This window comes from Oryza sativa, chromosome 10, assembly GCF_034140825.1.
Source record: "Oryza sativa Japonica Group chromosome 10, ASM3414082v1".
Classification (NCBI taxonomy): domain Eukaryota; kingdom Viridiplantae; phylum Streptophyta; class Magnoliopsida; order Poales; family Poaceae; genus Oryza; species Oryza sativa.
This window is the reverse complement of record NC_089044.1, coordinates 17,446,515-17,587,915: the sequence shown is the minus strand read 5'-3', so window position 1 is coordinate 17,587,915 and position 141,401 is coordinate 17,446,515. Positions and strand designations below refer to the sequence as shown.

The 141,401-nt window shown below is 43.6% G+C and overlaps 11 protein-coding genes, 3 long non-coding RNA genes, 1 other non-coding gene and 3 pseudogenes across 24 annotated transcripts; 10 read left to right on the top strand and 8 right to left on the bottom strand.

Moving 5' to 3' along the window:
• Window positions 1-10,439: 10,439 nt before the first annotated feature.
• On the bottom strand, window positions 10,440-15,158 carry LOC107279235 (uncharacterized). Of its 3 annotated transcripts, none has more exons than XR_001540857.3 (3): window positions 14,871-15,158; window positions 12,934-13,054; window positions 10,440-12,275 (listed from the first exon to the last, which is right to left on the bottom strand). It is a non-coding gene; the product is annotated as an uncharacterized lncRNA (long non-coding RNA). The 3 variants fall into 3 exon arrangements; XR_010737118.1 differs by having other exon boundaries at window positions 12,934-14,035; window positions 14,871-15,124; XR_001540856.2 differs by having other exon boundaries at window positions 12,934-13,032; window positions 14,871-15,007.
• Window positions 14,816-17,257, top strand: LOC107279234 (uncharacterized). 2 transcript variants are annotated; one of them, XR_001540855.3, is made up of 5 exons: window positions 14,816-15,125; window positions 15,917-16,054; window positions 16,259-16,329; window positions 16,421-16,450; window positions 16,983-17,257. It is a non-coding gene; the product is annotated as an uncharacterized protein (transcript). The 2 variants fall into 2 exon arrangements; XR_010737117.1 differs by lacking the exon at window positions 15,917-16,054.
• Window positions 17,258-22,632: 5,375 nt separating this feature from the next.
• LOC4348811 (xyloglucan galactosyltransferase KATAMARI1 homolog) lies at window positions 22,633-24,765 on the top strand. The gene has a single exon (XM_015758336.3). It carries the CDS (start codon window positions 22,754-22,756, stop codon window positions 24,614-24,616), a length of 1,863 nt encoding a protein of 620 aa, XP_015613822.1. The 5' UTR covers window positions 22,633-22,753; the 3' UTR covers window positions 24,617-24,765.
• A 1,636-nt stretch (window positions 24,766-26,401) lies between these two features.
• Window positions 26,402-28,683, bottom strand: LOC4348810 (xyloglucan galactosyltransferase KATAMARI1 homolog). The gene has a single exon (XM_015758438.3). The coding sequence runs from the start codon at window positions 28,478-28,480 to the stop codon at window positions 26,705-26,707; it is 1,776 nt and encodes a 591-aa protein (XP_015613924.1). The 5' UTR covers window positions 28,481-28,683; the 3' UTR covers window positions 26,402-26,704.
• Window positions 28,684-34,512: 5,829 nt separating this feature from the next.
• On the top strand, window positions 34,513-35,672 carry LOC136353589 (uncharacterized; annotated as a pseudogene).
• Window positions 35,673-58,066: 22,394 nt separating this feature from the next.
• Window positions 58,067-60,040, top strand: LOC9267195 (xyloglucan galactosyltransferase KATAMARI1 homolog). Its single transcript, XM_015757727.3, has one exon. The coding sequence runs from the start codon at window positions 58,237-58,239 to the stop codon at window positions 59,734-59,736; it is 1,500 nt and encodes a 499-aa protein (XP_015613213.1). The 5' UTR covers window positions 58,067-58,236; the 3' UTR covers window positions 59,737-60,040.
• Window positions 60,041-67,921: 7,881 nt separating this feature from the next.
• LOC4348808 (xyloglucan galactosyltransferase KATAMARI1 homolog) lies at window positions 67,922-69,694 on the top strand. The gene has a single exon (XM_015758419.3). It carries the CDS (start codon window positions 68,031-68,033, stop codon window positions 69,549-69,551), a length of 1,521 nt encoding a protein of 506 aa, XP_015613905.1. The 5' UTR covers window positions 67,922-68,030; the 3' UTR covers window positions 69,552-69,694.
• A 2,634-nt stretch (window positions 69,695-72,328) lies between these two features.
• On the top strand, window positions 72,329-74,491 carry LOC107276516 (siderophore biosynthesis regulatory protein URBS1). Its single transcript, XM_015758412.3, has 3 exons — window positions 72,329-72,499; window positions 72,577-73,515; window positions 73,599-74,491. The coding sequence occupies exons 1-3, from the start codon at window positions 72,434-72,436 to the stop codon at window positions 74,178-74,180; spliced, it is 1,587 nt and encodes a 528-aa protein (XP_015613898.1). The 5' UTR covers window positions 72,329-72,433; the 3' UTR covers window positions 74,181-74,491.
• A 1,319-nt stretch (window positions 74,492-75,810) lies between these two features.
• On the bottom strand, window positions 75,811-81,567 carry LOC4348807 (uncharacterized). Of its 2 annotated transcripts, XM_015759555.3 has the most exons (12): window positions 81,334-81,567; window positions 80,694-80,799; window positions 80,412-80,523; window positions 79,665-79,823; window positions 79,401-79,502; window positions 79,244-79,336; window positions 78,608-78,697; window positions 77,500-77,592; window positions 77,276-77,419; window positions 76,763-76,870; window positions 76,447-76,498; window positions 75,811-76,367 (listed from the first exon to the last, which is right to left on the bottom strand). In XM_015759555.3, the coding sequence occupies exons 3-12, from the start codon at window positions 80,505-80,507 to the stop codon at window positions 76,333-76,335; spliced, it is 972 nt and encodes a 323-aa protein (XP_015615041.1). In that variant the 5' UTR covers window positions 80,508-80,523; window positions 80,694-80,799; window positions 81,334-81,567; the 3' UTR covers window positions 75,811-76,332. The 2 variants fall into 2 exon arrangements, with proteins under 2 accessions (XP_015615041.1, XP_015615040.1); XM_015759554.3 differs by lacking the exon at window positions 80,694-80,799.
• A 3,032-nt stretch (window positions 81,568-84,599) lies between these two features.
• Window positions 84,600-85,736, top strand: LOC9266099 (ankyrin repeat-containing protein At2g01680-like; annotated as a pseudogene).
• An 88-nt stretch (window positions 85,737-85,824) lies between these two features.
• LOC136353805 (protein ACCELERATED CELL DEATH 6-like) lies at window positions 85,825-86,620 on the top strand (the record flags this gene model as incomplete). Its single annotated transcript, XM_066305042.1, has 1 exon — window positions 85,825-86,620. A coding segment is annotated over one exon (591 nt), but the record flags the coding sequence as incomplete, so codon positions are not given.
• Window positions 86,621-88,253: 1,633 nt separating this feature from the next.
• On the bottom strand, window positions 88,254-95,678 carry LOC107279026 (uncharacterized). Its single transcript, XM_015757962.3, has 5 exons — window positions 95,423-95,678; window positions 93,965-94,052; window positions 93,260-93,356; window positions 88,853-88,961; window positions 88,254-88,771 (listed from the first exon to the last, which is right to left on the bottom strand). Exons 1-5 carry the CDS (start codon window positions 95,517-95,519, stop codon window positions 88,764-88,766), a joined length of 399 nt encoding a protein of 132 aa, XP_015613448.1. The 5' UTR covers window positions 95,520-95,678; the 3' UTR covers window positions 88,254-88,763.
• Window positions 95,679-96,521: 843 nt separating this feature from the next.
• Window positions 96,522-100,678, bottom strand: LOC4348806 (uncharacterized). The gene is made up of 2 exons (XM_015758471.3): window positions 99,003-100,678; window positions 96,522-96,852 (listed from the first exon to the last, which is right to left on the bottom strand). Exons 1-2 carry the CDS (start codon window positions 100,414-100,416, stop codon window positions 96,764-96,766), a joined length of 1,503 nt encoding a protein of 500 aa, XP_015613957.1. The 5' UTR covers window positions 100,417-100,678; the 3' UTR covers window positions 96,522-96,763.
• A 563-nt stretch (window positions 100,679-101,241) lies between these two features.
• LOC107279105 (uncharacterized) lies at window positions 101,242-102,163 on the bottom strand (annotated as a pseudogene).
• A 4,838-nt stretch (window positions 102,164-107,001) lies between these two features.
• On the bottom strand, window positions 107,002-116,346 carry LOC136353799 (uncharacterized). Of its 2 annotated transcripts, XR_010737229.1 has the most exons (7): window positions 116,073-116,214; window positions 114,364-114,495; window positions 113,963-114,059; window positions 113,378-113,518; window positions 109,133-109,240; window positions 107,451-107,679; window positions 107,002-107,313 (listed from the first exon to the last, which is right to left on the bottom strand). It is a non-coding gene; the product is annotated as an uncharacterized lncRNA (long non-coding RNA). The 2 variants fall into 2 exon arrangements; XR_010737230.1 differs by lacking the exons at window positions 113,378-113,518; window positions 113,963-114,059 and having other exon boundaries at window positions 107,451-107,686; window positions 116,073-116,346.
• LOC112936582 (uncharacterized) lies at window positions 109,096-115,904 on the top strand. 2 transcript variants are annotated; one of them, XR_010737231.1, is made up of 3 exons: window positions 109,096-109,352; window positions 109,469-109,526; window positions 110,751-111,825. It is a non-coding gene; the product is annotated as an uncharacterized lncRNA (long non-coding RNA). The 2 variants fall into 2 exon arrangements; XR_010737232.1 differs by lacking the exon at window positions 109,096-109,352 and adding an exon at window positions 112,842-115,904 and having other exon boundaries at window positions 109,484-109,707; window positions 110,751-112,753.
• A 3,029-nt stretch (window positions 116,347-119,375) lies between the features above and the next one.
• Window positions 119,376-120,241, top strand: LOC136353556 (uncharacterized). The gene is made up of 2 exons (XM_066304562.1): window positions 119,376-119,804; window positions 119,903-120,241. Exons 1-2 carry the CDS (start codon window positions 119,376-119,378, stop codon window positions 120,239-120,241), a joined length of 768 nt encoding a protein of 255 aa, XP_066160659.1.
• A 212-nt stretch (window positions 120,242-120,453) lies between these two features.
• On the bottom strand, window positions 120,454-135,884 carry LOC4348805 (protein CHROMATIN REMODELING 20). Of its 4 annotated transcripts, none has more exons than XM_015759022.3 (26): window positions 135,761-135,884; window positions 132,672-133,060; window positions 132,177-132,239; window positions 131,995-132,090; window positions 131,801-131,893; window positions 130,814-131,004; window positions 130,498-130,735; window positions 129,519-129,614; window positions 129,015-129,095; window positions 128,480-128,887; window positions 128,088-128,371; window positions 127,872-127,959; window positions 127,588-127,788; window positions 127,180-127,299; window positions 126,710-126,882; window positions 125,363-125,504; window positions 124,935-125,084; window positions 124,762-124,817; window positions 124,380-124,683; window positions 124,135-124,264; window positions 123,869-123,927; window positions 123,357-123,589; window positions 121,735-121,938; window positions 121,575-121,653; window positions 121,249-121,493; window positions 120,454-121,080 (listed from the first exon to the last, which is right to left on the bottom strand). In XM_015759022.3, the coding sequence occupies exons 2-26, from the start codon at window positions 132,987-132,989 to the stop codon at window positions 120,696-120,698; spliced, it is 4,437 nt and encodes a 1,478-aa protein (XP_015614508.1). In that variant the 5' UTR covers window positions 132,990-133,060; window positions 135,761-135,884; the 3' UTR covers window positions 120,454-120,695. The 4 variants fall into 4 exon arrangements, with proteins under 4 accessions (XP_015614508.1, XP_015614507.1, XP_015614509.1 ...); XM_015759021.3 differs by lacking the exon at window positions 135,761-135,884 and adding an exon at window positions 133,781-133,965; XM_015759023.2 differs by lacking the exon at window positions 135,761-135,884 and adding an exon at window positions 133,781-133,965 and having other exon boundaries at window positions 126,716-126,882.
• Window positions 135,885-141,401: the final 5,517 nt, after the last annotated feature.

Sequence of the window (141,401 nt, the reverse complement as noted above, 5' to 3'; positions counted from 1 at the left end):
ATGCCTTGTCATGAAAGCCTTAAGGTCTCTAGTCGTGGCCGTTCTGCACGGGCCGGATGATCCGGGTTAGTAATGTCGTGTGGGTAAAGTGTACCCCCTCTGCAGAGGTTATTAAAACTGTTCGAACAGCCGTGCCCACGGTCATGGGCGGATGTGAGGTGATTCCTAGCATAGTTTTGTTTGACTACTGCCTTGTGAAATTTGCTGTTGTGGAATGGGTTTGATGTTTGGAAAATCTGCGGCTGATGGGATCAGCCAGGCTCGAGTGGCCGTTTGAAAGCTGTTGGCCGGGTGCCAATCTTGATCAATTCAAAAGACTGATACATTGCACATACTCCGACCGGACGAGACGCTCTGTCTCATCCGTGTCGTTTGAGAAGCACTCACTTAGTTGTTTCAGAAAAGAGTTCAAATAAAATCAATTGCAAAAACAACAGTCTTTCCTTGAAGCCTGCATTAAACGCTTATTTCCCATGGCTTGCTGAGTACTCCCGTACTCACCCTTGCTCTATATAAATAATCCCCCCCCAGTTGCTGAAGAAGATGAAGCGGATCCCGCTGACGAGGAGTTCTTCCAGGAGCAAGCCGGCTACGATGAGTTTTAGGGTTTCGGCCTAGTTCCCAAGTCGCGCCTGTGATGTTTGGTCCAAGTCTTGGCTTCCGCTTCCCTTTTGTAATGCAGTTGTGAGCTCGGGATCTGTCCGCAGCCCAACATGACTGTACTCCTACTCTATAATAAAGAGACCTCTGTTGCTGTGATATCCTGTCTTCCTGTGATACCAGCATTGTTTCCTGGGACTGGTATCGATTAACAGGTTAATTTGGAGCGTCACGGGCTAGTTCCGCTCGGGACTAGTTCGGGGCGTGACACGTAGGGAACGACTGAAAGCCCTACACCCAGTGCTGGGGGCGGTGGGTTGTCGGCGATCGTGTGTCCTTCATGGATGTCTGTTTGAGGATGAGGAAGACGAGGATGATGATGATGACGATGGGTCGCTTGGTTCTGGCGTACGGTTACGAGGATGTCGGCCTGGATCTCGAGAATCCTGTCATCGTCTCCCGCTGTTGTCTCGGCGCTGGTCTCCATCATCGTCGTCGTTATGGCGACGTCCTCGACCAGTATCGTCTGGCACCCGTCGTTCACGGTCGTTGTGATCGTGGTGGTTGTGGCGGTTATCATGGTCTCGGTCCTCGTTTGAGCGGTCTCCTCGATTTTCGTTATCATGGCGCCGTGAAGAGACATGACGTCGGGAACGATTCACGTTGTCTCGTGTGCGTCGTGCCTCTCGGCGGCCGTTGATGTGATCTCGGAGATCGCTAGTGCCGCGAGGTGGAGGGGTAGCTCGCTGAGGCGATTCCCTCCATTCTGGGTTTTCACCATTGGCATCGCCAGTTGGTGGCTGCTCTGGGTGCGCTGCGGCAGCGGCCTCTTCGAACGCGTTGCTGAGGTTGGTCATTGATTCCCGTAGTCGTTCTGTCCAACGCGCGAGATCGTCGTTCAGAACGGGATCGTAGGGTTTTCCCTCAGTATAGCGTTGACGGCTCTGATGTGCTGGGCTAGAGTGGTCAATTGATTCTCCGCTTCTGCATTGGTGCGCGCTGATGTGCCGACATCCTCGATAGCCAATACCTCCCGTGGCGCGCCTGTTGTCGATGATCCATAGTCTTCGAGAAGGTGCAAGACTGATGGTTCGTGAGGATCGATATCGATTACCCCAACAAATCGATCTGACGTTGGCGTCGCTCCTCGTTCCTTGTCTTTATCCCTGATGGGGATGTGTGACTGTTGGACCTTAGGGGATGGCACTTTCATGGCGCTGAGAAAGACCTTGCAGCTTGAGAGGTCGTGATTCTTTGTCTTGTGAATAGGATAATAGACATCACGAGTTGGAGAAATACGCTGAATTCCACGCTCTTTGCTGGTGCGAATTTCAGCGCGGACGTTGAGGAAAACCCAGCAAGCTTGCAAAGTGTGTTTCCTGATTTTGTGGATAGGACACCAGGACCTTGTCGCTTCGGAAGTCATCTTCGTCGGCTCACAGTTCATGTCGGAACGACAAGGTCTAGCCGCATCAGAATCCTTCTCGAGGTCAGATGTCGACGATGCTCCGTTCTCCATCTTGGTGGGAGGATTTTTCGACATGGAGTCGCCTTGGTTTGTAGCCACTGCATTCTCGTTTCCGGTCATTGGCGGACCGGTTGAGATCGGCATCGTGGTGTAAACTGGGAAGACGATTTCGCCGACTTGAGTCCACACCATCATCATTGAAGCAGGGAATACTTGGCTGAGGTTGGTGTTGACGCTGTTGTCGACGAGGCTGAATGATATAGTAGTAGAACCTTGAGTACCAAGTGCCCCTACCTGGCGCGCCACTGTCGACGGGTGGTACCCGTAGACCAGATATAGAGGGTATTGGGGTATGTTGGTACAAGGATCTACGTAATACGACATCAAACAAACAAAAGACGAGGATTATACTGGTTCAGGCCCCTTGATTGGTACTAGCCCTAATCCAGTTGATATGGGATTATATGGTGGAAAACACAGGTTACAAAGGGAACAATGGAACTTGACGGATCCGGCGAGATCGTGGTCGAGTTGGTTCGACTAGATCCCGACGATTTGGCTACTTGCAGGCTCCGACTTCGTAGGCTGTGAGGGTTGTGTTGGCTCTGAGATTCGATGCTCCAGGTCCTCCCCGGTGGTCCCTTTTATATCGTAGGTCAGACGATTTCCAAGTAGAACTCGGAGATAACAAACCCTATACGATATATTGATGACCCAGTCTTGTCCGAGTAAAACTCTTCCCCTCCGTAGACTTCGTGAAGGATTTTCTTAGTGTACGCGGGAAGTATATGTATGCGCGTGGGTATGCCATACCGATATGTGACGTACATCAAAGAGTAAAGGGTATACCTAACCCGTAACCCTGACACAGTTCATAATCGAAATCTATAATTTATTTTGTTATTAGTCTACGTTTAATATTTTAAATATTTGTTCGTATACGTTAAAAAGAATTTGGCACCAAACTAAACACGGCCATACTCCTGTCAAACCAGAACTCAAAGTTGAATGAGAAAAATTTCCAAACATCAGCACCAGTCAATAGGTCTCGCTTCAATGCACAAAAGGTAACGTGTCCAGAAGGTTAATCAAAAAGCGATGGAAAAGCTTTGGTGTGTACTATGCGGCCTGTATCTCTCGCTGCCATACATAAAAAGGCGCAATTAATATGCCTTTAAGGGAGAAAAGAAAACAAATATAGAGCCATATAGATGCTCTCAAAACATTTACTTAAAAACATCGTATCGAATCTTTGGCAACATATATAGAACATTAAATATAGATAAAAAGAAAAACTAATTGTACAGTTTGTATGTAAATTGCGAGACAAATCTTTTGAGTCTAATTAATCTATGATTAGCTATAAATGCTACAGTAACTTACATGTGCTAATGACGGCTTAATTAGACTCAAAATATTCATCTCGTGGTTTTCAAGCGAGTTATGAAATTAGTTTTTTCATTCGTGTTCTAAAACTACTTTCAACATCCGATGAAACATATAATATGACAAAAAATAATTATTTCACCTAGTACTAAATAGGCCCATACTACTGTACTCTTTGGTACAGTAATTATGGTGCGAACTGCGGATCGCGAGTCGCCACATCTGAGTCGCGACATCTCGTCAGCGTATCCTCTATGCAGTGATCTACTGTTGCCGGCGGGTGTATCAGGATCTTTCCGCTCTCTACCACGTTTCTACTGCTACACACTTATTATCACCTGTCCCGTATGAAATGATTGATTGTCGTTGCTGCCTCATCCATGTACTATAGTTGTATTCAACAGGAGCAACCTAGACTATGTTTTTAACGTGTCACATTAGATATAAGATATACATTTAAAGTATTAAATATAGTCTAATACAAAATAAATTATAAAATCTGTGTATAAACCACAAGATGAATTTATCAAGCCTAATTAATCCGTCATTAGCAAATGTTTACTTAGCACCACATTGTCAAATCATGGCGCAATTAGGCTTAAAAGATTCGTCTCGTAATTTACACGTAATATGTGTAATTAATTATTTTTTCGTCTATATTTAATACTCCATGCATGTGTCCAAACATTCGATTTGACAGGGTGTAAAATTTTGCCAGGGGATCTAAAGAGGGCTCTAATAGAGGATGTGACCCCTCCTACAACGAATCTGGACAAATGGTTATCAGATTTGTTGTACTAGGAGGGGTCGAGGGGTCACGGGTTGCTTTTTTTAAAGGACAGATGGACTACTCTACTAGAGTATTTTAAAGTACGAGACCTAGTCAGTTAGGGGAAAATCACGAGACGAAACTTTTGAGCCTAATTAGTTCATGATTAGCCATAAGTGCTACAGTAACCCACACGTGCTAATGATGGATTAATTAGACTCAAAAGATTTGTCTCGCGGTTTCCAGACGAGTTATAAAATTAGTTTTTTCATTCGTGTCCGAAACCCCTTCCGATATCCGGTCAAACATCCGATGTGACACACGAAAATTTTCTTTTTGCGAAATAAATAGGCCCTTAGTCAACCACACGTGATGGATGCATGGGAATCATGAGTTCATGACAACTGTCAGCATCTGGTCTACTAGCTTATTCAGATGTCTTAGCTTCCAAATGCAACGAGGGTGAGTTGATGCATATCTCTTCATGGTGGCAATTAAAGGTCGTAAACTTTGATTTATTGATTTGTCTGGTCAAGGGTGGCATTTGACACTGTTGATTTTTCTTGAGTATCACCTAAAACAAATATACAAAACGTTTGAAAACCATCCTTGTGTTCGTCTCTCTTACACTCAGTAACTGCATAAAATTTGTGATGTATCATGGTTATAAATTGAAATTCAACTCTCCACCATGTGCAGCATGCAGTTATCTGCTCAAAATTTGTAATTTGACGATATGTTGTTAGGCATTACCCAAAAAGGGCTTAATAAGCCGACACATTTGTTTTAGTTTTCAGTAAGAACTAAAATCTGCTTTGCAAATGAAATGTACAGTATAGAGGAGTAATGCCAAAAATATTTAACCATTCTACACTTTCTGTAATTATATGATTAATCACGAGGTTCATAATTTCTGTTTCCTTTGCCTGTGCAGGCAGCACCAGAAGAATATTGGAGAAACCTCGATCCATCATGGAAACATACCGGTGCACCAATGCGACGTTACTTCCACCCTGATGGTTACCGCAGCGTAGATTCTCATGATGCTGTATGGGGTGACCATGAGTGCGTACACGATCATTACAAGCTTTGCTGGTAATGGACACACACGCACGCATACTAGAAAATTACCGTGCCAGTTGGCGCACCCGTTATTTCATACCCCATGTATATACTTGTTTCTTCTTTCTACTAATAGGTTGACCAAGTTTACATGTAAATATAGCAATAGTTTTAACACCCAAAATATATTCAGGCCTGTTTAGAACCCACCCTAAAATTTTTTACCCTGTCACATCGAACGTTTGAACACCTACATAAAATATTAAATATAAGCTAAAAAAATAATTAATTGCACAGATTACGACTAATTTATGAGAGGAATATTTTAAGCCTAATTGCTCCATGATTTGACAATATGGTGCTACAGTAAATATTTGCTAATAACGGATTAATTAGGCTTAATAAATTTGTCTTGCTGTTTACTGACGGATTCTGTAATTAGTTTTTTTATTAGTGCCCGAACACCCCATGCGACACCCTGTATAATATCCGATGTGACACGCCAAAACTTTACACCCATGGATCTAAACACCCCCTCAATGGTGGTGATGTAAACTACATTTTTCTATTAACATGGTCAAAATCGAAATACTTTGACTTAGAAAAAAAATACCATATACTAAAACAGATGGATTATCTTGGCTTCTAATTTTTATTAGCTTCTAACATGCTATTAAATAAAGTATCCAGTGGTTTTTATTGCACGACAAACTTCTTGGTGTCCCAAATTGAAAGTCGGCCTTTAAAAACCCTAAAACAACGAGATAACTATTTAACAAATTTTAAGTAAAATTATATATAGAAAAAAAATAATTTTATATGGGTGGTAGCCGCGTAATTGTGCGGGTCACCCAGCTAGTTAGGAATTAAAATAAGGAATATTGGAAGAAGAGTATAGAGTCCATATAGGAATTTAAAATTAATTAAAATTCTGAATAAAAATAATAAAATTAAAAGGTAGAGTTTAGAGTCCATATAGAAAATACAATTTACAAATAACTCAACTTAGAAACTAAAAAAATGAATATTGGAACAATAGTCTGGAGTCCATATAGGAATACAATTTAGAAGTAACTGAAATTCCATATTAAAAAATAAATAATATTGAAAGATGAGTTTAGAGTCCATATAGAAATACAATTAGAAATAATAAAAAATCAAAATTAATAATAATCAATTTATAAATAACGAAAATTCGGCATTGAAAAATAAGAAATATTGGAAGAGAATTATAGAGTTCATATAAGAGTATAATTTAGAAATAACTGAAATTTTGAATTTAAAATAAGAAATATAAGAATAAAATTTATAAATAATATAAATTCATAATTGAAAAATAAAAAATGTTGGAAGAGGAGTCCAGAGTCCATATAGAAATATAATTTAGAAATAACTAAAATTCGGTATTAAAAATAGTTAATAACTATCATATTTATATAAGACAGTATGAATATTACACAATCTAGTTAAGTTAGAATAAAATTTAAATTATGCTGTTATTTTATGATATTTTCATGATAAAATAAATAAATATATATGCTATTATTTGAGAGACAACATAAGGATGTTAGCCGGTAGCCGCGCAATTTGCGCGGGCCACCAAGCTAGTTATAATTATAGCATAAAAGATATTAAAATATGTCTACTTGCTACTAATTGTTTTTATTATTTTTCTTGAAATATTGGATATCAACATGGTTAAGTTACCTGTTTCCTACCCTAATAAAAGTAACATATTTCCAATTCAACATGTCACACATCGTATTTATTAGAACATTACTCCCTCCATCAACTTTTGATAGTCATATTTCTAAATCTGAAAAATTTATTTTTGATAGGCATATTTTAATCCAACAACCTATCATCTTAATGACTTTCTCGAATTTGATGGGTGACTCTCCATTCTTCCACACAAGATTGGCTACATGGTCATCGAGAAATGTAAATATTAATGAATCGCTTGTTTACGAGGAATGACCAGTAGCATGTTTAAATAGATGATAAGTAGAATTACTTATCCTTAGTCTATGTGCCAAGATGAAATATAACTATCAAAAGTAGATGTAGTGAGTAATTTTTACTAACTTTATTAAAATAGCAAAAAAAATGAAGAATTAGAAGAAAAATACTTCTAGCACTTTCTATGTTTGTATGTACTTCACATTCCTTTATTATATTAAATTTTAATAATTATATATATATTAAGATAATATAACGATGTTAATAATCCAGCCAAGTCTATTTTTTTTTTACGGAGGGAGTATGTACTTGTGTTGATTTTCGTAAATCTGTAGCAGACCGTATTTTCTATTTTTAGTGCATCATCAATAACTACAAAGTTATACGGATTTAACACTATGAGTTCTTATGGGAATTTATTTATTTTTAATGCATCATTAAATCTGTTTTTATTTATCGTTGGGAGCTGGGAGCTATCCAAACACCTTTACCGCTACAACAGCATCCTGACACTAACAAGAAGTAAGGGAGGTACGGGTTCGCATTCCCTGTCTTTGGACACAACGGCAAACTTTGCCGTTCCTCAAATCATAAACATCCATTCCATGTTTACGGTCGGATTTTGCTAGACTTCCCAATTAAGAAATTGCTTTTCTCCAACGTAACCTAACGTAATGCCTTCCCAATTAAGAAACCGCTTTTATTCTCCATCGCAATACATCGTTTGATTAAACGCTTGTTGTTTCCTTTTGATATCATACTCATGTTGTTCATTTGTTCCATGTCCACTGGGAAAAAGAATCCCTAATGATCTGTATTGTGGATAATAAATCTTGAAGTTGCATGTGCTAGATTGCTAGTATTTCCTATTCGTCTATTCGTGATGGTCATGCAACAAAATGAAACTACAGTGGGCCACAACCATGACGATGTCTTTCGTTTGAGATGTATGTTGGGCCAGCAAAATCCGACCGTAAATATGGAATGGACGCTTGTGATTTGAGTAACGGCAAAGTTTGCCGTTGTGCCCAAAGGCAGGGGATGCGAACCCGGGAGGTACAGGGGTCCTCTGTTCCCCGTTTGGTTCTATGGTAGCAGTGACCGGTAATAGTCGCGATCTCCAACTCACAGAAACTGGCCTCGGATCGTTCCTGACCCTGAGGAACGTGATAACGAGAGGCTCTGTTAGGCAGTTATGAGCTATGAACACCAATGGTAAGGCATGCTCCTATATGGACTATAGTAAGGCATGCGTACTGTGTGTGTAAGGTGTACTGGTTCGCCGGACCCTGAGGACGGTGGTAGCTATTTTGTTGAATTCGAGGATCTGTAAACTATCGATCTGAACCTTTGCATGCAGTATGGTGGTAGCTATTTTGTTGATTTCGAGAGTCTGTAAATTATTTTGTGGTGTTAACCCCTGGTATGCTTTGAAGATGCTTCCCTCTGGGCTTTCAGATTTCGCACAAATCACAGAAATATAATCGCTAGATGGAAGAACCTATTCTTTTCTCCAACCCCGCTTTAACCCCTGAATGTCTGTAAATTTTAAACTTTTGCAGGGGGCTACAAAGGGGTGTGCTGCAATAATATCAGAATTATCAACCAAAAAAACTCATATCAAACACCACAAACATCAGAATTACCGAATACTAGATATCTTAAAGGTGTCATTCTTAAAGCTAACGATCTCAGATTTATTGATATGTTTCGAATATTCGATCATCTTACCCTAAATAACAAAATTAGTAAAACAAAAACCAGTTACAATAGATTGTGACTAATTACATAACATCTGTCTATGAAAAATGTGGCAGCATCTAGCCGGTGCGGCAGCGTTTAGAGGAGGGGTCGGAGACCGGCTTGGCACAGAGAGGCGCAGCCGATGACAGCGGAGGCCGGCCCGGCGCGAGAGGCGCGGGCGGTGGAGATGGAGGCCGGCTTGGCGCGAGAGGCGCGGCCGATGGAGAGAGGCCAGATTGGCACGAGAGGCGCGACCGGTGGAGGAGTCGGCTTGGCGCGAGAGGCGTGGCCGGCAGTGGAGGAGGCGACCTCGGTGCGAGGTGGAGCTGCTGGTGGGTATGGCGTGGACTTCGGCGCACGTAGGCTGGCTGGCGGGGGCGCCGGTGCAGGGGTCCCACATGTCGGCAGAGGTTGAGTGGTGGTGGAGCATCGGTGCATCAGCCGTGGATTCGCAGGTGGTGAGCGGCGGGTGAAAACCCAGCCCGGCCTTGGCCGGACCGACAATGATATATCATTCCCCCTCCTAAGGGCGTTGTCGTGCTGTCTCACCCCTCAAGGGTGGTTGCCGGGCGAAAGCCCAGTCTTGGCTCCTTTGAGCCCCGACGAACGACGCCTGCGGTTTTCCGTCGCTTCTCTTCTTGAAGACTTCGTTTCGGCATCCCCTAGGTGGGGCGATCTCGTCTGCGTGTTCCTTTGTTGGTCGAGCAGCGGTCGGTCACGCTTAGCGGCGGCCAGTCCGGTGCTAGCCTTCTCCCATGCTTGTATGTTGGCGCTGTCAGTGTGTGGGTGGTGGTATATTTTTTTCCTTTTTTCTAGTTATGACTCTCCAGGGTTATAATCTTGTAATTTTTTCCTACTCTATCAATAGAACTTTGCAACATCTCGTGCAAGTCGTTAAAAAAAAAGTGGCACAAACCACACCGACTCCCTAGTGTACTCACTGGGTAGCTCATCGATAACCGCTAACTCATCACGACACAAATCTCACTGGTAAACACGTGTAACAATGTAACATCCTTCTTGCTTGAATCATCAAACAAGAAGTATGCGTATCCACCGTAACTGCAACTCTTGGCACCAGGAACCTTCGCTGTCTCAATCAGAAAACTGCTGTTTCCACCCAAGAACATGATAGGATCAGGATTTACCGTCTCGGGGACCCAGGAAGCTCTTCCGTCCTTCTGCAGTTCTGCTGGAGCTTATGCAGCGATACAGATAATGGCTGGCGTCTTGTGCCGAAGGATGAATTATAATCTGAGCACATAACACATCTCCACGCCATTCAAGAAGAAACGTACGTCCCACCGCTTTCCCAGGCTCAACTGGCGCCTGGCGGTGGCCCTATCCAATTGCTGGTACTAAAGTACGGCGAGACGACTGCAAAACAGCGGCTGCTGACGTCTCCGCAAACAATAGATCCGTCCTCCATCGCGGAATATTGGGCCTGTTTAGTTGGTGAAATAAAAAATTTTAGGTGTTACATCAGACATTTAACTGGATGTCGGAAGAGGTTTTTAGACATGAATGGAAAAACTAATTTCATAACTCGCCTGAAAACTACGAGACGAACTTTTTGAGCCTAATTAAACTGCCATTAGCACATGTAGGTTACTGTAACACTTATGGCTAATCATGGACTAATTAGGCTCAAAAGATTCGTCTCGCCATTTACATACAAATTGTGCAATTAGTTTTTCTTTTTATCTATATTTAATGCTCTATACATGTGTCCAAAGATTCGATGTGATGTTTTTGTGAAAAGTTTTTGGGAACTAAACAGGGCCAGGTCAGGCCAAATAATCTGAGTATGCAGCCATGTGGGGTTATTGTGCAGCAGCATAGAGACCCGGACGATCCTCCTCAGGTCATTCACAGTGCATCTCTGTGGCATTTGGCCTCAGCACAAAAATACGAATATTCCGTTCCACGTCGTCTATCCGCGCGGCCTCCCTAGGAACGCGTAGCAAACTTTGGCTACGGGTTCCTCGGTCGTAGGTAGGACCCACGGCGCGTCAAGGATGAGAGAGGGAGGAGAGAGAACGGTCATCCTTGTGCTCCACGCCGCCGATCTCGTCGGCCAGAGGAGGAAGGAGGACTGTCGGGCGCAAAGGGGAAGCTCACCAGCCGCCGACGGGGAGAAAGGAGCTCCGCTGTCCCTCGCCGCCCAACCCGCGTCCGTCGTCCCTCACCACCCGACCCGCGTCCACCGTCCTTCGCCGAGCTCATCGGCCCCCACCGCCAGATCCACGCACTCCGTCCCTCGCCGAGCTCGCTCCCGCCGATTCAACGCTGCTGCCACCGAATGGATGGGGATCCGGCCGGAAGAGGAGGAGGGGAGGCGCTCGAGCTGCCGCGCCGCCTCGATCTGCGGCGGCCAGAAGAGGAGGAGGAGGGGAGGCGCTCGAGCCGCCCCACCGACCAGCACCGTCGAGCTCCTGATCTGCCGCTGGCGTCGTCGCCGCATGGGCCGCCCGGTGTCGGCGTTGCTGCTCAGGCCGTCCGTGCCATCGTCACCGTCCGCCGAGCCGCTTCACGCCGCCGCCATCGTTCGCCGCGCCGCGCAAAGGGGAATCTCACCGGCCGCGCAGGAGGAGGAAGGGGAGGCGCGGCGGCCGGAGAATAGGGGAGGCGTGCGGGCGGAGATGGAGAAGCGCGCGGGCGGACTGGGTGGGGATCAGACTGAGGATATGGGAGAGAGAAATGATTTTTTTTTGTGTGGCTCCTATTTGAGGCTACATAGCAATGTGAGACTTGTGATAAATATTATTCTTCTTGTGTCTTCGTCCTATGTGGCAGCCCTAGCTCCGTAAAATAGGTGACGCACTACTAATGCCCTCACTGTAGAACCTGCAAACCAGAACTCTCCCATCCTCACAAACTCTGAAACTGGTATTGCCATGCTGCATCTTGCCATACTCTGACAACCGAGGGAGGGTTTGCTGTGAGTATCCAATCAGCTGTGAGTAATCCACATGAAGCAGTATTGATCGATGTCGCCAGCTACTGGAATCATCAGGAGGACATGGCCACTCGTCGATGCAGCGGTCATACGAGAAAAGCTCCAGCTTGCAGGAAGGGTGATGGTTTTCCTTGTGACTACGCATCGAGCGCTCAGAGTAGACGGCTGAATACCACAGGGAGCAACAAGTAATGGCAGGTGAGGCCATAGGGGACGAGTTGAGCTTCATTCCTTGCACACTGCTCCCATGCGAGCATAATCTGCCGGGTCATAGGTATGGAGACATATCTCGTACACACTGTCTTCCGGGATGGCAGAGCATTTTGTGCCTGTAAATGTAATATCGACATGATGTGTATAAGTATTTTAGAAGGAGAAAATCAAATGACGTGCTTAGCATATTGAGCAGAGACAGATTAAGACAGTTCAATACCATATAAAATGTACTTTCTCTAAGAATTGGTTTTGACTGAGCGCTACCAAATTAGGTGGAGTCCTTTTGCTAAAAGATTGACATCACATTTTTTACTTGATTTTAGAAGATCTACCGGATCATACACAACTGAATTTTATTTTCATTCTTCCTATCCTAATTTCAAGTTCAGATTCTAATATTTTGTGACTGACAACCCAAATAATTGAAGAGAAGAAAAAAAGATAGAAAATGGTAAGCAACCCATCTAGATAGGACTTCTCTTTCTTTTTAAATTATTGTTGGACGTTACATATTTTGCCATCAGAATCGTACGCATCAATTCCTCTAGAAAAGTGAACCGGTTCGGTATTTGTAGAATAATAATTTGAAATCCTACCAAACATTGCTCTAAGAATCAACAGCAATTCTACAAATCGGCATTTCTAGAATGTACTAATCCCATATCAGATTGGAGAATACTAGATTTGAAGAGGATTACAGGAACAAAAATGTAAAGCAAACCAAATTCAGAAGAGGTGGCAAGACCATGGGGATCGATCGAAGCTACTCACGGTGGGCCATGTCGTGGATCACCATGCTTCTCCGCGATCTCGACGTCAGAACTGAAACGCGTGTCGCGGAAACCCCACCTAGCCACCAGACTGCCGCCCCTGGTGTCCAAATGTAAAATATCTACTATACATTTTACATTTAGGTCCACATTTTATTATTAAAATTTGAGTAAATTTCACTTTGGTCAACCTTTATTTACCAAATTTTTACATTGAACTAGAGTTAGACTTATATTTTCACTTAACACCATATATAGTTACCATCATTTGCACTTTAGACCGGGTTTCACAAATTACACATAGTATAATGATTGTAGATCTCATTTCTTTTTGGCAAAATTTGCTACAGGGCATCGAAAAAATGTGTAATTAGCTCATGGACACCGCAAGAACAAGAATTTGCTGTAGAGCATCACAAAAAACGTGTAATTAGCTCCTGGACACTCGGGGCCTTATTTTATTATTTTCTGTGAATTTGGAGAGAGAAATACTAAATAAAGACAAGTTTACCCTTGGATTTGAGGACCGTAGGGGCGGCTTGGTTCGCGTGCGCCCGCGGCGCAGCGACGGGGTTGACGCTAGGTCGCGACGACGGGAGAGGCGGGCGACGCGGGCGCGGCAACAAGCGGCGCAGAGCGGGCACGACAACGGCGGCGGAGCTGGTGCTAGGTCACGACGACGGGAGAGACGAGCGACGCGGGCGCGGCAACGGGCGGCGCAGAGCGGGCGCGGCAACGGGCGGTGGAGTTGGCGCTAGGTCGCGACGACGGGAGAGGCGGGCGACGCGGGCGCGGGAACGGGCGGCGTGGAGCGGGTGCGACAACGGCAGCGGAGTTGGCGCTAGGTCACGGCGGAGCGGGCGCGACAATGTCGGCGGGGTTGGCGACAGCTCGCGATGGCGCCGGCGGGAGAGGGGGAGAGAGACGGCCGGATCGACCGCTCGCGATGGCGTGGGCGTGGCAGCGGGCAGCGCAGAGTGGGCGCGCGACCTCCTTTCTCCCCCTCTCCCCAGTACGCTCGCTGCGTCGGTCGCCGCGCCTGCTCGAGCTCCTCGAACGATGGACAACGGCAATGGTGGTGGCGACTCTCCGGCGGAGGGGTCCTAAAATTGATCGCTAAAATAGAGTTAGGGATGTTTTGGGAGCATGCTGGCGCAAGGGGAAGGGAGGGGCTCAATGGCGGAGGTGGTGGTGGCGGTGCTCTGGCTGGTGTGAGGGCAGGGGCAAAATCGTACTCTCAGCAGTGTTTCTCTCTCTAAATCCACAAGAAATAATAAAATAAGACTCCAAGTGTCCAGGAGCTAATTACACGTTTTTATGATGCCCTACAGCAAATTCTCGTTCTTGCGGTGTCCACAAGCTAATTACACGTTTTTTCAATGCCCTGTAGCAAATTTTGCCTTTCTTTTTTTTTAGAAAACTTAGAATTCAACAATTTGTACTAACACTACAGTTGGGTACTGTAAAACATGTAATATCATTTCTAAAAAAAATAGTTCTTAAACTCAATATTTCTCTAATTTTATCTCTAGTATAAGGTTGTGAATGTTCATATGTAGTAGTAATAAAGTCCCATTAATCTGATAGGTGTATGGCAAAAATTTCCATATCATTGTTTCTTTAAAATGCTAAGCACCTAGACAACAACTCGTGTGATGGTAACTATAAAACCAGGTCCAAAGTGCAAAGAACGGTAATTATACGTGGTGTTAAACGAATACATAAGTCTAGCCCTAGCCCAATGTGAAATTTTGTGTTAAGCGAATATATAAGTCTAGCCCTAGCCCAATGTGAAATTTTGTGTTAAGCGAATACATAAGTCTAGCCCTAGCCCAACGTGAAATTTTGTTCAATAAACATGGTCCAAAGTGAAATTTATTCTTAAAATTTCTTTCAGATCAGATGATTGCAAAATCAGCAATCAGTTCGATTTCTCACCCTTTCACGGCCGCCAGATCCGCCACCGCTCGCCGGAGGGAGGGTCGAGCCCGGCGGCGGCGAGCAGAGCGAGAGGGAGAGGGGGAGGATGGATCGATCGATTCAATATTCCATCTCAGGGGGGCTCTCCAAGGCAAGGGAGAGGAAGAGGCCGAGGCAGGAGGCGGCCGTGAACAACAGGCGGAAGCTGCAGCGGCAGCAGATCAGCTGCCGCCGCGACCGCTCCTTCTCGCAGGAGCGCTTCCGCAGCTACAGGTTCCCACGAGCCCGCGCCCATCGTATCTTGGCAACTTTTTTGTTCAATTTTGTTCCCGTGCTCCTCGAGTGAGGTACTAGTTTGGTTCCATCTCTGGGAAATTGTGGCTCTGAGAGGTCGTGACCCTTGTGGTTACCCGATTTTGTGGTGGGGGTGGGTTGCCATTACTGGGCACGGGAACCTGAGATCTGTTCAGGTTTGGGGCCATATGTCGGAATTGGAGTGGGTTTGGTGAATTCCTCGCTATGCTTGTTTTTGCAGATGTGATGAGAAAACCTGTGTTTTTCATTAAGCAGCTTAGGATGTTGTCTTGTGCAGCTGCGTGCTAACTTCCTTCGTCAAACCTTGCAGCGGCCTGTCTGGCTTCCTATGATATAGTAAGTTTAGGGATTCGGTATTTGCTTTCAGGTTAGCACAAGCATATTATGTCTTGCGGGTGTTTGGAAATGATGAAGTGTGGATTATAACTGTCAATTTGTGAGATTGCTGCAATTGTACATAGAAGATGACACTGCCTGTTGTCTGTGTCATTTGAGGCAAACATTTTTTATAGGTTAAATTTGTGCTTGCCTCCAATTATTGTTGTCTTGGTTAACTGTTACTCTTGACTTTTGTTACTTCGCTGCTCAGATAACCAGCTTAACCCTATCCTCCATTGAAAAATACAGTGTGGGACTCTACTTGGACTAATTAATGCGTATAGTTTCCTATAGCCACCTTATGAAAACTGTCAGGCTTGCATCTTAGGTCCTCTCCCTTTGCTTATAATGTACTTTGCTGTCACTTTCAGGAAGAGTTTGATACCCACGATCCTTAAGGAGGACAGCTTGCTACTAGCTTACTTGAGGAAAATTATGAGATAGTTGCAGCACGTGGCATAGCTTTTTTTCTCTATCGCCATCCGGAGTGTGTGCTGCTTTTAGTACATGTATGTTTGTGTCATTGCAGTGCACTTCTTCCTGTGATCATACAAAGATCCTCCTCATGTATTACCAGAGACAAATAGTACAATATGCTTTCTGAATGGAAGTCCAGATAAAGTTATCCTCAGTTTATTTTACAACAAGAATAATGAATCACTCATTATGGTTCCATTACATGATTATGAAAATTTCAGTGCTTTGCGATGCAGGACAACTCGGATACCATTGTTGTGAATTCCACATTATGTTATCTTCTTAAGATGCTGTCAACCCTTTCAAGGTAGGCGAGCAAAACTAAATGCTTGTTCCCCTCATTTTGAGAGTGAATCCTTGAATTGGCCTGGATTAATGGAATTTGATGATGTCAACAGGAAGGTTCCAACTTATTCTGCTCAAGACAGGTACACAACAACTTCTGTAATGACTATAAAGTACGTTTATTCTGAAACTGTCCTAATGCCATTGCATTCTGCAAACAGTAGTTACAAGGTGTTTGATTTGAAAAACAACATACTACTGTATTCTATATCAGTTAAGAAATAATGATAAGATAAACCCCTCCCCCCATATTTTTTTCTTCTTTCCATTTCCTGCATGTCTCCTATCTAAATAATCTGTTGGATGCACCCCACTTTTATGGGCATGTTCAACAAGCTATTCCATTATCATTTAAATGCACCTTATCTTGGTTACAACTAACAATAAATTCAACAAGCATGCTTTAGATAGACTGAACTTGTAAATATATAATATATTATGTATCTAATGCACATATAAAAACTTTAAAAGAGTAAATTTCATTTTTTGACCATGTATTTTTACCCTTGTTGCAGCTTGGGCTAGGCTTTAGCTGAGTTTTTCACCTTGGACCACTTAATCTTATCATTTGTTTCATCCTGGACAAATCTCGCTCATCTTATCTGACTCTGACAGGCGACAACCCATCACCGACGTACCCATCCGCACAGCATTGGCGGCGTGGTGGCTACTGATGCACTCATTTGATTTGATCATCACATATCAGCTTGGCTGCTCCATACTCCACAGTCCCAGCCCCAAGCTACATCCTACAACCAAATGGGCGGTGGAACATGGCTTCACTGAAACAACAAAAATTGACGCAACTGCCTCAAAATTAGAACAATCCAAACCATGAATTTGTGTTGCTTCTATCCCTAATGCAAGCACCAACAAATTACTAGCTGCTATTTGAATCGATTCCCTTGCCTTGTTGCTGTCGTGCACGGTGAGATGCCACTCGCCATGGCCGTCATTGAAGGCCTCACTGTTGCGACCTGCTGGACCAGTGGTCCCACGCCATGAGCTTGCCCTCGTCGATGGCTGGCGTAGTGCATCCCGGCAACAGGCAGCTGAAAGGGACGTGATCTAGCAAGCCGAAATGGCCCTCATGGGAGCTCACCTGCCGTCGGCTGACTAAGTGACTAGAGAAGTGCGTCGCAGCGCAAATCGGCTGTTGCTGCTGAACTCTAAAAAATTGCAAAAATTGCAGGGGCTAAAATTGCAAGAAAGGACTGAAGGGACCAGGGGCTAAAAACAACAAGCTAAATGAGATTGAGCAGGCGATGATTATTAGACTTTCTGTTGCTTGATGAGCCTGATGCGTGATTGCGGGCCGGAGGCGGAGGGGAGGAGAAGGGAGGAAAGTGGGCTGGCTCGGTTGCAGGCTGAGGAAAGAAACGGGCTTAAAATGGCTCAGAGAGAAAGGAGGGTTTATATTTAGATTTTTATTTAAATAAATACTGAAATGATGTTTGTATTACTAAAATTATCAATTGAACTATGAAAATTTCGAAAATAATTTAGATAGCGTAATTAATCATGGAGAATTTAACAAAATTTAAATCCAGCCTGATTTTATTTGGCAAATTTTATTCCCCACATTTACTTCACTGGTACATTAACTGAACTTTAGTATAAATTCTAGAAATAATTTATTAAACAATTTATAAATCCTAGAAACGAACATTAGGCACTAGGGTGTGACAGTTCATCCCGTTCTCGATTTGGATTAGGACGATACATACGTATGCCCATGTCCCCCACAAGAATCGTGCATCATTCAAATTTTTGTTGTCGCTGCTCATCAAAATAGAGATCAAATTCAATGAAAATGCCTCGATGAAAACACGTTCGAGAGATATATGTGTAATTGCGATTTCATTTGTAGCGGGGATGAAATAGAAGGAAGATGGTGAAATTTGTATTTTAATTAATTACAAAATGTAAATCTCTCAGCTTTTTCTCAATTTTCTCGTATTTTCTTCCCGTTGCAACGCACGAGCACTTTTTCTAGTGTATATACTGTGCATACATACATATAAACTTTGTATACACATTCACAAAGTTTATTCATATATACCATAACCCTATAAATACGTGGTGGAGGACTCCGCGTGGTGTGTGATCATCGGCTGCACATCGCCGGACACGACATTTTACAACCTCTGCCTTCACCAGTTCAGCGTCACAGCCTCAAGCCGCGTGCTAGGCACCAGCAACGACTTCCTGGAGCGCCTCGCGCGTATCATCCCAACCCCAAGTGAGCTGGCACGATCGTGCTATGCAGATGCCAAGGCCACGCTGAGCAGTGATCCCCTTCAGCTGGTCCTCTGTTGTGTCCCCTGGAGCCTCTGCCTCGAATCGGACAAGGAAGATAGTATCATGCGAACGGAAATTGCAAGGCCCACGGTAGTTCAGATGCTCGACCTCTTCAACAAGAACAAGTCCCTGATGCCCGATCTGCCAGGTCCTTGGGCACCTCACTGGCCAGTATCAGCGGCAAGCGACATTTGGGTACTATACCTGGCATGATGCCCGGAAAAGAATGGTCAGTCATACCAAGTGATGCGCCGTTATGACAAGCTCACTGATGAATGGGTGGACGTCGACAGAGTCGACTTGTGCCATGATGGCCCCTGGACTATGGTAGAACCAGGACGTGGCGTTTTTGGTGGTTGTTTTATCACTGGTCAAGTTTCAATTCTTCAGGGTTATGTGGTCATTGGGGACCTAATACTAGTATCAGTAGGAAGGACACAATTTTTCTGTTTCAATTGCTCGACTTGTAGTTGGAACTAGGTGACCATCACTGGCGATAGTTCTCACTATATCCTTTTCTATGGTAGAGCAGTTTATGTGGAGGAGGATGACACGATCTATTTCTCGCGGGGTTGCTCTCTTGTTGCTTACAAGTTCCTGCGAGAAGAGATGCAACTGAAGCCACCAGTCAAGATCGGAGAGAAGCTCTTTCCTTATGGCGATGATGGGAGTAGTTTCGTTGCCCGCCTCAATGACCGCATTTTGTGCGTTGTCTGGGTTAGTATGAGGCTTGCATGCGGATGCACTAACCGTCACATGCTTGTTGCCACTGTTTGTGTGACTGGTGAGAGCCACTGTAGCCAAGATTCCGTCCCCCTGGGTTGTAAAGTGTTGCACTACACTTGCCGCAAGATACAAATGGTGGGAAGGGATGAATGCTCTGGTAGTTTTGACAATTTCTGCTTCTTACATGAAGTAATTTACTACTCTGCTTTGAACACATCTGATCAAACATAGCATTTTTCAATTTGTGATTTTTAGAAAAAAAATATTTCTAATATTACTCAGTATAGCTAGAACTTACTGATCAAGATTTTGAATCTGTTAGTATTATTCTTATGTTATATCTTAATTAGAGAGTACCGGGAGGAGAAGTCTCAGCATCTAGAAGAACATCTAGTGTTGGAAGAAGGGGTGGATACTGTAGAGCCATCTGCATTGCTTCCTTGTTGCAGGTTTGATTTATCTTTTCTTTATCCATTTGTTCTTTGTTGTGAATTGCAATTTGACATTTTACAGCTGCTAAATTTACACAGGAAATTCTTAAAATGACATGAGAAAAATTCAAGCAAAGGGAACTAGAACTCCGGTAGTTACAGGTAAGAGTCATATCTTGGAATGCTAGCGGATTTTATATTTCCTAATTATGGCATATTCTTGTTCTCTGTTGTGGATCCAATTTGATAATTAATTAACAAATATCATAACAGGCCGCTCTATCTATTCTTGGTTAGGACGGTCTTGACCGTTAATATCAGTTGGGTTAAATATCATAACAGGCCGGACCGTCTGTCGACATTAGTTAGGAACTTAGGATGATCCTGACCGTTAATATATGCTGGTTTAAATACATGGTCGGTACATTAGAGGTTGTGAATTTTTCATGCGAAGTGAGTTGTGTCACATGTAGATATTCGGTTATATCAGCACTAGGCTTGGAAAAATGAATGGTTAGCTTCATCTTGTTTCCTGCAATACTTGTAAGTTAGTACAAGTCTAACAGTATGCCTCGACTTATATGTAATCTAATGCACTAATTTAATGATATGAGTAGCAGTTTCATATCTATTTATAAGTAGTGAAGGCCTTTTGTATGATTATGTAGTTGCTATGTAATATGATGAGCAAGTTCATATTTGAGTAAAGTGCATTGGCGGTACTTAAACTTGTAGGGTTGTGTCATATAGGTCCCTAAACTCTCAAAATGCATGTCTTTATCCTAGAACTTGTTAAAGTGTATCATCTAGGTCCCAAATTGACACATCCCCTCTAGGATCCTACGTGGTGCTGTGTAGCAATACCACATGGACGTGACGTGTCTTTTTTCTTTTTTTTTTCTTTTTCGTTTTCTTCTCATTCTTCTTTTTTTTTTCCTTTTTTCTGCACGGGTCACAGAGAAAGGAGAAGAAAGGGAAAAAGAGAAAAAAAAGAAAAAGGAAAAAATAAATGGGTCCCATTCGCCAGTCAATATAATGCCATGTCATGTCTGTGTGGCATGCCACATCAACGCCACATAAGATCCTGAAGGGATTGTGGCGATTTGGGACCTAAATGACACACTATGATTAGGATTTGGATATGCATTTTGAGAGTTTAGGGGTCTAAATGACATACCTCTACAAGTTTAAGGACTGTCCGTACACTTTACTCTTCATATTTTATCATGCTACTGTGATTTCTCTTAATATGTAAAACATGAGATAGCTGCACGTTATACCAAAGATACCTTTGTTTGTATAAAAGGGTAAGTTGATCCTTTACACTAATACCTAGTTGTTTGATATACTGTGAACTATCACATGTTATGTCAACTTATTCTGAAATTCGTTTTCTTTTTGTGAACAGTTACTCTGCCACAATTAGCAAGGTGGACATCAAAATACCGGACAGTACCTTGCCACACCAAATCAGGAGCAAGTGATTGGAGAAATATGAAGCATTTTCTTAGAAGTTAATGTTATATAGTGCCTAGTACTTCTTTAGTTACCTGCATGCTATTCGAAGTACAGCTCCTGTTAGGAAGACCTATGACGACTTGCACATTTGTGTGCCTACTTGGGTTTTGGTTGTTGCCAATGTACCCTACTGGCACATCTCTGTCTGATTCTGCACTTTAATATCTGAATTACTGATAGACCACCTCTTCTAAACTTGCCATCAAAATGAGACCATACAATATCTTCGTTGCATGGTACATTTGGTGATGTCACATTTCTTAATCATGATTTAAAAAATAAATTGGAAAATTCGGTTTAATTAATTTGTGTTAACTTCAACAGTAATTGAAAAATGTCTTAAAAAGGGTAAGCATAAAAGAAATTTTAATTAGTTAAACATATATTACATGTCTGTGGTATATAAAATGGAACACCATTAGTGATTACAAATTAAATGCTACTCCTATTTTTTTTTAAGTTCAGCTCTCACATGAAAGATATATAGCCCATACAGAGGTATAGCTCTCTTGGATGGTTGGACTTTTTTTAGCTCTTTTCAGTTTAGTTTCCTTCTGTTTTGTGGTATAATGTCCGGGAACCTGGGTGATGGGTGTTGATATAGGTTGCCTTTGTAGGGCGAGCTTTTTCAAAGCTTTGAGTTAATTAGGCACTAATCGGCACAATTTTATAGGAACTGATCGCTGGACAGATCAACATGTTTGACTAATTACATAGTGTATTGATCCCAAGGCAGATCAGATCGAAGGCACACACTCATATATATGCCCCTAATTGTGTGTAGCAATACAATTGAACTTTCAAATCGATTTAATTAGTGCTGTACTCTCGGAGAAAAGAAATTATGTAATGCTACTACTAGCAGCTAGTACTAGTACTAGTAGCTTTCGGCAAACAGTGTATGCGTCAAATTTTCGATTAAAAAACCTTGCAATCATAAATCTCCTGAAAAAAAAAAATTAAAAACCTTGGTAAACTTCGTCCCAATTAATCGGATTCTCCTGGTCGATCGATCTCAGTATCTCAATGCTCTGATGCGCACCGCCACGCACTTCATTAATTTCATGTCTCCTCTAATTTCCTCCTGAACCCTAATTAATTAACCAACCCCGATTCCCTTTTTGACGTTGCTTAAGCAAAGCTGACTTTGGATTTCTCATTTCTCAACCCGCATGCACGTGAATCCCTTCTTTGTTTAAGCATTCCTAGGCTAATCACCGACTAATTAATTAATTAATTAATCATCCTTGATTCTGTTAATTCCAGTGTTAGAGATCCACGTCGTGTTGATCATGTCGATGACTAGCTGAGCACTGAGCCAGTGAGCTCTGCCACTCGTAGTAGTCGATCGCCGGCGATCGATCTTGCCTCGCCGGAGAAGGAGAGAAGACGTCACGCCGGCGGCGGCACATGAAGCGGCACAACACGGCGGAGGTGCCGGTGCCGGTGAGCTACGGCGGCAAGGTGGAGAAGACGATGGGTGGGGCTAAGCAGGGGCGCGGCGGCGGCGGCGGCTGCTGCTCCCGCCTCTGGTTCATGGTCGTTCTCTCCGCCACCGTGACGCTGCTGGTGCGCCACTGCTACGACTCCGGCGTGATCGGCCACGGCGCCGCCGCCGGCGGCGTGGTGCGCATCGAGCCGGTGCACCGTGGTTTGTACCACACTCGGAAGGCGAGCCCGGTGGATCGCGGCGGCGGCGGCGGCGGCACGTCGTTCTCTGGCCATTCGCCGTCGCCGCCCGACGCCGGCGGCAGCGCGAAGCCGGAGTCTCCGCACGACAGCGGCGTCAAGGCGCCGTCGGAGCTGACCACCGTCGAGCACACCAAGCAGCCGTCCGAGCCAGCTTCTACCGGCACGGAGTCGGATGATGGAGGCAAGCCATCGTCGGCGTCGTCATCCTCGCTGCCGGCGGCGGCGCACCCGTTCGCGCGCGCGCTCGCGGCGGCGGGCGACAAGGGCGACCGGTGCGGCGGGCGGTACGTGTACGTGCAGGAGCTGCCACCGCGGTTCAACACCGACATGGTAAAGAACTGCGCGACGCTGTTCCCGTGGACGGACATGTGCGCGTTCACGGCGAACGGCGGCTTCGGCCCGCAGATGAGCGGCGGCGACGGCGGCGTGTTCCAGGAGACCGGGTGGTACAACTCCGACCAGTACACGGTGGACATCATCTTCCACGACCGGATCAGGCGGTACGAGTGCCTCACCGACGACCCCTCCCTCGCCGCCGCCGTGTACGTGCCGTTCTTCGCCGGCCTCGAGGTGGCGCGCCACCTCTGGGGGTTCAACGTCACCACCCGGGACGCCATGGCGCTGGAGGTGGTGGACATCATCACGTCGCGGTCCGAGTGGCGCGCCATGGGAGGCCGCGACCACTTCTTCACCGCCGGCCGCACCACGTGGGACTTCCGGAGGCTGAACGACGGCGACGCCGGCTGGGGCAGCAAGCTGTTCAGCCTTCCGGCGATCAAGAACATGACGGCGCTCGTGGTGGAGGCGAGCCCGTGGCACCTCAACGACGCCGCCATCCCGTTCCCGACTGCGTTCCACCCGGCGAGCGACGAGGCCGTGTTCGTCTGGCAGGACAAGGTCCGCCGCCTCGAGCGCCCATGGCTCTTCTCCTTCGCCGGCGCGGCGCGCCCGGGCAGCGCCAAGTCCATCCGTTCCGAGCTCATCGCGCAGTGCAGGGCGTCGAGCGTGTGCTCCCTGATGGAGTGCGCCGACGGGCCGAGCAACAAGTGCGGCTCGCCGGCGAGCTACATGAGGCTGTTCCAGAGCTCCACCTTCTGCCTCCAGCCGCAGGGCGACTCGTACACGCGCAAGTCGGCGTTCGACGCCATGCTCGCCGGCTGCATCCCGGTGTTCTTCCACCCCGGCACGGCGTACGTCCAGTACACCTGGCACCTGCCCAGGAACCACGCCGACTACTCCGTCTACATCTCCGAGGACGACGTGCGCCGCAACGCCAGCATCGAGGAGCGGCTGCGGCGGATCGCGCCGGCCGCCGTGGAGCGGATGAGGGAGACGGTCATCTCGCTCATCCCGACGGTGGTGTACGCGCAGCCGTCGTCGAGGCTGGACACGATGAAGGACGCGTTCGACGTGGCGGTGGACGCCATCGTCGACAAGGTGACGAGGCTGCGGCGCGACATCGTCGACGGCCGCGGCGAGGAGGAGAAGCTGGAGATGTACAGCTGGAAGTATCCATTGCTGCGAGAAGGGCAGAAGGTCGAGGACCCCCATGAGTGGGATCCATTGTTCGCGTTCGGTTAGGTCATCGTTTCTATTACTTTCTACTGTCACACTGTTACACAATACAAGGTTAATTACGTGTTTGAAAGAAGTTTGGGAATACTTGTAATGCAATGGAACGAATAATTTCCAGTTTTACCAAAAGATGAACAAGTTCGAAGAAATTGTTTTGTACCGTTTGTTGTTTCTATCAGGTATCCTGCATATATAGAAGGGTGAAAATTAAAGCCAAGATGTGACTACTGCAGCCAAAAGTTGGCAACATCCTTATTTGATCCTACTGGAATGGAAGTGCTTAGCAAATTTGAACAGCTTAAAAGAAGCAGAACTGAAACTAACCGGTTTGAATTGTGGCAATTCTTGTAAGGGAATCATTCCATGCAGTAGTCACCAAAAATGCGACTGAAGCTTGCAATTTTAAGTTAGAAGAAAGAAAGTTGCGAAATGTCACGTAGCCTAGTGGTTGTAGTGACCTGAATAGCACTCCAAGGCCCTGAGTTAAAAGTTAATGCTGAAAAATAAACAACAATGAAACAACATCAAAATCAACTCTAATGTTAGGTTTTAAAATTCAAATTTTGATTACAGCTACGACACCAAACGCCGCGATGACTATGCCAAAATGAAAATAGAGAAATGAACTGATAATCTTAATTAATGTTTGTCTGCTGACACTCATATTGACCAGTTTTAGTCTTTGGATTGTGAAAAGAGCTTCACCATGGCAGGGTGCCGAATTGGTATTATCTAATCTTTCATTGCTACATGAAGCTTGCATAATAAAAACAAAAATTAGGAAAATGATGCCAGGTAGTTCGTACTATCAAATTGGGATCAAGCCCGTCGCGCGTGTAAAGCTAAAGCCCTGGAATAACTGATGAAAAAGTAGAAGAAAACAGAGAAGAGAAGGGCCAGCTTGCTGATTTTCCTTTCGGCTTTGTCATTGGGCTGTAAGCTAGCTTAGCGGGCAGCAGCAGGCTTGGCCCAGGCGAGCAGTGCGTACAGTAGGATGGAGGCCCTAACACAAGTTTTTTGAGCCTAGAACCGCTTCGACTCGGCTCAGGTAACATATGAAATTCTTTAAGTTTGTTTATCTTTTGGTAAAGTATTAGAAATTATTCATCGCGTTGCATCATATATATCCAAAAAGAACGTTATAAGCCGTGTGTATAACACTATGACAGTACTCCTAATCAAGAATTAGTAGTAGAGAGATGCATTATTCAGAGCCAAATTTGATCGTGAATTACACGTTTTATTCAAAGTCAAATTTATTGTTTTTATTTCAATTTATAAATTTAAATAACATATCACATATTAATCTATCTAATTAGTTTTATTTTCAAATCTTTCGATGACTTCTCAAGAGACATGAAAAACGACATCCCTTTAAGATGAATAGACTTTCCATTAGTATCATGGCTACATTTGCAGGAATATTAATCTGTTTACTGTCAGCTTCTCTATCGCACTGGGTGACAACTTAAAAAGTATGCAATGTGAAAGCATAGATATACTTGGGAAATAGAGGTGATATGAGTGTGCTCAACAGATTAAAACATACTCCCTGGTTTTAAAATATAAGCATTTATGTGATATAAAATTTATACCATAATATAAATACTTTTAGGACACTAAATCCAACAACGAAAATCATAAATTTTCAACTAATGGGATTCTTGGGAAAGAAATATAAATAATTTAAAAAATAAAATTTGGCAATAAAAGTGACTAGAAATAATATTTTCTCTATGCCTTAGTTTTTCTAAAGAAACTAAAAATACTTCAATTTTAAAACGGAGAGAGTACATACTAAAAGGCAAGAATGCGATAGATTGAACTCTAATTTAGTTAGAGATCTTCCTAGTACAAAAGGTTGACAAGCAAATATAGGAGAAAGAAAAGAAAGAAGCTATCCTAGTACCTCCCATCTTGCTCTACAAAACTACAAATAGCGAAAACTATTCTAAATTTTCGAGGAGATATTCTTTCGTTGTTGCATGTCACTATAAATATAAATAATTTTTTTAAAACACAACAAGATAATTTAATTTGTGATAGATCACTTCACAAACATGAAGGTCAAATTTAATTGGTAGAAATGGTGAGCTAGGCGAACGCGAACAATGAATCCCACTCATGGGGGTCCTCGACCTTCTGCCCTTCTCGCAGCAATGGATACTTCCAGCTGTACATCTCCAGCTTCTCCTCCTCGCCGCGGCCGTCGACGATGTCGCGCCGCAGCCTCGTCACCTTGTCGACGATGGCGTCCACCGCCACGTCGAACGCGTCCTTCATCGTGTCCAGCCTCGACGACGGCTGCGCGTACACCACCGTCGGGATGAGCGAGATGACCGTCTCCCTCATCCGCTCCACGGCGGCCGGCGCGATCCGCCGCAGCCGCTCCTCGATGCTGGCGTTGCGGCGCACGTCGTCCTCGGAGATGTAGACGGAGTAGTCGGCGTGGTTCCTGGGCAGGTGCCAGGTGTACTGGACGTACGCCGTGCCGGGGTGGAAGAACACCGGGATGCAGCCGGCGAGCATGGCGTCGAACGCCGACTTGCGCGTGTACGAGTCGCCCTGCGGCTGGAGGCAGAAGGTGGAGCTCTGGAAGAGTCTCATGTAGCTCGCCGCCGAGCCGCACTTGTTGCTCGGCCCGTCGCGGCACTCCATGAGTGAGCACGCGCTCGACGCCCTGCACTGCGTGATGAGCTCGGAACGGATCGACTTGGCGCTGCCCGGGCGCGCCGCGCCGGCGAAGGAGAAGAGCCATGGGCGCTCGAGGCGGCGGACCTTGTCCTGCCAGACGAACACGGCCTCGTCGCTCGCCGGGTGGAACGCCGTCGGGAACGGGATGGCGGCGTCGTTGAGGTGCCACGGGCTCGCCTCCACCACGAGCGCCGTCATGTTCTTTATCGCCGGAAGGCTGAACAGCTTGCTCCCCCAGCCGGCGTCGCCGTCGGCCAGCCTCCGGAAGTCCCACGTGATGAGGCCGGCGGTGAAGAAGTGGTCGCGGCCTCCCATGGCGCGCCACTCGGGCCGCGACGTGATGATGTCCACCACCTCCAGCGCCATGGCGTCCCGCGCGGTGGCGTTGAACCCCCAGAGGTGGCGCCACACCTCGAGGCCGGCGAAGAACGGCACGTACACGGCGGCGGCCAGGGAGGGGTCGTCGGTGAGGCACTCGTACCGCCTCATCCGCTCGTGGAAGATGATGTCCACCGTGTACTTGTCGGAGTTGTACCACCCGGTCTCCTGGAACATGCCGCCGCCGCCGCTCATCGGCGGGCCGAAGCCGCCGTTCGCCGTGAACTTGCACATGTCTTTCCACGGGAACAGAGCCACGCAGTTCTTGACCATGTCGGTGTTGAACCGCGGAGGCAGCTCCTGCACGTACACGTACCGCCCGCCGCACCGGTCGCCCTTGTCGCCCGCCGCCGCGAGCGCGCGCGAGAACGGGTGCGCCGCCGCCGGCAGCGAAGATGACGCCGACGATGGCTCGCCTCCACCGTCAGACTCCGTTCCGGTAGAAGAATCGGTCGTCGCCGACTTGTGGTCGACGGTGACCGGCTTCGCGCTGCCGGAATCGGAGAACGACGGCCTGGCGCCGCCGCGATCGGCTGGCTTCACCTTCCGGTGCACCGGCTCGATGCGCACCACGGCGGCGGCACCATGGCCGAGGCCGGAGTCGTAGCGGTGGCGCAGCAGCATCGTGACGGTGGCGAACACGACGAGCACGAGCCAGAGGCGGGAGCAGCAGCCGCCGCTCCGCCACCGCCTAGCCGCTCCACCACCCATCTTATCCACCTTGCTTCCGGTCTTCTCATCCCGCTCGCCGCCGTAGCTCACCGGCACCGGCACCTCCGCCGCGTTGTGCCGCTTCATGAGAGCATCAAAAGGAGAGCGTCGCCGCCGCCGCCGCCGCGGGCGTTGTCTTCTCCGGCGAGGCAAGATCGGTTGCCGACGAGTAGAACCTACTAGTGGTCACTGCTCAGTAGCTCACTGGCTGACTGGCTCACTCACTGCTCAGGTGGTCATGGACATGGTCAAACGCGACGTGGATCTCTAAGGGCGATTAGTGTACCACTCACACTAGGAATCTAGGATTAACCGAGCAAGGGGCATTAACTAGTCGGTGATGAGCTTAGGAATGCTCAAATAAACAAGACAGAAGTCCGGAACTCCGGATTTTGTGCAACCTGTTCCAAACCATTAAATGCACATTTAAGGCCCCTTTTATTCGCAAGGTAGAAAAAAAAAACAGAGAAATAGAAAAAACATAGAATTCTAACAGGAAGTGAAGTGTAAAACAGAGAATTACAAAACACAGGAAAAACACAGGAATGGTCGTTTAAAAGGAGCGCAGGAAAACGCATAAATCAGATGAGAGAGATAGACTCAAAGGAAATTTACTCAAAGAGGTTGGAGCTCTTGCTAAATTTTCTCCAAAATCCACATGCAATGTGTCATTCCATAGGAATTTCATAGGATTTGGAAAGCTTCAATCCTTTGAATCAAAAGCCAAATAGAAAAATTTTCTATAGAATTTGAATCATATAAAATTCTATATAAATCCTTTGATTCAAAGAGACCCTTAGATTTATGAATGCTAAGGTTTTTTTTAAAAAAAATTGGGCAATAACTAAGTGATGAAGAAATAGAGATTATGAGAGGATCTTAACGAGTAACGAAAGTTTTTTTTTTTATGAATGCTAAGTCATATTTTGGACTTTTGGCACTACGACGATCAATCGGGAAAGAAGGGGGAATCATTCGAGATACACACTGCAATATGTGAGGTTCATAAGCTAAAAAAAAAACTTAGGATGCGTTTGAATCAGATCATGAGCTGAGCTTTTTAACGACATGAAAAACAGACGAGTCATTACAATATAATTAGTTAAGGATCAACGATTACAAATTTAAAACGGACTGCTAAAAATATGTCGATATTTTTTTTGCCTAATCTCAGTCGGTTTTACCGTGCGTACGATTGCTCTACGTGACTACACGAGACTACATGTCTTAGGTTGTGCTTGTTCGGACCGTTCGATTTCTTCTCAAAATCATCTCCTATACTGCTCATGCTTTTGCTTTTTAACTTTTCCAATGTAGTAAGATTTAAATTTACACCCCACTTACACATGTAATTACTATATGTAATTTTGAGACTTGCATATAAAATTTTGGAACTTATACATTATAAATACACTAAATTTACATATATAATTTATGAACTTATAATGTAAATACATGTTAACTATTTTTTGTGAAAAATATGACACCATAAATATAGCTACTCTCATTTAAAAAATAAAATTATTTCAATTTTTTAAAGAAAACTTTTATATAAAAGAATATTTAAAAAGACGTACCGTTTATGCTTATAGAAAGTGAGATAGTAGCTCTGGTTACATATTGTATAGGAACGCTCTCTCTTTCCCTCTATGTGTCTTTTGTACCCGTTTTCTACTTTTTTTGTTTCATATTATTAAACGTTTTAGATTTTAAATACATTTCATATAAGTGATTAGATTTATATGTACGTAATTAATTTAGATGAGTGATGAAGATACCAAACCGTCTTAATGTATGGAGGAAGTAGTTTGTACCTCTTCACTGCACGTAATAGTCGACGTTGTTGAGCTGCACATAATTCAACGTTAAGGAACTCCGGTTAAGGAATAAGTTCACCGGAGATCCCTCAACTTAACATCGAGATTTTTTAAAGTCCCTTAACTACAAAATCAGAAATGTGTACCTCTAAACTTACACAAACCGTATACTCAAGTTTTTATGGCAGTATATATTGGTGGTTTTGTTGACGTGACATCCTAGTCAGCAAAAAAATAAATAAAATAGTACATGGGGCCCACATGTCAGCTGCCCTCTCCTCTTTTCTTCCTAAGCCGGCGTCAGCACAGACCTCCGTCGCTCCCTCGGTGCAGAGCGGAGAGCGCCGTGGCCATTGACGACCGCAACGGAGCATCAGCTTTCGCGGGAGGCGAAGGCAGGAGAGGGAGGGAGATGAGGCATTCACTCGAGTGCCCAGCCGTCGAGAAGTAGCCCGGGATGGTCGTGCCCGGCGGTGGCGGTGGCGGTAGCCCAGAAGGACAGGACCGGCGACCACAGGGGTCTCCACGGGGATGGTGCCGCTCGCCGGGTCGTCCAGCCGCCCGGTCATTGTTAGAAATTAATCTTGTTGTTTCTTAATTTCAGCATGTTTATCTATATGCATATGTGTGTGTTGCATGGTCTGGAGAGCTAGCTATATGTACGTGGGTGCTGCATGGCTTAGTGAGTAGTGGTTGGCAGTGAGTAGTGAGCCAATAAAGAGCCAGTAGATGAGAGCACATGTATGTAGCTTAGTTAGTTAGCCATGCATAATTATGGGCTAGTGATTAGCCGAGTCTTGCACAAGATTAGGAGTAGGAAGTGGTCAGTTTGCATGCATGCAGGTTAGTTGGTTGGTTCAAGCAACGAACGTCGGCGAAGACTCAGTACTTGTGAAGTTGCGGCCAAGTAAACGGGACGTGGGCGTCGTGTGTGGCTTGAGAAGCGGAACAACCAGCTTTGTGTATGTGCTGTGTTATAAATAGCTGCTCATTGTAATCATTTTGTTAAGAAGAAGAAAAGCAAGAGAAAAGGCACCAGTTGCGTGCTTGTGCCACAAATACTCAGTGTTCTGTGTTCTTCTTTCTTGTGCTCTTCACGCGTAAGTGTGATTTGTGTTCACTGTGTTCGCGTGAGTTGCTTTGATTCCCAACATTTGGTAGCGGTAGCGGTAGCGGCAGTGGCGCCGACGGCAGCGGCACTGATGGCGGCAACAATGGCGGCCAGCAGATCATCGTGCAGAGGGTGATGAAGGAGACGGCTGGCTCGGTGGTCTACCCCATGTTGACGCGCACCAACTACACCGACTGGGCTCTCGTCATGCGCGTGAACTTGCAGGCTCAAGGTTTGTGGTCGGCAATTGAGCCCGGCTACGCGGAGTACCAGGATGACAGGATGGCACTCTCCGCCATCCTCCGTGCCGTGCCGCCGGAGATGTTGCCGACTCTGGCGGTGAAGGATACGGCCAAGGAGGCGTGGGAGTCGGTGAAGACCATGCGCGTTGGTGTTGCGCGTGTGCGAGAAGCGAAGGCGCAGACCTTGCGGAATGAGTTCGAGTTGATCCGCATGAAGGAAAGTGAGTCTGTGGATGAATTCTCGATGAGGCTCAACGCCATCGTCAACAACCTCCGCATGCTCGGTGACCCACTGGAGGAGGAGAAGGTGGTGCAGAAATTTCTTCGTGTTGTTCCTTCTCGGTTCGTGCAGGTGGCCATTGCAATCGAGCAATTGCTTGATTTGAAGACGCTGTCCATCGAGGAGGTCACGGGGCGCCTCCGAACTGTGGAGGAGCGGTACAGGCCCGGTGACAATGATGGTGGCGTTGATGGCGGCCGCTTGCTCCTCACCGAAGAGCAGTGGCTGGAGCGTAGGAGAAATCGCAAGAAGAACGGCGACACGTTTGACAAGTCAAAGGTCCGTTGTTACAATTGCCAGGAGTATGGTCACTACTCTTGGGAGAAGAAGTGCCATGAAACAAAGAAGAACCATCAGGCGCACCTTGTGGTTGCGGATGCCGACGACGAGCCGACGCTGCTTTGAATCCAAGTGAGAAGGTGTCAAATAAAGACAACAAGATTAGGGGGTGATTGTTAGAAATTAATCTTGTTGTTTCTTAATTTCAGCATGTTTATCTATATGCATATGTGTGTGTTGCATGGTCTGGAGAGCTAGCTATATGTACGTGGGTGCTGCATGGCTTAGTGAGTAGTGGTTGGCAGTGAGTAGTGAGCCAATAAAGAGCCAGTAGATGAGAGCACATGTATGTAGCTTAGTTAGTTAGCCATGCATAATTATGGGCTAGTGATTAGCCGAGTCTTGCACAAGATTAGGAGTAGGAAGTGGTCAGTTTGCATGCATGCAGGTTAGTTGGTTGGTTCAAGCAACGAACGTCGGCGAAGACTCAGTACTTGTGAAGTTGCGGCCAAGTAAACGGGACGTGGGCGTCGTGTGTGGCTTGAGAAGCGGAACAACCAGCTTTGTGTATGTGCTGTGTTATAAATAGCTGCTCATTGTAATCATTTTGTTAACAAGAAGAAAAGCAAGAGAAAAGGCACCAGTTGCGTGCTTGTGCCACAAATACTTAGTGTTCTGTGTTCTTCTTTCTTGTGCTCTTCACGCGTAAGTGTGATTTGTGTCCACTGTGTTCGCGTGAGTTGCTTTGATTCCCAACATTTGGTAGCGGTAGCGGTAGCGGCAGTGGCGCCGACGGCAGCGGCACTGATGGCGGCAACAATGGCGGCCAGCAGATCATCGTGCAGAGGGTGATGAAGGAGACGGCTGGCTCAGTGGTCTACCCCATGTTGACGCGCACCAACTACACCGACTGGGCTCTCGTCATGCGCGTGAACTTGCAGGCTCAAGGTTTGTGGTCGGCAATTGAGCCCGGCTACGCGGAGTACCAGGATGACAGGATGGCACTCTCCGCCATCCTCCGTGCCGTGCCGCCGGAGATGTTGCCGACTCTGGCGGTGAAGGATACGGCCAAGGAGGCGTGGGAGTCGGTGAAGACCATGCGCGTTGGTGTTGCGCGTGTGCGAGAAGCGAAGGCGCAGACCTTGCGGAATGAGTTTGAGTTGATCCGCATGAAGGAAAGTGAGTCTGTGGATGACTTCTCGATGAGGCTCAACGCCATCGTCAACAACCTCCGCATGCTCGGTGACCCACTGGAGGAGGAGAAGGTGGTGCAGAAATTTCTTCGTGTTGTTCCTTCTCGGTTCGTGCAGGTGGCCATTGCAATCGAGCAATTGCTTGATTTGAAGACGCTGTCCATCGAGGAGGTCACGGGGCGCCTCCGAACTGTGGAGGAGCGGTACAGGCCCGGTGACAATGATGGTGGCGTTGATGGCGGCCGCTTGCTCCTCACCGAAGAGCAGTGGCTGGAGCGTAGGAGAAATCGCAAGAAGAACGGCGACACGTTTGACAAGTCGAAGGTCCGTTGTTACAATTGCCAGGAGTATGGTCACTACTCTTGGGAGAAGAAGTGCCATGAAACAAAGAAGAACCATCAGGCGCACCTTGTGGTTGCGGATGCCGACGACGAGCCGACGCTGCTTTGAATCCAAGTGAGAAGGTGTCAAATAAAGACAACAAGATTAGGGGGTGATTGTTAGAAATTAATCTTGTTGTTTCTTAATTTCAGCATGTTTATCTATATGCATATGTGTGTGTTGCATGGTCTGGAGAGCTAGCTATATGTACGTGGGTGCTGCATGGCTTAGTGAGTAGTGGTTGGCAGTGAGTAGTGAGCCAATAAAGAGCCAGTAGATGAGAGCACATGTATGTAGCTTAGTTAGTTAGCCATGCATAATTATGGGCTAGTGATTAGCCGAGTCTTGCGCAAGATTAGGAGTAGGAAGTGGTCAGTTTGCATGCATGCAGGTTAGTTGGTTGGTTCAAGCAACGAACGTCGGCGAAGACTCAGTACTTGTGAAGTTGCGGCCAAGTAAACGGGACGTGGGCGTCGTGTGTGGCTTGAGAAGCGGAACAACCAGCTTTGTGTATGTGCTGTGTTATAAATAGCTGCTCATTGTAATCATTTTGTTAACAAGAAGAAAAGCAAGAGAAAAGGCACCAGTTGCGTGCTTGTGCCACAAATACTCAGTGTTCTGTGTTCTTCTTTCTTGTGCTCTTCACGCGTAAGTGTGATTTGTGTCCACTGTGTTCGCGTGAGTTGCTTTGATTCCCAACAGTCATCACCGGCATCAGGTCCTCGAAGTCCTCGCCGAAGATGCATCTGGAGAGGGGAAGGGCGGTGGCCGGCCACCTCGACTCATCTATCTTGAGCAGCATAGGCGGTGGGAGAGATGAGACGAGGCGAAGGCGGCGGCCGGCGGTGCAGACCAGTCGTCGTCCGTCTCGACCTCGCCGGCCGCCCCGTCCTCGTCCTCAACTTCGCCGTGCCCGCCCGTTCCCACGCCTCCCTTCTCCTCGCTCTTGTTTTCGATGTCGTGGGCCGCGCCGTCGTCGGCCTCAGCCTACCCGAGCCCCGCCTCGACCTCGCCGGTCGCGCCGTACTTCGCCTCCGACCCCGCCTCATGCGTCCCGCTACCGCCGCCGTCGCTCCGCTGCTGCGCTCGCCCCCCGCTGCTCTGCCCGCCGTCAAGCCGCAGGTGGTGGTGGAGCGCGTGGTGACGGTGGAGTACCTGGAGCGGGGGCTGCTCGGCAAGTTCTCGGACTCCTTTGCCTTCGACTTCGACTGCTCCCAGAGCGGCATCTAGTCCCCGCTGAACAAGGTGCCCTGCGCGTCGTCACCGCACTCCGGCGGAGGCGGGGCCGAGGGCTCGAGGGACTTCCTCATCGCCAACCCGAAGCGCAGGGCGAGGGCCGCCATTGGGGGCAGGTCGTTGAGGTCGCAGCGCCGGCGGCCGAGGCTGTGGTAGGAGGACGGCTCCTTCCTGAACCTCCACAAGACGGGCCGCGCGAGGCTGGACTTCTCACCGCCGCCGCCATCACCTCTCCCAGCCAAGGTAGCTTTCTGCATACAGATCCCCCCATCTTTACGCTTCATGAATCATATCCGCCATTACGACGAGGCTTCTGCTGGTTGGATTCTTCAGGAGGCGGGTGCTCAAGGCGGCGATCAGGAAGTTCAAGTCGCGGCAGGGCCGATCCCGGCCGGCTCCCATGCTCCAGATGATGCTGCCAACACTATGATCAATCGATCGATCGATCTCGTGGTTCAACTTGTTCAGTTCGATGTTGAAGAAGAGAAGAGAGAAGACAGAAAAGAGAAGAGAAGGAGAAGAAAAGAGAAGGAAAACGATGTGCAGCTGATATGTGGGCTCCACATTTTTTTTTAAATTTTTTTGCTGATTAGGATGCCACGTCAGCGAAACCACCCATATATACTGCCATAGGACCTTGATATGTGCACATTTCTGGATTTGTGGTTAAGGGATCTTAAAAGATCTCGATGTTAAGTTGAGGGACCACTAGTGAACTTATTCCTCCGGTTAACAAAGCAAGCTGCACTAGCATTCACCGCATAGCAACCCAGCCCACCTGAAGCTAAGAAGAAATTTCGGCCCATCATCCACGGGACATTGCGCCAATCCAAAGTCTAAAGCATCAGCGACCAGGATCGGGGGAGATTCCGGCCCATGAATCTCACGGGCTCCGCTTGCTTCGAAACAGCCCACAGGGGCAACCGTCCCATTGCCTCGATCCCTCCATGAAGATGCGACACAAAGATCGAGGCTACCGATGGTCTGTACAAAGAAAGGAAAAACATTTTGCCAGCTTCACCGAGCAATTATGACGATATACATATTGCCTTAATTCTTTTTAAATCCCCCGTGGCAGCTGGTTTTAGAACTGGTGGCCATCGTGTAGGGACTGCTTACCCGAGTATCTCCGCGCCAGCTTTAAGTTTCGAGTGGTAGCTGTGAAAGGAACGAAACTCTTAGGTTTTCAACTCTGCGCTCTCTTCGGTCTCAGTGGTTCTGGAGTCCATCCTCTCGGAGGGCCATCTATGGTCTTTAGTTGACGTTCCCGTTTTTGAGGGAGTGTAGCGTAGCTATACACCTTCCCGCTGTTTGGAGTTGCATTTAGCTACCGTAGTAGTCTTTTTCCTAGTTTCAATTTCAGTTTTGTTTTGCTTTTTCTCCTTTTTCCCTGGCATAAACCGGTCTGGCTGATTGCGGTGTGTAACAAAAACTCTTTTTCTTCTAATATATTGACGTGCAATCCTTTTATGTATTCGCGAAATTTTTGTTATAATGGAATTAAATACATATGGCCTCACCGATCCTGAAATTTCTTTACCGTTTCCCATCTTCGGCTATTTCCTTGCATGTACCTAGCATGGAAGTCTTATTTTTTAATTAATTTCAGTTTCATACAGATGAGTATGATAGGAATTGAATTTTCAGTTTCGTATTGGTGTATGATAGGAATTGAACTTTTAGTGATGGATGTATGACTTTTATTTCGTTGTACATAGGAGGAAAATTCCCTCCCAATTACTTATCCCTATACAGGTATTAAAAGGTGGGAGTTTACTCTTAAACTTTCCTTCCCAATACCTCTTAAAACTCACACATTCACCAACCAAACAATAGAATTAACTAGGGGATTTCCCCACGTAGTTTTGCATGGAGTTAGATTTAATATACAACTTTGAAAATTTCTTTCTACATGTATCATTATATGTAGAAGTGTATTTAAATGAGAACGAAAATTAATGGTAAGAAATATGGACATAGAAGCGAAAAACGATTTTGCTGTCCTACCGACCGTTCCCGAATTTTAGCGTATTATGGAAAATACTTTTTATTATGTTGATTATTGTATTTCTAAATACGCCTATCATATCTATGGTTCATTTCTCTATTTGACCCATGGTTTAGAGGACCATCAACACCTCAACCAGATAATGAACTTGAGTGTATGGTAGAAAGGTACACAATTTATCATTTATTCAATGTAACATTATATTTATTTTGTTATATTATATAGTTTTGCAAAGTTAAAATGTAGTTTTACAATTTAATGTTTTTTATATGTATTACTAGTTTTCAGTTGATGCCGACATTTTTCTGTCCATATAGTCTTGTTTATAGTTTTTTATATCTTCGATACCGTTTTTGTTTTTAATTTATTGTTTCCAATTTCGTTTCTAAGAAAAATATGGTTATGAAAATGGTTGAGCCGTTTTTCCGATCATTTTCATCCATATGAAGCATCTAGGCCCCCGGTGTTAATTTTGGTAATTAATGACAAGCACTAATTGTGGACAAACCGTTGTCTTTGAGCTATATATTTTAAGTTAGGTCTACGTCATATGCGCGCATGGATGATTATGGATGGATTAAAATTGACGGCGCAAAGCAAAGGGAAAGAAGACGGTAAAACTAGCGCTTTAATTTAGAATTGATCGAGGTGTAGGACGATCAAATTTGCTAGTTTAATTTTAGTTTCGCCGTACTATTAAGAGGGGTAATGACCTAGCAAAGAGATGATTTTAATTGCCACATTAGGTCATTGCATTTTCATTTGTGCTCTCTTTTTCATTACACAAATTCACTGGGTTCGGCCTGACCAGGGGCGGTCAGACCGGCCACATAGTGGCGGTCTGACCGGCGTGCCCTGGCCGGTCAGACCGGCTACATAGTGGCGGTCTGACCGGCGGCACTTTCCCGGTCAGACCGGCCTCCTGGAGGCTGAGATGATGCTGCTCGGGATGGCCGATACAGAGCCGACGGAGCCATAGTCAGTCAGACCGAGCCGATGGCGGTCTGACCGAGCCGAGGCTGTTATGACCGGCCACCCCATGTCGGTCTGACCGGCTAGGCCGATGGGGCCCTCTGACAGGGCTACAACGGCTAGTTTTCTAGCCGTTGCAGAGTAGCACGGTCTGACCGGCCGCATACCTCCGGTCAGACCGGCAGAGCACAGAGTTGGGGGATTTCGCCCCCAACGGCTAGTTTTGGTGGGTGGGAGTATAAATACTCCCCCACCAGCAGCAAGGGGGCTCTCTTGGCACCCAATTCAATTGCATACACTCCTTGCACCTCTCTCACACTCACTTGAGCTTTGTGTTCATCTATCTAGTGTGTTAGAGGGTTGTTTAACCAAGAGTCAAGTGCATTTGCTTCCATTGTAGAGCTAGTGTGGCACTTGATCATCTCCACACCGGGTCATTGCTTGTTACTCTTGGAGGTTGCCGCCTCCTAAACGGCTTGTGGAGGAGTTGCCCGGTGACCTCTCTGAGAAGATTGTGGAGGAGGCCCGGCGCCGGTTTGTGAGTGGTTTGGAGTTCACCACCTTCGGAGTGAAGGAAGAACTACCCCGAGTGATCGAGGCTTGGGTAGTCCTCTCTGTGGGCCGGCTCCCGTCTTGCCCACCCCTTGACGAAGGGGGTGTGCGGTGGCTTCGTGGTTGAGCGGTGGAGTTGGGCTCGCCTCAACGGGGAGTAGGAAACCGGCGAGTTTCCGAACCTCGGTGAAAAATCTCTTGTCTTATTGTCTCATTTGATTGTCGCATTTACATTTGTGCAATTTACATTTCTAGAGACACACTTGAGATCATATCACCCTAGGATTGCAAAACATCAACATAGGAGCGTGATTTACTTTCCTAGAGATATATTTGAGCCACTATCACCCTAAGTTTGCAAAACATAACTTAGTTGCTTAGTTAGAGTTCACCCTCACCAAGCCTAGCAACTTAGGTTAGATTTGATTAGGTGTTATTTAGTTTTAAATCGCCTATTCACCTCCCCCTCTAGTCGACATCTCGATCGTACAAGTGGTATCAGAGCTTGGTCTCTCTTGATTGGGCTTCACCGCCTAGAGAGAAGATGTCGAACGAGGTGAACCATGTAGGGAAGGCTCCCATATTTAATGGCACAAACTACTCCACTTGGAAAATTAAAATGTCTACTCACCTCAAAGCTATGAGCTTCCATATTTGGAGTATTGTGTATGTAGGCTTTGCCATCACCGGCACACCCTTGACGGAGATTGATCACCGCAACCTCCAACTCAATGCCCAAGCCATGAATGCCTTGTTCAACTCTTTGAGCCAAGAGGAGTTCGATAGAGTGAGCAACCTTGAGACCGCATATGAGATTTGGAACAAGTTGGCGGAGATCCATGAGGGTACAAGTGAGTACAAGGATGCCAAGCTTCATTTCCTCAAGATCCAATATGAGACATTCTACATGTTGCCTCATGAGAGTGTGAATGACATGTATGGGAGGCTCAATGTCATTGTGAATGATCTCAAGGGGCTTGGGGCAAACTACACCGATCTTGAGGTTGCCCAAAAGATGCTTAGAGCCCTACCGGAGAAGTATGAGACCCTTGTCACCATGCTCATCAACTCCGACATGTCAAGAATGACACCCGCAAGCCTCTTGGGGAAGATCAACACCAATGACATGTACAAGTTGAAGAAGAAGGAGATGGAGGAAGCCTCACCCTCTAAGAAGTGCATTGCTCTCCAAGCCGAAGTTGAAGACAAGAGCAAGAGTAAGGTGAATGAAGTCAATGAGGACTTGGAGGAAGAGATGATCCTTCTTGCTAGAAGGTTCAATGATCTCTTGGAAAGGAGAAAGGAGAGAGGAAGGGGCTCCAACTCCAATAGGAGAAGAAATAGAAGACTCAATAAGACTCTCTCCAACTTGAGGTGTTTTGAGTATGGTGAGAAGGGACACTTTGCTTCCAAGTGCCCTTCCAAGGATGATGATGGAGACAAGTCATCCAAGAAGAAGAGTGGAGGCTACAAGCTCATGAAGAAGCTTAAGAAGGAAGGGAAGAAGATTGAGGCTTTCATCGGGGAATGGGACTCAAATGAGGAGAGCTCCGCCTCATCCGGGTCTGAGGAAGAAGGTGGTGATGATGCAAGCTCCAAGAAGAAGAAGATGGTCGTTGTTGCCATCAAGGAGGCTCCATCACTCTTCGCTCCACTTTGTCTCATGGCAAAGGGTTCCTCTAAGGTAACATCTCTTAGTGATAGTGAGAGTGATGATGATTGTGATGATGTTTCCTATGAAGAGCTTGTGAGTATGTTTGAGGAGCTCCATGCTTATAGTGAGAAGGAGATTGTCAAGTTCAAGGCCCTAAACAAGGATTATGCTTCTTTGGATGTCTTGTATGAGGAGCTAAAGACCTCTAATGAGAGACTCACCATTTCTCATGAGAAGCTTAAGGAAGCTCATGACAACCTCCTTTCCACTACTCAACATGGAGCTCACATTGATGTTGGCATATCTTGTGATTTGCTTGATGATAGTGCTACTTGCCATATTGCTCATGTTGCATCATCTAGCATTTCTACCTCTTGTGATGATCTTATGGATATGCCTAGCCCTTGCTCTAGTTCTAGCTCGTGTGTTTCTATTTGTGATGCCTCACTTGTTGTTGAGAACAATGAGTTTAAGGAGCAAGTGGCTAAGCTCAACAAGAGTTTGGAGAGATGCTTCAAGGGTAAGAACACTCTTGACAAGATTTTGAGTGAGCAACGGTGCATCCTTAACAAGGAGGGACTTGGATTCATTCCAAAGAAGGGTAAGAAACCTTCTCACCATGCCACTCATTTTGTCAAGAGAAATGGTAAGTATTGCTCCAAGTGTCGTGAGGTTGGGCATTTGGTGAGTGATTGCCCCGGAGGTAAGCCTCCTAAGACATGTATGTTTGATTCTCATTATATGCTTAGGAAGGCTCATGATGGTTGCATTGTTGCTAGATATGTGGGTTCCCCTATACTCGGTGGTAAAAAGAATGTTATTTGGGTGCCCAAAGCTTTGGTCTCTAACCTCCAAGGACCCAAACAAGTTTGGGTACCTAAAAGAGCTTGATCTTCTTTTGTAGGTGAACTACCGCACCGGTGGGAGCCATTGGGTGCTTGATAGTGGATGCACTCAACACATGACCGGTGATAGGACTATGTTCACCACATTTGAAGTAGGAGGGAATGAACAAGAGAAAGTGACATTTGGAGACAATAGCAACGGAAAGGTAATTGGGTTAGGTAAAATTGCTATCTCCAATGATTTGTCAATTGAAAATGTCTCTCTTGTTAAATCTCTAAATTTCAATTTGCTTTCGGTTCCTCAAATTTGTGATCTTGGCTTGTCATGTGCCTTCTTCCCACAAGAAGTTATTGTTTCTAGCCTTCTTGACAAGTCTTGTGTGTACAAAGGTTTTAGATATGGAAATCTTTATTTGGTTGATTTCAATTCTAGTGAAGCAAATTTGAAAACTTGTTTAGTTGCAAAAACTTCATTGGGTTGGCTTTGGCATAGGAGGCTAGCTCATGTTGGCATGAATCAATTGAGCAAACTTTCAAAACGTGATCTAGTTGTGGGCTTGAAAGATGTGAAGTTTGAGAAAGATAAGCTTTGTAGTGCTTGTCAAGCCGGCAAGCAAGTTGCATGTTCTCATCCTACTAAGAGTATCATGTCCACATCTAGACTATTGGAGCTCTTGCATATGGATTTGTTTGGCCCAACAACCTATAAGAGCATTGGTGGTAATAGTCATTGTCTTGTGATTGTTGATGAGTATTCTCGCTATACTTGGGTGTTCTTTTTGCATGATAAGTCTATTGTTGCCGAGCTTTTCAAAAAGTTTGCAAAAAGGGCCCAAAATGAATTTAGTTGCACTCTTGTGAAAATTAGAAGTGACAATGGTTCCGAATTTAAGAATACCAATATCGAGGACTATTGTGATGATCTTGGTATCAAACACGAACTTTCCGCTACCTACTCACCTCAACAAAATGGTGTAGTGGAAAGGAAAAATCATACATTGATTGAGATGGCAAGGACTATGCTAGATAAATATGGTGTTTTCGATTCCTTTTGGGCGGAAGCCATAAACACCGCTTGCCATGCAACCAATAGGCTTTATTTGCATCGTCTCTTGAAAAAAAGACTTCCTATGAGCTAATTGTTGGGAGGAAGCCAAATGTTGCCTATTTTCGAGTTTTTGGTTGCAAGTGTTATATTTACCGAAAGGGTGTTAGACTAACCAAAGTTGAAAGTCGGTGTGATGAAGGGTTTCTTCTAGGTTATGCCTCAAATAGCAAGGCATACCGGGTCTACAACAAGAACAAAGGTATTGTGGAAGAAACCGCCGATGTTCAATTTGATGAGACTAATGGCTCCCAAGAGGGGCACGAGAATTTGGATGATGTAGGTGATGAAGGCTTGATGAGAGCTATGAAGAACATGTCTATTGGAGATGTCAAGCCTATTGAAGTGGAAGACAAGCCATCCACCTCCACTCAAGATGAGCCATCTACTTCCGCCTCGTCAAGTCAAGCTCAAGTTGAAGTGGAGGAGGAGAAGGCACAAGATCCACCTATGCCTCCAAGAATACACACCGCTCTTTCCAAGGATCACCCAATTGACCAAGTGTTGGGTGACATTAATAAGGGTGTTCAAACTCGATCTCGTGTCGCTTCGATTTGTGAACATTACTCGTTTGTTTCTTGTCTTAAGCCAAAACATGTAGATGAAGTTCTTTGTGATCCGGATTGGATGAATGCTATGCATGAAGAGCTCAACAACTTTGCAAGAAACAAGGTGTGGATTTTGGTTGAAAGACCTAGAGACCACAATGTCATAGGGACAAAGTGGATCTTTAGGAACAAACAAGATGAGAACGGATTGGTGGTGAGAAACAAGGCAAGGTTGGTGGCGCAAGGTTTCACACAAGTTGAAGGTTTGGACTTTGGTGAAACTTTTGCCCCCGTGGCAAGACTTGAGGCTATTCGCATCCTTCTTGCATTTGCATCATGCTTTGATATAAAACTATTTCAAATGGATGTGAAAAGTGCTTTTCTAAATGGTGAAATTGCCGAACTTGTCTTTGTTGAACAACCTCCCGGTTTTGAAGATCCTAAAAATCCTAACCATGTTTACAAACTCTCAAAAGCTCTTTATGGTTTAAAACAAGCTCCTAGGGCTTGGTATGAAAGATTGAGATATTTTCTTTTGTCAAAGGATTTCAAAATTGGAAAAGTTAACACCACTCTTTTCACAAAAATCATTGGTGATGATTTCTTTGTGTGTCAAATTTATGTTGATGACATCATATTCGGTTCTACTAATGAGGTATTTTGCAAGGAATTTGGTGATATGATGTCTAGGGAATTTGAGATGTCCATGATTGGAGAGTTGAACTTCTTCCTTGGACTTCAAATCAAGCAACTCAAGGATGGGACGTTCGTGAGCCAAACCAAGTACATCAAGGATCTACTCAAGAGGTTTGGCTTGGAGGATGCGAAGCCCATCAAAACACCTATGGCAACCAACGGGCATCTCGACCTTGATAAGGGAGGTAAACCGGTAGATTTAAAGCTTTATCGTTCCATGATTGGTAGCCTGCTTTACCTTACCGCATCTAGGCCGGATATCATGTTTAGTGTTTGCATGTGTGCACGGTTTCAAGCCGCTCCTAAGGAGTGTCACTTAGTGGCCGTGAAAAGGATTTTAAGATATTTAAAGCATTCCTCTACTATTGGCCTGTGGTACCCAAAAGGTGCTAAATTTAAGCTTGTTGGCTATTCCGATTCGGATTATGCCAGTTGCAAAGTGGATAGAAAGAGCACATCCGGTAGTTGCCAAATGCTTGGTAGATCCCTTGTGTCATGGTCATCCAAGAAACAAAACTCCGTAGCCCTCTCTACCGCCGAGGCGGAATATGTTTCGGCGGGTAGTTGTTGTGCCCAATTGCTTTGGATGAAACAAACCTTGTTGGACTATGGTATATCCTTCACCAAAACCCCACTCCTATGTGACAATGATCGTGCCATAAAAATAGCCAATAACCCGGTCCAACATTCTAGAACCAAGCATATTGACATTCGCCATCACTTCCTAAGAGACCATGTTACCAAGTGTGACATAGTCATTAGCCACATAAGAACCGAGGATCAACTAGCCGACATTTTTACCAAGCCTCTTAATGAAACCCGCTTTTGCAAGTTGAGGAATGAGTTAAATGTCATAGACTTCTCTAATGTGGCTTGAGATGGTGCACCATGGTTGCTTCTTTTGCATATTGTATATTTGCTCCTATTTGCTCTTATGCTTTGGACTTATTGACATTTGGTTCTTCATTGCGAAAATGGAGCATGTCACATTAAGGGGCAGTTTTGGACTCTTGCATGTGCTCTACTTCCTTTTATATGTGAGCAAATCAACTAAAAGTGCTAGTAGTGTTTTCAAAATGCCCAAGTCAATATAAGTCAAAACTTTTGCAAAATCAATGAAATTTGAAAACTATCTCTTGGAAAATGTTTCAAAAGGGTCCCTATATGTTTTCCAAGCCTCACTTTGCTAGAAAAATGATTTTTGAATGAAAAATGCTATTTTGGCTCTCTTTTGAAGAATCTAGATTTTTGTTTTTGGCCAAAATGAGATTAAACCCCAAAATGAGTTTGAGAAGGAATCTGAGAAAAGTTTCAAAACAAAGTTGGTAGAGAGGAGGATTTGAAATGTTTTTGGTATTCAAATCATATTCAAAAACCAAATATTCCAAAAGTTGTTTGAAAATCAAATTCGCCCAAAAACCCCTATAGACCATAAATGGTCACCTCCTAGCACTCAAGTGAGTTTTGTTGCAAATCTTCATAAATTTCAAATATTATGAATGGTTGGCAATATTTCAACTCACATATTTCAAAATTGCTCCAAAAATCAAATTTTTGTTGAATTTTATTGTGTGGGGGTAGCCGAACTGTGCAAGGGCTGTGCACAGTCGGCTGGGGGCCAGGCGGTCTGACCGGCGCTATATGCGCGGTCTGACCGGCCTGGTGGCGGCGGTCTGACCGGCCTCTAGGGACCAGTCTGACCGGCTGCACCCTGGCGGTCTGACCGGACGCGTATAGCCGGTCTGACCGGCCAGGGTTGGTGGGCCCAGGACTTTGTCCTTTCTTCCTCCTCCTCCTTCTACCCGACCCCTCCTCATCCCATCTCATCTCTTCTCTTCTCCAACTCGAAAAAACTCCTCCTCTCTCCTCTCCCAAACCCTAGACACCTCCCTCCACTAAATCCATCCGGTTCAACCGTCAAAATCACTCCGGTTACACCGTAAGTGAATCTCCTCCTCTTCCTCTCTCTATTCCATGGATTGATTTGAGTTCTTATTGAGTTTGTGATCCATGGCATGGAACCCTAGGTGAAGGAATAGGTGCTCATCGATTTGCACCAATAGAGGGTAGTTTCTTGGTGTGATTCAACTCCTTCAACTGGTAAATCCCTCTCCCTTTTGTGCATTGCTCTCAAATCGGTCTATTTCAATCTTTAGGGTTAAGGGTAGTTTCCCCTTTGCTTCAATAGACCTACACCTTGATGTTCTAGTTCCAATCTTGTGCAACACTGTTCTAGCAATTTTTAGAATCATTTGTGTGGATTGTGGAAGGATTTGGGTATGCTTGTGTCAGTGGCGGTCTGACCGGACGCGGTCTGACCGGCCGTGAGCCGTCGGTCTGACCGGCCTTGAGCCGTCGGTTTGACCGGCCGTGGCTCTCGGTCTGACCGCCCCTGACAGGCAGCACTTGCCCTTCCTCTCACTTCACTATGTGGTTTCTAAAATTGTTGCTCATCCATCCTTTGCTCCTTGTTTTTCAGCTATGCCTCCCCGCACTCGGCATGGTCGTCGTGCTCCCACGCCCGATCCCGTTAGTGAGAATGAGGAATCAAGCGAAGATGAGTATGTTGAAAGTGATGAGGACAATATGGAAAATGTTGAGGGTGATGAGATGGAGGTAAGTGATGATGGTGATGACAATGAGAGTGGAAATGGTGAAGATGATGAGGCAAGTGATGATGGGAGTCCTCTCGATTCCTCCATCCAATTTGTGCTTAATTTGAGGAATGCTCAACAATACACTATCCTCTGTCATCATGATCAATTCCGGAGGCCTAACGATTGTAATGATCCACGGTTCCAAAAGTCCGTGTATGTACAAGTGTATGCCAACAAAGCCTTCGCCGAACACAAATGGATCTCTTGGAGGCACATTGGTGAGACACCGGAGTTTGAGAATTTGCAAGAGATGTTCCGGACCGTTGGGATTGATAGAATTGTCACCATGAAGCAACCTTTTGATGAAGATCTCATCCGGCAATTCTATGCCACCGTATGGGTGTCCGGCGATTGTGATGCAATGAAGTGGATGTCGGGGACCCTCCGATGCTCTATCAACCGCCGTGAATTCAAGGAGCTCTTGCACATTCGCTTCAACAACGGGGATGACCTTCATGATGAGCACACCCACAATCCCTTCCCCATTGATCACTTTTCTCAGTTTTATGAAGAAGGGGGAAGGCACACATATGGAAAGGTGGCGGGTTTAAGGGCTCTCCCAAGTGTGATCAACCGCATAGTAAGGGCCACCATCCTCCCAAGATGCGGCAACAATGATGATATACGCGGAGTTGCTTGGCATGTTATTGATGCCATTATGGATGGTCGTCGGTTTGATGTTATCAACCTTATGATGAAGGAGATTGCCATCTCAAAGGGGACTATTGGACAAGGAATCTATTATGCTTCCTACATAATGAGGTTGATTCAAAGCAAGTTGGGACAAATTGGTCAAAATTTAAAAGAACATAAGGAGTACAAGCCTCGTCTCCAACTCTCCTCCCCTAGAGCTCCTCGTGTGCGCCAACCAACTTTTGATCAAGGTGCAAGCTCAAGTGCAGCCCCCCCTCCTCCTCAAGGGTATGATCCAAGTACTTTATTCCATCCACAATATGCCTACTTTGGAATGCAACCAAATGACTTCTTCAACCCGGTCCTTGGGGCTATTAATACCCTAAGTGAAAGCATTCAACGCTTATCCACCGGGCATGAAGCATTGCATGAGGATATTCGTGGCTTGCGCACCGATGTTGGCAACTTGAATACTTCGGTGGGAAGATTGCATACTAGGGTGGGTGTATTGGATTCTCGCGTCCAAACCTTGGAGAGTACCCAAGCTTTTGTCTATCATCGCCGCCGTGATGCTTCTCATCCTTCCACTTCGGCGCGTCCTCCTTCTCCTCCACAAGAGTGAAGACCTTTTTGGTGCTTAATGCCAAAAGGGGGAGAATAGCGTGTTTTATGTTTTGTGGGTTGGGTCTAGTAGTAGTGAGGTTAGTCACCTCATATTTAATAGGTTAAGGAGGATTGGGCTATATTTGGTATGGGTATGGGCTATTACTCTATATTGTGTGTTCCTTTTTCGTTTTGTTGTTCTCTATGTCATTTGGACCCTTCGTGGTCTTGTAATAGCCTATATTTATTTGTGAGCCCTTTATGTAGTCTTAATGTGAACTTGTGCTATGATGGATGGTTGGTGTGACATTGATATATTTGTGACCATCTTATGCTCATGAATGAATATTTCTTGAAGTTCACATTGAGATATTGCTCTTGTGTTTGTGATATGTTGAAATGTGAAATTGAATTGTGCATTGGCTTCATATTTGCTATTTGTGATTGTTATGCATATGTTTAGGGGGAGCTTTTGCTTGTCAATACAATATATGTCCATGTGCTCTATGTTTGATTATATATATTTGTGGTGTTTGTCATCAATTACCAAAAAGGGGGAGATTGAAGCATCTAGGCCCCCGGTGTTAATTTTGGTAATTAATGACAAGCACTAATTGTGGACTAACCGTTGTCTTTGAGCTATATTTTAAGTTAAGTCCACGTCATATGCGCATGGATGATTATCGATGGATTAAAATTGACGGCGCAAAGCAAAGGGAAAGAAGACGGTAAAACTAGCGCTTTAATTTAGAATTGATCGAGGTGTAGGGCGATCAAATTTGCTAGTTTAATTTTAGTTTCGCTGTACTATTAAGAGGGGTAATGACCTAGCAAAGAGATGATTTTAATTGCCACATTAGGTCATTGCATTTTCATTTGTGCTCTCTTTTTCATTACACAAATTCACTGGGTTCGGTCTGACCGGCGTGCCCTGGCCGGTCAGACCGGCTACATAGTGGCGGTCTGACCGGCGGCACTTTCCCGGTCAGACCGGCCTCCTGGAGGCCGAGATGATGCTGCTCGGGATGGCCGATACAGAGCCGACGGAGCCGTAGTCGGTCAGACCGAGCCGATGGCGGTCTGACTGAGCCGAGGCCGGTCTGACCGGCCACCCCATGTCGGTCTGACCGGCCAGGCCGATGGGGCCCTCTGACAGGGCTACAACGGCTAGTTTTCTAGCCGTTGCAGAGTAGCACGGTCTGACCGGCCGCATACCTCCGGTCAGACCGGCAGAGCACAGAGTTGGGGGATTTCGCCCCCAACGACTAGTTTTGGTGGGTGGGAGTATAAATACTCCCCCACCAGCAGCAAGGGGGCTCTCTTGGCACCCAATTCAATTGCATACATTCCTTGCACTTCTCTCACACTCACTTGAGCTTTGTGTTCATCCATCTAGTGTGTTAGAGGGTTGTTTAGCCAAGAGTCAAGTGCATTTGCTTCCATTGTAGAGCTAGTGTGGCACTTGATCATCTCCACACCGGGTCATTGCTTGTTACTCTTAGAGGTTGCCGCCTCCTAGACGGCTTGTGGAGGAGTTGCCCGGTGACCTCTCCGAGAAGATTGTGGAGGAGGCCCGGCGCCGGTTGTGAGTGGTTTGGAGTTCACCACCTTCGGAGTGAAGGAAGAACTACCCCGAGTGATCGAGGTTTGGGTAGTCCTCTCCGTGGGCCGGCTCCCGCCTTGCCCACCCCTTGACGAAGGGGGCGTGCGGTGGCTTCGTGGTTGAGCGGTGGAGTTGGGCTCGCCTCAACGGGGAGTAGGAAACCGGCGAGTTTCCGAACCTCGGTGAAAAATCTCTTGTCTCATTGTCTCATTTAATTGTCGCATTTACATTTGTGCAATTTACATTTCTAGAGACACACTTGAGATCATATCACCCTAGGATTGCAAAACATCGACATAGGAGCGTGATTTACTTTCCTAGAGATATATTTGAGCCACTATCACCCTAGGTTTACAAAACATAACTTAGTTGCTTAGTTAGAATTCACCCTCACCAAGCTTAGCAACTTAGGTTAGATTTGATTAGGTGTTATTTAGTTTTAAATCGCCTATTCACCCCCCTCCTAGTCGACATCTCGATCCTACACCATATACATAGCTGTCGGCTTAGGTACGATGGGGATGAGAAACGTACGGCCGTGATAGGTTGAATGGGTGGTCACAACTAACTCTAAATGGGCACTTGGATTCACTTCAAAGACCATATAATATTAAAACAAATTAAGATCTATAATAACATGATTCATTGAACCAATGACAAAAATCTTCCCGGTTAATATAGGAGTCAAAGTGCCCAACTAGGACGAGCGTGACAAATTGGATTGGTGGTCGCAACCAACTTTAAATGGGCTTTCCTAGAGCCCCTTGGATCAGCTTAAACAATGCCCATAATATTAAAACAGATTAAGATCTAAGGTGATGATAATATGATGTAAAAATTAAAGTGCCTAATTAATATAAGTATAAATATATATGGAGAGAGAGACAGTTTCACGATATGGATTTTGGTTGTATTTTTTAAAAATCTTCAAAATCAATTACAACCTAATGATAAAATTATAATTGTTTAAACGGTAAACCGAATGATCTAATATTCATACATGAACTGTAGATACGTCCAAACATGAGTGACCAGGCTCTATATTGAAATATAGACGTAGCAAGAGTTGCGGGACGTCAACTAATAAAGAACCGAGCTAATATATAGCACTTTGCATACATATATATACATCCATGAACATGGTTAAAGTTGACGCGATCTTAATTCTCCTCGGGACTGCCATCTGTGCACAAATCCCAATCTGATCATGTCCTTTTTATCTCAAGTCTACGCCATTTAATTTGATCACAATATTGTTTGAAGTAAACGCCATTCAGTACTTGATTAGTACTGCACAAGAGGAGAAATCAAGCTAGACCTCCATCTATCTTGACACAACTTATATAAGTAGCTACAGTGTAAGTTTCAACGAGACAGGAGAGCTTGCAGTACAGAAATTTACCGTAGTCTATGATCAAAATGGCTACAGTATAGTAACTTTATTTCCCTTGTCATGAACTGATTTTTTTTTATAAAAAAACAACAGTGAATTGAGTTCGGAATGCTGGTTTGATCGGAATTACAGGGCCTAGCTCAAGCGTAGTTACAAATTCAATTTTTGAGCGGTTGAACATCGTAATAAATCCTAAATTTGAAAGTTATTAAGTTCTATTTTTTTAGATCAGAGACCATATATATATATATATATATATATATATATATATATATATATATATATATATATATATATATATATATATATATATATATATATAATTAAGTTCTACTTATAAATCATGTCCTTCCGACCAGTAATTAATCACCTATTTTAAACGTTATGACCAGCCCTTAATTACTAGCGTAGGCAACGCACAGGCATCAAGATAGTGACATACATACACAAACCACGCGACATGGTGACAGGCGAATTATATTAGGACTAAACGTGAATTACTGTAATTATATCAGTTTAGAATGTGTGCAATGAATAAAAGGTTACTCCCTCCATCCCGCCGCCGGCTGCCTCTCTGCAAGGGAAGGAGGGGGAGGGGAGGAGGAGAGGGGGTGAGAGAAGAGCAAGGGGAGGATGGAAGGAGAAGGATGGAGAGGATGAAGATAAGGAAGGAGAAGAAAAAGAGATAAGGATGGGAGATGGAGAGAGAGGGGATGCGTATGCACGCATAGGATGGAGAGAGAGAGAAGCGTGCACGGTGGGCATTTTTCTTCCCGGTTGATGTTACCAACCGGACTAGAAATAGATCTTTACTCCCGGGATCTTTTTTCCTAGACTAGAAATGTGATCTTTAGTCTCAGTTGAGGACACCAACCGAAACTAAAGATAAAAAAGTAGCTCTAACCTTTTGAACCGGGACTAAAGATAATCTTTAGTCCCGGTTTTTATTGCAACCAGGATTATTGTGGATTTTGGCCGATCGATCAAAGATGTTTTTTTCACCAGTGGGCTTTGGTGAGCTTGAACATGGGAACAGGAGCGTGGAACTGTGGCAAGCTCAAACATGACGGAAGTAAGGACGCGGGGTTGACGGCGGGAAGCTCGAACTCCAGCGCGGGGGAGGAGAGGCATTGGTTGACGTGGGGTTGGAGGAGCTTGACAGCAGAATGAAGCGCGGCAATCTCTCGCCCTGATGGGAGGGAGAGGGAGAGCGGGGGAAACGAAGAGCTCGCCGGAGGGGGGAAGGAGCAATAGTAGAACTCGCAGGTGGGGGAAGCTGAGCTTGCCTGTGGGGGAATGGGGGATTGAGGAGGAAGAAGATGCTGGTGGCTGACTTGTGGGCCACTAGTCTAATGTGCCTTTCTCGGTAATAAAATCATGTCTAAAGTGGAAGACTTTGCCAATGCCTAGTCTAAAATGCAATTTAGGTAAAAAAAACATAGTCCAAAGTGAAATTCACTCTTATTATTTTAATCCCTCAAATAGTATTGTAAAAGATAGATATATTATTTTTTTTCACATTTCAAAAATTAATCAACATGAATATAGTATATTAGTACAATAATGAGATGCATTTGTGACCTCGGAGGTAGTAAAAAGCTTTAGGCTGTGTTCGGCTCCCCGTACGGAAAATGGTAAATGGTGTTGTCCATTAGCACGTGATTAATTAAGTATTAACCTAAAAATTTTGAAAAATGGAATGATTTTTTAAAATAGCTTTCTATAGAAAACTTTTGTAAAAACACACTATTTAGCAATTTAGGAAGCGTGTGTGTGCGGAAAACGAGAAAATAAAAGTTGGGAAAGTGATGGAAAGAACACAACCTTATTCCCCATAAAAAAAGGCAAAATTGGTTATATAGCGTCAAAAGTTCACGTTTTTTATTTTATAGCACCGAAAGATACCGGTTCACTTTAATTACATCCAAAATTCACCCCATTCCCACTTTTAACACTTCCGACAATTCTCGATCGTTTTTTGTCTGCCTTGATCGCTATTGACACAGTCACGCACGTGATATGACGTTTCTACCGCTCACAAGTACAAGTAGAATGCATTGCAATAAAGGGTAGAAACGTCATATCGTGTGTGTGGCTGGGTCAATAGCGATCAAGACGGACGGAAAACGATCGAAAATTAACGGAAGTGTTAAAAATGGAAACGGGCTAAACTTTGGGTGCTATTAAAGTGAACCGGTATCTTTCGGTTCTATAAAAAAAAGGTAAACTTCCGATACTATATAACTAATTTTGCCTAAAAAGAATTACTCTATGTATTAGCTAGCGCCTGATCTAGCAGATCATGGGCAGGCCGGCAGGGTAGAATGACGTTTAATTTGCTAAGATACTCACTACTAGCAACTGTAAAATTCCTCACATATTCTATGTGTTGAAGGAAAAAAAAAGGGAAATTCTGATATTAAGAGTGAACACTGTTAGAAAAAAGAGTCAGACAGATAAACATTATTGTGGTCGTTTCCAATGAGGGTGTCAGACAGATAATTAAACAGTCAAACAATACTGTACAGTAAGATCAACTAAATAATCATGCTCTCTCTGTCAACATTTTTACAATTATATTTACAGAAGAAACATTCTGACTGAAACTGAAAGCTGAAGTACTTTTTGGGAATTGGAGCTTAAGAAGTTAAGAAGAAACATTCTAACGGAAAACTCACATGCTTGCGATCGGGGTTTACGATTTCGAGAGTCCCTTCCGTTTCGGGTACTGACGGAATTCGGAATTTCGTGAAATCCGGTGGAAAACCGGTAAATTCCAAACAAATTTCATAAACCAAAATTTGAATACAAATTCCCTAAGTTGCCGACAAGTTCTCAAAAACCGGTCGGTTTTGGCGAAATTCCGATCGAAATCATCGAAATTTCGATCAGTAATTTGTAATAGAGGTAATTTGCTGAAACTCTTTTGTTTTTCATGATGTAAGTTTTGAGTAAATACACACAATACATCATTTTTTTAAAAAATTTATATCCCAATAAGTTCTATGAATACCATAATATTTATAAGACTTTATTTTATTTTTTCTTTTTTATCAAATTAAATTTAAATTTAGATGAAACTCCACAAAATTTTAAACGGTTTCTACTTTTAAACCTCGTCGGAATGTCAAAATTTCGCGAAATCCGACCAGATTTCGTCGGAATCGTAAACCCTGCTTGCTATCGCGAATTTGTGGATCGAGGAACACATCTTCAAAGTGCACACGTGTCACGTGCTCTGATAATTACTCAACATATGTTCTCCTATTTTGCTCCCTCCATCAACTCGAAAAGGTATATTCCTCTAGCTAGTTTCCAAATACCTGTAGCCGGATGCTATTCATATTTGACTATAACCACGTGTCTTTTTTTCAAGAAAATTATAAACACTTAAATAAGATGTGTTGTGTGCTACGTACTTAAACATAAGCACTAAGGTTTTATTTATCGTGGCCTAACCATTTAAAATTTATTACTCCCTCCGTTTCAGGTTATAAGACGTTTTGACTTTAGTCAAAGTCAAACTGCTTTAAGTTTGACCAAATTTATAGAAAAAAGTAGTAATATTTTTAATCCAAGATAAATTTATTATGAAAATATATTCAATTATAGATTTAATAAAACTAATTTAGCATTATAAATATTACTCCCTCCATCTACTTTTGATAGTCATATTTCATCTTGACACACAGACCAAGGATAAGTGATTCTACTTATTATCCATTTAAATATGCTACTAGTCATTCCTCGTAAACAAGCGATTCATTAATATTTACATTTCTCGATGCTCATGCAACCAATCTTGTGTGGAAGAATGAAGAGTCATGCATTAAATCCAAGAAAGTCATTAAGATGATAAGTTGTTGGATTGAAATATGCCTATCAAAAATAAAATTTTCAGATTTGGAAATATGACTATCAAAAGTAGATGGAGGGAGTACTATATTTGTCTATAAATTTAGTCAAATTTGAAATAGTTTAACTTTGACTAAAGTCAAAACGTCTTATAACCTGAAACGATGGTTGAAACAATGACAGTCAACTACGATAATTATTTAGGAACAGAGAAAGTACATACCATGCCATTGAAGAATTTTTTTTCCCTCTCCTTTGAAATATTGCTATGAACGGTAAGCCACCATTCTAAAATTGAATTTAGTGACATTAGGGGTTACTTCATCCGTTTCACAATATAAGACTTTTTAGTATTGTCTATATATATATATATATATATATATATATATATATATATATATATATATATATATATATATATATATATATATATATATATATATATATATATATATATATATATATATATATATATATATATATATATATATATATATATATATATATATATATATATATATATATATATATATATATATATATATATATATGCGCGTGTGTGTGTTAATGAAACGGAGTAGCTATCTTGGTCAACTTGGTTTTGCGCCCACGCAGGTCCGGTGGTTGTAGCTAGCTTCCTTAAAACCAAGACTGGAATTTTAATTGCATTATTAAAAGAATGTCTAATGAACATGGATAAGAAAAGTCACATAATGTGAAACTTGTCAGCTATGAGAATCCTCTCGAACCATGCAAAGAATATATGCATGCACTTGTGCTCAACCGCTGTATATATTCCAAACCACCATTTTATAGTTTGCAAGCTAGAAGGTTAGCAATTTAAATACATGCACGTATCTGTCTCGGCTAACCATATGCAAACAATGTGCGTGTATATATGGATTCAACGACGAAGAAGATTCGAACAAGCACTTTCTGGGACCAGTGATGCGTGTCCAAATCAAGCAGCTAGCACACAAGTGTGTTTATACAAAAAAACACATGGAATATAGGAGTATATATTATACGTAGATGCCACGAGATAGCTGAAGACCACAGCTAGTTAGCTAGCTAGCAAACCATGCAACGGACAGGAGTTGCATCATGCCTGATCTGGACCTTGTAACGAACTCCTACGTACGATGGCAACTGCAGGCAGCAGGTGTGTATTCCGATCCCGGCCCTCTGATTTCAAATACTAGTACTTATGACGTCCCTGGATAACTAATTCACTTTTCAACTTTGATCGCTTGTTTTCCTTTTTAAAAAAAGGTTATATCCTTCAAAGTATGTCATATTAACGATATGTACTATGTTCTAATTAGACTTTCTTATTAAAGTCAGATCACTAGCTGATCTGTTGTTAAAAGAAAGTAGAGTGAATTTCAGAAAACTACATATACTTTGGTTAAATTATCACAAAACTATAGATTTAAAGCGTTGTATCATAAAACTACAAATTTTATGTCAAAATTATCACTAACTATAGATTTAAGATGGAGTGTAAAAAATAACTTCAATATTAAATCTACAGTTTTGTTATACTTAGTCTTAAATCTGTAGTTGTATGATAAATTTACTACTAAATATGTAGTTTTGTGATACGGTATCTTGAATTAGTAGTTTTGCGATAGTATGGTCAATGAAGTTTTTAAAATTCTACTAAAAAAAGTATTGTTTTGTAAATACAACTATATCTTTAAAAGTTTATTTGTCTATATTTTCTCTCTCTAATTAAATTCCGGCAGTGCTCCTGCCGTTGGTTTCCTAACAATAATAAATAAATAAAAGTTATTCATGGTTAAAGTTGAGACATTGATGATCAGAAATGACAAGTAAATGAGGACGACGGGGGTAATTTAGCACGACCGTATATTGTCGATTGGATGCCCATGCTGTTAGGTAGAGGTAGGCATCAGCGAAACAATTTATGAAGGCAAGAACGCGGCCATCAGGCCGACTGTGACGCAGGCCAAGGCACACAGACACGGGCTCAGTTTGGATGTAATCATGTAATTAATCAGTCCGATTTGGACCTTACACCAAACCAGCCTTAACTTAATCACGTCGATGACTAATAAAGTTTTGTGTTTTTTTTGGTAATGCTGCCAATTTGGACTTGATATATAAAAGCAAATTATATATATAAATCCTGGCTGATTGATTATATATATCTATGTTACCCATTCCTTTTTAAATATATAACGTTATTATCTTTTAGACAGATCATTTAAATTCTTTTGGGACATATCATTTATTTATTTTGTTATGACTTATTTATTACTACATCCTATTATAAGTCACATTGATTTTCTTTTCTAATTGAACTTTTTTAAGTTTGATCAAGTTTATAGAAAAATTTAGCAACATTTATAATACCAAATTAGTTTCATTAGATATAGCATTAAATATATTTTGATAATATGCTTGTTTTGTGTTATAGATGTTATTATTTTTTTATAAACTTGATTAAACTTAAAAAAACTCAAAACTTAAAAAATATGTCGACGCCTGTGGTGACTTCGTCAATCTCAAGATATACTACCCTAGTCATTCAGAGGTGCTCATAGAGGTAGGGTGTGCGTGTGTGCATTCATAGGGGTGAGTGTGCGCGTGTTGTAGACGCCTGCATTTGTACTGTGTTTCTAAAATAAAGCTTAAAATTGCTTTACTATGAAAAAATGTCAAAATGACTTATAATATGGAACGGAGTATTATAACTACTTTAAACATAACTTATATCATTTATATATGTATAATTTGTTTTAGTAATATAAATGGTTCAAATGTCATGTCATGGAAGCCAACAACGCTATACATAGTACTATATATTATAACGGAGAAAATAATTCATAACGTTGCTATTTAACTAACAACCGATCTGGACAATATAATGTGCCACCTGAACAGTTCTGATCATACAGACAACAAATTTTGTAGCCATGTGCTCTATCTTTTTTCTCAAAGAAAAAAGATAGCACCAATCTGAACTGAAAAATTGTATGTTCTATCCAATGACAGCAAGATAAATCAATTGATCTATGTGCCATTAACCGTTTTAAAATTTTCCAGAGCTATAGATTCCGACATAAAGCTGATGAGAATTAATCTAAAACAAACTCCATCCATCTCACGAAAAACAAACTAAAACTGAAAGTGGTATATCCTAGTACAATGAATCTAGACGACGGAAGGAGTAGACCACACCTTTTCTAGGCTCGAACAACTTAATTATTTCTAGAATCTAATCTATACTGTACGAGGAGCTAGAGATTACTAGGGCTATGATTTATTTTACAAAAGGTATATCATTATAGATTTGTTGCTGGAAATGGATTCATAATATTATTGTTGTCTTATAATTACAATTTTATTTATTTTTTTTTGAAAAACATACCGGTCAAATTCATACCTCGAAGACCACAAAACTAAAATCACAAGCATTAAGTGAAAAAGAACAAGAACGAAATAAAGTAGCTAGATAGATAAGTATAAGATAAATGTGTAGGTAGGTGGATTGAAGATACCTTGAGTATACATGGAGTGATGTCACTAGAGATATACACCTATATAAATGTTGTTAATTTATATGCATTTATTTATACCACTAAGAACTTACTACAACAACAAAAGGGTCTGATTTGATATGATTTAATTTGGTCATTTCTTGTCCCTACCTAGTGTATATGGAATTGTATCGTAGATTAGAATCCCTTCTGATTTTAGCATGATTCCAACATTTAAAGATATATAAACTAGCTTTTACTAATTAAGTACTACTACTAACTAATGGTGTGCAAATCAGTAGATTAACGCCGTGTTTAGTTCCAGAATAATTCTTTAAACTTTTAACTTTTTCATCACATCAAAACTTTTTTATACACACAAACTTTTAACTTTTTTTATCACATCGTTCTAATTTTAACTAAACTTTTAATTTTAGTGTGAACTAAACACACCCTAATTAACACAACACAGCCACACAGGCTACTTGACCCACTAGACCATAGACCATTTTCTGATTTGCCTATATCATCCACTGACCTTCTCTTCTTCCTCTCTGCCTTCGCAAAGTTGACACCACTCATGCATGAACACGTCGCTGTCTACACGACGTAATTAGCACGCAGCTGCGATCTCCGAAACAGGGAGCTCGCCGCGCGCGACGCCGACGAGGTCAATGAAGCCGCCGCCCACCGCCGCCGCTACCTCGGATTCCGACGGCGGCGGCGGCGGCGGCGGTGGCCTGATCCGGCCGTCGCGGATATGCTACATGGCCATCCTCTCCGCCGTCTTCTGGTTCTTGGTCTTCTCCCTCCTCTCCGGCATGCCGGGCGGCGGCGACCTGTCGTCCGTGCTGTTCAGGCCGTCGTCGCTGTCGCTCCCGCTCCTGAACAGCTTCACGTTCGACCAGAACCCTTCGCCGGAGCAGCAGCCGCCGCCGGCGCCGGCGCCGGCGGAGGATCGCTGCGCCGGGAGGTACATCTACATGTACGACATGCCGGCGAGGTTCAACGAGGAGCTCCTCCGCGACTGCCGCGCGCTCCGGCCGTGGACGGCGGAGGGGATGTGCCGGTACGTGGCGAACGGCGGGATGGGCGAGCCGATGGGCGGCGATGGCGGCGGCATATTCTCCGAGCGCGGCTGGTTCGACACCGACCAGTTCGTGCTCGACATCATCTTCCATGGGAGGATGAAGCGGTACGGCTGCCTGACCGGCGACCCCGCCGCCGCCGCCGCGGTGTTCGTCCCGTTCTACGGCAGCTGCGACCTCGGGAGGCACATCTTCCACCGGAACGCGTCGGTGAAGGACGCGCTCTCCGAGGACCTCGTCGGGTGGCTCACGCGGCGGTCGGAGTGGCGCGCCATGGGCGGCCGCGACCACTTCTTCGTCGCCGGCCGCACCACCTGGGACTTCCGGCGAGAACGCGACGAGGGCTGGGAGTGGGGGAGCAAGCTGCTCAACTACCCCGCCGTCCAGAACATGACGGCGATCCTCGTCGAGGCGAGCCCGTGGAGCCGGAACAACCTCGCCGTCCCATACCCGACCTACTTCCACCCGGAGACCGCCGCCGACGTCGCCGCGTGGCAGCGCCGCGTGCGCGCGGCGGCGCGGCCGTGGCTCTTCTCCTTCGCCGGCGGGCCGCGCAAGGGCAACGGCACCATCCGCGCCGACATCATCCGGCAGTGCGGCGCGTCGAGCCGCTGCAACCTCTTCCACTGCCACGGCGCGGCGGCGAGCGGGTGCAACGCCCCCGGCGCCGTCATGCGCGTGTTCGAGAGCTCCCGCTTCTGCCTCGAGCCACGGGGGGACACCATGACGCGGCGCTCGACGTTCGACGCCATCCTCGCCGGCTGCATCCCGGTGTTCTTCCACCCCGGGTCGGCCTACACCCAGTACACGCTGCACCTCCCGCCGGAACGCGGCGGGTGGTCGGTGCTCATCCCCCACGCCGACGTGACCGGCCGGAACGTGAGCATCGAGGAGACGCTGGCGGCGATCTCGCCGGAGAAGGTGAGGAGCATGCGGGAGGAGGTGATCCGGCTCATCCCGACGGTGGTGTACGCCGACACGAGGTCGAGCCGCGTCGACTTCAGGGACGCGTTCGACGTCGCCGTCGACGCCGTCGTCGGCCGGGTGGCGAGGCGGCGGCGCGACGAGCCCGACGCCCGGAGGTGACAAGATCCACCGGGTGATTTTGTATGCTTTGATTCGATTTGATTGGGCCATTGGATTCTCCATGAATCTGGGGCAAAGTGCAGTTTTTTTTTACCTTTTGTAATTTTAGTTTTATATATACTTTTATTGCCTCGATATATTGGCATGTAAGATCTTGATTGATTATGTATGAAACAAAGCAGAATTCCTCAAAGCTGGGCTAGCTGAAAGATTGGCCTGTCAAATTAAGAAACGGGGGGATTTTTTTTTTTGGAGAATTAATTTTCTTGTGGATTTCTCTAAATCTCACGCTTGTGAAATTTCTCCGAAATCCTTTGTTCCAAACAACTGGGGGATTTTTTGTGCTTGCAGAATTTCTCAAAAATCCTCTGTTCCAAACAGCGCAGAGCATCCAGGGTGAACTGAGATTCGAATAGGATGAACATTCGAAATGTGTTCGGCCTGCATGAATCTCCAATGATTTTGGTAGCATCAATGTATAAACGGCATTATTGGCTTTAATCCTTGCAATAAAAAAGTGCAAATGCAGTGACGAACAAATATATGCTTGCTTCGATCTGGTAGAAGTTTAGAACGACAACAAGTTGCCCTGACAACTCGTGATGGAAATGTATATATTTTCCTTTTTGGAGAGGAGCAAATAAATTATTTTTGAGAGAACGAGGAAATTAGAAAATCAATTAGCTGAGTACCCTAACAAGATAGATCGCCTGGTTAGCTTTTTTTTTTTTCTACTTACAAGTTGAATGTCCGGGCATTGACCCCGATAAAAGAAACCACACTACACAATCATATATCGCCAATTACAATATTTATCTTTAAATATATGAAAGATTGTACTCACCTGTGAATGTGTCCCTGAATCACAGCAAATATATGGTGGAAATAATTACAACGTAGGTGAATGACAAATTAGAAAACAAATTGGTGGCGAAGTGAGCGTAGCTGTAGACCCCCGATTTTGGAAATCGGAAATCATCTGTGTTTATCCGTACCAATCCCTGGATCAGTAGTTGGTACACACATACATAGTTGAATCACAACATATCACGAATGAATTCAGGCTAAAAGAGTTAAATACTTACATTAGGGCTAGATAGGCCAACAACTATCAGAGAACAACAATGGAAGACAAAATAATATAAGGGTCCAGTTGACATGCCACAGGCAGTCGACTAGGGAACGAGACCTAGAACAGGACCGCACTCCGATCATCTTGTTGGATACGCAAGCGTACCGACAAAGGCTTCTCTTCAACACTCTCCTAAAAGATATATAAATAGCAAGGGTGAGTACCAACCGTACTCAGCAAGCCACCACAACAACAATGCATATGATAGAGGGTATTTCAAGGAATGGCTTCAGGTTCTTTTGCATAAAGCTAATTTTACAATTCTTTTCACAAGTCTAAAACCTAGCATAGACTGATCAAATTTTAGTACCAGTGTTCACTTTAAACAACGACGGTTCTGTCCACCATCCATTGTGATCCCAAGGATAGCTTCCCGCCATTGAATCGTCATGGTTTTCTGAGGATGTCCACCTTCCCTCCTCTCGGGAAGTGGCTCCATCAGCATAAAATTCATCATGCAATATCTCATCCCCCACAAGTTAAGAATTTAGAGTCTAGCCAAGTGTAATACATGTCCCTGTGCTCAATAACCGCGAGCACGGCTATTCGAATAGACTTGGTTTACTCACACTGCAGTGGATGTACACTTTACCCGCACTCCGCGACTGCCCAACACATGAGCCTCGTCCCAACACATGAGACGCGTCACGGCAAAGCTTTTCGATAACCTTGCATTGGCAGTACCCGCTCCATGAACTTTACATCCTCATGCACTCTAGGCGTACAAGGTTTCTAGCAGTGAGAGGAGTTCTGGCGTACCCGGGAAGGGAAGACTCACACATGCATTAAGTTATAATTATGTTTAGATTCTCACATGGCAGTCCTACCAATGGCGACACCACTGTAGACACCCGCCTCGCGGTCCTATCAATGGCTGCCCCACCGTAGAGCCCCTGCCTCACACATCAAGAAACCACTATGCATGGATACTGCCTCCGCTTAGCTATCTACTCCGCTAGGTCTATACCCATACGAGAAGTGCGGTTGTACGGAGGTCATTTCATGCTTAACTTCATGACTCGGTCCTTAATTGACCGGGGACGGTACTAGCCTTTTCCGGATACCACCCAAATCCTCCGTCCGCCCCAGTCGAAAACAGTTGTTTAATTTTATTTCTCTTTTCACAAATCATGTCATCAACATCATGGCAATGTGGCGCTCATGTCTCCACATACCGCATCTCAATTACCTTCCCAAAGGTAATTGCCCAAGCATATAGCATTTGATAAATATGAGTATGCATGATTCTAGAGTAGCATCTCTAAGCATTTGTCATAGTTGACTGGGGACTCATACGTAATCATGGTTACAAGGGAATAAGGGTAAACAACAATAATCAAGGTATGGCATATTCAAAAATAGGATGTTCATCATTGCATGCATTCTTATTTGTAAATAAAAATAATTTCGCAATTGGGATCAACATGTTCAAGGGATAGTGATGACTTGCCTGCTCAGAATTGTCCTTATTCTTTATACAATCTTGATCAACCTTCACCTCCTGGAAGTTGCAGACGTTGCCTCACGACTAACTGATACACAAGGTCTATTATATGCGAGAAAAACCAATATTCAAACAACAATCAAATATGCGCAACAAAATATACTATTCGTGTTTGCTAATGGATCCCAATCATGCTAAGGCTAAAGTTTCTTAATCTTTCTATTGTCATCGTGGCCTATTTAGGAGTTAACCAACATAGCATTTATGGGATACATATATATTTGGCTAATCGGTGGTTTAGTCTATCAAATGGCTATGGAAGGATTATGGCTATGTATGCATCTATCTAAATAGGACTGTTATATACTAGAGGTTCTGTTGTTAGATGGATTTAGGATCAATCAAATAATAAATAATTACAGTGAATCATTTGTATTATTATTTTATTGATGGAAGCTTTGAACATATTTTACTTGTCAAAATAAATTATAAAAGGTTAATAATTATCCATGCTTTGTATGTTAGAGTTGTTTAGGTTAATCATATTATGGTTACAGATTATCCCATCACATAATTTTACAATGAATAATCCTAAGTTACAGTTGAACTATAATTATAATTATATGAGGTCAAGATTTATAACTAGCATTTATCTAATATACATGTTTGTCATATACTCCCTCTAATTTAATATATGCAACACGCAAATTAATACTATACCGTACAACTATAATGGGATGTATAGTATATGTGTAAGCAACAATATCTTATTATTGGATCATATATTTGAGTAGTTGCTTTTTACTGTAAGCTATACAATACATGTCGATTTTAAGATGGCTCTGTTTGGTTAACTAATGGATATCAACCGACTATATATATATATTCTACTTCACATGACATTGTATCGACTAATTTTTAAGTGGTCCAAATACAGCTAGCTCTGTGATTACTCTCCTAAACAAGTTAAAGATTCACCTATGTGTGTTTATATTTTAGTTACAAAAGATGAGGCTAAACTTTATGTAAATAATTTATAAGTCATGGATTTAGTTATATTTGGACATAGACTAGTAAATGGCACTAATATTTTCCTATACACCCATTAATTTGAAGGATTGATTATAACTAATTTATTTGGTTGCTATAGTGACAAGACATATTAAAGATAATTATGCTACTGTACAATATCCATTTTTATTTATTGGCACACTATTTAGGTTAACTATTATCTAATCATTTGATATTAATTAATTTATAATTATAAATATATTATATTAAATAGTGAATTATATATCATTGGAAAGCTTATGAATTTAGATGAATTTAGGTTCAAGTTTCACTCAAATCCGAGCTAAAACGAATAAGTTACGCTAGTTTAAAGATTCAAATTTGAATTAATTCTAATAATTGCGAAATGGTACTGTTCCTAATTCATTTATTTTTAATACAACCTTATCCACAAGCTATAGTGACTGACATGTGGGGTCTTCCTATTTTCCTTTTCTTTTATTTTATTTTTCTTTCTAAAAGAATCCATATGGGTAAATGACAGGTGGACCCGGCTCCTTTGACTAGGGTCAAACCGGCCATTAAACCCGGTAGGGCCCGCATGTCATAGACTCGAGACCATAAAACTTCTATAATTAGATTTTTAACCACCCGGACCCACATGTAATAGACACAACTAATAAAGATTAAGAAAGGGATTACTATTCACCAATTAGGTGGGGCCCACTCTAATCTCTCCTCTCCTTTTTCTCTCTTTCTCTCCCTCCCGGCTTCTTCTCCCTTCCTCTCTTCTTTTCTCTCTCTCCCTCCCGGCTGCGACGGCGGTGGACGCAAGGGGGAAAAGGCGGCGGCTTACCGACAGCGGCGGTCGGCGGCGACGACGGCGACGGCGGCGCAAGCCTCGGCGCGGCACATGGCGTGGTGCAGCGGCACCGAGGGCGGCGGCGCGGCGGCACAATGGCAGCGGCGCTGCGGCACGAAGGCGGCGGCGCGGCGGTACGAGAACGACGGCGCGGTGGTGAGGGTAGAGGGGAGGAGGAGGGAGTGGAGTGGGGAGAATGGGGGAAGGTGGGGGTTTTTTTTTATAGGGGGGAGAGGGGGAAAAGGGAGAGAAGGAGGGGGAGGGGTGAAACAACGGCGGCGCAGCAGCGCGGGGCGTGAGGCAGTGAGGAGACGGGCGCGCGGCGACGGGACGGGCGACGCGACGGCGCGCGGCTCGGGGCGGCGATGCGATGGGCGGGCGACGCGAAGGGCGGCGACGCGACGGACGATGACGGGGCGCGTGGGCGCGTGGGGCGACGGGATGGCGGCGCGGCGCGGCAGCGGTGAAGTGACGGCGTGCGGTGGCTCGGGGCACGAGGCGCGAGGCGACAACGCGACGGCGACGACGATGGCACGCGGGGCTCAAGGCGGCGACGGCGCGACGGCGACGGCGATGGCGCGCGGCGCGGGGCGCGAGCTGGCGCGCGGCAGCGGCGCGGGCGACGACGATGGCGACACGAGCGGCAGCGGGCAGGGGGAGGAGGAGGGCTAGGATGGCTAGGAACCAAATCGAACACCTAGGGGGCTAATAAACAGTGCTAGCCGGCTATTTTTGTTTTTAGAAGGTATTTTGCAATTAGGAAAAATATACTATTGCCACTAATTTTGTCACAACATAAAATACACCAAGTCTAAGTTATTCCATCGAAATTTATATTTAAATTTAATATTGAACATATTCTTATTATTATTATATATTTTTCAAAGTTTTCCTATTTTTCTTCTTTTAGGGTTTTGGTTGATTTATAAATTGAGAAAAGTTGCAAATTAAATTTGTATTTACTCCTAAGCATTTGGGTGACCGTATTAAGTGTTCAAATGTGAATTTGCCCAAAATTTAATATTGTCCAATATTTAAGGTTTATTAAAGATTCTATAATTTTCTAATGAGACCGTTATTAACACATTAGCACATTGGCTCAATTTATTTATATGTTAGTTTATTTTATATGGAGGGGTTTAATATATTAAATTTCAATCCCTAAATGCAATTAGGAACTTGGTGCAATATCGATCTACATATCGAATTAAATACTCCCATAATTCTATTATATATAGAGAGAGCTCAGTTTATTTGAATGATCATCATTTCATGTGTACTCATATTATGGCACCCACCTATATTATTCAAATATTTTAATATTTGATAAAATAGGTTAATAATAACTTTTCTTTTATTTGATTTTAATATCTTGTGCATAATTATTTGTAGGATTAAATATATTCTTGTAAATCATATCTATTGCTTAAATGTAGTTCTTTTCTTTACTTTCTTGGTGATCATTTATGGTTTGGCAAGTAATAGGAATCATAACAACCAGCATGATGCAAAAGTTTTAAAAAGTTCAAAATTTTAGTGATTTTTATTGTTGGGAATTTTCAGGATGTTACAGTAGCTCAACTGGTTAGGTTTTTACGGTGGAACCAACTTAGGCATGTTCAAATTCTAGACTTGATATGGGTGTCCGCATTTATGTGGTGAGCGGCTGTGATGGGATCGTTTTCTTCCTCAAAATTTTATACCTCACAAACGAAGTTAAATTTGATTTAGATTTTTACAAGGTTTCCTTCCATCATCTGATCTACACTTGGATTTTTTGCGTGACTTTAGTTTGTCATGGTTTTCACGAGTTTTCAGCAAATTTGGGGTTTCTACCATGTATTTTACCTATTTAGTAACACTCAAAGAGATAGAGGCCCAACATTAAATCTGCGAGTCTAGCTAATTTTGTTTTTTGAAAGTCCATCAACATATGTGTTACTGGTGGGCACCAATATGCAATCCGGCTTTTTAATCATGAAATTGTATGGTACTATCACTATATAGAGCCTCATCGGTTCCAAAGTTTTGTTATAAGTCGTAACGACTTATTAGTGATAAAAAAGTATTTTGTGTTTAAAATTTTTATATATGTGTTCTTAGCAGTATAAAAGCTAATGTTGAAAAAAATACGTCAAACTTCAAATTTAGTTTGAAATTTAAATTTTGGCTTTACTTATTTTTTTTGTCTAGGGGTCTATAAATGTAAAAGCTTCTTGAAATTCATACAATAAAATAATATTTCTATTACAAAAGGATTTAGAAAAGGTTGCATGTTCCTGGGCTCAACACGTGTAGAGAACGGTTCAACATTTTATGAACCCGATGCTTAAACCCAAGTAGAGGTTTTCAGAAAAGTGGACACTCTTCCGTTAAAAAAAGAAAAAAGGAAAAGTGGGCCGGGCCAAATTGGGCCGTTCCGATGTTCCAAGGTCGGGCTTCTTCCAGTCCTGCGCCAACATTTCAACAGGGCTACAACCAATGCAATAAGTTCACCCTCCATCCCTTAACTTTACACCGAGTTTGTTAGATATCCCTAAATTATACAAAACCGTGCAATTTAGATCCCGTAGCAGTATAGATGCCTGGTTTCGCTGACGTGGCATCCTAGTCAATAAAAAAATAAAAAAAAAGCATGTGGGGCCCACATGTAAGTGAGAGAAAAGTGGGACCGCATCTCTTCTTTCTTCTCTTCTCTTCTCAACTTGCTTCTCTTCTCAGGACGTCACCAGCGGCAGATGCGGGAGAGGCGGCCGAGGCAGAGCTTCCACAGTGGTGACGGCAGTAGTGGATCGGATGTTGTTGACGTCGAAGGCCAGCGCCGGGGACGCGGCATGGACGGATGAGTTCGCCGAGTTCAAGGTGGGGCACGCAATGCTGGTTTTTGAGCGACTCCGTGGCGTTCATCGAGGGCGGGTCGTCGGCCCTAGGGTCCGACAACGGCGTCTGCGACGGCGATGACAAGCTCGCCGCGACGCAGACGCGCTGCTTCACTGCATCCAGCTCCACGCCCACGAACCTGTTGGTGGCGTTGCCGTTGAGGGAGGCGTTGGTGAGGCCAAGGAACCCATAGTGGCTACCAATCACTCTCTTCACCGCGGCGCCGGGTGAGAAGGAGGTGGAGGTGGAGGCAGAGGCGGAGGTGGAGGCGGCTCCCGCCTCGGGAGTGGCAGCGACTGAGGGGGCAGGCACCACCGGCGCGTGGATCCAGCAGCCCGCCGCCGGCCATCCCCATCTAGGAAGAGAAGAAAAGGAAGAAGAGAAGAGGGCGGCTAACATGTGGGACCCACATAATTTTTTATTTTTATTTTGCTAACTAGGATGCCACGTCAGTGAAACCAGAGATCCATACTGCAATAGGACCTAAATTGCACGGTTTTGTGTAATTTAGGAGTGAAAATTTCTTGTATTGAGGATTAGATGTCATACAAACTCGATATAAAGTTGAGGGACAACGGGTGAACTTATTCCACATCCAATTAACAGCGGGCACAAGCTAGCCCTCGATCCATTAAAAACGTTATTACTAAATTTTACTTATTTATTTACTAGCACTATGCCCTAGCTTGGTCATTGCACAACACACAAAAAAAAGTCTAGGTCACTAATCAATTAGGTCAACTTAATCACTTTTATTTACTAAATAAAGAAAGCATCACGATGCTCATAGGACCTCGCATTCCAGCCAGTTTTCCATTCTTCTAGCAAGCTCTCTGATTCTTTATTTCTTATGAACACCGTAGAAATATTACTCCTACCTTGCTTAAGCTACACTGCTAATCTCCTAGTACATCACCCACACTGTCAAGCTAGCTACACACACCTACGTGCGCACGTCCGCTCCGATGGCGGCGAGTGTCGTGTCCGACAAGTCCAGCGGCGGAGCGAGCTTGCTCCGGCCGTCGCGGGTCTTGTTCCTCGCCGTGCTCTCGACGGCGTTCTGGTCGGTGATATTCTACGCGCACCACTCCGCCGTGCAAGGTAACGCGACCATGGCGTCCGTCTTGCTCCGGCCGTCGTCGTTCTCCCGCCCGCTGCTGACGTCGTTCCGGCTCATCGGCGGCGGGCTTGACCGGTGCGCCGGCCGGCGGGTGTACATGTACGAGCTCCCGCCGCGGTTCAACGCCGAGCTCGTCCGCGACTGCAGGCTGTACTCGAGGTCCATGGACGTGTGCAAGCTCGTCGTGAACGACGGGTTCGGCCCGGCGCTCCCCGGCGGAGGCGCGCTGCCGGAGCGGGACGTGTACGACACCGACCAGTACATGCTGGCGCTGATCTACCACGCGCGGATGCGGCGGTACGAGTGCCTCACCGGCGACGCGGCCGCCGCCGACGCGGTGTTCGTCCCGTTCTACGCCGGGTTCGACGCGGCGATGAACCTGATGAAGAGCGACCTCGCGGCGCGCGACGCGCTGCCGCGGCAGCTCGCCGAGTGGCTGGTGCGGCGGCCGGAGTGGCGCGCCATGGGCGGGCGCGACCACTTCATGGTCGCCGCGCGCCCCGTCTGGGACTTCTACCGCGGCGGCGACGACGGGTGGGGCAACGCGCTGCTCACCTACCCGGCGATCCGCAACACGACGGTGCTCACCGTCGAGGCCAACCCGTGGAGGGGCATCGACTTTGGCGTGCCGTTCCCGTCCCACTTCCACCCGACCTCCGACGCCGACGTGCTCCGGTGGCAGGACCGGATGCGGCGGCGCGGCCGCCGGTGGCTCTGGGCGTTCGCCGGCGCGCCGCGGCCCGGGAGCACCAAGACGGTGCGCGCCCAGATCATCGAGCAGTGCACCGCGTCGCCGTCCTGCACCCACTTCGGGAGCTCGCCGGGGCACTACAACTCGCCGGGGCGGATCATGGAGCTCCTCGAGTCCGCCGCGTTCTGCGTCCAGCCGCGCGGCGACTCCTACACCCGCAAGTCGACGTTCGACTCCATGCTCGCCGGCTGCATCCCGGTGTTCCTCCACCCGGCGTCGGCGTACACCCAGTACACGTGGCACCTGCCGAGGGACTACCGGAGCTACTCGGTGTTCGTCCCCCACACCGACGTCGTCGCCGGCGGCCGGAACGCGAGCATCGAGGCGGCGCTGAGGAGGATCCCGGCGGCGACGGTGGCGAGGATGCGGGAGGAGGTGATCCGGCTGATCCCGAGGATCACGTACAGGGACCCCGCGGCGACGCTGGTGACGTTCCGGGACGCGTTCGACGTCGCCGTCGACGCCGTGCTCGACCGCGTGGCGAGGCGGCGGCGCGCCGCCGCCGAGGGGAGGGAGTACGTGGACGTGTTCGACGGGCACGACAGCTGGAAGCACAACCTGCTCGACGACGGACAGACGCAGATCGGCCCGCACGAGTTTGATCCATACCTGTAGCTGGAGTAGCTTTAATTTGTAGCTTTTGCTCCTACTAGGTGTATTATTTCGAATTGAAAATGTACTTGATTTTTGTTAAGATTTCATCGCATAGGTGAAATCTACCAGAAAAATTAAATGTCATCCGAAAGTCTAATCTTCAGAGAAAATCACACACGATAAAATAGCTTACGTACCTTTTTTTCAGCTGCTAGTTAGCGGAATCATGTTTCGAAGTACTCCCTCCGTTTCGAAATGTTTGACGCCGTTAACTTTTTAGCACATGTTTGACCGTTCGTCTTATTTAAAAAATTTAAGTAATTATTAATCTTTTTCCTATCATTTGATTCATTGTTAAATATATTTTGATGTAGGCGTATAATTTTACATATTTCACAAAAGTTTTTGAATAAGACGAACGGTTAAATATATACTAAAAAGTCAACGGTGCCAAACATTTCGAAACGGAGGGAGTATCAATCAATGTAGTGAACATATCACACGGTGAAATCTACCTAAAAAAAAAAAGCTTCCTAGGTGTATACGCCTAACCTTCAGATATCGATCAAGTGACGAATTCTAAAGAGTAGAGACAGCCGCCACAAATTTGGTCGCCTATCCATGTACACGCAGTGTGCTTTGCTAGCACTGCAATGTTAGTGCATACTCTACTAAATTACATCATAGTATCATAAATTCAACCTAGAGGAAGCTGTAACTTCGTAGGCTACACAGTGTAGACTAGTAGACCTTGTGCCAGATGCTTACTCTAATGACCACTTGTTTTTGTCTATGGCTGCGCTGTGAATGCCCCAATGCGTGGAGGGCGTCGGCGGGAGAGAGATCGAGGGAGAAAAGGAATACGGCCGGCGATGTCAACGCCGCAGGAGACGCCGCCGACTCCCGGAACACGCGAGATCCATCCCCCAGGTGCGCGCCGCGCGGCGCGGCGCGCATCTGTCAACCAACCAGCGTGAGGACGATCTCTCGGTAGATCGAGATCGATCGGCGCGAGACGAGACGGCGGATCGCTTGCCACGCAGCGGGCGAGGGTGAGATTGGGCTGGGCCGCTGCTCGCGGGAGAGAGAGGTGGCCCTGGCACGGTGGGCCGAGGAGTTTTAGTGGGCTATGTGTATTGTGTAAGGCCCGACGGATGAGGCTGGCCCAGCACTGAAGATTTTCGGGCGGGTTCAACGTCAAGGGCTGGAACCTGGAAGGCCACGGGCCCACGGTGTTCAGTGCTGAGCGAGTGTTGTTGATGTTGAGTAGAGTGAATGGATTCTATATTCTACTATCATTCTAATCCATCGTGTATCTTTTTTCTCTAAAATACAACACAGATAAATTGAAAAAAAACAATATAAAGCATCGGGTCATCAATCACTCCCAAAAAATTAAGTTTGAAATAAATCTACACATAAAAAAAGAGACAAATTTGGACGTTGATAGTATTAGCATTGTGCATATACTGCCCCCCCCCCCCCCTCTCTTTCAATGCGTAAGTTAAGCTTAGGGTAAAACAAGATGTAGGTTGTTACAAGGTTTTTGTAAAAAAAAAAATTCATATCTGTTTAAGTGGTATTATGTCCAGGGATTAAAATAGTTTCTGTTGAGTAGGCTGAACATGAACTTGTGCATTTCAATCCTACCACGTACGACTGACAAGCCATTTTATAACTTATTGAAAATAATTTATAGGTAAAACTTTTATATAAGTCTTTAGCGATTTAAAATCTAATGCTAAAAGATAAACAATGATTAAGAAACCTCAAAATGAACTATTAAAAAGTTTCAAAATTTTAATTTTGACAGCGGTTGATAAAAGCTATAAGGCAATTCCTTTAAGCCCGGGGAAACCTCTTTTTCGTCTTCCCCTTCCACTCCCACTCTCACTTCATTCAACACTGGTCCCTATCCCGAAACCTAAAGTCTAAACTTAGTGTTACGCATGGGTGGAGCTACATATACTTAGGCTCTGTTCGCAAGAGCTGGTTCCCAACTCGCTACTCTCATTTTTCGCGCGCACATTTTTCAAACTGCTAAATAGTGCGTTTTTAAAAAAAAAGTTTCTATACGAAAGTTGCTTAAAAATCATATTGATCCATTTTTTTAAAAAAATAGCAAATACTTAATTAATCACGTGCTAATGGACTGCTATGTTTTCCGTGCGTACTGTTTGGGTCAGGAACCGGCTGGAGCGAATACAGGCTTTGGGGGGTGCCCAAGAATATATACCCCATCCGTTCAAATTTAGCTTAAAATTTTTTTAGCTATAATTTATCTATTTTCACCATATATATATCCCATGCATCCAAATTTAGATACCCATATCAAGCTAAATTCGATCCAAACCCTCCGGAGAAGACACCATTAACATTGCCAGAGCACAAATCTCGGCGTGGATTATAAGGCTAGCAAATTTGACTAAAACAATTGAAAAATTATAGGCGCCTGAAATCTAACAATTTCATTTTCTTAAAAATCCCATTCCCCCTACCCGGTGGACCATGGCAACATTAGAATGCCAACGACAACAAATTCAAAAATAAAACAAAAAAATGGTTCATTTTGCTGCGGCCAACGTTAACTTTCTCAACGTTCACGGAAACGTCATCCAAATTAGCAAACGAAACACACCACCCTGTGAAATTTCTTTTCCTCGTTTCAAGCAAAAGTAGTGCAAAATCCTCCCCTGCCCCCACGTGAACGGTGCAGTTGTCCCGGCCGCTCTGCTCTACTGCTTTTTCACCTCACCGACTTAAAATCCTTCTCTGAATTTCTCACCAACGCCAAAAACGCCAAAAATCGCAGAAATCCCCAGAAAAAGAAGAGAAAGAAAGAAAGAAAAGAGAGCTCTTCTGCGGGCCCACCGGAGAGGAAGCGATCGCCGCCGCCGCCGGCGATGGTGGTGGTCGACGGGCTCCACGACGGCGGCGGCGGTGACCTCCAGGCCTTGCTGGATGACGCGGTACGAGATGGCCATGGCCCGTGGGGTTTTGGTGATTTTCGGGTTTTGGTTAGAAAGTGTTTGGTTCTTTCTTGCAGGGGGTGGATGATGTCGCGGCAAGGGGCGGCGGCGAGGTAGAGGAGGAGGTGGAGCGGCCGTCGAACGAGGACGCGTTCCCGGCGGTGGAGAAGATGGCGACGGCAGCGGCGGCGAAGGGGTTGCAGTGCCGGCACTGCGGGACGACGGAGACGCCGCAGTGGCGCCATGGCCCGGAGGGCCACCGCACGCTGTGCAACGCGTGCAGCATGCGCTACCGGAGCGGCAAGCTGGTGCCGGAGTACCGGCCGCTGAGGAGCCCGACGTTCTCGCCGGAGCTTCACTCCAACAGGCACCACCGCGTCCTCCAGCTGCGCCGCCGACCGGGGCCCCAGTCAGCCGCCCCGTCCCCCGCGGCGGTGGCGAGGTACGGCGGCGAGGCGAAGGAGGAGGAAGAGGAGCTGGCATGGGTGTCGAACAAGGACGCGTTCGCGACGGTGGAGACCACCATGGCGCCGTCGCCGCGGGTGGTGGAGACACCACCGGAACACGACCACCGGCCGGCGAACACCCCGACCACCTCTCCAGAGCCGCACTCCGACAGACCCCGCCGCGTCGTCCAGCTACCTCGCCGCCTGCAGGAGCCATCCGCATCAGCCAACCTCGCCCATGCAGTGGCGGCGACGGCGAGGGCGGGGCGAGAGTGCGCGCACTGCGGGACGACGAAGACGCCGGCGTGGCGCCTTGGCCCGGACAGCCGCCGCAAGCTGTGCAACGCGTGCGGCAACAAGTACCGGAGCGGCCAGCTGAACAGCACGACCTTCTCCCAGAATTCCCAAGAACAGAAGAAGAAGAGCAAGAGCTCGGCGTGTTCCAGGGAGAGGAAGCGATCGGCGGTGGCGGCGACGGTGGTGGTGGGTGGTGGTCTCCGTGACGACGCGGCGGCGATCGCGGACGAACACCTCGACGGCGGCGACCTCCAGGCCTTGTTGGATGACGTGGTATCGTGTGGCCGTGGGGTTTTGGTGATTTGGCGAGGGGTTTTGGGGGGTTTTGCCTTAGAATAATTGGCTCTTTCTTGCAGGCGTTGGATGACGTCGCGGCGAGGGGTGGCGGCGACGCCGGCGAGGCGAAGGAGGAAGAAGAGGAGCTGGAGTGGCTGTCGAACAAGGACGCGTTCCCGACGGTGGAGACGATGTCGCCGGCGCCGCCGGAGAACCGAACGAAGGCGCCCGTGCCGCCGGCGGGGTGGCAGTGCCGGCACTGCGGGTCGACGGAGACGCCGCTGTGGCGCGAGCGCGACGGCCCGGCGGAGGCGGAGCACGTGAGGAAGGAGGAGACACCACCGAACATCACCCCGGCAACCAAACACCGCCGCATCGTCGACCTCCTCCGCTGCTCCACTGCTCTTAACACGGCGGCGAAGGCGGTGGAGCGGCGGTGCACGCACTGCGGGACGACGAAGACGCCGGCGTGGCTGAGTGGTCCGGACAGCCGCGGCAAGCTGTGCAACGCGTGCGGGAAGCAGTACAGGAAAGGTCGGCTGGTGCCGGAGTACCGGCCTCTCAACTGTCCGACCTTCTCGCCGGAGCTGCACTCCAACGCACACGCACACCGCCGTCGCCGAGAGTCGCCGGTCGCCATCGCCATCGCCGGCGAGAAGTGAGAGAAAATGTTTAACCCCCCGGGATTTTGTTTAGGGTAGGGATGGCAATTTCCCCGTTGGGGGCGGGACCCGTCGGGTACCCGCCCCTACGGGAACAGGGACGGGGTGAAATTTCAACCTGCGGGGCTGCGGGGACGGGGCCCCGGAACTATGCGGGGGCGGGGGCGGGGCCACAAGCTCACCCGCGGGTGACCCACGGGGCCCCGGAATATAGGATCTAAAATATGGCATACAGCCCATAATCAAATTTAGGCCCATATAGCCCAATATATATATACAGATCAGTAAAGAGAAGCCAACCCTAAAATCAATCCCGTGAGTTTGTCACCGCCGCCACCAATCTCTATTCTCGTTCCAGTAGTTTTGACTTTTGACGCTATCCCACAAATCACGCAACACATCACACGCTGCACGCTACTTCGGCGCTTCCTCACCTCCACAAATCACGCCTCGCGAGTTGGTCCCGCACCATCAAGCAGCGGCGGTCGGCGCTCTTCCACGCTGCCCGTATCGTTGCTCTCACGGACGCCGTCTCCCCATCCTGCCATCCGCCGGCGCCTCATGTCGTTCTCCTACCTCTCCAGCCGCCGGCTCCTATGCTGTTCTCCTCCTTCTCCGACCGTTCCTCTCCCTCCGGCTGCTGCAGGTTCTCCACATCATTATTCCCTTCCTCCACCCGGCTGCTGCAAGTTTCCCAGACCATTCTTTCCTTCCTCCGGCTGCTAGCAGTCGCCGCTCGCATCTGGGTGCGGGGCCCCGGAGGGGCCGGGGCCGGGGATTGATTTTGCCCCGTTCCTCACTCCGGGGCCGGGGCCGGGTGAACCCGCAAGGATGCGGGGGCGGGGCCGTTCCTATCCAACCCTCACCCGCCCCGCCCCATTGCCAACCCTAGTTTAGGGAGGCGATTTAGTTGGCCCGCCCAATTTTGTTAGCACACTGAATGTTTATGTTTTTTGCTCTTGCTAGGGGAGTAGGGGTTTTTGCCTTTTTGGACTAAGTAGACTTCTCTATGGTTTTTGAAAGGATTTCCCATTGACTATTTGCCACTCTTATGAGTGGTGCTAAATTATTTGTCACTGGACCCACATGTCATATATATGTGAGGGCACACATGACATAGACAACGAGTGGCAAAAAAATTAATTGCCATATCTTAAAAGTGGCAAGAAGTTAAATATCCCATGCGCATTTGTGATTAAGGAGTCTAGAATTATTGCTTTTGAAATGTAAGGAGATACTCCCTCCAAATTTGTGCAGACATACACGCACATGCCACACTCACATTCTCGCAAATACGCTCTCTAACACATACTCTAAGAAACAGGAAAACCTGTGGCATATCCGTGATCTCGCTAAAGTTCTATTGAAACTTTGAAGCCTACCTACATATGCGTAATATTAATGGGCATCAAGATTTGAACCCTTTGTGAGAAGTTATGCACCCACAACTATACCACCACGTCACTAGTTCTTACTCCTTTCATTTTAAACTAACCAACATCATATATAAATGAAAATGGGAAATGGAAGGGGAGTGTTAAGGAAGACAACAAATTGGGGGGTTTCTTTTTATTGTTATCATTTCTTTCATTTTCTGGATCAAACAAGGCTAACATAAAAGACCTTTGCATTTTGAAGATCCGCGGAGTTTTCAATTTCATTCACAAGCCTGACAAAATGGAGCTTATAGCTCAGTTTACATGCAGATGCTTTCGTAGGTAAAGAGGCCAAACTTGGTTCTTAGCCCCCCAAAACCAAAACCCAACACATGGCAAACTAGCAATTGCATCATCGCACTCAATCAGTTCATCGCTGCCAGTCTACTAACTTGGGCAACGCCTATGTGAAGGCCCAAGTAGTGAAGCTTACACCAAGAATAACTAGCTGGAGCTCACATAGTGCTCCAAAATGAGGCCTGGTAACTCAAGTGTTCATCATCGAGGTGTACCCTTCACACGGATCATCTTCAACAGGTTACTGCAAGCTGGACTCCCAGAGGCCAGAGCAGCAAGATGCAAAACATAGGTCTCTGGTTGCTAATTAGTTAGCTACATATATTAGTTACTCCCATCATATAGGTCTCCACCTGCTAATTAGTTAACTACATATACTAGTTACTCCCATTATCTAGAAGGGTTATAGCCGGAGAAGGCTAGCCATCGCCACGCTCCTCAGAGACCACACCACCTGCAGTATGGGTTTTATTCATGGTTATGAAAGCATGTATGAGAATTGGAAAGAAAAAGAACAAGTAAATGTATCTTACTGGAAAGAGTAATAGCTATGTTTGCTTGGCGATCTGCCTCGGCATTCCATTCCTTCATGCAGAAACAGAAAGTGGAGAAAATCAGCAATACCAAAAAGTATCAGTGCCTTAGAGATATAGCTGTTGTTTTAGCTTGCCCAACCAAGCATACGCTAGAGACAACTTCTGTACAGAAACATCAGATATGCAGTGAAGGTCTAGGAAGAATGAGATGCCGCTGATGCAAAACGAGACAAAATAATGTTGTCTCACTGTTCATGCTTATATCAAATCATCAACGTAAAAATGCAATGCAGGAAGGAAGTTTAAATAATACCCGTCGAATGTGGTTGATCTCAAATGAGACGAAGTTTTCTTTGAGCTTTCTCACTTCCTTGCACAGTTCCATCATGTTCTGGTTCTTCGTTTGCCATGTACCTTTCACCTATTTGAGAAATATATGAGAAAGCTGTTAGCGGAGAAAATGATACTCTTGTCTAAAATATGTAGTTTGAATATGTGATAACGGTATGAGAAAAACTTTCTATGAAAAATACTTATATGAATTCTTTCTTAATTTACTATATTGTAATGGGCATTGGGCTGAGGTCCGAGGCCCATGACTATGCCAAAGAGAGGAATGGCAGATCATTTTCAGTTTCTATATGTGCTTTGTTCATGATTTGATTTGAAACATGATCTTAAATGTTTGCTTCTAGGAACATTTAGTTCTTATTTCATAATTGAAAGCACATCAAGCAGCATGACAATCCCAACATGCCGGACAGGCAGACAACCATAAAAAGGAGGTGACTTGATTAGTGATGAAGAAGCAAAGAACAAAATATACCTGATAACAGACTAGTTGAGAGTCGCCATATACTATGATTTTCTTGAAACCATGCCTAATAGCATATCTCAATCCTAAGATCAGGCCCCGGTATTCAGCAACATTATTGGTAACAATACCAAGACCCTCGCGAAGTCGAGATATCTTCAAGGATAAGTAAGCACATGAAATAAAAGTGAAAACCAACCATTAAACTTTGAAGTGCATTAAGTACTTAAGTATACCACTCTCCCATCTTCAGTCATAAGCACAGCCCCAGCACCCGCTTTTCCTGGATTTCCTTTCGATGCACCATCGAAGTGAAGTAAGCATACCATCTGAAAAAACAGATAAGGTGCAAAACATTTATACGAGTAAAATAGCATGTATTAATGACCAAGTAGATGACTTCTATGCAAGGTGAGGTGAGGAGGTAACCCTATGGCAACATAAATTTCTAGCTCCACAGTTTGCCTGTAGATGTGACAGTTGGATTAATAAGTGGAAAACTTACATGCAGGATCTGAGCACAATTGAAACAACTTTAAGGGTTAATGGCCTCAAGTACATAGATTATTAAATTTATTATTTCATCATCCATTTACAAAAGATTCTGCAGTAAAGCATCCTAAAGAGATGCAAGAAATAGGCACAGTTGAATAGTAATTAAGGAGTTAACAGTCTTAAAAGAATGTCTTACTGATACGACAGCCTTATCAAAACGATTCTGCAAAGCACACCTTTTTCTTTTGGAGAATACACAGGAGATAAATTTTTTTGTGATTACATGGAAGATGCACATGCACAAACACCACCACACAAGCACAGCACACTTGTGCGTGTACCCCTTAACGCAGTTCAACAGGCAGAGGCCCATGGTAAATCTGTGAGCCTGAGTGTGTAAGTGGGGACATCAAGATTTGAACCTTAGTGGGCAAAGCCATGCACTCACAACGCATCTTTTCTATAAAGAAGCAACAGGTACTACAAGCTTGAAACTTCCTATCCTAATCATGTAATACTTATTCATGTTGGAAAATAAAAAACCTGTTATTTCCTTACAGATAAGATGTCAGAAGTTAATTAATGAAAAATGAATTAGTGGCAGAACATGTTTGTGATAGTAGGCCTACCTGGTCAAAACAATAGAAAAACGAAGCTAGTGATTAAGAGCATTCAATACAAAAGCATATTGAGCATTCATATGTTTTTCTGTTTAATATCGAACTTAATTAACACAACACCTTGAATAGCACATTTTTTAAGAATGCATTATAGCTTTAGAAATCTGATAAGTCAAAAGTATTGTAGTAGATGCAGAAAATTAATCAGCAAAACAAGACCAAACTTTACATATTGTTTCGAGAGAGGTTGTGCATCAACAGTTCCACTCTGATCAAGATTATTCGGTGAGAAATGGCTGGAAGAACTAGGTCTTGATTCCTGCAATATAAGGCCATCATATTATTCCAAGTAATAACAAGTGTCTTGAGGATCAACATAAAATAACTTGAAGAATCAGTGTATCCTTTATTAAGGGTTGTCAGGAACATATGACTACATGCAAATGCATTTCAGCAGAACATACATATGCATTGTGATACCATATTAATAAGCATGAACATGATGCCCTGCTCAAATTAAAAAGAAAAACAGAATTAAATCTCTTTATGCATGTGTATGCATGATGGAAGCCACATGGTAACTCATGATTATGTGCTCACGCGAATGGACATTATACACTTTAAATGTGTATGTACTGGTGCCACCGTCCTGCATTTACATGTGGTTAGGAAGCACTTAATCACATGCTCTGAAAATGAAGTGTGTACCTAATTTGCATTATCATCACCTGTGCCAAATGTTGCTACCAGGGAAAGTATAAACTAGAAATAATGTTCATTTTCCTCATATTCACTCGTTATGTCTAGTGGCATGCTAGGCACATACATACGCACACTCGCAGTCTCACCATGGTACTTAGCTTACCAGCCTGTTAAATGCTTGTCCCCGAACAGAGTAGCCTTGGTTAATACGCTGGCTATAGTGCTCAGCTGAGGCTTGACCAGATCCCACGGCATCCTGTAATAAAGCAGGATGAGGTTTTATCACTGATATCTTGAATGCTTGCAATAGCAAAACTTACGTAGTTCAGATCCACGGATTGTGCCCCAGGCTGATATCTTGTATTGTTAAGGACACCTGTATGATTTAGAGCTGATTGATTTGAACTAGAAACAGTTATCTCCTACAAAGGAAGACAAAGCATGAGTGAATAAAAAAACAAAGCTAGTTTTTTTTTTAAAAAAAATTATCCCATTACACAATATTGGAGCTTATATTAACTTTGTCAGATTCGACATGTCATCCAGAGATGGAAAAGGCACATATAAGTGTGTTGGCACATTACCTGAAAAGTACAGGGGATAAGGGTACCAAATAGATCTTCCCTAAGTTCAGCTGCATTGATTACATATGTAGCATTACTTAACCCACGCGAAGAGAGGTATTCCTCCTTTTCTCTGCTCCAAGAGTTACCCTTGTAGGCACTTGCAGCAGGACCAGATACCTTTTGAAAACAAATCAGCAATCTCAAGAGTTACTGTCCATATACAAAGAAAGAAGCATGAAATTTACAGTATTTATAATCCCAGAATGTATTACAGACGGTGGGAGAAGTAGTTTTCAGAGGAGTTGTGCAATTCTTACTTGATATTTGAAAATAGAAGTAAAATTCACCAAAATGTTGATAGTTTTTTAGTAGAAAACGTGAAGAGGGCTAACGTTGACTTGTTTCATCTCCCTTCAGTTAAGCTAACGACATGGCAAGATAGAAAAACAATCCATTCAAATGAATATAGAAAACAAACCACAAATGAATATTCAAATGAATATAGAAAACAAACCACAAAGTTAACCCTTTGATACATGAAGATACGCAAATTGTGTTAGGAGGTTGAGGGAGCAAGGATAAGTGCAAAGTTGCATAAACAACTTATCCTTTACCTTATCAACAGGTAGGATCACTGTGTTCTTTTTTTAAAAAAAAAAATTTCACAACAGCAAAACCAAAAACTTACACTATAAATGAGAAAAATGGATGAAAACAGGAAAACTTAATGTACAATCACAATAACATTAGTACAAATACACATACCGATGAGCAAATTTGAGCCTGGCAATCATTTAAAGATTTGTAAACAGCTACCATCTCCCCCTTCCTGACAAGATAATAGTTGCTGCCCTCTTCCATCGTACCAAATGCAATTCTGTCAAAAAGATGAAGCACAAATGAAGAAGATCATTTCAGTGCAAATGTGTCATCAAGAGAACTAATTCTAGTAGCTACATAAGTGATAAGTATTGCAATGGTCAGTTACGATGCCGGCATAGTTAGAGACCAGCACGAACAGCAGCAGCAGGCACTCTTGCTACTTACCCGCACAGCTGCACCTGCAGGAACGCTAGTGGTCACCCCGCACGACCGTTGTCGGCGTGATCTCCAGAAGAGAGTGCTCCCCAGAGGCCAGTGATATAAGAGATGCCTTATGTGAAAAAACCAGTGCACAATAGTCTTTTCGTATATGTATTTAAGTTTTAGAAAAAAAATAAACTAAAATGGGGAAAATACCTAGATATGAGCCTATTGTAGCTACTTTTACGAAAACAGGTGCGAATCCTCAATTCATACAAAAATAGGGGCAAACCCTGAAGGTCCCCTAAAAATAGAAGCCCTAAAAAGAGAAGCGAATACTCAATTTTCCCCTGGAAAATAAGCCTAAACTCCATCAGATCATCATAATAATGCACAAATGCTACCCCGAAACGTTACATATCAACAAAAACGGCTTTCTCTAACTTTCACATATTTTAACCCACTTGAGACCAAATGCTGCTGTCAGTCTAATAGTATATCACATTACATTCGATCTCCAATGGCCAATGCAGGTGCAGCTGTACAACAGTACAAGCATTCGAATAGATCTCCTAACTTTCATAGGATTCTACGCGGAAGGGATGCTGGGTTTAACAACCAATCGGAATCGGCGAACCCTTGATCCTAGGGAGGATTAGGATACCTGAACCCTGCCGGAGAGGGCGACGGCGGCCAGCCCCCGAGCGTGAGCTGCCGGAGCGAGGGAGGGCGACGGTGGAGCACCGGAGGGGGCGGCCTGGAGGAGAGGGCGACGGAGAGGAGAGCAGAGGGAGGCGGCGACCGGCTCGGAGCCCGCGAGCGCCGGCCGCCGGAGCGTCGCGCCGATGAGCGGCGGCGCAGTGAGCGAGTGGGCCGGCGGAGTCGGAGGAGGAAATGCGAGGGTTTGGCTCCTCGTGGGCCGGTCAAAAAAAGGCCCAATCTGCACGGGGTCACGGGAATATTCGGTCCTGAGTCAGCACGCCACGTCAGCATTATTGAAAAATATATATATATATAAATCTAAGCTTCTGTTAACCCTTTGCCTATAAGATTAATTAGTTCTCAAATTTAGAATTTTTATTCTTTTTGAATTTAATTTTAAAAATAAATGTCAAAAACTTATTTCCATCATGAATGTTTTGTCACGCCAATACTTGCATGAGAAACAACACTACCATATTATGAGAGGTTGGTCTTGCAATATTGTTTGGCTCAAAGATTAAGATTTAGAAATAAGTTTTTTGATTGGTTTATTTTTAAATCAAAAAAGTTGTTTTAAAAAAACTCAAAGTGACTCAAATATGGTCTAGGTCAAGTCTTTGTATTTAAATCGTGAATTGAAAAGGACTTTCTCTAAATCTTTTTATATAAATCATGGAGCTAATCCGTAAACAACTTCCATGCATGTTGCACTTTCAACCGTATAAATAATAAGAACAAGTTTAATGATAGAGCTCATTACAAGCTATAAGCTTATTGTAAAGCTATAGTTTATATAAGTCTAAAACTTAAACCTAAATGGGCTGATTTTACCACTAGAAATCTAACCAATTGAGTTATGCTCACTCAGTGCATAAGAATAGATTGGAGATGCAGAATGACAAAGTTGAATGATTTTGTCATATGTTGTGGTCATACGTTGTTGATTGGTGAGGTCCTCAAAACACAAAAAGGAATGAACCAAACTCTCTAAGCTATATATGTTGTCGGTGATATGGGCCCGGAGGTATCGTGTACACAGGGAGGAGGCCGCCCCCAAACCCCCGTGGCACTTCCCCAAGGGGGTCGGGCCCAGGATGGAGCGGCGGCTATCCTCTCCTAGTTGGGGGTCGGGCCGCCGGGGGTCGGGCCGCCCAGACCCTCTTCACGCACCTACCAACGTGCGGGGGTTAAGTGGGCGCGCCCAATACCCAACTAACTACATTTATGGTGGATGTTGTGGCCGTGCTGCACCGCATTTAATGCGGCATGCGGGAATGGCTGACAGGCCGAGTGAGCTTGATTGACCAGCGTGGCAGGGTGAGTGCGCCTGCCACGCTGACTGCCTGTGTACTGGCCCGTTGTCAAGCGGCGTATGGCCGGTGCCGTCTAGTCACATCACCATAATAAGAAATCCCTCGCCCCATGTGCAAGCCGGAGATAATTTCCTACTCTAATTTAAATCAGGGTATCCAATCCCTAGTGGGAACGGGTACCTAAAGTCTTAAGATGGTAGATGGGGAATGACGCACACGTACCCCGTGTCACCCGCCGTGATTTGATAGGGCCATGCTGGAGCGCTGAAGGCATGATTTCCTTTGTCAGAGGAATAAGACGTGTAATAAATGTATAAAGGATGTCTTCCTTCTTCTCTAGGTAGACCGTTTGGGCCCATGTAGTAACCCCTTGAGGTATAAAAAGGAGGTGCAGGCCTGGTGAGTGAGCGATCGAACACATTCTGATTGAACCAACTAGTACACTGTGTCTCTCACAGAAATCAAGCACACGCAGGAGTAGGGTGTTACGCTTCTTAGTGGCCCAAACCTGTATAAACCTCTTTTGTCTCATCGTTCTTGAGGGGCCCGACCCCCTCCACATCACTCCTGGCACCGAACCTCGATTCTAACCCGCTGCCCCCGGTCGAACTGAAAGGGGGGGCCCTTAGTCCCCTGCTCCAGGAGTTCACCCTCTGACATATGTGAATATCCTAACCCTAGAATAGGGAGATGAATCCTTTTTTTTAAAAGATAATGGATAGAAATTCGATCTATATATCCAAAAGTGGATATACACAGTCAAATGTTACACAAGTGCATATGCCATAAATCTCAAAGTTGAGATAAATGAAAAATAAACAACTGAAAAGAAAAGAAAAGAAAAGAAGATAAAGAGAAGACTAAGCCTCAATCTTTTCCTTCATGCTTCAAAATAGGGAAAAGCGACAGCTAGCCCGCCCTTCTACTGCCACACCTTCTCAATGACACTACATACACCACAAAAGCTCATTCATTTCATCATAAGCAAAGGAATGGGACGGAACTAGTCCACTCAGCCCGCCGACCAGTCTCACGTCCCTCGGACAACCTATGACCCCACATCACAAACAAGTCCATGCGGCCATTCCATTATCATCAGAGAGCACCACCTTACCACCATTGATGCCAAATAACATGACATCCATCACCCCCGCAACGTGAATGAGCTTGCCACTACCCTACCATTGTTGCCGTAGAGCCTCACATCTGCCGAGCCGTTGAAGCTTATCTCATGAAAAAACCGATGCCACCACGCTATCGTGGCTGCAAACTACAACCTCTGTTGAACTATCGTAGCTTATCTCTCCAGAGAGCCATTGCCGCCACTCCATCCTCGCATACCGTGAACTCCAATGGGCTGCCAACATAGCCAATCGCCGAGTCCAACGTGCCTAGCTCCTATCCAACTTCTTCACCGCTAGCCGCCGCCCAACCGGCAAGCCTCTAGCTGCCTGCACCGTTCGCATCCACCACCAGTGCTCCGCCTGCCAGATCCATATGAGCCACCTGCGCCGCTAACATCTCCACAAACGAAATGAAGGAGAAGGCCTCGCCGCCGCCGTCCTAGCGGCGAGGAAGGTGGCGGTGGCTGCTAGGGTTTTTTTTTTAGGAGGGGAAGAGTTGGGAGGGCAGCCAAGGAATCACAGTCGGGAGAGGAATCCATGTTATCTCACTGCATTTCTTGTTCATGAATATAACTATTTCTAACATTTAAAATTTATCCACAAATATAAGCATTTATAGAGTACAACTCCCTCGGGCCCCGGCCCAACCACCCTCTTGTTATCCAAATTTTGCTGAAATTTGTGTCGACCTTAACATTAATTTCTGTTTAAACTCTTATGAATGCTTATATTTGTGAATGGAAGGAGTACTAAATTACACCTAATGGGACTAGGTGGACTACCTTTCAGAGATGACAGAATTGCTTCTGGAATGGAACAACCAACTCACCAAACAACGAGATGAACATGGAAACACGCCGCTACACTTCTCTCTCTCACAGGAAGGCGAGAAGCATGGAATGCTTCCCCTCTACGCAGTGCCCCGTTAAAAGGGGCAAAGCCATCGCAACGCTCCTGAACATATCAGAACCACCACTGGAGCTCACCAGGACATTGCTGGAAGCAGATGCAGACTCAGCATTCCAGCCGGACAGAAGAGGGTCCTTCCCAATCCACATCGCGGCCTCGGCTGCAGGTAAGGATGCAAGCGGGCTTTTTTTTTCCCGCTTATCCCACTTCTAGTTTATTTTTACTTCTAAATTTTGTACTACTGTACGAGAAATAAACTAGCAAATGGGTTTTTGTGCGGGTAACGGGACTACCCACTTGTATCCCCTAGCTGCAGGTCGGCTCTCGGCGGTCATCGCCTTGCTCACCATATTCCCCGGTTCCGCCGGATTGCGCGACTCCGATGGGAGGACCTTCGTTCATGTCGCGGCCAGGAAGAAGAGGTACAGTGTTGTTGCACACGCTTGCCAGACGCCGGCATTGTCAGGGATCTTGAACAAGCAAGACAACGAAGGGAACACTGCTCTGCACCTAGCTGTAGAAGCTGGGGATTGGTGGATTTTCGCCTGCCTGTTCGTCAACAAGCAGGTGGACTTGAACTTACCAAACAGTAGTGGACATACCCCGCTGGAACTCTCTATTAACACTATCCCGACAGGACTCTACTGTCTCCTGGTAACACGTCGAATTCCAAAAATTGAATGCTTTGTTCTCACATGTTTGGTAAAATTTGAGAAAAAATAAGAGAAACTAAGATTTGTACCTCCTCTCTGCAGAACTCGCGGATTTTGATACAGGAAACACTGATAGCCGCCAATGCTACCCGCGGCATTTCTCGGATGGATGCTGCTGGTACGGAAGAACACGGACCCCAATCTGAAGCCGAGAATGAGGAAAAAGGGTCAGAAATAGTACTACCTCTATATTATATTTTAATGTATGACGCCATTGACTTTTTGTTCAACGTTTGATTATTCATCTTATTTAAAAAAAATTATGTAATTATTATTTATTTAAGTGTGACTTAATTCATCATCAAATGTTCTTTAAGCATGACATAAATATTTTCATATTTGCATAAAAAATTTGAATAAAACGAATAGTTAAACGTTGATAAAAAAGTTAACGGCGTCATATATTAAAATACAGAGGGAGTCAAATTCGACGCAATTTCTCAGCGTTGGCTTGGTCTTGATCACGACGATGGCGTTTGGCGCCACTTTCGCGTTGCCAGGGGGTTACATAGCCGATGACCACGCCAACGGAGGAACGCCAACTCTAGCTCGAGCGAAGCAATTCCAAGGGTTCGTGATGGCAAACACGCTGGCCTTCTTCTGCTCGTCGTTGGCCGTCCTGAGCCTTGTGTTCGCCGGGACACCAACGGTAGAGTTGCCGATGCGCTACACGCACTACAATATCTCCATCTGGCTGTCTCTGAACGCGGTAGGATCCTTGCCAATAGCCTTTGCAATAGCTGTTTATATCATGATCACTCCGGTTGCTGCCAAGACCTCTCCTGCAGTCATCGTGGTGATTCTCTCGGTAGGGATCCTCCATTCCCCCTCGATAACCGAGAAATTTACTAAGCTTTTGTTGGTGCTATGTGTTAGACCAGGAGTATTGCCAGTGTTAAGATCTAGCATATTTAAGGTAATGTTACTCATGTTTTGGCCACTCATAGTTATCATTGGTTGGCAAGAGTTTTCATCGATGATTTGAACAAGAGGACTCAAGAGTGATACTGTGATATATGGACATATTTCTTGTGCATTCTGTAAGTTTTTTCGTCTCGTTTGAAATGGACATGCTTTTTATGAACAATGCATAAGATCAAGGAGAGGAGGGATGATTTATGATTCTTTTTTCCCTGTTTCCATAAGAGAATATATCATAGCTCACAACTTCGTTTTCTCTGAGACACTCTGCTGTGCAACTATAACTAGAGCAGTGCCTAGCAAATAGCAAGTGTGGATATAATACAGAAGAAATCACTGACGGTTCAGGACAGTAAAATTCATGTTCTAAGTTGCACCTTTCAAAACCTTCAAGTCCTAAGTGTACAAAATCACTACCAAGATGCACGTTAAACTAGAGTATGATTTAGTCTTGTTTATCAATAGGGGCCACAGAATTATAGACACACCTGGAATTAGAATAATAAGGCAAGTCTTCCGCAAAATCAAGCATCTCGATTCTCGATAAAGAGCAATGGACTGCACTTGAGACTTGACAAAAACAGAGCATCAATCAGGCTATCAAACTTGCTCTAACCCTCTTCCTGATTTCCATCAAACATAAGTTACTCCAAGTTAGAGATAACAAGAAGAAATGCTTGCATATCTATGGAATGCAGGCTACACAAAAGAAAGCTTTAAGCTTCAAGAGGATATGGACGATCAAGAGTTGCAGCATGTGAACCAAGTGGCTGAAGAATCTTTCAAAGTGCAGAAATAGCCCAAAGAGGCTGTAGAAAACGCCCAAATTTCTTTGTTCCAGCATTTTGTTTTTACCCTGAAGCTAACAGTAGGCTTTATTTCCTAGTTATCCTGAGTGACCTTAATATCATCCGTGAAAGAAGGGCAAACAATGCAAGGATAAGAATGTAATTACCTTGGGGAGAGACGTTGCAATGGTGTTGATGAATGCTGAACAACGGACAGCAGCATTCTAGCACCTGAACTGATGTAATTTCCACGTACCTTGCAGTCTGGAGCATGGCATTAACTGAAGATGGAAGGGTCCAAAAATTGTTACAGCTCAAAGATTTTTCAGCTTTCTTCCAGCATATAGTCAAGCACCTGCAGACTACAGCCCACTTGTGATGCAATAAATTGGAAGCTCTGCTCAAGAATTCAACAGATGTGCAAGTAGCAAAGATGCAATGGCTCTTATCACAAGAAGCAAGAAGGTGTGTGCAATATACTTCCTTTTGATTTGTACTCCTTCCAAAAAAACTGGTTGTAATACTGAGTTTTCTGGTAGGCAATTTTAGGTGCTCAAGGTGTGCAGCTCCGCAACCGCAAAGACATAATTGTTGTATTTGATACCATTTTTACGTTGCAGTCTAGTTCTTACTCATCACTTGATTTTTATATTTGATCCATTTTTGTAGTTTTTATACATCACATCGCTTTGATCAATACACCAGATTGCCAATTGTACACAGGGAAACAAAGGATCATATGGCAATACAGGAAAGTAAGTCAAAACAATTAGCATGGGCAGCAAGATTTACGAGAAAAATACTTCAACTAAAGCAAGAAGAAAGTGCATTGTGGTGAATGATTTAACAATTGAAGCAAGGGTTTGTTGGAACCATGCCACCCTATATTTGCAAAATTTGAGATATGCCACCCGTATCTCAATGACATGTAAGACCCACATGAGTCAATGACATGTGGGGCAGGGTGGCATATCACAAATTTTGCAAAATTTGTGTGGCATGGTTCAAATTCTCCCTTGAAGGAAACTGGTCGGAATTCAACAGTTGCAAATATGTGTGGTCAGAAATGAACTATCTGTGTATACGTAATCGAAAACAGGTAAAGCAGCAAGAAGATCAGAAACTCATTACGGAAACTGAATTATATCCAAAGATAAACTTGCCCATATCTCTTGTCTTAAAAATCCTGACTACAAGCAATATTAAGGACACAATTTTTACCAACATTCAGATTTATTCCCTTTGTAGAGTAGACAAAGTATACCACTATAATACTGCCTGTACTGATAATCTGTCAAACGAAAAACAGTACAGCAAAAAAGGCACCTCCCAACAGAAACAAGAGAGTTAAAAAAAATTACCTAGAACAACACATCCTATACATCTTAGAGACAGATCAAAAGGTCGGACAGGACTTGACCTGACGCACAGCTGAAGCAGTGGGGATCTCACAGACATAGGATGGAGAAGATCCAAGGAGGTGAGTAAACTACTGAGTGTGTACATATCTGTGTGAAGCATGGTCTAGACTCGAGGACTCCATTTTCTGAAGAAAGTCTAGGCGCTGCCCCCACTATAAAAGGTAGAGTGACCAGAATAAAAAAGGAGACCGAATCATCTGCTGTTAGACACCTGTGCTATGTAGGCCACTTGTAAGAGAGGGCGCCACGTTCAGGGAGAAGGTTGCGGTGCTACTGTAAAATGGGCACGTACCGCTGCTCCAGACTCCATTATATAAACATCCCTCTGCCTGTGACACCTTCAGTCCTGCATCATCCACCGCCTTCACTGGGGCTTGGCGAAGAATCGATCGATGCATCCACTGCAGTGAAAAATCCAAAATCAATCCATAGTTCTCTCATTTGTCAGTCAAGAAAATATATAGCCATGCTCAAACACTCAACAACGACACAGTGTGCAGTTCGATCTGGAGAAGAAACCAGCAGTCTAACAGGTAAAGGAATACTTCTCTTTTACGCTCTGCTGATACTGTTTGTACAATGAATATAACCTTACTCCTCTCTTTTCCCATCATATAGTGTCAAAAGTTCACGGAATACAGCTCCATACAGAGGAAACAAATCGGAACAATTAGAGGTATTTTTCTTCAGTACTGTTTAAAGATAGCCTTCTCAACATTATGAAAAGATTCCATTTGATCAAATATTTACGGCTTTAGTTTGCTTTCATGGAAAAAGATAAGCGAAAAACACTACTATATACAGTGGTCTACATTGCTCCAGATTCCATTATTTCAGAAGCACTTGAGTCTATGCCTCCTTATAAACAGCTACGTTCTGATGGACAGCCACATCCATTGCCAGTTGCCACACAAAGTTTTAGCGGGGATTTGTAATGTAGTAGGCCAAAATGATTGGAGCGTGTAAGTCAATAGATGCAGAAAGATAAGCAATAATGAAGAAAATTAGTTGCACTCAATTAGGTAAGAACGAGTGTCTAATTTGAAGGTCCATGAGTGTATTCATTCCTATAAACACTAGTTTACAGTCAGTTGCTAACTTCTACATGACCTAACTTGGTCTGCCGAGCAAGTCAACTTCTGGCTATATGCTTAAAAGTTTAATTTTGCCACTGCACTTTTACAGTCCTTTGTATTGCCATCACTTGTGAGTGACACAAGGAATGGTATAAAGAAGGATTTGGGGATTTTTGTGGTGGCATGTAAGAATCTACTCATTTTAAGAAAAGTATTGCTAATTGACTCAATTTGTTGATGCACTTCATCAAAAGCTCGTGCTATTTTGAGCCCAAATGATATATCATGCGAACATTTAGCACATTATTTTGTGTTGGTCAATCCAAGGAGATTTCACGTGTGCAGGAAAGCATGATCCATTGGGACCTAAACAATAATGTCAGTGGTGAGAATGAGTGACCGTATACAGCTTGAAGAGAAAAAGATAGTCAAGAGGATAAGAAAGGGCCGGAAAATAAATAAAATGAAGGATCGGTATTGAAGTAATCTATTAGAAGAAACAAGAAAGTCAAGGGGAGAAGAGGAAATACAACCACACAATGGAAACAAGGTCTTCAAAAGAATTAGCAAGAACAGCACAGATGAAGAGGAAAGACCACATTCAGCTCAAGCAGGGCAGGAAGCGTGCAAGAACCGATGGAACTGAAAGAACAGCAAGAGATGAACCAACTCCCATCAGCAATATGGACTTGAAAAACACCGTTACCTTGAACTTAGTTAAGCCAAAATGCATGTGCCAACATTGCCAAGGACCCAAAGGAATTTGCAAGAACATCCATAATGAAGCGCGACGAACAGAATCCAATATTCAACTATTGCAACTCAAGGAATCGTCAGTTATAAACAGCACAATGATATGCAACCAAATGATGAAAGCAATACAATCAAAAGAATTAGCCAGAACAGCGAGAATGAAGAGGAAAGAACAGAATGCACTAAAGCGGAGCAGGAAAGGAACTATAATCAATAAAAATGAAATAAGGAAAGATGGCATTTCAAGTGCTAGTAAAATATGGAACTTTGGGGGCCCAACATGCATGTGCCCACACTGCCATGCGCTTATGTGGCATGGAGAAAAAATACAATCTACAAGAAGCAAACAGCCATCCTTTTCTCGTCAAAGAAAAAACCAGCCATCCTTTGGACTCTGCTGCAAGCAAGGGAAGGTCGCCTTGCCACCATTAAAAGAACCGCCACATTTCCTTTCAAGTTTATTGGCAAGAGATGGAGGAACATCAGAAAACTACCAACAGAACATTAGATCATACAATTCCATGTTTGCATTTACATCAATGGGAGGAGCTGTTGACAGAAAAATAAACAAAGGGCGTGGACCTTATGTTTTCCGACTGAATGGACAGAATTACCATCACATAGGAACTCTTCTACCTAAAGGTAGCAACAAGCCTCGCTTCCAACAATTGTACATCTATGACACAGAGAATGAGATCAAGAATAGGATAGAGGCATCAAGATCTGGCACGCGTAATGCCTCATTAGATGAAAAAACTATCGCCGGCCTACTAACAATGCTTGATGAGAACAACACACTAGCCCAGACATTCCGAATGGCAAGAGAAAGATTCAAAGAAGATGACTATCACAATTACACTCTGAGATTACTTGATAATAGGGATCAAGATGGAAGGCAAAACAATATGCCATCAACATCAGAAGTTGCTATGTTGATAGTCAAAGATCCAACTGAAAAAAGCTATGGACGCGACATTGTTCTTGAGTACAAAGATATGAGACCCAAAAGGATATCAGAAACCCATCCAAAATTCATGGCCATGCAATACCCGTTGCTCTTCCCTTATGGAGAAGATGGCTATAGACTTGGAATAAAATACAGCGGAAAGGATGGTGTAAGGTACGACAAGAAATGTGTCACTATGCGTGAATATTATGCATATCGCCTCCAACAGCGTCAAGACCAATCAATGTTACCACTAGCGTGTGGAAATCTCTCCATGCAGTTCATGGTCGATGCTTATACATGCATAGAACAGTGTAGGCTCAGCTGGATCAGGCAAAATCAAGGAATTCTAAGAACGGAACTTTATGGTGGGCTACAGGATGCACTTAGAACTGGAGACACAAGAACAGAGAAATTAGGGAGGAGGATAGTACTCCCAGCAAGTTTCACAGGAGGTCCTAGAAACAAAGAGCAAAACTACCAAGATGCGATGGCAATATGTCGTTGGGCTGGAAATCCTGACTTGTTTGTAACATTCACATGTAATCCAAAGTGGCCAGAAATCCAGTGCATGCTAGAAAAGGTTGGGCACCAGAAACCATCAGAACGACCAGATATTGTAGTCCGAGTATTCATGATAAAACTAAGGGAGCTAATGTCAGATATTAAAAGGAATCAACATTTTGGAAAGACTAAAGCAAGTAAGTGATGAGAAAACAATACTCCTGAGTATAGTTCATTACTACAAGTAGTAACTGCTACTCCTAAATGCTAACACATGTATTGAATAAAAATTGCAGTTATCTTCACAATAGAATTTCAGAAGAAGGGACTACCACATGCCCATATCCTAATATTCCTTGACAAGAAAGAGAAGTGCCTAAAGCCCTCACAAATTGATAAAATGATATGTGCTGAGATTCCTGACAGCAACAAGGATCCTGAAACATTTGAAGCTGTCAAGAATTTCATGATGCATGGACCATGTGGAGAGACAAACCCAAAGTCACCATGCATGGTAGACCATAAATGTGATAGGTACTTCCCAAAAGGTTTTTCTGATGAGACAATCATTGATGAAGTCAACTTCCCAATATACAAGAGACGAGATGATGGAAGGCAGATAAAAAAGGGACGAATCAATTTGAACAATGGATTTGTTGTTCCATACAACAAAGATCTCCTAGTGAAGTTCCAAGCACATATAAATGTCGAGTGGTTTAACCGGTCTAAGTCAATCAGATACCTATTTAAGAGCATCTACAATGGAGATGACCAAGCAACAGCAGTTGTTGAAGAAACTGATACCGCAAAAGATAACGATGAGATTAAAAGGTATCTGGGATGTAGTTACATGACAGCAACTGAAGCGTGTTGGCGAATATTCACATTTCCTCTACACTACCAAGAACCATCTGTTCAGAGGCTATTCTTCCACGTGGAGAATGAGCAACAAGTGATTTTTCCAGACTCAACAGACCTACAGGAAATCATAAGACACCCAAGATCAGGGGTCACTATGTTTACTGAGTGGATGGAAACAAACAAAAAGCATGAAGATGCCAGAGAATTAACATATTCAGAATTTCCTACAAAATGGACGTGGGTTAACAAAGTGAAGAAATGGGTAAGGCGAAAAGGAAGAAAGAAAATTGGCAGAATCTACAATGCCCATCCGGCAAGTGGAGAAAGGTACTATCTCAGAGTTATCCTCAACACTGCAAAGGGTTGCACAACATTTGAAGATATCAGAACTGTCAATGGATTCGTGCACTCATCATACAAATCAGCATGCCATGCACTAGGATTTCTAAATGATGACAACGAGTGGATTGAGTGCATTAAGGAAGCATCCTGTTGGGCATCTGGGATAGAATTACAACAACTGTTCGCAACTATTTTATGCCACTGTGAGGTTACTGACCCAAAGAGTTTGTGGGAATCCATCTGGGAGGAACTCTCCAAAGACATTCAGCATACACAAAGTTGGCTCTTGAACTTTCCTGCCTCCTGCCTCACGCCTTCACATAAAAGGAAATGTGCTTTAATAGAAATTGAGAAGAACATGCGACAAGCAGGAAAATCACTTAAGGAATACACTGGAATAGAGCCCCCAAATGTGGCAAAGTTAAGTGAAATTGAGAACAGTCTTATAAATGAAGAGATGAACTATGACAAAGAGAGGTTGAAGCATCAGCACCTGCAAATACTAAACACTCTAAACATAGAGCAGAAAAAGGCATTTGATGCAATAATAGAATCGGCACACCAATCACTAGGCAAGCTAATATTTGTGGATGGCTATGGTGGGACAGGCAAGACATACCTTTGGAAAGCAATCACAACAAGGTTAAGATCAGAGGGAAAGATAGTAATTGCAGTTGCATCAAGTGGCATTGCTGCACTTCTGCTTCAAGGAGGTAGAACAGCACACTCAGCATTCAATATTCCAATCAACCTAACAGATGAATCTACATGCTTCATCAAACAAGGCTCGCGTATAGCTGATCTATTAATGAAGACATCACTAATACTGTGGGATGAAGCTCCAATGGCAAACAGAAACTGTTTCGAGGCACTTGACAAGAGCCTAAGGGACGTACAGAGGTTTAGAAATGAGAATAGTTACCAAAAGCCCTTTGGTGGCATGACAGTTGTTCTAGGAGGGGACTTCCGGCAGATCCTCCCCATTGTGCCAAAAGGAAGAAGGGAGCACACTGTAAATGCATCAATCAAATTCTCGTACCTCTGGCAACATTTCGAGGTGTTCAATTTGACAAAAAATATGCGGCTCAATTCTGTATCCAAAGATCAAGCAGAACATCAGAAGACTGCGGAATTCGCTGAGTGGATACTACGAATCGGCAACGGTGACACAATTTTATTAGATGAAAAGGGTTGGGTGAGTATGCCTAGTGACCTGCTGCTACAAAAGGGAGATGATCCAAAAGCTCAAATCGTCGATAGTACCTACCCTGGCCTACAATACAATTGCTGCAAGCCGAAGTACCTAGAAGAGAGAGCGATATTGTGTCCAACGAATGATGATGTCAATGAGCTCAATGAGTACATTATGGACCAAATCCAAGGTGACAAGGTAACCTACCTTAGCCATGACAGTGTGAGCAAATCAATGTCTTACAGCCATGAGATGGAAATGTTGTATCCTACAGAGTTCCTAAACAGCTTAAAGCACCCCGGAATTCCAAACCACCAACTTAAGCTCAAAGTTGGTCTACCAGTAATGCTTCTTCGTAACATCAATCAAAATGCAGGGCTATGTAATGGTACTAGAATGAGAATTACGCGATTCGGGAAAAGGGTTATTGAGGCAGAGATTATAACCGGAACACACATAGGTGATATGGTATGTATCCCACAAATCATCATGTCACCAAACGAACGAAAATGGCCATTTGTGCTAAACAGAAAGCAATTTCCTCTCTCGGTGTGTTTTGCCATGACAATAAACAAGAGTCAGGGGCAAACCTTAAACAAGGTCGGCCTCTATTTGCCTAGGCAAGTTTTTACTCATGGGCAGCTCTATGTCGCAGTCTCCAGAGTCACAAGCAGAGATGGCCTGAAGATCATGATCGCTGACAAAGAATGCCCAGGCGAAGGAATGGTGAAAAACATAGTGTACAAAGAGATCTTCCAGTAATTCCTACTACTTGCGGTTACTCTATGCAGTGTTCTTCCCCGTACTGAGGTTGTAATAAAATTGGCCGTGCTGTTGTTCCGGCCACTAGCTAGTTTTACCTACTGATGTTGTATTTTTCTTACTGTTTTGCAGTTAATTTATGCAATTTTCCTACTGTTTCCTAAAGCATGATACTGAGACTATCAATCAATGGACTTGCGGCCTAATTAACATATTGTGTTCTCATCTCTCTAATTGAATTGGCATTGAAATCTCTTATCTCAAATTGGTTAGGGTTATCACCTATCACTGCAGCTCTACACCAAATCGAGGCCGCATCCAGGTATCCAACTATGAACTATCCAAGGGCACACGCACGCATAGCGCAACAGGTCGAATGAGAAGAACAAATCAACAAACACAGTACAGGGTGGTGGTTCATCGTACCGGCGCGTTGGAGCCAGTCCACCCGGTGCCGCCGCCGCCGCCGCTGCATGCCGTGTTCACCGGAGTGGATGGAGGAGGCCCCGTCGACGAAGCCCATCGTTCGCGCTTCCGGCGCGGCAATCTGCGCCGCAGCGCTGGCGGCGACGGCCACCTCAATCCCGTCGGTCCGGTGGGTCGACGGCGACGGAGGCGGTGACTCCTCGCCGGAGAACGCGGCGGCGGAGCAACCTAGCAGCCCTCCTCGCTTCTCAACGGCAAGTTTTGGAGAATTTTTTATTAAAATATTTATAAAAAGTAATTTTTATTTTGAATAATTTGCAGATCAAAATGAAAATTACTTTTTATAAATATTTTAATAAAAAATCGAGTTTTGGATGCACCACGATGGCCCATCCATGTGTATGGGCCGAGTTATGGGCCTAAATTCCGGCTTGTTTACTTATATGGGCCTAGCTTCCGGCCCATTCAAAAGTTTGTTTCGTTGTGCAAAAATCTCGGCTTAGAGGAATGGAACCATGCCGTTTACTTGCACTGACACTGATATAAGTTTTTCATTCCAGTTTGATTCGCTTAACTGTTCGAATTTCTCAACTCACACTATATATTTCCAACTAGAATCATGAACCCATTCCATTCCATTTCAACGAAAAACCAGAGTCGAATCTTCAGTCTCAATTCATAGGACAAAACCAACGCATCAGGCCAATTCAATTCAGAAGATACATACACCCATTTAATTCTGAAGTACGTACCAGTTTCATTAGAACTATAATAATTAACACTAAGTTGTACTGTTGTAATCCCTGTTGTGTGCATGCCTTGTGTCACTCGGTGCTGCATGCATCTTCATACTGAAATGTTTGCATTCCAATATTTGTGACAACTTAAACAACTCCTTTTATAGGGAGCATGATCATATACACCATCATGAAAAAACACTATGACCTAATGCTGATTATAAGTTGTACGGCTTATTAGAAAAAACACTACGAGTAGAACTTTTATAATGTATCCTTAGCGATTTAAAAACTAATGTTTATAAATAAACTTTAATTAAAAAAGTTCTAAAATTCCAATTTTGGAAAGGACTCATAAACCGTAGGACAAAATATGGAACCTTAGAGGGAGCCATAGTTAACTGAAATTTATAGCCAAGCTATTGTAGAGGTTTTCTCCAAGAAGCTTGCAAGAAGGGAAAAAGAACAAAAAAAGTACCCAGATGATAAGGTTCTAGAATTTGTTACAGAACTGCACATAGCAGTAGCAAATCCATTATCCATATGAAAGCAACAGACTCAAGCCGATAATATTCTACCATTGGCATCTCACTGCTGGACAGCATCACTCTTGCCGCTTTCCACGTCTTCTTCTTCTTCTTCTTGCTGACTTCTGCCCATGATCTTCAGCTTGTCCAAGTGATTCTCTTGTACCTACACCAAATAAAATAGCTCATATTTTTTTTCTTTTAAAGAAAGTCCTAGAAGCAACAATTACGGCATTATCTGGGATCAAGGGTAAGAGCATTCATGTTGTCGTCGGCAAGTACAATAAGACAGACAAAATCCAAAGCAATACAGCAGTATAATAACTACTTGTTTCGAAATTGGTTTGGTCAATATCTTATTACTTGCTTCATTCCCTTCTTGTTTTGAAATTAACTTGGTCCTAATGCAATTTGATTATTACTTTTTTATAGTTAAATTAACCGCATGATAACAATATAGTATAATTAGAAGCATAACGAGGCAGAAATAAGATTTGACAACATGTTTACTGATATTAATATCTAATGCAATTTGATTATTACTTTTTTATGGTTAAATTAACCGCATAATAACAATATAATATAATTAGAAGCATAACGAGGCAGAAATAAGATTTGACAACATGTTTACTGATATTAATATTTATGACGAATGCAAACGATGTTATACCTTGGTCAAAATTTTAGATATATTAATCACAGGAGAATGGAAGTGGCATTGAGACAACAAGAAATTAACTTTTGGCCACCACCGAAGGCATTTTAATACTTACATGGAGCTGCATTTGTCTAAGAACAGGTCATTATCAAACTGTTTTTTAAGGAAAAACATTTCCTGCTTAATGAATGGGCAGTAATCCTGCCATTTTCCCTTAAAAAAACAACAGTTTGGTTGTTCCTACAAGAATCCACTGCACAGACTGCAACAGTGCATTCTAACAAAGTTCAAGTTTCATTTTTACTTTTGGAACAGATTAAGTTTCATTTTCCATCTATGGCAAGTAGTCTAAGATTTATCTTCAGACACAGTGCAGACTCTTGGTAGTACTCTACCATTGCACCGCACCAACATTAAGTTTACCGTCCTGAATCAAGGTTACCAGGTTGCTATGTTCATCGAATGGTCATTCGTCAGACCATCCAAAAGCAAGAACTGTCATATGGATCAGGCCCTAAATCTTTAAAAAGAAAAGAGGTAATGGGGTCAAATATCCCAGGAAAATTATCATTACCTAGTTATGTAAATGGCAATGCAGATTGGAAGATAGGTTTCAAAAAAAAAAAGCAGATTGGAAGATGAACTAGGCTTATGGCAAAAGTTGTTGATCGACGGCCAAATATATACTCCCTCCATTTCTAAATATTTGATGCCGTTGACTTTTTTAAATATGTTTGATCGCTCGTTTTATTCAAAAAATTTAAGTAATTATTAATTTTTTTTCCTATCATTCGATTCATTGTTAAATATACTTATATGTATACATATAGTTTTACATATTTCACAAAAGTTTTTGAATAAGACGAGCGGTCAAACATGTGCTAAAAAGTCAATGGTGTCAAATATTTAGAAACGGATGGAGTATATGCAAAGCTATGTAGTTCGTAATGTGAAATGTGTACACAATTTGCGATCTGATCTCTATGTCTGGTGGTGCCACACATTTTTTGGAAGATATACAAGTGACTGACAAATAGTCCACATAGCATCTTATATCCCATCTTGTACGAGTTATGTGATGAGAAGAATATTATGGTGAAAAATGTGGCATCCTTAAAATTTGTCTTCCATTATAGGAGATGACCTCCTGTTATGCTGATCAGAGACCTGAACTTTCAGCATACTGATCTTTCTCATTCTGTCATGTGGTTTCGGTACAAACATAGAAGCAGATTTACTGTGAAGCAGATTTTCGGTACAAACATCCCCTCGAGGGATTAGATTAGTTTCCCATTTACTGTGAATCCTATGTACAAACATTTGACCTCCAGTGATGCTGGACCTAGTCACTAATATACTTTTGAATAGCAAAAGTACCTAACAAAAATGAGACCTCTATGTGTGGCTATTAGACAATTGGACAATATAACTAGGCAAAAAAAAATGAAATACTTAAATTTCTACAACAGTTTTGCTGTCCTCTAATGTCAGTCGCTGCACTGAATGCAATATCCTCCTAAATTAAGTCAGCATTGCTGGTAATGATGCATATACTACCTTGCTGTAACTACAGGTTAATTAGCACCACAACACACAAGCAAATTTCAATCATTATCAGAAAACATAAATGGCAACAGGGAGCAGTAGGTGCGAAGTACCTGGAGCGCTGAAAAAATGTTTGGAGATCCCAACGGCAAGGTAGTAACGCATGAAAACGGCGCTATCAAGCTTGGCCACTGCCAGCACCTTCTTCCTCCTCACATCAACAGCAGTCAGAAATGCCGCCTTGCCATTCCCCATGACGGGTTTTGTCAGCACGTAAATGACATCGTCATCGATGCTCATGGCAGGGTAAGCCATGCCCAGGCGTCCCAATGGCAACCTCGTCGTGGTTGTCGTTGCCGCCTCCATGGCCTTATCATCATCATCCTCTTTAAGACTTTCTTTGCTCACAGCACACAGCAACTCATAAGCCTTTGGGTTGTCAGTGCTGAGCTCGGCAGATTCAACAGCGCAGTCGCGGCACCAATCGTCCCATGAGGTGACCGGGATCGGCATCCTCCATGTGGTGGCCTTCCAGCGGCCATGGACCAAGGTGCGTTTCAGGTCCTTGCATTCTCGACGGCGCAGCCATTCGAGGAACGGGTCAGGATCACAGTCACCTGGTGGCGTGGCGCTCACGATCTTGGGCGTGACGATCTCCATCTCGACGTACTTGATGAAGCTCTTGTCTCGGCTGACGGCGACGTCGCCGCAGTACTGGTCGGTGGTGTTGAGGAAGGCCCTGTGGCTGTTGCTCTTGGCCGGCAGAGGCAGCGGCATGTCATGGAGCTTGGGGCTCTCCTGGAGCACGTCGCAGAGGAGGATGCCGCGCCAGATATCCACCCACCCTACCATGCCATTTGCACCTGTTCCCAGCCTGATCACCTTGCTCGTCACGTGGTGCACTTGCCTGTGCACCGTCTCAGGGATGGGGCACACCAAGTCCCTCATCAGTGGTCCCTCCACAGACACCATCTGCGAAGTCCATCTCCCTTGCTCGCCGTTCGGTTTGGAGCGGTACAGATGCAGCCTGTGGATGGTTTTACTGCCGGGGATGGTCCTGAGGGCGGTCACCACGTACTGCTCGCCGCCATCGGCACAGCTCAGTATGGCGATCTCCTTGTCTCCCAGGGTATCGTGCGACGGGTTCGGGAGCAGATCCAGTCTCGGGCGGTGAGGGGGAGACCGCGCCATGTAGACGAAGTAGTCGTTGTGGGTGAGGGACATGGTGCCGACGCGGTCGATCGGGATACGGAAGAGGAAGAGGTCGCCGTCGACGGCGATGGCCTTGGGCACCATGGAGGGATAATCGGCTGGTTCTTGCAGCTGCAGGGCGGGGCAGTAGACGTAGAAGTCGGAGAGGACCGGCGGGAGGGCGGCGCGGAAGCTGACCTCGATGGGATGGCCGTTGCTCGTGTAGGACGTGGCGGTGGTGGCGTCGCGGCGGGCCGCCCTGTAGCCGCGGACGTTGAGCAGGACGCAGCTCCGGGTGCCCTCGTGGACCTCGGCCGAGGAGGCGACGGCGGCCATGGCAACCGATCAATCGAGGATCCAATCAGAAGAGGAGCTTGATCGATCTTGGTGAGGATTGGATCTGGGATCTTCGGTTTGATAGGGTTACGAAGGGAAGAGGATTTTGATCCCTCGAGGGGATATCCCTCGTTGTTTGCGTGTCACTCAAATGGTTATGAAAAAAATTAAAAAAATTTAAGAAGATGTATTAATATGTGATATATTACTCCACAAACATGCAAGTAAAAATTCAACTTCTACATCTCGCAATGAAAAAAACAAATTTGACTCTGAATATACATTAACTAGCTGCTGTTCAATTTGTTTTTTTCGTTACGAGATGTACAAGATGAATTTGAACTTACATGTTTGTGGAGTGTTATATCACATGTTAATACATCTTCCCATTTTTTTAATCTTTTTATAACCATTTAAGTAACATGTAAAGAACGAGGAGATATCCCCTCGAGGGATTAAAACAGTTTCCCGGTTACGAGGTAGGGGAAAGGGAAAGTATTACGCTACGACGAGGCCTTACGCTTGCAGGATATTGGAACCATTTTTGCCACTCTTGCCATCGGACCATGCGAAAGGTCCATTTTACCCCTCCTCTCTCCCTCCATCCCAAAATATAATCATCTATTATATTATTAAAATAGCTTTGAACGAAGGCACCACGTTCGCTGTGGAGGCTAGAAATTCCCACATTAATCGGAGAAAAAGAGAAAAAAGCTACACCGTTAGATTACAATGAATATAAATTAAAGGGTGTAGATTTATCAAAAAAAAGAAATTTTATCAGTACGAAACAAAGTCTATTCAATACATAATAGGAAAGTTACTCTAATCTTTCACGTACGTGCATACATGCATGTTGGATTCTCGACGTCGCAGCCATTCGAGGAACGGGTCAGGATCACGGTCGCCCGGTGGCGTGCCGCTCGCGATGATCCTGGGCGTGACGATCTCCATCTGGACGTACCTGATGAACCTCCTGTCTCGGCTGACGGCGATGTCGGCGCAGTACTGGTCGGTGGTGTTTTTGGAAGGCCCTGTGGCTGTTCCCCTTCGCCGGCGGCGGCAGCGGCACGTCGCGGAGCTTGGGGCTCTCGTGGAGCACGTCGCAGAGGAGGATGCCGCGCCAGATGTCCACCCACCCTACCGTGCCGTCTCCGCCCGATCCCAGCCTGATCGCCTTGCTCGTCACGTGGTGCACTTGCCGGTGCGACGTCTCCGGGATGGGGAACACCACGTCCCTCATCAATGGCGGCGGTTCGTCCACGGACACCATCCGCGAGGTCCATCTCCCTTGCTCGCCGCCCGGCCTGGAGCGGTAGAGATGCAGCCTGTGGATGGTTGTGCTGCCGGGGATGGTCCTGAGCGCAGCCACCACGTAACACGGCTCGCCGTCGCCGCCGCCATCGCCGCCGCTGCAGCTGAGTAGGGCGATCTCCCTGTCTCCCAGGGTGTCGTGGGACGGGTTGGGGAGGAGATCTAGGGTCGGGCGGCGAGGGGGAGGCCGCGCCGCGTAGACGAAGTAGTCGTTGTGAGTGAGGGACATGGTGCCGACGCGGTCGATCGGGATGCGGAAGAGGAAGAGGTCGCCGTCGACGGCGATGGCCTTGGGCACCATGGAGGGGTAGTCGGCTGGCTCTTGCAGCCGCAGGGCGGGGCAGTGGACGGCGAAGTCGGAGAGGGCCGGCGGGCGGGCGGCGCGGAAGCTGACCTCGATGGGGTGGCCGTTGCTCGTGCGGGACGTGGCAGAGAAATTTCACGAGAAACTAGTTGGAATAAGTTCACTTGAGGTCCCTTAACTTGTCAACGAATCTGATTTTCATCCTTCAACCAGAAAACCACGTACAGCGGATCACTCAACTATTAAAACCGGTACAAACGAGATCTTTCAGCGGTTTAGATGGTGGTTTTAGCTGACGTGGCATCTGGGTTTCTGGTTTGACTTGGTCCTCGTCCTACATGGCGGTGATGTGGCACTGAAAGCAAAATATAAAAATTTAAAACTAAAACAAAAATATGAGGCCCACATGTTAGTTAGACAAAAGAAAAAAATAGTGGGACCCACATGTCAGTGGGTCCCATCCTCCTCTCTATCCACGAACGACGGCACGACAGCGCTTCCTTCTCCTCTCTCCCTCCCGGCCATCCTTTCTCCTCGAGCTCCCTCGCGGCCTCGCCGGCAGGCAAGCGCACACAGAGGGGGAGAAGGGTGGCGGCCGACCAGGAAGGCAAAGACGGGCGTGAAAGATGGAGATGACCATGGCCGTCATGAGGGACGGTGCTACGCTGGTCGGCCACCTTGGCGTCTTGTAGAAAAGGGGGAGAGCGGTGAGAAGGACGATCGGCCGGCGGGCTCTGCCACCAAGGATCCAATGGGACGCCGCCTCTAGAGGCGGACAACGATGCGCCCTACCCGCGCGCCTCAACTCCTGTCCCTAGTGTTGTCGCTGCCTGAGGTTAGGACAAGATGACAAGAGCATGGGAAGGGGGCGGCGGTGACGGGTCCAAGATATGCGCGAGGTTGGGACGGGACACTGCAGCGTCGTCATCATCCTCCTCCTCAACTCCGGATGTGCCGCAGATCGAGATGGTCTGACGGCGTTGTGCGGCTGCAGCGACGAGAGGAAGAGGAAGGGGCCACCGTGAGCCTCTACCTTCCAACCACCGTGAGCCTCTCTCACCGGCCGTCACCCTTGCCGGTAACCACCCTTCTCCCTTCTCTCTGTTGTCCGTCACCCGCTACGCACCTCTCCCTCTGCCCGTCGCCGTCGAGCCCCCACCCACGACCCCCGGCCTTTGCTGGCCTCCATGCCTCCTCCCTCCCCTCACGCCTCGCCGCGCACCGCTCCTCTCCCGTCTCCTATAGGGCGCCGCGCGCCGCTGCCTCCCCATGGCACGTGGAGAGAGGAGAGGGGAGAAATGAGGAAGAAGAGGAGGGTGAGCCACCATTTTTAATTATTTTTTTGTGTAATTGACATGTGGAGTCATAATTTTTATTATTTTCCAAATCAAATTGCCATGTCAATACCATGTCAGATTAAGACCGAGTCAAATTAGCTACGTAAGTGCCACGTCAGCTAAAACCGTCGTACAAACTGCCATAGGACCTATGTTGCACCAGTTTTAATAGTTGAGAGACCCGTTATATCTGGTTTCCGATTGAAGGACGAAAATCATATTCGTTGACAATTAAAGAGACCTCAGATGAACTTATTCCAAACTACTAGTTTATACGGTTCGCGTGACCATATAGATGGCCAAACAGCCCGGGGCATGGCCCGGGCCATGCCACGGGTTTTTGGCCCGGTCCAGACACAGCACGGCCCGAATGGTGTCGGGTTCATGGCCGACCTTTGGGTCATGCCTAGGCCTCTGCCTCGGCATGATGGGCCAGCCCGGCATGGCACGAACCAAAGAGATAAGGGACACAAAATAGACTTATTTCAAGGAGTAGCACGGTGGGATTTCGTGACTTATTCCAAGGAGGAGCATGGTAGAATATACTTGTCATGGATGAGTTGTAGGTTTAGCAATAGCATTAACAAATTTATCTTGATTCGTAGTTAACAATAGTACGACCACATTTAATAATTTACCATGTTTTCACGCCCATCACCTCCATCATTGTTAATTTTTAAATGTTCCATTTATTAATATGAAATAAGCAATTTTTTTGACCTGGTGAAATAAGCAATATTATTATAATAACAATAATTAGTCATGATTATGTCAAACTTGTAAAATGTATCACAAAGATTATATTCTTATGTCAAAGCAAATTTATTTTAAAAAAAAGATACTATGTGCATGTCATTATATCGAGTTTACTGTCTATATATTCAGTAAATAATCCCAGCACTTCACGTATTGACGTATATCAATCTCACCACCTGGCTGGCAAGTGGCAACTCTCGCTACTGACTTGCATCAGTAGTTACTTTTGAAATTTGAAAATACGAAATTTCAATGGCTTTCTAGGTAAATACTACTATGTATCTTTATCGTAAAAGGACCGGAGCAAATTACCTGTAAAAATATTATTTATTTAGAGGACCCTAAAATAAAAGATCTTTATAGGGGTGCATGTGTAAAACTGGTGGGAGACTAAAAAACGCAGGTGATATTTCCAACCGAAGAAGTCACGTGAACACACTATAGTCCCTTATTTACAGGAACCTTAATTCCCATTATTCATCCTTCATCCAACGGTTCATAATGATTTCAGCTAGATCCAACGGCTATTATTGACTGAGTGACGTGGCTTATTCTAGAATCATATCAAGTTTCACTTTTCACTTGTAGAGATTTGATAATATGCCATTTAATTTGCATGATTATCCTTCGCCTCGGGTGACCAGCGCGGGGGAGCAAAATCGGGCGCTCCCCCCCCTCCTTGGCGACGCGCATGCCCTCTGGGCCCCACCATTTGTCATGCTTCCACCTGCCACGTGTCCCTACCAAACATGTTTCACTATGTATAGATCTAATGTTGCAGTGAATTGAAACATTTTTTTTGCAACGAATCATTCACATATTTTGAAAACCCTCTATTAAGAGAATTCGTTTTATTTTTTGTTCCGCCAAAAATGTTTCACCCAGTGTACTCACAATGTTTCACTATGCTCACAATATTTCACTATGCATAGATCTAATGTTGCAGTGAACGAAATATTCTTTTGCAACAAATCACCCATATATTTTGGAAACCTTCTATTAAGGGAATTCGTTTTATTTTTTGTTCCACTAAAAATGTTTCACCTAGTGTACTCAGAATGTTTCACTATGTATAGATCTAATGTTGCAGTGAATTAAAACATTCTTTCGCTATTTGCTGAAATATTGTTTTTATATAAGGTGAAACAACGCCCAATTTAAACGATTGAAACATTTTCGATCTACTTAGTGAAACAATTCCGATATACTTGGTGGAACATTGTGCAACATTTAAAAATATTTCAATAACAAGCTAAAAAAAATTCGTCGGAATATATCCATGTGTGGTCTTGTTTTGAAGATTTAGTTGCAACGAATTTAATGGTGCAATCGGATCATGATTTGGATAAATAATTTAAGAAAAAAAATTAGTTTAAAGTGGTTTTGCACGCATGGGTGGCGCTGACATCATGCTAACATCAGCGCCCGATTTTTGTACGTCTAGATCGCATGCCCGATCGGTAGTCCCCTCCTAATTGCAATGCTTTCAAACAAATTTCTCGTCTTGGCAAGGGATGGATTTTTTTTTCTCTAGCTCGAGGTTTGGGTGTCCGAATTTGGGAACTCCAATTCCGATTTCCATAAAAAAATTTATGGGGCAATTGCATCTGTGCCCCCACTTTCGAAGCCAATTGTTGTTTTACCCCTATTTTTTAGGGTTTGCAGTTTTACCCCACCTTTTGAATCTGAATCAGCCGCGTACCCCCACTTCTAATAGCCAGTTTAACGGTGCTAGTTGTAGAAAAATTGACATTTATACCCTTGGTGGTTATTGCATTTTTGCCCCTATTTTTTTCAGCTTTGTGTGATTTTGCCCCTATTTTGTGATTTCAGCTTGTGTGATGAGCATCGACCAAATATGAGCATCTCTTGTGATTTTTTTACTTTAACAAAAACAATTCACAAATACTAAGAAATTACAAAACTTGAACAAAAATCACAAATACTACCCTTCATGGTCGATGCTCTGGACCATGAAGAGAAAGACGCATGCGTTAGTGAGGAACTGCAGCGGCGGCGCGAGGTAGTTGAGGCGGAGGCGCATCCACCCGACATAGGAGGCGGCGAAGAGGCCGTCGACGGCGAGGAGCAACGCCACCTCCTCGAGGTGCCACCCCTGGAGGTAGGCGGCAAACTCGACAGCGAGCAGCAGCAGGGACAGGGCGAGGAACACTCGGATGCAGCCGTAGGAGCGCACCCGCAGCGCTATGCTCTCCCCCACCAGCCCTCGACGCGGCCGCCGCCGCCGCCTCCGCCTCGCCCGCGGCCGCCGCCACCGCCTCTGCACGCGCTCGCGGCCGCCGCCTCGCCCGCTCGTTCACACCCGCAGCCGCCGCCTCCGCGCGTGCCCTTCCGCTGGAGCCAGAACTGTCGCCTCCGCGCAAGGACCAATCCGGTGGGAGAGGAGAGCTGGTTGGATGCTTATCCATTCCCTCAAAGGTAGAACGGTAAATTGATATTTCATAAATCATTTTTCATTTCCATTTGTTTTTCTTAACCTAAAAATGTGGGACCCATCTAACGGGCGTTAAAACTAAGGGCAAACGGTTGGTTCGTTTTTAAAAATTGGGGGTAAATTGCAAACCCTAAAAAGTGATATTAAAACAGTAGTTGAGGTTGAAAGTGGAGGCATGGATGCGATTGTCCCTAAATTTATTTAACCAAGTTCGAGATAACATTTGCACATTGGCCTTTGGAGGACATGAACGATCATATATGTTGCAACATATTTATGCACAAAAAAGTTGCTCAAGAACCTTTTCACGGTGCAGGAAGAACCCAGAAAGGCTGTAGAAAAACCCAAAATTTCTGTGTTCCAGTGTTTGGTTTCTACTCTAAACTTACCAGTAAGCTTCTCTTCCTATACTTTTTAGATAATGGATCGATAAGATCTTGCCTCTACAGTCTACACTCACCGTGGGTGCACACATCCAAAGGATAATACACGAGTACTTAGCTCGAACACCTCATAACGAGTTGAAACATTACACACAAGGTTCCGAACAAAACATAAGAGGAAGACTAAGCTTCAATCCCTGTTTCTAAAGTTCCAACCACACTTAGCCAAAAAAAAAAAAAAACTCCCTTTACTCTCGCTTCTAACAGCCCGCAATACATATCAACGCCATCTTCCATAAATAGCAGCAGCGACCATTGATCTGTCCAATATGTTCCCTTGAGGACGACCTGCAAAGAAAACTTTATCTCCACATCATTTTTATTCAACCATATCACGCGACAAAGAGACAAAAACTTGTAGCCTTAAGTTGAAAACCATTCGTGGAAGAAGAGCAAACAATGCAAATGCATAAGAATGTAATTACCTCGATGAGGAACGGTACAATGGTGTTGCTGGACAATGGATAGCAGCATCCCGCACCATTCTTATGCCCAAAGGTAACAACTAGTAAAGATTTTGCAGCTCAAGACAGTGCAATGGTGATCCAATCCCATAGTTTCTAGTTGCAGCCATGGTATTACCAGAAGATGGAAGGGTGCCCAAAAGTAACAACTCAAGATTTTTCAGCTTTCTTCCAGCATATAGCCAAGCACCTGCAGACTACAGCTATGTTGTGATGCAAAATATTGGAAGCTCTGCTCAACCATTCAACAGATGTGCAACAGTGCAAGTATTCCCTCTGTTTTTTAATAGATGACGCCGTTGACTTTTGAACACATATTTGACCATTCGTCTTATTAAAAAAACTTTTTTTGGGAATACGCAAAAGGATTGCGCAGCTTTGTATTAAGAGGAATAAAATTTACACAAACGGCAAACAAAGAAGAGAGATGGGGGAGAGAGAAAAGGGAGGAAAAAAAGGTATTGTGCAAATGTATAAGATCGTCTTATTAAAAAATTATATGCAAATGTATAAGATGCCCCTTTTTAAAAATTTGAGAACCATATTCTCAGCTTTTGCACTGCTATAATAACTCCAGGAATATGTTAAGTCACATACTTAAACTAAAATTATGGTCAGATAAATTTCAGGATTTCGCTTGTTCCAAGTGAATCCCAGATTTGAGTAGAAACTCCAAATCTCCAACGCTATGCTACCATACAAATAACTCGGTTCTTAAACACAGTCTGACAGTGACAGCCATGTGCGCATATATGATTAATGCCCTAACATTTCTAATAGAAGATCATATAATGCAGTACGGTAGGCTGAATATAGTCATAAAGAGTAGCAAGAATAAAACGAAAATAAGTAATGGAAACGAACATGATAGAGGAACTTTGATATTGAGGATCCAACTTTGACCATGCGTCATGCCCATCTTCAACGTACTCAACTGCTTAAGTTTTTACTAGGAATCTAACATCATGCAGTCTCTTTAGGACACAGTCACACAGCATAATAGACCAAAGACATGTCTGGAACCACTTGATTGAATTTACAACAAAGATCTCTGACTAAGACCATGTGCATTAGTTAAACTGTTTAAAGATGTTCTTGCATTTGATACCATTTCTACGTTGCAGTTTAGTTCTTATTCATCACAAAAGCTGAATCTCATTCAAAGATAAATGTACTCATTTGGAAAACGAAACTCTTTATCTTAAAATCCTGACTGCAGAAAATATTTCAAAGACATGAGTTTACCAACATTAAGATTTATTCCCTTGAAGTTTATCTATATACCACTATAATACAGCTTTTACTGATATCTATCAAGAAAAAAACAACACAGCGAAAAAGGTACCCCCAACAGAAACAAGAGAAAAAATATATATAGACTACCTCAAACACATCTTACATCCTAGGGGGGAATCACTAGAGGCAGAGCAAAAGGTCAGACAAGACTTGTCCTGATGCACAGCTCAAGCGGTGGGAATCTCACAGGCACAGGATGGAGAGAATCCAAGGAGGTGTGCATACTATAGAGCGTGTACATATCTTTGTGAAGGTTTAGACGCTACTTGTATTGGCCACTTTGTAGGAGAGAGGGCGCCACGTTCAGAGGGAAGATTTTGCAATGCTGCTGTAAAATGGGCACGTACCTCCGCTGCAGTGCTGCTGCTCCAGCCTCCATTACTTGGCATCCTTCTGCCTTGTGCTCCCTGCACCGTCCACTGCCTTCACCGTGGCTTGGCGAAGGTGTGCATCCACTGCGGTGAAAAATCCAAAATCAATCCAGAGTTCTCGCATTTGTCAGTCAAGAAAACGGCAACACTGTGTGCAGTTTGATCTGGAGGAAGAAGCTTAGTAGCAGTCTAGCAGGTAAAGGCATTATACTTCTCTTTTACCCTTCTGCTGCAACATATATATGTATATATATACTGTTTCTACCATGAATTTAACCCTACTCTTACTCCCTTTTTTTTCCCATCATGTAGTGTCAAGAGTTCAGGGACTGCAACTCCATATACAGGAAACGACTTGGAACAGCTAGAGGTATTTCCTTTCAGTAGTGTTCAGAGATAACATTCTGAGCATTGAATTTTGGGCTGGAGGTTTTGGCTGCTGTTTATTAGATGGTGATCTCACTGTTTCCTTGCTTACCATGGTTGAGGACTACCCTTGCTGCTGGTGTTCTTGATTCAGGGTATAATGGAGTGTTGGAAACCTGTAATAGGTCAGTTCTAGTTTGCTGGTATCCCCAGCCCCAAAACTGTGTATCTCAACTATGCTTTCTATAGAAAGGTCCGGTCTTTTCTCTAAAAGAACATTCTCAGAATTTATGAAAAGATTTCAACTGATCTAATATTTACGGTTTGAGTTTGTTCTTAAGGAAATAGATACGTGGAAAACATTACTACCTCTGTCCTAGAATAATTGCATTTTTACCATTCAAATTTTGTCCCGGAAATATTGTATTTCTAGTGAGATAGCATCTAACAAATTAATTAGATGGAAGATATCCTTTTAATTAAGTTTATGTATGGAATGTGTGCATGCAGTGTGGTCATTACATAGGGTTATTGTGGTTATTTGTGTATGCTGCTAATCTGTCTCTAATTTCCTAGAAATGCAATTATTCTAGGACAATAGTTTACATTGCTCCTTACTCCAAGATCTATTAGAATCACTTGAGTCTATGCTTCCTTATAAACAACTCGGTTCTTATGATGGTCTGTCACATCCATTACCAATTAGTACATAGCTTTCTTTTGTTCTTATACCTGCACAAAATTTTAGTGGGTATTTGCAATATAGTATGGTAACATCAGAAAGATAAGCAAGAATGAAGAAAAAAAAATAGTTGCACTCAATTAAGTAAGAACAAGAGTCTAATTTGAAGGTCCATAAGTGTATTGATTCTTAAAGCACTAGTGTAGACTTTAAGAGTAAATTGCTAACTCCAACATGACCTAGCTCGTTCCGCTGAGCAAGTCAGCTTCTAGATATTTGGTTATAGGTTCAATTTTTCCACTGCACTTTTACAATCCTTTATATTGCCATCACTTGTACATACGTAGATCATAGATTTGACATGTGAGTGACACAAGGGACGGTATACAGGGCTTTGGGAATTTTGTGGTGGCGTGTCAGAATCTTACCATTTTAAGAAATGCATTGCTAATTGACTCAATCTGTGATGTACCTCATCAAAAGCATGTAGATATTTAGCATATTATTTTGCGTTAGTCAATCCAAGAATATTTTACATGTGTGCAGGAAAGCCATGATCCATTGTGAATGCAATCAATGTCAGTAACGAGAATGAGTGATTGTAAGCTTGAAGAGAAAAGCATACTTAAGAGGAGCGGAAAGGGAAAGAAAGTCAACCAAATGAAGGATTGGTATTGAAGTAATCTACTAGAAAAAACTAACTCAAGGGGGGTAGAGGAAGTACAACCAAACAATGTCAGAATGCGCAACAACAGCACGGATGAAGAGGAAAGAATACATGCAACTCAAGCGGGGCATGAAGCGTGCAAGAACTGATGGAAATGAAGAAAAAGGAAGAGCTGATCCAACTTACATCAGCAATATGGAGTTGAAAAATACCCTTAGCTGGAACATGACCTGGCCAAAATGCATGTGCCGACTTTGCCAAGGACCCAACGGAATTTACAAAAACATCAAGAATGTAGTGGAACCAAAATACTGCAATATTCAACTAATGCAACTCAAGGAACCATCAGTTATAAACAGTGCAATAATATACAGCCAACTGAAGAAAGCAAGGCGGGCAAAAGAATTAGCAAAAATAGCAAGAATGAAGAGGAAAGAACAGAACACACTCAAGAGGAGCAGAAAAGGAACTAGAACCAATAAAAATGTAATAACGAAAGAGATCATTTCCAGTGATAGTAAGATATGGAACTTTGGGGGGCCAACATGCATGTGCCAACACTGCCATGCGCTTATGTGGCATGCAGAAAGATCACTACATTCAACAGTCAAACAGCCATCCTTTGGACTCTGCTGCAAGCAAGGGAAGGTAGCATTGCCACCGTTAAAAGAACAGCCCCCTTACCTTACGAGTTTATTGACAAGAGATGGAGGAAGATCAACAAACTACCAACAGAACATTAGATCATACAATTCGATGTTTGCATTTACATCAATGGGAGGAACCGTTGACAGAAAAATAAACAACGGGCATGGACCTTATATTTTCCGACTGAATGGCCAGAATCACCATCACATAGGAACTCTGCTACCAGAAGGTAGCAACAAGCCTCGCTTCCAACAATTGTACGTATATGACACAGAGAATGAGATCGAAAATAGGATTGAAGCATCAAAATCTGGTGCAAGTAATGCCCCATTAGACCAAAAAACTATTGCCAGCCTACTAAAAATGCTTGATGAGAACAACACACTAGCCCAGACATTCCGAATGGCAAGAGATAGATTTAAAGAAGATGACTATCACAATTACACTCTGAGATTACTTGATAATAGGGATCAAGATGGAAGGCAAGACAATATGCCATCAGCATCAGAAGTTGCTCTCTTGATAGTCAAAGATCCGACCAAAAAAAGCTATGGACGCGACATTGTTCTTGAGTACAAAGATATGAGACCTAAAAGGATATCAGAAACCCATCCAAAATTAATGGCCATGCAATACCCACTGCTCTTCCCTTATGGAGAAGATGGTTATAGACCTGGAATAAAATACAGCGGAAAGGAAGGTGTAAGAAATGACAAGAAATGTGTCACTATGCTTGAATATTATGCGTATCGCCTCCAACAGCGCCAAGACCAATCAATGTTGCCACTGATGTGTGGAAACCTCTCAATGCAATACATGGTCGATGCTCATGCGTGCATAGAACAGATTAGGCTCAACTGGATCAGGCAAAATCAAGGAGTTCTAAGAACAGAACTTTATGGTGGGCTACAAGATGCACTCAGAAGAGGAGACACAAGAACAGAGCAAGTAGGGAGGAGGATAGTACTTCCAGCAAGTTTCACAGGAGGTCCTAGAAATAAAGAGCAAAACTACCAAGATGCGATGGCAATATGTCGTTGGGCTGGACATCCTGACTTGTTTGTAACATTCACATGCAACCCAAAGTGGCCAGAGATCCAGTGCATGCTAGATAAAGTTGGATACCAGAAACCATCAGAACGCCCTGATATTTTAGTTCGAGTGTTCATGATAAAACTGAAGGAATTAATGTCAGATATTAAAAGGAATCAACATTTTGGAAAGACTAAAGCAAGTAAGTGACGAGACAAAAAAAGCACTCATCCGTACAATTTTTTTAATGAAAAGTAATTGCTAACACATATATTGAATAAATATTGCAGTTGTCTTCACAATAGAATTTCAGAAGAGGGGACTCCCACATGCCCATATCCTAATCTTCCTTGATAAAAGAGGAAAGAGCCTAGAGCCCTCACAAATTGATGAACTGATATGCGCTGAGATTCCTGACAGAGACAAGGATCCTGAAACATTTGAAGCTGTCAAGAATTTCATGATGCATGGACCATGTGGAGAAGCAAACCCAAAGTCACCGTGCATGGTAGACCATAAATGCAATAGATTCTTCCCAAGAGGATTTTCTGATGAGACAATCATTGATGAAGTCAACTTCCCAATATATAGGAGACGAGATGATGGGAGACAGATAAAAAAGGGACGAGTTAATCTGAACAATGGATTCGTTGTTCCATACAACAAAGATCTCCTAGCGAAATTCCAAGTACACATGAATGTCGAGTGGTTCAACCGGTCTAGGTCAATCAAATACCTATTTAAGAGCATATGCAATGAAGATGACCAAGCAACAGCAGTTGTTGAAGAAACTGACGAAAAGAATAATGATGAGATTAAAAGGTACCTGGGATGCAAATACACAACAGCAACTGAAGCTTGTTGGCGAATATTCAAATTTCCTCTACACTACCAAGAGCCACCTGTTGAGAGGCTATCATTCCACGAGGAGAATGAGCAACATGTGATTTTTCCTGACTCAACAGACCTACAGGAAATCGTAAGACGACCAAGATCAGGGGTCACTATGTTTACTGAGTGGATGGAAACGAACAAAAGGCATGAAGATGCCAGAGAATTAACATATTCAGAATTTCCTACAAAATGGACGTGGGATAAGAATGTGAAGAAATGGGTAAGGCGAAAAGGAGGGATGAAAATTGGCAGGATCTACAATGCCCATCCAGCAAGTGGAGAAAGGTATTATCTCAGAGTTATCCTCAACACGGCAAAGGGTTGCACAACATTTGAAGATATCAGGACTGTAAATGGAACCGTGCACTCATCATACAAATCAGCATGCCATGCACTAGGATTTCTAAACGATGATAGCGAATGGATTGAGTGCATCAAGGAAGCATCATGCTGGGCATCTGGGATGAAATTACGACAATTATTTGCAACTGTTTTATGCCATTGCGAGGTTACTGACCCAAAGAGGTTGTGGGAATCCAGCTGGGAGAAACTCTCCAAAGATATACAGCACACACAAAGTTGGGCATTGAACTTTCCCACCTCCTGCCTCACGCCTTCACACAGAAGGAAATGTGCTTTAATAGAAATTGAGAAGAACATGCGACAAGCTGGAAAATCACTAAAGGAATACGCTGGAATAGAACCGCCAAATATGGCAAAGTTAAGTGAAATTGAGAACAGTTTATAATTGAAGAGATGAACTATGACAAAGAGAAGTTGAAGCACGAGCACCTGCAAATACTAAACACTCTGAACATAGAGCAGAAAAAGGCATTTGATGCAATAATAGAATCAGCACATCAATCACTAGGCAAGCTAATATTTGTGGATGGTTATGGTGGGACAGGCAAGACATACCTTTGGAAAGCAATCACAACAAGGTTAAGATCAGAGGGAAAGATAGTGCTTGCAGTTGCGTCTAGTGGCGTTGCGGCACTTCTACTTCAAGGAGGTAGAACAGCACATTCAGCATTCAATATCCCGATCAACCTAACAGATGAATATACATGCTTCATCAAACAAGGCTCGCACATAGCTGATCTATTAATGAAGACATCACTAATACTGTGGGATGAAGCTCCAATGGCAAACAGAAACTGTTTCGAGGCACTAGACAAGAGCCTAAGGGACGTGCAGAGGTGTAGAAATGAGAATAGTTGTCAAAAGCCCTTTGGTGGCATGACAGTTGTTCTAGGAGGGGACTTCAGGCAGATCCTCCCTATTGTGCCAAAAGGAAGAAGGGAACACACTGTAAATGCAACGATCAAATGCTCATACCTCTGGCAACATTTCGAGGTGTTCAATTTGACAAAAAATATGCGACTCAATTATGTGTCCAAAGATCAAACAGAGCATCAGAAGTCTGCAGAATTCGCTGAGTGGATACTACAAATCGGCAATGGTGACACGATTTCGTTAGATGAAAAAGGTTGGGTGAGGATGCCTAGTGACCTGCTGTTACAAAAGGGAGATGACCCGAAAGCTCAAATCATTGAGAGTACCTATCCTGACCTACAAGACAATTGCTGCAAGCAGAATTATCTAGAAGAAAGAGCAATATTGTGTCCAGTGAATGAGAATGTCAATGAGCTTAATGAGTATATTATGGACCAGATCCAAGGTGACAAGGTAACCTACCTTAGCCGTGACAGTGTGAGCAAATCAGTGTCTTACAGCCATGAGATGGAAATGTTATATCCTACGGAGTTTCTAAACAGCTTGAATCACTCCGGAATTCCAAACCACCAACTGAAGCTCAAAGTCGGTTTGCCAGTGATGCTTCTTCGTAACATCAACCAAAGTGCAGGGCTATGCAACGGCACTAGAATGACAATTACGCGACTAGGCAATAAGGTTATTGAGGCACAGATTATAACTGGAACACACAGCGGCGATATGGTATGTATCCCACAAATCATCATGTCACCAACCGAACCGAAATGGCCGTTCATGCTAAACAGAAAGCAATTTCCCCTCTCGGTGTGTTTTGCCATGACGATCAACAAGAGTCAGGGGCAAACTCTAAACAAGGTCGGCCTCTATTTACCTAGGCAAGTTTTCACCCACGGGCAGCTCTATGTGGCAGTCTCCAGAGTCACAAGCAGAGATGGCCTGAAGATCTTGATCGCCGACGAAGAATGCCCGGGTGAAGGAATGGTGAAAAACATAGTGTACAAAGAGATCCTCCAGTAATTTCCTAGTGTTTGCAGTTAATTTATGCAGTGTTCTTCCCCGAACTGAAGCTGTAATAAAATTGGCCGCGCTGTTGTTCCGGCCACTAGCTAGTTTTCCTAAAGCATTGCTGCTATGCAAGTAATGCTGAGACTATCAATCGATGTACTTGCTTTCTATAAGCAATCAATTATGTTCTGTTATATCTAATTGAATTTGCATTTCAATCTCTGCACTCAAATTGGCTGGGGGTTAGTATCACTTATCACTGCGTTTCTGCACCAAATCGAGGTTGCATCCCAGGTCCCATAGCTAATCCAGTGGCAGGCATAGCGCAACACAAACTGTTCGAATCGGAAGAACAAGCAGAGAACGGGGGTGGTGGTTCATCTTACCAGCGCATTGGACCCGGTCCGCCCGGTGCCGCCGCCCGCCGCGCGCCGCGCGCCGCGTTCGCCCGGAGCGGACGGAGGCGGCCCCGACGAAGAAGCCAGCATTCGCGCTCGACTTGGGCCACGGCGGCGAGTTGCCGCCGGCATGGGCCGACGCTGATGGAGGAGGACGGCGGACCAGCCGTTCATTTTGCTGGAAGCCGCCGCCGCCGCCGCCGCCGCCGCCGTCGCCGGAGTGCCGGGCGACGAGGCGGGTGAGCAACCACGTGTATGGGCCAAATGATGGGCCTAACTTTCGAGCATTCAGAGCATTTCGTATGGGCTCAAAATCCGGCCCATATACGGGTATGGACCTAAATTTCGGCCTATTCACAGCCTGCTTGAATGTCCAAAAATCCCAGCCCATCTTGGAGACATACATAGGTTCGTCCGCTGTTTTTTTTTTTTGGTTACAGACAAAGAATGCAAAATCCAGCTTCACTTTTGCGAATTTCTCGGAGGTACCTCCAAATAGGGCCGGTTGCTATCACGTATCAAACATTGAGTATTAACAGACTGAAACATATTTTCTTTTATCGGAACATGATCATGCGATATCTTGTTGTGAAGATTAAATTACAACAAACACAACGGTGTTATCGGATCGCAGATTAGATAAGTAGTTTAGGAGAAAATTCATTTTGAAGGCTGCTAAATCCATGCATGCATGCATGGATAAAGAGGAGATAGTAGGGGCAAAAAAAATTCGTCCGTCAAATGTTACAGTTGACCACTAGTGAAACATTAAGTTATACACAGTGAAAAAAATCAGTCACTGCAACATTTAAATATTTTTTTGAAACAAAGTGAAAACACACGTTGAAACATGTTGCTATCACGTATGAAACATTAAGTATTAACAGACTGAAACATATTTTTTTCATCAGAACATAATCATGCGAGATCTTATTATGAAGAATTAATATAACAAATACCACGGTGTTATCGAATCTTAGATTAGATAAGTAATTTAGGAGAAAATTCATTTTGAAGGTTGTTAAATCCATCCATGCATGGATGGATAGAGGAGAGAGAAAGTTGGGGCAAGTAGTGAATGCACACTTTAAAACATATTGCTCTATTTAGGAAACATTAAGTTTTAACAGTCTAAACCATATATTTTTCTTTTATTAAAATATAATCATTTAATATCTCATTGTATAGATTTAATTGTAACAAATTCAATGGTACGATCGGATCGTAAATCGAATAAGTAGTTTAGAAGAAAATATTTGAAGTGTTGAGAAAAAAAGAAAAAGAAACTAGTTAGTACTCATCTTGCATGCATGCAGTAGCAAGGAGCCCGATTGTTTCTCTTCAAATCGGGCTACCGAGCAAGAGGATTCTTGGAAGATATACATGGAGTAACGAGCAGCAGCGCCCTACACTGGAGAAGCTTGATAGAGTTCTGGTCAAAACTTGAGGGCTTCATGGATGTTGTAAAAGAAAGCTGGCAACAAGAAGTGGATGCCACCGACCCTTACTTAATTCTGCATGTGAAGCTCGCTAGGCTATGTAAGAAACTATCATCCTGGGGTCAGAAAAGAATCAGCAAATACAGGCTTCAGCTGCAGATCGCCAATGAAATTATCCTAAGATTTGATGTTGCCCAAGAGTCACGGTTACTATCTGATGACGAACGACATCTTCGTGCAGCCTGCAAAGGACGATGTCTGGCTTTGGCGTCGTTAGAAAGAATTCGGCTGAGGCAAAGGGCTAAGATTAGGAATTTGAGGGAAGGTGATGCTGGCACGGCTTTCTTCCACATGAAGATAAAATCAAGGCGAAGGAAATTACTGATCCCACGGTTGGAACATGAGGGCAGAATAGCTTCAACACAACATGACATGCAAAACCTAGACAGAGAATACTTTGAATCAGTGATGAGTGCGGAGGACAGTGCTACAAGAAGGCTGCTGTTTGAACAAATTGGGCTGGCTGCTGCTGATTTGACTGAGCTTGATGTTCCTTTCACTGAAGAGGAAATCTGGGCAGCCATCCGCTGCTTACCGAACGAAAAATCACCCGGCCCAGACGGTTATACAGGATTGTTCTATCAAAAGTGTTGGGACATCATCAAACCCGAGCTCCTCAACGCACTGGCAAAGTTTTGCACCGGCAATAGTCAGAATCTAGAAAAATTGAACACGGCAATAGTCACGCTCATTCCCAAGAAGGAATCGCCAACTCTACTCAAAGACTACAGGCCGATTAGCTTGGTGCATAGTTTCTCTAAGCTGGCTGCGAAGATTATGGCACAGCGACTAGCGACGAAGCTGGATGTTCTAATTCCTTATTCTCAAACCGCCTCCATCAAAGGGCGCTGCATTCATGAGAACTTTGTTTATGTCAAGGGGCTCGTTCAGCAATTCCATAGGCAAAAGAAGGCAATGGTACTGTTGAAGCTTGACATTTCCAAAGCATTTGACACTGTATCGTGGGGTTTTCTGCTGTCTATGATGGAGTTCAGGGGATTTGGCCCAAATTGGAGACCGTGGATCTCGGCTATTTTCCTCACTGAACAAACAAGCATCTTGATAAATGGGGCACTCACCGACCCAATCAAGCCAGCAAGGGGACCGAGGCAGGGAGAATCGAGCGAAACTAGCTGGTTTGCTGTCACCACTAAATGCAAGAAGGCATTTGCCTCCCATCTCAGTGTACGCTGATGATGCCGTTCTGTTCTTCAAGCCAACGGCTGCTGAAGCAAGCGCGATCAAGGGACTGTTGACGTTGTTCGGCGAGGCAACAGGCCTCAAAACAAATTTCTGCAAGAGTGCGATCACCCCGATTCAGTGCAGTGATCAACAACGGGCAATGGTTGAGTCCATTCTCTCCTGCAGAGTAGAAGATTTCCCCATCACCTACTTGGGCCTCCCGCTAGGAACAAGACAGCCAACAAAAGCCGAAGTTCAGCCGATCCTTGACAAATTAGCTAAGAAAGTTGCCGACTGGAAACCTAAGATGCTCTCGATCGATGGCAGGCTATGCTTGATCAAGTCAGTGCTCATGGCTCTTCCCGTCCACTTCATGTCGGTGCTGCAATTGCCGAGATGGGCAGTCAAGGACATAGAGCGCAAATGACGCGGTTTCCTTTGGAAGGGGCAAGAGGAGGTGAGCGGCGGGCATTGTCTAGTCTCATGGCGGAAGGTGTGCTCTCCAGTGGCGAAAGGCGGTCTCGGAGTGAAGGACCTGAACTTCTTTGGTCAGGCTTTAAGATTAAAATGGCTGGCGAAATCGCTGGAGCAAAGGGAGAGACCCTGGACGATGGCATCTTTCAGGCCTGGTTGTGATGTGGAGGCCATATTTCGCTCGGTGACAGAGTACATCATAGGCAATGGTGAAGACACCGATTTCTGGACAGCAAACTGGACTGGGAAGGGATGCTTTGCATGGCGGTGGCCGATCCTGCACTCTTATGCAGGCCGTGTCAGGCTTTCGGTTGCCAAAGCTCTCACCAACAATCGCTGGGTCCGCACACTGCAGGGGGCGCTGTCCAACGAGGCGATGGGCGAGTTCTTCCAGCTTTGGGACGAAATTCATGATGTGTTGTTGCTCCCCTCGACGGATGAAATCAGGTGGAAACTGGCGAACGATGGGCAATTTTCTGTGGCGTCGGCCTACGACATGTTCTTCATGGCTACGGAAAATTGTGCATTCGGCGAGCTGCTGTGGCACTCCAGAGCTCCCTCGCGAGTCCGCTTCTTCATGTGGCTTGCGCTAAAGGACCGTTGCCTGCGGACAACCTCGCCAAGCGAAACTGGCCACATGATGATCTGTGCTCACTTTGTCAGCGAGATGATGAGAACTGCCACCACCTGTTCGTTGCGTGTGATTACACGGCGGCGGTGTGGCGTTCTATCAAGCGATGGTGCAATGCAAGCTTTCCAATACCGGCAGATGGGGACGCTGCCCTCGCTGATTGGTGGCTGGCAACTAGATGCCGTTTTCAGAAGAGCTACAGAGCAGATTTTGACTGTGCTTTCATGCTAATATGTTGGCTGATTTGGAAGGAGCGTAATGCACGTATATTTCAGCACGTGTCCAAGCTACTGGATCAGCTCGCGGAGGACATCAAGGATGAAATTGCCATTTGGAGGGTGGCGGGGATTTTCTCCCAATTTCGCGAGTAATCCCCATGGATGTTTGCGGGGTTTAGCCTCGCCTTTGCTTTTCATTCTTGGCTGGCTAGGGACCTTCCTTGGCCGCCACGACATTGTAATGTCGTTGTAAACTTTTACTATGTTTTTCCTCCCAATCTTAATGAAATTGGTCGGCTAACCTTTGGCTGACCCGGCAAAAGAAATCGTATGTATAATAAGGTAATTAATAAGACAAAGGGGCAGGAAGTAAAGTGCATCTTCTGGCATCATAATTTGCTAATCATGTGAAGATTCCAGTTGCAAACTGATACAGCTTATCTTGTGAACCCAAAAAATGTCTTTTTCCATTTCCTTCACTACTTCTATACACTGATAATCCTAACATACAGGATGTATACTACGCAAAAGAAAAAGGTAACCTTTACAAAAGTATAAAATGTGTAACAGCAATGACTTGAGTAAGCTAACAACAAGTCATTTGACTTCACCTTGATCTACCGTCTCTGTTTAGCGTCTCCCAACTAATATCCTGGCCACATTCTTTGCAACTCGTGCTGCATCCAGGCTTGGTGCCTTGGCTTCTCAGAGTAAGCAAGTGGCTCAGGTTGTTACACTTCTTTTGGTTGTTTGAAGTGATCTTAGGCTGCTGGGGTTGCCGGCTTCTTGAAGTAGCTTTAGGTGGTTGTATAAGGCTGCTCTCTGTTGGAACAGTACTTGGTTTTCTCTCGGCGTCATGTGTAGCTTTCCTCGGGGCAACTTCTAGCAACTTGTTGTAGCTTAACCATGCCATATCTTGCTCCTCCTTGGTAAGCCTTTCTTCTTCATTTTCTTGCAGAAGGGTTTCATGTTCATGGTAACTTGCGATCCACCTGTAAATCCCAAAAACAAAGATTAATGTTTGGCAAAGGCGAGCATGGGGGGAAATAAGCACTACGAGTTTGACAAGTTTTGAGTTATATGATTTTTATAGTTTATACGCTATAAGATTTATAGAATGACATCCTGTTAGGTTGAGTAGCAAAAAATATAAGCATTACCGGGAGTGGTCATGAAGTAGGTTCACCATGAGCCTGTCCAAAGGTAAATGTTCAGTGGTTTCACTGGAGTTGGGAGTAGGTGGCTTCTCAGTCCCAACTTTACTGTGACCATTCATGGTAGAACCGCTCTGCTCCAGTAGTTCCTCATCACCAAACTCGAAAAGATGCAACATCTCTTCTTTAGAGATTGTTCTAGACACTTGCTGTCTATCCACCACCCTTGCTGCAAGCCCTTCTTTTGTCACCTATATTAATAATACTAATTAATGAATTAAGTCAATAACACAACTAGAGTTTTAAACAAGAAAAGGCAACTGCCAAATTACCTGCCGTTTATATATTTTCTCTTCCATTGTTGCATGAGCCATTAGGCGGTAAGCATACACAGGCTTGGTCTGGCCATACCTGGAAAGAACATACGGTGAGTAAACAAATAATCACATGATTGTTCAACTTACTAGTAAAAATCAAGCAACAAGTTCTTGCCTCCAAACCCGATAGATGGCTTGCAAATCATGGGTTGGATTCCATGAACCATCAAGAAGAATCACACGGTTTGCTGAATGAAGGTTAATGCCTAGAGATCCAGCACGAGTAGATATCAATGTGCATTTCACTCTAATGTTTTCAGGGTCATTAAACCTCTCCACAAGATTTTGTCGCTCAGAAGATGGAGTGCTCCCATCAATCCTATTCAACATGACAGAAAACAAGATCACATTTGCAGAATAAGATAAGCTTCTTTTAAATATAAATATCGCCGTTGCCAAATTAAATGCTGGTAACAGCACTATCTTTGCAGAAGAAAATATCAGCAATTCTTCCCTGTCAAAGCCTTGTGATGCAAAAGGCAATGTTCATTTTTCCATTTTGTGTTGAGGCAGTAACTATAAACAGCACATTTGCAGAACTACATGCTGGCACAGACAATCACTTGTGCATAACTAAATATCAATAATGCTTGTATATCAAAGCCTTTGGTGATGAAGTATCACCTTTGCATAACTGAGGTTATACACTTATACTGGCAGGTTTAGCACTGGTGCACTAGTGCGTGCTTCAGAGTAAATTATTAAGTCTAGATACACCTATGGTTTATTTGCTATAATTACTGTACATCCATATTTAAATATATAACGTCCTGACTTTATTTGGTCTTTAGTGTGCAACTTTGACCACTATTTTTTATTAGAATAAAACAATAATATCTAACGAAACTGTTGTAAAAGTACTTATGTCCAAAAAATACGAGTTCTTTATCCCATCGTCAAAAAAGTTGTAATCATCTAAGTTGATTGTTTTTTAATTTGCTATAATATTTAGTTAGATTAATTAACAGTGTGGTATACTGGTATTATGAAACCTTAGGACCACAATACCCAGGGTTATGTGCCACATGCCAAAATCCATGTGATTTTGTGCAACTTGAACCATAATACTCAGGATTTTGTGATATTAACTCTATATTTAAATACAGAGGTAATACTAGTTTACTACTGACCAGCAAAAATATGTACATAGGCAGAAAGAACATGTTATGATCAGTTGCAAGCAGCAGCTGTGCTAGTGAATTCATGCTCGTAGAACATAAAATGCAAGCTTGCAGTGTTTGGATGTGTGTCTTTATTTCTTAACTACTCAGTAGTGACAATACAATTCATTTGAAAATAGAGTTGTATGTAATATGAACCTTTATATCTGAAGAGGTAATTTTATTATATTTGATATACAATTATAACAGCTCTATTATACATATGATGATTTGGTTAAGTTGCACAATGCAACACAATAGATGATGTAGATATCTCTTTTTCCACTGATTAAGCGGAAGTAGAAAGTGATGAAGTATATTTCTCCTATTTTATTATCATGCTAGATTTTTCAGGATTCAGTTTAAATAACAAAATATACACTTATCCATAAGGTGATGCCAAATTCCTAGTATCGCTTGCCAATATACCTGTGAAACTCCATACAGTCCAAACAGGGCTAGGTGCGTAGAAAATAACAAAGCAAAGTAACAGAAAATTGTCACTTATGAAACCACCACTGATAGTTGTATTGTTCTTGTGTATAAAAAATAAAATGCATAGAGTGTGAAAGTGCACCTGTACCAATCCTTGCCTTGTTTCCAATATTTGCCCTCTTTTCCATTAACTTGCAACTTAGATAGATAAAATTCCACCAAATCCAGAGTGCTCAAGCTCTGGCTGAACACTAATGCCTTGTCACCCAATTCAGAACATGATGACAGGATATCAAGGAGTAAAACCATTTTGCCACTATAATCTGCTTCCTTATAAGCATTTTCATCTAAAAGATTCTCCCACCAGTTACTTTCCTACAATAAAGGATATGCACATAAACAAAAATACTGGAACGTGTGGGTGTAGGTGCGATACTAAAGTTATGTTCCTTAACCATCTGTTTTTGGTTTAAATTAAACATAATTGCACAGGTAAGACCAGACTCACCAGACTATCAGACAAAATATAGCGTGCAGCTAGAAATCATAATATTAAAATATGATATGCATGAACGAATTACATGACAATCAATTCCTAAAATACTGTAAAATTTGAAACTTGAAACAATTTATAGCCAATATATATTCAAGTACCTCATTTACAACATCAGAACTTTTCTTGGATAGCTGATCATTTCTGCTTCTCAGCTTCTCTGTACAAATCACAAAGGTGACCAAGTGTTAATTTCTCACAGAAAAAAAAAAGGAGAATTTGAAATATATCAGAAGTTTGGGTTCTGACTTCTGAACCAAAAAATAGTCAATCAAACACTGATAAAATTATACGAGTATTATATTTTACTAATTACAAATAGAAAAAAAAAAGAGCTCAAAAGGAAGGTCTGTGAATAATAAATTACCTCCATTTGGCAAGTAATTTTCAATATTATCATCACTAGAGCTCTCATCCATCAGAAAGGACTCGACATCTTCTTGGCGCAAATTTCCTTTCTGTTTAGCCATCTGGAGAAGACCAGGATGGTTCCATATCTACACTTGAAGCATATTGTCGGGCATGAGAAGAAAGAACGTAAACAAATATGATAGTACAACAGAACATTGGCATGTTATCTAATAAAGACATAAAGATGCAAAAATGTCGCACCAGCGCTAACGTTTGGTACTTGGCAAAGAAGCCACTCCGCTGAAAAGATTTTTCTGAAGCAGCACTGCTTGAGAAACCATTCACGTCCAAGAATCTTCTGTACAGCTTCCTTTGTAGTTGAGAGAGTTTAACAGTAACAACAAAAACCTTCTTTTCTGGTAGATCATTCTTCACCACGTTCATGTCCATTCGCTGGACAAATCCCTTCAGTTGTTCATACAGAATATGTGACCGTTGGTTCATGATCTTGACATCATCTGATGTAGAATTCGTGTGCTGCCCATTTTCAATGGGGTTCTGGAACCTGATAATGCAAAGCATATCATTCAAATGTCCAGAATATTAATTTGCCACAGTAAAAGAGATCAGAGCATCAATTTACCTGTTACGGAACTCATGGCTACTTCCAAGATAACCTTCCCTAACAAAATCAACCATCTGTTAACCAGAAAATCAAAAGCCATTAGAAAAGTACTACAGTCAGATATCAAAATACTGTTGGTAGCTGGAAGGTAAAGTAGCAAGGGTTTAGGGTAGGAGTGCATAATTCCTTACACAGTAATATTCCATCAAATTATTCTGCAATGGAGATCCAGTTAACGCAATTCTTCTCTGTGTCCTTACTTGTTTCAAAGCTTGTGTAGTGTCAGCTCTCCTGTTCTTAATTATATGTGCTTCATCACATACAAGAATATCTGGCCCACACTGATTGTGACATATGTAAATGGACTGTATCAAAACCCACATCTAAAAGAACAAGGTTGGAAGAAAACATACATACAGTATAATGATGCATAGCTCATGCCAGATGAACATCTATGATTGTTATATTACCACATAAAGTGGAATGGTGATTGAAACATTAGTATATCCATGGAAAGGAGGGGTATAAGATATGGATGAAAAAGGAAAATGCCTATGACTTGACATAACATAAAAGCTTGAAATATAACAGAATAACAACAGGACAAATGGAACATCACCTGCAAAGCATTGGTGATCTCGTTTGCAACAGTTTTGTCCCTCGCACTCCTTCCAAGGGAAAGGTTTCTAAATGATGAATAACCAATCAGAAGCACGCCACCTTTTATTCGCCACTTTTTTAGTAAATACTGAATGTTTGCCCTGCAAAAACCACAAGTGGAAGGGGAGTCCTTTCAGGCCAAAAATAGAACACCCCATCATAATCGTAATGAAACCTTATTTCGACAGCATATAGAAGTTTTGACACAGGCAGACATTCCATCATCAGCAGAAAAGGGCTTACAAGAATATTCACCCTAACTAATACATCTAGCCACAGGTTGGTTATGCAGGTAATCAATTGAACCTATCGGTACAAGGACATGGTGGAACCTTCATCTTCCGTTGCATTTAGAAAGATGCCTTGAAGCTAAAGCAATTCACATGCTGCCAAAGGTTCTGAAGTGCTGAACAATAGCTTTCAAGTGCAATACACATCTAATGCAAGGTCATGAAAAGGGAAATACCAAATAATGCAATAAAAAGAAGCTCGACAGCAATGTCCTAATGCTGCTGAGGTGAAATTGAAGATTTTCAGGAGCATAGCTTTCATTAGTGGTTATCAACATCATACCATACTGAATATGTCGTTTCATATTTCTGTTTTCAGCATTAGGAAAAATCAATCGCATCTAACCAAGTGAGATTTGTGACATAAATCTAGAGAAGAAATAAAGGGTAATGCCAGTAACCTTCCAAATGTTGCAAAGGAGTCTACACACATGAACAGTTTTTTTCTTGAGATTTGGGGGAATTGAACCTAGGGTGGCTAGCTAACTTATGTTTTTAGGTTTGAGAGTAACAGATTAACAGATGCAGAGTTTGAGTTTATCCTTATAGCTCACAGGGTATAATTTATTTTGAGGCTGGCACGTGTCAATTATCTAGTATTGCAGTAGGGAAAATAAGATTATACAAGATGGTATAACAAAGGTTCTAGGTTACATGAATTAGGGAACAAATTTAGTACCCCCTCCATCCCAAAATATAGCTACCTTTCTAGTTCAAATTATATTTTGGGGCAGAGGGAGTATCATGTATCGCATAAGACGGCATTTGATGGATGATCCAAAGCAAGGTCTACAAAGAATGATTCAAGCGATTGAGGGTATCATTAGATTTTAGAAATAACTTAGGTCTGGATTTCCTAATTGATATAGGCAGATCTAATAGATCTTTCCTTGTCCGTTAGCTAAGTTTTGTGCTAAGTTGCTTCAAACCTATGTGCAAGAGTTTCATAGTCTAATTATAAATTCCAGAGTGCATACTTGCAAACATAAGACAAGATAAGTAACAAAATAATTAACCTGCACCTTGGAACATCCTCCAACATATACACACGAAGTGGCTTAAGTTCTGCTGGACACCATTTGATGAACTCTTTCTTCCAGTTATGCAAAACATTAACGGGGGTAACTATAAGCGCCGTGCGCAGTCCCAACTGGATGCATCTCATAACAGTATACAGGAATGTAATAACCTGCAAAGTCAAAATGCAAAAATATAAGAATACAGTTTCCATTATTCTTTTGTGAAATGGAAACAGGAAAGGGAAAACAAAGGCCACCTTGAATGATCGAAAAACAATCGGCACATAGTTATAGTTAACAAATCCAGCAATACAAGTACAACAATTAAAGGTAAACTGACACCCAAAGAATAGATCGATAGATCCTAGAATATGATCTAATAACCATGGAAAAAATATGATAATATGGCTGAATCATGTAATGAAGAAATCAAGAATATATATTACAGGACAAAAGTCAGTACAAACCTGAAAAGTTTTCCCAAGGCCCATGTTGTGAGCCAAAATGCAACCAAAACCTTTATCCCCAGATTTGACCTTCTTGACAGATTGGATCACATTTTCCCACATAAATCTTATTCCTGATACCTGAAATATCATGATATATTTTAGCTTCCTGTAACAGTATAGGTACAACTGTACAGAAATCATGACCAGTGTGATGGTGATGCGATACTGGCACATGAACGTCAAACAGGTAATTAACCAGTTTAAAAGCAAAAATAAGAAAGGGAAGTTAAGACGCATATCAGACTTTCTATTTGATGTTTCAACACACGAAGACACATTGCAATGTTCAGTGTAGAGTTTCAAACTAAATGTAATTTTTAAGGTGAATGAGCAATACTGTTGTTCAGTATATTTGAAAAAGCAAACCTGATGAGGTTTCAGTTTAGCAGATATGCTGCTTGGAATTCTAACAGGTGCTTCATCTTCCTCGCGGGCAAGGTTTACTATATGTCCATCCCCAACATATTCAGAAACCTCAGATGGTGCTTCCAAGGAAATTCCGATATTGTTGCTCTTTAACTTGCTGGCAGACTGCTCTTGCATGGACTTCAGATGTTCTTGCCTAGCCTACAAAAGAATGTTTAGATTATAACCTCAATAGCTTCAAACAAACATAGATAAGGTTTATCAAATCCAAAAATACTACAGACCTTCTCCATTGCAATTTTAAGCTTTGTTTCCTCTCCAAGTTCTTCGTCATCCATGATTCTTCTTATCCTCTTTTTCATTTTATGCTTGCTGATTATTTTTGTGTAAACAGTTAGCAAGGAAAAAATTTCAATATTTAATCCGCATCAACAAAAGTAATAGTAAACCAAATGCAAAGAATTGTGATGAAATAAACAATACAATGGTAAAGGGCATACCTAAAAGGACCATTGCTCTCTAATACAGAAAGCTCTGCAAAGTCATTCTCAGGATCAGAAGACTCAACACCACCTAGGGCCTTGTCACAGTCAGAAATTAAATGTTCCAGTTGACTGGGTAGGCAGCAGCAACATTGCCAACCAGCTACTCTAGCTTCCGATAAGCCTTCTTCACCAAAATTCTTTGACAAGCAATTTCTGCAGAAAAGCAGTTTACAAGAGCTGCAACTTTGAAGCTGTTCACTTTTTACACACCAGGTGCAATAACCACCAGACACAGGATCCTGTATAAAACGAGTACATCTAAGATTATGATTGCATAATACATTTCCATAAAAAAATCAATGTTATTTGAAATTATCTTGAAATCTACAGAAGTGGTATGTATTCACCTCGAGACGATTCTTCTCTATCACTAGAAATCTGCAAGATCCACAAATTATAACATCCAATACTGGGTGGCGGTGCACTTCAGGGACATTCAACATTTCAGTGCAAATAGTGCACTTGAAAGGTTTAGGCCGAACTTTATCACCAAGTTTAGGGCTTTGTGATGGGAAGATATCAAGATCAATAATCTCATCCGCATTTTCACTTGGTGCTGAATCTGGCTTGCTATCAGTCTGCATGTCATCATCACTTTCAATAATTACAGTTTTTGACCTCTTATTGTCAAACTCAACATCATCTTCACGTGTGCGCTTCGCTAGCTCAACAGAAACTCCATTTTCATATGTTTTGAGTTTTTTGGGAGGCAGCTCACAGCATCCATTTGATGATGACGCCAAACCAATGTTCTCCTGAAAAGCAAGACAGAGTAGATGAAATGCTAAACAGTGCACCCAATAAAAAATCAACAATGATATAGATAACAAAATGGATAAATAAACAAAACAGACTCAAACTAAATAAAACTTTGCCAGTTACCTTATGCAAATGTCTTGTCCTTCTTTCTTTCAAATGGCGCTGCAGACGTTTTGTCATCTTTGCATCATCCTCTTCTGGTACCTACAGAGATGTACAACATTTGGGGAAAAAATATGAAGAAAGTGAAATAGAAGTGCTTACCAGACAACATAAAAGCAAAACATCAGCTGTTCAACAAGAAGTCAAGAACTGTGATACTTGTATTGCAATCACATCAGAGAATCATTATGGCCATGTAGAAATAAAATTATATCATCCACCATGCAACTGAAATAGTTATAAATGCAAAAATGATAGCATAAAGGAGTTATATCGGCCAACAAACCAACATTAGAATTCAGGTGTTTACACACCGCAATAAATCAAAGTAATAAAACAGAAATAAGTATAAACACAGTAAAATGACTATAAACATGCACACAGGAGACATCAATGGGTAAGAACAGCAGCACAAACAAGGCCTAACTATAGCTCTGTAGCACAACAAAACTAGTTTCAACTTACCTTTCTGTATTTTCTTCTCTGTACTTCAGAAAGCTCTATTTCATCGACACCTTTTATGTCACTAACAGCACCCTCAACTTCAGCTATCTCCTCTACCTGTAGGACAATGAGAGTTGGAGATTTAATGGAACTGTATTGATGTGAAAGACAGATTAAAAACAAGTGAAAAGTTGGGTTTACGTATAGACAGAAGTTTCAGTATAATGGGAAATGGTAGGCTGAGCCAATTATTTACAAGTATATAAGAAATGACTGAAAAACAACCTAAAACAATATCATTTTTAGTATTGACAATGAAAACCAAAAAAATCTAAATGTTTTCTAATTGATATGTACATTAGAACAAACTAATTGAAATATTCTAATCTAAATGTATGTGGCCCTGAATTGACACAATACAACTTACACAGTAATGTACATGACTCAAGGATGTGTTCAACATAGAAAGACCTGGCAGCTGACAGTGTTAAACCAAGTCATTTAAATCACATACAACCCATACCACAAGCACAAACCATATTGGAGCTCTTAACTAAGCTCACATGTTTCTATGCTCTTCAATGTTTAAGCCCTGCTTCAAGGCCTAAAATACAAACTACTTTGATCCTTGGTGCCTCTCTTTAGACCCTAGTTTCTTTTGTCTCAAGAATTTCTTGTGGATCTAATAAAAATGTACTCCATCCGTCCCAAATTATAGGGCACCCCCTTTTTAAGGAAAATCAAACTTGGTAGCTTTTGACTAATAATCATACTAACCATATATATGTTAAGTATTATGCATGTTATATTACTAGAATCATATTTTAAAGTACTTTCATGTGATGCTAATTTCAAATTTGTTGGAAACATAACATGGAATAAAATAATGGTCAAAGTATGTCACTAAAGACCGTGTAAAAAAATATAGGTCTTATAATTTGGGACAGAGGGAGTATAACAATAGTACAGAATTATAGCAGTTGATCAGTCTAAGTCACACCTCATCAACTCCTGGAAATTGGAGACCTAAAGCAGCCGCTTCTTGTGGGGTACTGGCCAGATAAACTGATGCCCAGTTACTACTTCCGAAAGAACTTTCAGCATATTCCTTAGATTTGGTAAGTTCATTGAATGCATTCCAACTTTTCTCATGGCATTGTGCAGATCCATCATCCCCAACAGGAATCTTTCCAGCAAGAAAGCCACTAGCACCTTCCTCCAGCAACCTCCCATGTTTTCTAATTGAAGTGTGTGAATCAAGGTCAGATTTGAGAAACAAAAACACAGGAACACACTAAATTTGGCCCCAACATTACCTCCTTACAGGTCTACAAGATTGGAGGTATTCATCAGCTTTTCTGATTGATTTATTAGCTTCCTCAGGCACTTGATAACCAGCCCAGTGAGCCCTGTTCTTCCATGCTTCAGTTTCACAAACATTTGGAACTTGGCTTTCTATAGACTTGTAGAGGCTGGGAAGTTCGACACCAGCAGCATCAAGTTGCTCCTGCATTCAAAATTTCAAATGTATCGCCTACTACTTTTCTTGGATTTCATAAAGGAAATAACTCATCGAGATTACAGGTAACTCAAAACACATAACAAAGAACTTGGAAATTTAAAAAACGTAAAATTGGTTACATAGCACTCGAACATACCCATTTCTTGCACACACAAAATACAAGTGAACTTTTCTACATAAATTGCTTCTAGTAAAAATTGAAGTTTTCTGTGTAAAATATTTCTATCTAAAATCATAGAAATTGGGAAAGAGCTAAGATATGAAATGGTGAAATTTGTAACAGGTGAAAGTTAGAGTGATATGAAATATTCAATGGTATGTTTCTAAAGTGGATATCATTCGTTGTATGGAACCAATTTTTCCAAATAAACATATCTTGATTTATATAGATTCTTAAATTAATATGACAAGCATTACAGTCTGCAGTGTTTGGTACAGGCATGACAGGTCAAGCTATAAGAATAATCACTTATTGTTCTAGTGTTTTTTCAAGGTCAAGAACTCTAATTAATCTAAATAAGGGACTGTAAAATGTATACTTAATTCATTGACACTATAAATGTGAGTACAACCATAAACAAGATAAAGAAATATTTTGGCCTTCATTTTGATAAATCAATATGGTTTCATATAAAAGTGCTTCAATAATTTACATGGAACAAGTACTTAGGACATGCATCTAACACACCACATAGGAATGGTGGCAAGCATTGACTTAACAGATAAATATAATTATTATTCACTAATGGGCAAAATGATCCCCTTTGAGGCAAAAACATACCAAGAGAACAGCAATGTGAGTCTCCAAATCATCAAGTTCAGATTCCCATTCCTTCTTGTATTGCTTCATCTCAGTAGAAACGGCTGACTCTAACTACTCAAGGTAAGAAAAAATATACAATACACAAATAGATTAATCATTGAAGCATTATGCATTATAGAATAAATTATAAGCATATTGACAGTGTTACGGACCTCATTTCCTTGGAGACTCTCCGATAGCTCCAACCTTACTTCAGATTCAATCTTTTCCAGTGACTCCTTTTCAAGTGATTCTTGCGCTTGAGCAGCCTAGTGTTTCCAAAGAATAAAAAGGATGAAATGGAAAACGTTAGGGGGAAAAAACAAAAAATGAATAAAACAACAATGGCAAATACCTTGCTCTCAGCGTCAAGGAATTCGGTAATTAATGTTTCAACTTCTTCATCAGTGAGAGGTGCCTATAAGGAATCAATTTTCAGAAAAATGGTACCAAATTACACACAAAAGAGAAAGCATGACAACTCAAGCCACACTAAGATTTCCAGCAGTTGAACAGAACAGAACACAATGCAACCGCAGAACAGATACCAGCAAGTTCTATGTTTCAATCTGTTCGACCAAAAGAAAAGTAATAGCATTGAAAACAATACTGATAAACATGTTTATCTAATACGGTGACAGTGATGTAACATAAAGGTTGTGCAAATATAATGAGAGCAACTATAGCAAAGGGCATATCAAAAGAGTTATCCTCGAGTGGGTATATTGCTTAATGTGTCCAATGTTGATCATACTTTTTACATTGATTGGAAAGGATTAGATCCCATAAACATCAACAGGGCAAGATAAAACTTAAGTTACCCACCCGCAGATACTGCAATAGTACATACCTCATTGTCTCCCTCACCAGCATCAGACTCTGAAGTTTGCTCATTATCCGATTCCCGAAGAAGGTATTCATATGAGTCATTCTCTGAATCATCATCGGTGGTGGATGCTTCCTCATGCAAATCATTTTCCATTGTTCCATATTCATGCGCCTTGTGCGCCTCACAGATACCATGTCTTGCGTCAGTTTCCACTTCAAGTTTATTTGCATCACTTTCAGGTTCAATAATTATAGTTTTATCTTCCCCTGCCTCTCCATTAGAGTGAATAGGTTCCATTTTCTTGGACATGTCATCAGATAATTTTCTATTCTCATCCATTGTGTTCACTATCAATTGCAGCTACAGACACATAAACTGTGCCATTCTTGTTAATGAACTCTTTTCTTTTTCTGCACATAGAGAATACAGATATTGAAATTGAGGGAAACAAAAATGCAAGTTTACACAGTCAATCAGGCCAAGAGGCAGTAGTAGTAAAAGGAGTACATAATAGTAGGCTTCGATTGAAGGATTAATGAACCATAAATTACTCAAGAATGTGTGCAGCGGCAGAGGACATAATCACATAAGCATGACTAAAAAGCACACAGAGGCAACCAGAAAAGAACAGCTTCAACCCACCAAGTTACAACGACCCCAACACAACCCAAAACTGAGCTTGCACATCACTAAACCCTAAATAACAGTCCAAACGCGGACACAAGAATCAAAAATTTAAAAAAAAATACTTTGCTAAATAAAATGTTCCTGTGATTCTCTCAAACAGAGTTAGCATTGCAGGCACTCCAAGCCAGGAACGAAGCACGCGGCGCCAAATTGGGAACCCAGCACTACCACGGAACACCCCAAAATAAAAAAAAATACAACACGAACCAGAGGAGAACAATCTAGCGATCCGACGAATCCCCAGCCCCCACCAAAACGACCACACATTTATCCTCCAAAATACCCCCACACAGCTTCACCACACCAGAGCTAACGCAGACACGAACACACACACATCCACGGACGCTGCAGCTAAACCGACCACGATCGCAACACCACGCCATCACACCAAGCAACACCACCAGAGCCTATAGCCGGAGACACCGAAGCTGTGGGCCGATTACCTCGGGAAAAAACCGCGCCGCGCCGGGGCGCCCCGGCCAGCCCTCGCGCGGCCCGCCCCGGAGGAGCACACCCTCCGCTACTCTCCGGCGACCGACGACGGCGGCGGCGGCGACGGCGGCGATGGGGGGTTTTTGCGGGGGAAAGCGGCGGAGGGGGTAAAAATGAGATGCGTGAGCGAATGGGTGGGAAAAAAAAAGGCGAGGAGACGCCGGGAAAAAGGTTTCTTCACCCAACCGCGATTGAAAAAAAAAAAAAAAAAACCACGACCACTCTCCCGGTCCGCGCTTTTTCAACTTCCCTCCTCCTGTCCTGTCCTATACAGGCTTCCCACCAAGATTTTGATCTCTCGATTTCTGTGGATCGAATTTGAATTTTGAATCTACTGTGGCTATTTTCGCTGGGATTTCACTGTTCGGGTGGAGTATACTAGTAGTTCGGTGGGCTGAGAAAAAAAGATTGTACCGGATGTTGTTTAGGATTGTGAATTTGTGATCTGGGAAGGCAGGATGGCAGAAAGTTGTTTCAGATTTGGATTTATTTTTTTTTTATGGATGGGGATAGAGCTTTCCTTTAAAGATTTCTTTTTAAGGATTGGTTTGGCCCACTCATGGGTGAAAACTTGGTTAGGATATTTAGTCCCTCTTTGTTTAAGGCTTAGGCTTATTGGCCTAGATTTTTAAGTCAGCTTATTGGCTTATATGATTTATAAGCCAGTGAATTTAATGTCCTAAGTTTAGTGCTGGAGTCATACATCTATCTCATATAAGCCAAAAAAAGCTTCTCCAACCTAGTTTTTGGCTTAATAGTGTTAGAGTGGCTTATGACTTTAAAAAAAACCAAATAAAAAAGCTGCTTGTTTGTTTTGGTTTAGACTTTTCGACTTATAAGTTGGCTTATAAGCCTAAACAAAGAGGGTCTTAGGTGGTTGGACTTTGTTTACAACTGTGATTCGATTTTGGTGCTGGTGAATCTCATCATATGGTTTGATAGATCCGTAAGGTTGAGAGGAAATTATCGATAATTAAAAAAGTTGAATACGTAAGTGATATAGATAATTGGAAACAATAATACTTTGACCCTAAATCTAATAATCTAAAACTGGCTCTTTTGCTAGCTTTTGATTGGTCCACTTGGCGTCTCTTACTTTTTAAAGTAAGAAAAATCATAAATTTATACCAGAGAAAAAATACCTAACAATCATACGTAAGGAAAAATCTAGAGAAAAATGCATATGGATTTTTAGAGGCTTTCAAAACTATATTCCCTTTCCAATCACACAAACTTATGCTCTTTTACTTCTATAAATATACCATGCCTACTCAGTACTACTTCTATAACTCTAAAATATATAGTAAACCCAGAATTATTAATAAAAAACAAATTTAAAATAACGAATTTACATTTATTTTTCTTATTTAAGAAAAACATATATATATATATATATTTTAAATTAGTGAGCACATCAATTTTATTATGTAGTATTTTTAAGTGATTAGCAAGCATGCTAACAACACACCGATTTTCTAGTTTATGTAGAAGACACAATGATACCATACTTTTGTATGTGTTTAGATCCCTCAAAATCAAGATATTTTTTCCTGTAAAAACTTGGGCCCTCCGTACCAAAATAATCAATTTTTGATGAAGATGCATCCTTAATAGATGATTTTTTTGGATGGGTGAGTTTTAGGTATAGATAGATCTATTTCTATACGGCTTCAGATCTTCTTGGGTTAAAGATCCATAATTGATGTTCCCTTAAAACTATTGTGTAGATGAGTAGATCATCTATATGGTTTCAGAACTTCTCACGGATAAAACTTATGTCCCTAAAGAAAATCTCATGCATGTAGATCTCCTCACGCATAAAGTCTATGTTCCCAAAAAAAACCTAAGTACGCAGACAAGTTTATGCCCCAAAAACCCTATGTATGCAAACAAGTAGAGTAGGTCTATTATATTTTAGTTTGGGTGATTACCTCTACAGATCGGGTGCCCAGAAATTGAAGGAATCAAGTAGCTTCCTCACTTCAATCCGCTTGAATTCGACTTCAACCGGCTTGAATTGAATTCGACTTCAACCGGCTTAAATTCAACTTGATTTAAGCAGGTTGAATATGAGTAGCCTCTCCGTTCTGTCTCTCCCCCTAATTCTTCTCCTTTTATATAGCCAAGAACCTAGCATAATATATCAACTACTTTTATCTCCGATCTGTCCCTCCAAATCCCCTCCCCTCTTCCTTTTATAGCTAAGGAAAGGTTGCACAAAGTCCAAGTCGGAATTCAATACTTATCTATTATGGTTGGAGTTTCTAGAAAGTTCCTTCAAACTTTTAACTTGTATGCATTTCCTTCCATTTATCTACAACATGAATTTTGCATAAAGCCCCTCTTGATTTCTAGTTAATTACTTATTGGTTTCTTCGATCTCATGCCAGGGTTGATCCGACCATCCACGCGGAATAACGTGCCTGTTATTGCACATCCGTATAATTAAAGAAATGGCAATGTGCCCACATCTCTTAAACAAGACGTCGTACCCAAACCTTGGCCCTGCACCAGTCATGCCACAACCCATGCCTCGTACTCTCGCTACCTTGCCACCTGTTGTTCCTTGAGCAAATGGACGATTGCTACACCGAGGCATTACCTGACAACGTGCCATTGTCTCATCGACTAACCTCTCCTATTCCTGGATGGCTCTCACCTACTCCATCGTCTCAAAATAAATCAACTTCTATGTTTGAATTTTATCTTAAAATAAACCAACTTTTACCTTCTTACCTACCATCGATTCACAAATCAAATAAATTTTATCCTTTAAATACCCTCACATACCCATCCATCAATACAACTTACCTAGTATTAATCAGTTACATTTTGATCCTTTGGAAAATAACAGCAATTGGGTGCTTGATCAGCGCCAGAAAAATCGGGCACCCGTCGCTTACCGCGCCTCCTGGGCCTCCGCACCGTCCCCACCACACGCCCCACCACATGTGCCGTTGCAACAAATCATCCACATACTATGTAAACGCTCTATTAAAGGAATTTGTTTCAATTTTTGTTCCACCAATAATGTTTGAGTAAGTGTACTCGTGATGTTTCACTATGCATAGATCGAATGTTGTAGTGAATTGAAGCATCATTTCGCTATTCGCTGAAACATTTATTTTATATAGGGTGAAACAACACTCGATTTTTTAGAAACCGTTTTTTCATATGTTGTAGCAAATGTTTCATGAGATGATTTGGTTGTGTTTCAGCTTTTTAAACGACCGAAAATTTCCGATCTACTTAGTGAAATATGTTCCAATATAATTGGAGGAACAACGCCCGATTTTTATAAAAAAAAAAATTTGGGCGCCCGATTTGTGGACGCCTCGATAAATTTTATCCTTTAAATACCCTCACCTACCCATCCATCAATACAACTTACCTAATATTAATCAGGTACATTTTGATCCTTTGTCTTCCTCCTTAATTTTGCCTTGGGAAGCTAGGATTTGAAATTTTATAGGAGTTTCTCTTTTGTCCCTCTCGAGACAAACCGTATGAATACACGAACCAACTTGACATATATGGCTGATGACGGTCTATAAAACATAATCAAATCATATTATACGGTTTCTATGTTATCCCGTCTGATACAACGAAGGTTGTTTAGTTGAGTGGCAAACTTAGAACATTCTGCCAAACTTTACCACAGATATGACTAACAATGTGGTAGCAGCGTACCCCTAAGTCCCCAAAAAAGTCCAATTCTAGTTACGAACCTGGACATATGCGTGTTGTGGACCCCCCGTTTTTACAACAGGAATCAATCGTGTAAACAGTACCATTTCCCTGGATCAAGTAGTCTGGTACACACGAATTCATAGCTGAAATACCAAGTGCACATACATGAGTGTCTAGTACGAATTATTACATCATAAGCCCGCAGGCATAGTCTTAAATCATCGGACCGAGCGGTCCGGAATACATTCCAAAAACAGAAGTAGGTAAGGCAGCGGAGTCAAGGCAACGGCATGCCATTGCCACAGGCAACGACCGTAACTAAGACCTACTAAGCGCCATCGTCTTCATCACCCTCCTGGTAATAAGCGTAGGGATCCTCCGAAGCTTAATCTTCGACCTCTGATTAAGTTTGTATATTGCAAGGGTGAGTACCAACCGTACTCAGCAAGCCACCACAGCAACAATGCATATGACAGGGGTATTCAAAGGATGGCTATGGTTCTTTTGCGCAAAGCAAGTTTTGTAATTCTTTTCACAAGCCTAAGACCTAGCATAGACTGATCAAATTTTAGTACCAGTGTTCATATTAAACAATGACGGTTCTGTCCACCATCCATTGTGATCCCAAGGATAGCTTCCCGCCATTGAGTCGTCATGGTTTTCTGAGGACGTCCACATTCCCGCCTCTCAAGAAGTGGCTCCATCAGTATAGAAATCATCATGCAATATCCCATCCCACACAAGTTAAGAATTTAGAGTCTAGCCAAGTGTAATACACGTCCCGGTGCTCAATAACCGCGAGCACGGCTATTCGAATAGATTTGGTTTACTCACACTGCAGTGGATGTACACTTTACCCGCACTCCGCGACTGCCCAACACATGAGCCTCGTCCCAACACATGAGACGCGTCACGGCAAAGCTTTTCGATAACCTCGCATTGGCAGTACCCGCTCCATGAACTTTACATCCTCATGCACTCTAGGCGTACACGGTTTCTAGCAGTGAGAGGAGTTCTGGCGCACCCGGGAAGGGAAGACTCACACATGCATTAAGTTATAATTATGTTTAAATTCTCTCATGGCAGTCCTACCGATGGCGACACCACTGTAGACACCCGCCTCACGGTTCTACCAATGGCTGCCCCACCGTAGAGCCCCTGCCTCACACATCAAGAAACCACTATGCATGGATACTGCCTCCGCTCAGCTATCTATTCCGCTAGGTCTATACCCATACGAGAAGTGCGGTTGTACGGGGGTCGTTTCATGCTTAACTTCATGGCTCGGTCCTTAATTGACCGGGGACGGTGCTAGCCTTTTCCGGATACCACCCAAATCCTCCGTCCGCCCCAGTCGAAAACAGTTGTTTAATTTTATTTCTCCTTTCACAAATCATGTCATCAACATCATGGCAATGCGGCGCTCATGTCTCCATATGCCCAAGCATATAGCTTTTGATAAATATGAGTATGCATAAATCTAGAGTAGCATTTCTAAGCATTTGTCATAGTTGACTAGGGACTTATACGTAAATCATGGTTACAAGGATTTAAGGGTAAACAATAATTAAGGCATGGCATAATCACAAGTAGGATGTTTATCATTGCATGTAATTTTATTTGTAAACAAAATAATTTTGCAAATGGGATCAACATGTTCAAGGAATAGTGATGACTTGCCTTGCTCAAAGTCTTGCGGGTCTTGGCCTTCACTTGGATCCGCAACTCCCTCGGGCTCTATAGTTACGTGCGAAAATTGATTTGAATTCGGTTAGAATTCAAATAAAAATCCAAATAAATCCAAATGGAAGTCGAATGCGAAAGTCGATCCTTTTTTTTATTAACTTTACTATTCGCGAACTAGGGCAAACCCAATTTTGATTTATACATCCTAAACTATTTTTGCGGGTATAAATATTTTGTTACCATAAGTTTTTAATTTAATCTACCCGAGCATTATATCCATATAATAGGTTAGAATTTTCTATCGCGAGCTAAATATCGGACAAAATCCTAAAATTATCTTATAATATTGTACGATTTAATTTAGTCTATGACTAAACGATTAAATATAATACACGGCTAAAATTCCTAGTAATTAAATCCGAATTTCTACCGTGAATCGATTACTTATAGAGATTACCCAAAAATAATCTATAATAATCTATAAGAATTCATCTATTTGTTTAGTTATTAATTACATCTAAATTACTACCGCGAATTGATTTCTTATAGAAATTACCAAGAATAATCCATAATTTATATTAATTTTTGCAATTCTACGACTATAATTAATCTATAATTAAATTCTAATTATTTTAAATTTTCTAAACTTCCCTAATCTCCCTCTAATTTCTATTTATTTTTTTCTTTTCTTTTTCTCTCCTCTTTTCTCTCTTTTCTTTTCTTTTTCCTTCTCTTTCTCTCTTTTCTTTTCTTTTTCCTTCTCTTTTTCCTTCCTTCTTTCTTCTTTCTCTCCCTCGGCTTCTCCCTTCCTCTCTCTCTCGGCTCTTTCTCTACCCGGCGGCACGGCGACAAACAGGGGGGGCAGAGGCGGCGGCGACGACGGCGCACGGCGCGGCACACTGGGGCGGCGGCGCAGAGGCACGAAAGCGGCGGCACGACAGCACGAGGGCGGTGGCGTGGCGGCACGACGGCGGTGGTGCATGGAGAAGGGGAGAGGGAGAGGAGGAGGGAATGGAGTGGGGTGGAGAAGGGGGAAGGGGCCGGGGTTTTTATAGGGGAGAGAGGGGGAAAAGGGAGAGAAGGAGGGGGAGGGGTGAAATGACGGCGGCGCGGCGGCGCGGGGCGCGAGGCGGTGAGGAGACGGGCGCGCGGCGACGGGACAGGCGACGCGACGGCACGCGGCTCGGGGCGGCGACGCGACGGGCGGTGACGGGGCGCGTGGGCGCGTGGGGCGACGGGATGGCAGCGCGGCGCGGCAGCGGCGAAGTGACAGCGCGCGGCGGCTCGGGGCGCGAGGCGCGCGCGGCATGGGAGATGGGACGGGCGCGCGGCGAGGCAGGGGCGCGGGGCGCGAGGCGACGACGCGACGGTGACAACGATGGCGCGCGGGGCTCAAGGCGGCGATGGCGACGGCGGTGGCGCGCGGCGCGGGGCGACAGCGCGCGGCGGCAGGCGGCGATGGTGCGTCGGCGCGGGCTCGGGGCGGCTAGGGGCAGAGATGGGAGAGGAGGGGGAAGGTTAGGGACCGCATCAAACACCTACGCCATAATGAACAGTGTATTTTCCTATTTATCCCGATTTTAGATTATTTCCCATATAAATTTGATTCTATAATTTATAAATCTTGCATAAATGAAGTTTACTCAATATTTGTGTTATCTCAACTAATGAATTCACCCTAGATTAATATTACTCATATTTTATTTGTATAATTTATTTGAATTTTTAATTAGGGTTAATTCTTATTCCATCGCATTTAAATTTAATTGATACGAATATGATCGTGATAATATTTTATTTATTTCTATCCACACTAATCTTTATTTTAAATTATATTTATTTTACCAATTTACTTCTAGGGTTTATTCCTAATTAACTATTCTTTACTCACGATTAATGAACTTCGAAATCAAATCCAAATAAAATAGGCGAATAAGATCAGCATGATGCAATTAATTTAAAAGTTTTCGAAGGTCCGTATTTTTAGAGTTTTGCTTTTATTGGTCAAATTTTCAGGGTGTTACACGTGTCCAGATTCATAGCTAGAGTTTACCTTTTTTTTAAGGACAGAGTTTCATGCGGCATGATTTGCCACATAAATATAAAAGTCCAATCCTAGCTACGAACCTGGACATATGCGTGTCCAGATTCATAGCTAGAGTTTACCTTTTTATAAGGACAGAGTTTTATGCGGCA

Bases quoted from the DNA above. Each gene is read 5' to 3' on its own strand.
- LOC4348811 (XM_015758336.3), top strand. From the start codon at position 22,754: ATGAAGCGGCACAACACGGCGGAGGTGCCGGTGCCGGTGAGCTACGGC.
- LOC4348810 (XM_015758438.3), bottom strand. From the start codon at position 28,480: ATGAAGCGGCACAACGCGGCGGAGGTGCCGGTGCCGGTGAGCTACGGC.
- LOC9267195 (XM_015757727.3), top strand. From the start codon at position 58,237: ATGAAGCCGCCGCCCACCGCCGCCGCTACCTCGGATTCCGACGGCGGC.
- LOC4348808 (XM_015758419.3), top strand. From the start codon at position 68,031: ATGGCGGCGAGTGTCGTGTCCGACAAGTCCAGCGGCGGAGCGAGCTTG.
- LOC107276516 (XM_015758412.3), top strand. From the start codon at position 72,434: ATGGTGGTGGTCGACGGGCTCCACGACGGCGGCGGCGGTGACCTCCAG. The intron at 72,500-72,576 runs GTACGAGATGGC...TCTTTCTTGCAG, and splicing joins AGGCCTTGCTGGATGACGCG to GGGGTGGATGATGTCGCGGC. The intron at 73,516-73,598 runs GTATCGTGTGGC...TCTTTCTTGCAG, and splicing joins AGGCCTTGTTGGATGACGTG to GCGTTGGATGACGTCGCGGC.
- LOC4348807 (XM_015759555.3), bottom strand. From the start codon at position 80,507: ATGGAAGAGGGCAGCAACTATTATCTTGTCAGGAAGGGGGAGATGGTA. The intron at 79,503-79,664 runs GTAATGTGCCAA...CTTCCTTTGTAG, and splicing joins TTATCCCCTGTACTTTTCAG to GAGATAACTGTTTCTAGTTC. The intron at 76,368-76,446 runs GTAAGATACATT...CCCATACTGCAG, and splicing joins CATAGCTATTACTCTTTCCA to GTGGTGTGGTCTCTGAGGAG.
- LOC107279026 (XM_015757962.3), bottom strand. From the start codon at position 95,519: ATGGGCTTCGTCGACGGGGCCTCCTCCATCCACTCCGGTGAACACGGC. The intron at 94,053-95,422 runs GTACGATGAACC...ATGCATTTACAG, and splicing joins GGACTGGCTCCAACGCGCCG to TGTGCTCCCTTCTTCCTTTT. The intron at 88,962-93,259 runs GTCAGTAACCTC...TTTTCACTGCAG, and splicing joins GATTCCCACAAACTCTTTGG to TGGATGCATCGATCGATTCT.
- LOC4348806 (XM_015758471.3), bottom strand. From the start codon at position 100,416: ATGGCCGCCGTCGCCTCCTCGGCCGAGGTCCACGAGGGCACCCGGAGC. The intron at 96,853-99,002 runs GTACTTCGCACC...TATTTGGTGTAG, and splicing joins ACATTTTTTCAGCGCTCCAG to GTACAAGAGAATCACTTGGA.
- LOC136353556 (XM_066304562.1), top strand. From the start codon at position 119,376: ATGGCATCTTTCAGGCCTGGTTGTGATGTGGAGGCCATATTTCGCTCG. The intron at 119,805-119,902 runs GTCCGCTTCTTC...TCACTTTGTCAG, and splicing joins ACTCCAGAGCTCCCTCGCGA to CGAGATGATGAGAACTGCCA.
- LOC4348805 (XM_015759022.3), bottom strand. From the start codon at position 132,989: ATGGATGAGAATAGAAAATTATCTGATGACATGTCCAAGAAAATGGAA. The intron at 131,894-131,994 runs GTCCGTAACACT...TACCTTGAGTAG, and splicing joins AGAGTCTCCAAGGAAATGAG to TTAGAGTCAGCCGTTTCTAC. The intron at 130,736-130,813 runs GTAATGTTGGGG...CACTTCAATTAG, and splicing joins TCTTGTAGACCTGTAAGGAG to AAAACATGGGAGGTTGCTGG.